This window comes from Glycine max, chromosome 20 (genome assembly GCF_000004515.6).
Source record: "Glycine max cultivar Williams 82 chromosome 20, Glycine_max_v4.0, whole genome shotgun sequence".
Lineage (NCBI taxonomy): Eukaryota > Viridiplantae > Streptophyta > Magnoliopsida > Fabales > Fabaceae > Glycine > Glycine max.
In genome coordinates, this window is record NC_038256.2 from 3,019,123 (window position 1) to 3,163,301 (window position 144,179).

At 33.4% G+C, this 144,179-nt stretch overlaps 3 protein-coding genes, 2 long non-coding RNA genes and 1 pseudogene across 9 annotated transcripts; 4 read left to right on the forward strand and 2 right to left on the reverse strand.

Moving 5' to 3' along the window:
* The first annotated feature begins 26,804 nt into the window (after nt 1–26,804).
* LOC106797583 (uncharacterized) lies at nt 26,805–36,487 on the forward strand. The gene is made up of 4 exons (XM_041013140.1): nt 26,805–27,020; nt 27,258–27,402; nt 27,502–27,642; nt 36,208–36,487. The coding sequence occupies exons 1-4, from the start codon at nt 26,941–26,943 to the stop codon at nt 36,226–36,228; spliced, it is 387 nt and encodes a 128-aa protein (XP_040869074.1). The 5' UTR covers nt 26,805–26,940; the 3' UTR covers nt 36,229–36,487.
* Nucleotides 36,488–45,192: 8,705 nt separating this feature from the next.
* On the forward strand, nt 45,193–48,352 carry LOC102666287 (uncharacterized). 2 transcript variants are annotated; one of them, XR_005890191.1, is made up of 4 exons: nt 45,193–45,334; nt 45,425–45,477; nt 46,237–46,287; nt 47,178–48,352. It is a non-coding gene; the product is annotated as an uncharacterized lncRNA (long non-coding RNA). The 2 variants fall into 2 exon arrangements; XR_420125.3 differs by having other exon boundaries at nt 47,339–48,352.
* Nucleotides 48,353–55,713: 7,361 nt separating this feature from the next.
* Nucleotides 55,714–71,351, forward strand: LOC100810592 (protein GDAP2 homolog). 4 transcript variants are annotated; one of them, XM_003556639.5, is made up of 15 exons: nt 55,714–55,969; nt 56,284–56,655; nt 60,127–60,204; nt 60,456–60,511; nt 60,833–60,952; nt 61,064–61,134; nt 66,872–66,965; nt 67,126–67,329; nt 67,674–67,925; nt 69,040–69,148; nt 69,321–69,388; nt 70,326–70,395; nt 70,510–70,584; nt 70,665–70,756; nt 71,040–71,351. In XM_003556639.5, the coding sequence occupies exons 2-15, from the start codon at nt 56,347–56,349 to the stop codon at nt 71,113–71,115; spliced, it is 1,674 nt and encodes a 557-aa protein (XP_003556687.1). In that variant the 5' UTR covers nt 55,714–55,969; nt 56,284–56,346; the 3' UTR covers nt 71,116–71,351. The 4 variants fall into 4 exon arrangements, 2 of the variants coding, with proteins under 2 accessions (XP_003556687.1, XP_006605548.1); XM_006605485.4 differs by having other exon boundaries at nt 55,737–55,969; nt 67,126–67,374; XR_005890192.1 differs by lacking the exons at nt 70,665–70,756; nt 71,040–71,351 and adding an exon at nt 70,040–70,158 and having other exon boundaries at nt 55,727–55,969; nt 67,126–67,374; nt 70,510–70,582.
* Nucleotides 71,352–89,218: 17,867 nt separating this feature from the next.
* On the reverse strand, nt 89,219–96,722 carry LOC102666610 (uncharacterized). Its single transcript, XM_006605486.4, has 4 exons — nt 96,292–96,722; nt 93,210–93,436; nt 92,020–92,842; nt 89,219–91,685 (listed from the first exon to the last, which is right to left on the reverse strand). Exons 2-4 carry the CDS (start codon nt 93,432–93,434, stop codon nt 89,479–89,481), a joined length of 3,255 nt encoding a protein of 1,084 aa, XP_006605549.1. The 5' UTR covers nt 93,435–93,436; nt 96,292–96,722; the 3' UTR covers nt 89,219–89,478.
* A 21,654-nt stretch (nt 96,723–118,376) lies between these two features.
* LOC106797571 (uncharacterized) lies at nt 118,377–119,770 on the forward strand. Its single transcript, XR_001386854.3, has 2 exons — nt 118,377–118,658; nt 119,285–119,770. It is a non-coding gene; the product is annotated as an uncharacterized lncRNA (long non-coding RNA).
* Nucleotides 119,771–134,118: 14,348 nt separating this feature from the next.
* On the reverse strand, nt 134,119–135,584 carry LOC121174386 (probable histone-arginine methyltransferase 1.3; annotated as a pseudogene).
* Nucleotides 135,585–144,179: the final 8,595 nt, after the last annotated feature.

Genomic DNA, 144,179 nt, shown 5'->3' on the forward strand with positions numbered 1-144,179 from the left:
CTAAGTCCAAATCCCTTTCGGGTTTGAAATTGCGCTAAGCGAGATGGTATCGCTAAGCGCACCCCACTACTGCATCAGGAAGCATTTAATTTTCTAATCCGGCACATGTTCCGCTAAGCGAAAGTTGCATACCAATCAGAGCTACAGATCTCGCTAAGTGCGTACCTTTCGCGCTAAGCCCAAATCCTTCTTGGGTTTTCTAATTTTTGAATTAGGTTGAGCGAGTCTGTCCCGCTAAGCGCGTGAATTTGAATTCTAAAAACTCAAACTTCACTGAGTGCTTGCTTAACGAGTCACCCGCGCTAAGCGAGACAATCAAAATTGCCAAAAATAAGGCTTAATTGCCTTGGGCAGTTACTTTTGCACAAACATAAATCTCTACTCCTCATCATTGGCATTCCTTGCTAGCATCTGCACTACATTCTCTTGCTAATCTCTGCTTCTTTGCCTCCATTTTGCTCAATACTCTCTGCAATCTAAGTAAGTGCATTTCACTTAACCTTTTTAATTTTTGTTTTTGAACCTTAGGATAGACACCATGTTAGGAGCTTTTAAAGTTTCAATTTTGTGTTGATTTGTCTGTTGTTTGATGAACTGGTTGAATGTATTAGTTTAAGGCTTTTACTTCACGCACAATGTATGTCTTTTGCTTTGATTTGATTAGGTTTGGAGGCCTAATAGTGGTCTGTGGTTAGGGGCTAAAAAGCCCCAATTTTTTGGAATTTTCGATGTTCTCGCTAAGCGAGTTCATCAATTTTTGATGAATTTCTGGGTTTTCTAATGAACTCACTAAGCCGGCCCTATCCTGCTAAGCGTGTTCACCATTTTTGTTTAAATATATGAATTTCTGTATGAACTCGCTAAGCCACTGCACTTTGGTTTTGCGAGCATTTAAATTTCCAGATTTTGTTTTTGTGTTCATATGAACTCGCTAAGTTGGTATGCCGCGCTAAGCGAGTTAGTTTGCTTAGGTCAGAGTCAATGAGGTTGTTGGTATTTTGTTGATGGCTAAGTGAGCCAGTCTCGCTAAGCCACCTAGCTTCTGATGGTTGAATAAGCTTTGGCTAAGCAAGTCAATCTCTCTAAGCCCAACACAACTTAGTTTTCTGATTTTTTTTTTATTCGCTAAGCGAGTTATGCTCGCTAAGCACAATTCCTTCTCTGTTTTTGAATAAGGCTTAGCAAGCCTGCTTGCTAAGCCAATTATGTTCCAGTAGTCAATTTGGGCTAAGCGCCTACTAGCGCTAAGCCTGTATAGTGTGTCGCATTAAGCGAGCCTGTCTCGTTAAGCGCAATTAACTCTTTGTTAGAGAATAAGGCTTAGTGAGCCATGCTCGCTTATCCATTCGCGCTAAGCGCGCCCAGCACGCTAAGCGTATCCTATTATTTTCATAAGGCGCGCTAAGCAAGTCAGTCTCGCTAAGCGTCCAGTCTGTTTTTCTGTCTTATTTTTATGTTTTCTGTTTGAAATAAAACCGGTCTAACTCAATTCCTGTGACTCTTTTTGATGCAGATGACCTCTAGAAAGATATGAGTAGAACATTCACACCCGGAACATTCTTCTGGAGAAGAATGTTATTCTTTACGTCACGGAGTATGATGAGTTCCGTAGGGAACTCAAAGCGTAACTGGCACAAGGCCTTGACCAGACAGATGGACGGTCACATTGACGTAGCCTTGGTCAAAGAATTTTACGCGAATCTTTATGATCCGGTGGATAAATCTCCGAGGCAGGTCAGAGTGAGGGGTAAACTAATAAAGTTTGATGTTTAGTCCCTCAACAGCTTTTTGGAGACCCCTATGGTTTTGGAGCCTGGGGAGCACTACACCACTTACTCCAGATTCCACCACACCAAACCAGACCCTCAGGAGCTTGCTTCCAAGCTCTGCATCCCAGGGAGGGGATTTGTTCTAAACGCCGAGGGCACACCTAGGAAGCTGCTAAGGAAGGAACTCACCACCTTAGCCAAGACATGGAGTGTTCTCTCACACTCCAACCTCGCCCCCACATCTCACACGTCCGATTTGAACATGGACAGGGTGAGGTTAATCTATGGCTTAGTCATGAAGATAGACATGGACCTGGGCTCCATTATTTCTGATCAGATCTCGCAGATGACCCAGTCCAACTCCTCCAAGCTCGGATTTTCGGCTCTTATCTCAGCCTTGTGCATTGCCCAAGGAGTTGTTCCAGATTCACTGACATTCAAGTCCTTGAGCCTTACCATTAACTTGGCGTATATCTAGAAGAATTGTTGGAACCCGGATGATCCTTCGATCATATTTCCGAGGACCCGCAAGGCTCGGGTTCGAGAACCCGAGGATTCTTCTTTTGCACCTCCTGCTCCTGCTTCTTCTTCAGTTCCACCATCAGTTCCAACTCCCACTTCAACTCCAGGACCCTCCGACACCTCCGCTCGAAGCTTAGACGTCACAGTGCCGATGTTGTAGAGCCTCCACCATGGCTTATGTCTGGTGATGCAGAGTATCCATGATCTAGCTCAGCATCGATCCATCATGAGCATGGAGGCATTTATGACCCAGGTGTCCTAGCCAGGAGTCCAACATTCTCTTTTGGGGGGAGGTGAGGCTCCTATAACCCAGGAGCCGCAGCTAGAGGCACAACCCACGTTGGAGGTCACACTAGAGGCCACTCCACAGACTTCACCTGCTGCTACATCATTAGTGGAGGTCTCAGAGGATGAGGAAGGCATCGAGGACACTGATTATGTAGCTGATTTAGCAGCGGCGCAGAGCACCCGGGATCCCTAGCCCACTACAGCACAAGAGACACCTCAGCTAACCTAGGATGCCCCTTCTTCACCTCAGGATGAATGATGACAGGACTATGATATATTTTTCTGCTTTAGATACAGTTTTTTTTATGTTTCAGTTTTTAGTTTTAGTTTACTTATTTAGTAAATTTCAAAGCTTTTTGAACAATTTACAATTAAATTTATGCAGTGGTTTGTTGGTTTGAAATTTCTGTGTTTGTAAATGAATTTGAAATTGATCAATGGCATGAATTGAGTGAATTGCGATGATTAGATCATGTGTTTTGAATGAGTATGCAGTTATTAGAAGAGAAAGAACTTGAATTAGGGACGTGAGTGAAAATGTTAGTTTGTTTGACAGGTAAATTTTGAAGGTAATCATTAGCCACAAGCCGGTGAGTTGTGTGAACCTTAATTGTGAGAGAACGACTAGCATTGGGTTCCAGTTTTTGTATGAATCTCTGAATACTGAATGAATTCATGATTTTGGAAATGATGAAGGCCATGATTGATTGAAATAGATACTTAGCCAAATATCTTACCTTGTTCATGAATGAGTTATCCCTTGCACCCATGTTGAGCTTAAATTTGATTGATTGAATTGAAACCTGAGCCTGTTGAATTGTAATCTGCATCTACCTTTTGTTAGGTTGTAGGAGAGCATCATGGTTCAAAGAAAATTTGTCTCAAATTTGGGGGAGGATGTTGGATGACAGTAATTGTGGTAAGACAAATAACAACACACAAAAATATCAAAAAGCAGTAAGTAAAAACTGCTAAAAAGAAAGAAAGAAGAGAGAAATTTCAAAAATAAAATTTATGTGTGCTGTTATTGAAGCTAAGTGCCTTAAATGTAAAAGGCAAGTAATAGAAGCTGGAATAAAAGAAAAAGAGTTGATCTAAGGATGAATGCTCTCCTAGAACCTAAGTTTTGCATCCTAGAAAAACCATGACTTGTTTGTAGCCCAACCTCATTACAAGCCAAGAAAGTCCTTCAGATTCAAATTGTGTGTTTGTGATTGTATGGCATGAGATGAAATGTAAAAGTTAAGACTTATGTTGGTTGTTGATTGAAGAATTGCCTTAAACACTTGTGCTTATGAGTGAAGCAGTGACCGTGAGGATTTGGCTTGATGAACCTTCCTTGACACCTGTCCTACTTGCTAGCTTATTTCACTTGTGTTGCTTAATAACCATGTCCATATCTTTGAAATTCTGCATATCTTTATGAAAAGCTATTGGTTGAAAGCATTGCTTGCCACTTGTGTTCATGTGATTGAATATTTTGGAACAAACAAAATTTTGAATAACCACCGTGATTTTGTCACTTGAGGACAAGTGAACTGTTCTTTCTTCGCTTGAGGAAAGCAAAACTGTAAATTTGGGGGAGTTTGTTAGTCGTTATTTACGACTAACTTTTGTATTGTAAAGTTTCATGAAATTTATCTATTTTCCCTAATTTATGGTTCTTTTTGTAGGCTTGTACATATTTTTATGTTTAGTTTAATTTCACTCAGTAGATATTCCCAATATTGTGAATTAATGTGGTTCAACTTCAGTTTTAGGCTAAAGGATGAAGAAGAAGAAGGGTGAAGCAGTTGGTGTCTTGCTAAGTGAGGCATATGCGCTTAGCGAGTAACATCCGCTAAGCGAAGCACTCAGCTCGCTTAGCGAGTTGGGAGAATCTAAAAGAGAATCTGTCATTCTTGCACGCGCCCAGTGCGCCATCAGCTCGCTCAGCGAGTCATTTGTCTTTTCTCGCGCTCAGCGTGCCCAGCTCGCTAAGTAAAAATTCACTAACTTACGCTTAGCGAGAAAATGGCGCTAAGCGAGCCTTCGGGATCAAAAAGCCCTTAAAAGACTGAAGTTGGCAAAAAATGAGGGGAGAGACGTAACAGAGCAAGAGAGAAGAGCTTGGATGAAAAGCCTCAGCCTTTGAGAGATTATGAGTTTAGGAGTGATTATTAGGTTTTTAGAGGTGGGGGAGACATCCCCACCACTTTGTAATCTTAATTATCCTTCAAAAACTTGTTCTTAGGCTGAAAGGTGCTAACTTGCAATGGAAGGTTAAATCTCTTGTTGGGGATTTCTACTGAACTTTGATGTAAAATCCTTTACTATCTATTTAAAGTTGTTTTTATGTGTTCATTGCTTCTATCTACACTTAATTCTTGCATGCTTGTGGCTTGATCACCTATTTGTGTGTAAAGTTAGGATTTTTAGCATTGGAAAGTGTTTTAAATCCTTAGAACTGGATAGAGCGGGCTAGAGAACTGTATGTCTGGACACGGAGTGCAGGGATTTAGTTTATATTATGTCGTAATATTAATGCAACTCATTTAAGCTAAGTTTGACGAGGGATCTAGAATGAAGTTTGGATAGAGTTAGACCCATTCACTCGAGGGATCCTGGTTTGGGTAGTTGTTTTCAGCATAGAACACAAAAACAACCTTAAATAGAGAAAGATACTCAATAACATCAAGTAGGTTCAGTAGAAAGACCCAATGCTTTTAATCATCTGTTTATCTCGCACCTTTGGATAGTTAATTTTGTATTTAAATTAGAACTATAGACACAATTTCTTTTTATATTTACTAGCTTTATACAAATGTTTACCTACTGAATGAATGCTCTCTGAATGAAACAAGTTCCCTGTGATTCGATACTTGATTCTTACCGTTTTATACTACTTGCGCAACTCAATACACTTGTTGATTAGTATCGCAATTGGGAGAGGGCGAGCACTAATCCCGAAAGAATTTATATAACAAAGGCTATCCTTAGATTCGAAAGAAATCCTAAGGAGTCTTCGTGAGCGACTAACGTCAGATGTATCCTACAATCACAATTGTCTTTGGGCATCTTCCACGAGCTCCTGGTTGAATGAGTTTTCTTCTCAAATGTGCAAGTGCAAACCTTAAGGATTCTTTTTTCTTTTTTTTTATAACAATTATAAGCGTGTAAGGGTTCCATTCCAGAATCCAAACTCAAAAGCAAAATTAGTCATTCATTGATCCAAATGGGCTTTATTGGGCCTGTAATGTGGTCAAGAGGTAAGAGAGCTATGAAAGATAGGATCAAAGAGGCTCAAAGAGTATTTAAGGGTGATATTGAGTAAGAACCTTGAGAGTCTTGCTTGTTATTCATTTCAACTTTTTGTACTGGGCTCTACTCAATTTGTCTTAAACATTAATCCTCATTGCACTTTTATGTCTTTCTGGTAAAATTTGGAGGACTTTTGTCTCTTTTTGCTTCACTTGCCTTTGGCGGATTTTTTTTTTGTTTTTTTTTATTTCATTTTTGCCCACTCTATAGCTTAGTAAACCTCATGCATGTATTGTTTGCATTGTTCCTCCTGCCGGTTTAGCAGTGATTCCTACTCAAAGTTTTTTTTTAAGAAAACAATTATACTTATGCTTGGACGGGGTAGCAAGGGATAAATTAGTGTTTGGGATAAAGAAACACAACCATGTGTCATTTCAAATCTTGACTGGAGACTCTTACAGTTTGGATTTTGGGGCAAAACCTCTTATAAACGCGTTTTTGATTATTTTTTCTTATATGTATATCCTAACTTTTTCCTAGGATGCCCTTTTTCGGGTTTTCAACCTATCAAATGAGAACTTTTTATCTGCCCCCTAGGTTCACTAGAAGCTCATGTATGGTGCTATCATGGCCCCAATGTAGGGTTCAGAGGTATCCACTGCTTTTGTTTGTCACGTCCTTGTAGTAAGAAGAAATGAAAGAAAAGAAGAAAGGAAAGAAACTATACAGGTTCTTGAAAGAGAATTTTCAGGGACAAGAAATATTTAAAGGATTTTCAATTGACAGATTAAGCCAAATGACTCTTACTCTTCACAAAATTTTTAAGAAAGACAAAACTTTCAAGAAAGATAAGATGAGGTCGCATGAATGTTTGTACTTATTACTTATTGATTTGAAACATAGTCAATGAAATGTTTATTCAATTTTACTCTTCGTTTACAGCACTGCCACCAAACGTGTAGAACACGCCATTTCTTATTGGGAAAACTTGGAGATCAACTCTGGAGCGCAGGTCACTTGAGCACATAAGCTAGCGACATACATTCATATTCCAATGAAGGTTAACTAAATATGCAAAGATGTACTTGTGAGAGAATGAGAGACAATGGCATCAAATTCATTCATATTATTAGCATTGCGATTGTTGTTTACAATAATAGCATAAACCTAAAATACTAAGGAGTCCTTGGAGATATCCAACAACAACCTTCAAATTGCCCCAAGCATCATGCATAATATGGCTTGACGACATCAGAATTCACAAGTGATTGTCCTCCTAAAATCTTAGCCAGCCTGCACCAATCAAACTTTGCACCTTATGTTTTAGGATCATATAGTGCTCAATGGAATGCCCCGGAACTCCCCCATGATAAAACATGTCACATTCGAATTGTATGCTCGAGGAAATGGAGGTTGAGGAATCTTTGTTGGGTTTATGGCTACCATTGCATTATTGAGCAGATATGGGAGTAAGTCAGCATATGATATCGAGATTGGGGTGAATTCTATAGGCTTCTTTTCTGGGAAATTCCTTCCTTGGTTGGTGTTTTGGTTGGTATTAAGGGGTGGTGTTTGGTCTTGGTTGTGTAATAGGTGGATTTTGTGGCCGATTTAAGGGTGGCCTTTGTGGCTAATTAGGTGTTCTTGGTTGGTAAAGTGGTGGGTAATGAGCAAGACTAATATTGGCTGAGTAGTGATATTGTTGGGGAGGATATTGTTACATAGGATTATAAGGGGTTAGTGGAAAGTTTGGCCATGCAGGAACTGCAGCCACAACATGAGGTTCTCCCTCCTTCTTCCTCTCGCCACTCCTCTTGGGTCCTCCATTACTAGGATTCACAGAAGCAACATAATTAAATTTTCCTTTCCTCAAACCTGCTTCAATTCTCTCGCCAGCAAACACTAGATCTGCAAAATTCGAAGGCATGTAACCTACAATCTTCTCATAGTAGAACAATAGTAACGCGTCCATTATCATGGTTATCATCTCTCTCTCTGTCATGAGGGTACCACTTGAGCCGCTAGATCTCTCCACCTTTGAGTGTATTCTTTGAATGATTCATTATCCCCTCTTGCACACGTTTTGTATATGCATTCTATCTGGAGCCATGTCAAAGTTGTATTAATACTGCCTAATGAAAACATCCATGAGATCTTTCTAGGAGCGAACCCGAGAGGGTTCCAAGTTAGTATACCAGATAATAGTTGCGCCACTTAGGCTTTCTTGGAAAAATCCATCAACAATTTTTCATCTTTCGCATATGCCCCCATCTTCCTACAATACATCTTCAAGTGATTTTTTGAGCAAGTGGTCCCCTTGTATTTATCAAAATCTAACACCATGAACTTCGAAGGAATAACCACGTCGGGTACCAAGCACAATTTTAACATGTCAGCAAAGTCATAATTTCCTTCTCCTTCAATGGCCCTTAGCCTCTCCTTTATATGATCAAATTTTTCCTTTTCGACTATAGCAAAAGGTCCTCCTCCCATCACAAAACATAAAGGTTGTGATGGTGGTGGATATTGAGGGCCCCCCAGAGCATTTGGCAGGGGGACACTAGAAAGTGCATGCCCTTCAGTGGTATATCCTAGATAAACCCCGAAATGGGTCAGAGTGTGGTCTTGGGGAGCTTCATGTGTTTCCTCCATGGGTCGAGAGACATAGGCATGGATATGATTGGGTTGAGGTTGTTGACTCTTAATACCAACCTTCATTTTTTCATGTACTTGTTCTATGTCACTCATTATCTTAGTCTTGGGACGTATCTGGTATGGGTGTTGTAAAGCTCTGTCTTTCTTGCTTAGCATAATGATTATTTTTTTTTTTCTGATTTCAAGGAAAGAATGTAATGAGCAATGCATAACAATGCGGCAAAACAAATAAGCATGAATGCATGTAAATGATAAGTTACTGAAATATTGAGAATTTTACACAGAACACTCAATAAAACATAAGATTGAATCAACTCTAATTTTCATTAAAACAACATTGTTCATTACATCCCGTCAGAGTCAAAGTGCAACTGGAAATAAAACACGGGCACATCAGCGGTTCCTAATTTTGTAAGTCATTAGCTCAATCATGTGTTGGCAATAGTCAAAGAGGTTATGTAAACCTGATCCATCTTCTGCCCTAACTTTCACAAGCTGACTACTTCCATACTTTGACCTTGATTTGATAAAACCCTTTCTTAAAAGATTGTGCATGGTTCGACCCCCATGTTCCAAGGAATTGAAATTTTGATCGTCAACATTTTGGCAACCTATCATAGAGATGAATGATCAGGACATACATATGTTATGCATGACAACCGTATTTATGAGATCGAGAAGAGATGCCCGAAAGACCATCATTTCTTGTTAACAATGCATTAGGTACCATGTTCACGTGATTTTCAATCATTTTTAGGAGAAAGGAATGCATAACCCTAGCATGGTTTGTTTATAGTTATCACCATGGTACCTAACACATGTAACTAAGAACACAATGTAAACTTTCGCGTTTCATTGTGACTTTTTAGTGATGCAAAGAAAAATGCAAGGCATGAGCAACTATATGATAGGGTTATGCATGAGTGAGTATAACATGTGAATGATGACAACAATGTATTTAATTGTTTGAAAAAAAAACACATTAAATGAATATGTATGGAAATGCAATGACTTATGCAAATACAGTGCATGAATATCATAAATGATGAACGCATAAATGATATCTCCATCATGATGCCATGAAAAGATGCATGATGCGATCAAGAAAACAAGACAGGGTGAGTCTGCTTCGTGTCCCTAATCCAGGAACCTAACAGAAAGGGTCTAAAAGTCCATTATCTAGTGACAACTTCCAAGGGTAGTTTCATGTAACCTCACCAACCTCTAGAGATATCATCCTCTTAGGTAACAATACCGCAACGATAGGAACTACCAATAACAACGCATCACCAAAAAAGGAAAACTCTAGATGAGGCTTCACTGTTTAAGTGAGTCGGAGACCCAACATGACCACAGATCGACCTCCATTCCCTATGGCTCACACAGAACCAGATATAGGGCCTAATAACTCAAATTGTGTGCAAAAAGTGTAGGTGTCGTGTGTGAACGGAGCAACCTAAGAATTACCCAACCCTACCTGGAAAACAACTAGAAAATTCCCAGGCAAACACAACAAGTATAGCACATGTCGTCTACCTTAGGATTCAATGACACAATTTATTTCTAACTACGAAGGTAATAAATACAAGGATACACACCAAGAAGTAACAACATAGCCAACATTATATACAAGCATGAGCGAAACAAAGAAGAAAAGAAACGAGATAAAAGCAAAACCATGAAAATAAACGGTAGTAGAATGAAACGATAACAAACGAGAGTACACCAAAAAGATAAAAGGAAAACGGAAAATAAATAAAGAAAAAGTCATGATAAAATTGCACACTCGATTAAATGGCTTAACTCTCTAACGAGTCCCTAGTGGAGTCATCATCTGTCGCAACATGGGCCACGATGGAACGACACAATAAAATTAGATATATTGTTTACCCGAAAAAAGGAAACTTGAGGAGTCACTACCAACGTTTATTTAAGGAAAACCAAAAAGATAAGAAATGGTCTACGATTTGAGGAAAAAAAGGATTCGGGAGTCGTTTACGCATGAGCAAGGTTTTAGCACCGCACGCGTCAATCATGAAGACAACAACCTTTAATCGAGGGTGCTAAAAATAAAGTGACTTTTTAATTATTATCTTCCCTTGAAAACATGAATTATGTTTGTTTTATTTTTGTTTATTTAGGAAAAAAAAGAAAACATTTTTTAAGAAAAAAGAAGAAATTTTATGTTTTCTTTTTTTAGATTTTTTTTTTACTTTTTTAGGTCGACAAGGTGTTTGCCCTTGGATCTACGTATTCCTAGGTGCAATGAGAAAAATCAGACTTATGTAGTTCTTTGTTGAAAAAGAGCTTGTGTGTTGGGTTTATTTTATTTTATTTTATTTTATTATTTTTTGAAAGATTTTGGTTTTGTGGTAAACTTTGTGAATTCAAGCCAGTTGGAGACCCAACATGACATTCACAAAATTTACTCACACTTTATTGAAACACCGCTAAGCAAGTTGGAGATCTAACATGGAGTGCGAACGTGAAAAAAAAAAAGGAATTGGGTGATCATTTATTTGAGAATTATACTTTTGTTAGAAAAGACTTTAGTTTTGTGGTAAACTTTGTGAACTCAAGTAAGTGAAAGACCCAACATGTTCACAAAATTTACCCCACACGTTATTAAAACACCAAGCAAGTCGGAGATCCAACATGGAGTGCATAGAAAGTAAGTGTGTACTAAAGAATTCTAATGCAGATTTAGAAAAATAAATAAATAATTGGCATAGTGCTATGAAATCAAATATATAGAATGAGAATAAAAAGAGATAGAATAAAAGTAGGGAGTACACTTAGTAATTAAGGACGTGGGATTAAAATATGGGGGAATAAGATGAATAACGAGATATTTATACTATATTATCAATTAAACTAACTAACTAGGTAATGATAAAAAGAAAATCACATCGAAGGATAAAAGAAATGATCGAGATAATAAAGAAATAAAATAAAATAAAGAGCTACCCATTAATATTTATAATTATTTTCCTTTTTTTGGTCAAAGTCAAAGGGTTGACTTTGACTTAGTCAACACTAATGGAGTGCTGACATGACAGGTCTAGTCACCAACCTAGGTGGCAGGGATACATATACAAAGAAAGGGGTGTAACCGTGTAACCATCAATTTTATTTTATTTAAGACTTCGCAAAAATGGGTTAGTCCCAAAATAAAAAAAAAGTGCATGTGTTAAAATAAGGGGTGTACGTAAGTTTTATTTTATTTCAGACTTCGCAAAAACGAGTAGGCCAAAAATGAGAAAAGGGTGCATGTGTTAAAAAGGGGGTGTAAATAGAGATTTTTATTTTATTCCGGCCTTTAAAGAAATGGGCTAGGTCCAAAAAAAAAGAGGTGTATATATTTAAAATGGGGTTGTAAAAAGTAATATTCTTTTTTATGGCTAGGGTTGGAACCGAGTGAGGGCGACCCGGTCCAACCCGCAATTAGGCAACAGGGTTGGAAAAACCCTAAGTGTCTCAACCCAAAACGACACAAAAAAGGGGGAAAATCACTAGAGAGGGTGGTAAGGGCCCCTAATGCCACCGGCGAAGGGCCCAAGGGTGCAAGGCCGCCACGGGGTAACGACAACGGCGGTGCGACGCGATCTCGCCGAAGTTGGAGAAAGAAAAAAAATAAAAATACATCATGAATGAAGAAGATGAAGAAGAGGCATTTGAACAACGAAACAAAATAAAGGAATAGGAAAACAACAATGTCAATCTATGCGGATCTCGCTGGCAACCAAAGTGCTCACTGGTGAGATGAAACGATCTAAAAAGGGAGGGAATGAAAAAAAAAATGGAAGAGAAGAAAAAGAGGAAAAAAGGAGAGCAAATGGGAGAAGAAAAGAGCGAGGAAAACAAGATAGTGAGGGAATGCAGGATACTTGGAGACCCCTCTCCCTTGTCTAATGGCAATGCCAAGTGTCGACCTTTTGTGGGTCAATTCTCCGTCTTCAGGATCCCTGTTGCTTCTCTATGCATTCAATGTAGAGACTTTTCTCTTTTTTTTTTTAATTATGTTTTCTCCTTAGTTTTTCCCCTTTTTTTTTACTGTTCTTCTTTCTTTATTGTTAATTTTCATTTTTTCTTCTTTTCTTTTCTTTTCTTTTTTCGTTTGTTGGTTTTGTTTTGTTTTTCTTTTTTTTGACCCGAAATGAAGGGTATAGCAATTATAATCAACAAGCAAAGTTAAATTTTTTTAGAAAAAAATTTATTATTGCATTAGGCTCGTTTAATTTAACGAACGTATACAGGATGCTTAATAAGTTGTGAAATGGACGCTACTTAAATAAACAACTTGAGTACTATCTGCCAATTAGTAAGCTAAGATAACATGCCAGCTGTAACAAACTAACTGCCATTAGATGAAATGTTATCTGGTGATAAGAATATTATAATAATCTCCGTATTTGTTTTTGGTAATGATAAGTTTTAAATCAACAAGTATATTATAAAATTTCTAAACAAGTATATTACAATGCCATCAGGATATTATAGTGTTTAATTATCCCTTTTTCCTTTGTCACTTTGCCAGCAAGTTGGAGCAAGCAAACTATTAAACTCATTAATTTAATGGTAAACTATAATTATATTTTTGTACCTTTTTCCACTCAATTGCCAATTGTCGAATTTCACAATTTTATGGCCCATGCCTTTTATAAAAAAAAATTAAATAAAAAGACGTTGATATCCGGCCAGCTTTTGATTGTTTTACAAATGTTGTCTTGCTTCGTATATCAAAACTTAGGGATATAAATTCTTATAGATATTCCCCATAATTTTTTTAAACAATTGTAATTAGAATATTTATCTTTTATTTAAGACCCGAAATATGATTATAAGTAAGTTTTGATGATTTGAATCAATTATGAAATCAATTTTTGATTTAAGACTTGGTTACACTTAATATTTTTTCTCATTATAAAAATACTTATTCTCTATCTATCCCTAATGATACATGCATTTTACATAAATCAAACATAAGTTCTTTCTTATAAATTCAATGTGAATTGTGAGCTAAAATACATTCATACTCATTAGTTTCCTATAATTACATTATTACTGGATATTCGATTTTTTTTTACGTGGATAGATATAAGAAAGATGGAATAAAAGCTTAATTTTTTAGGAGTAAAAGTTTATTAACAAGTAGTAATAATAATACATAAGTAAATTAACATGAACTTCAGAATTCTAACTGTTTTTTTATTTTCATATCTTAATTTTTTTTTATAGAGTAGCTTAGTGTGCCGTGTCCTGGGTATTAATTTTATAATTTAATTTTCTTTATACATTATAATTATTTAATGTATTTATTTATTATATTTTAATTAGTAGAATATATATTAATAAAAATATATATTATATATACACACACAATAGTTAACAATATTAATATACAATAAAATGTAAAGTATTATAAAAACCACACCAGAATTTTGTATGATGTATACTATATTTTCATATGCATGCATCAAGTTTGTATTTTTATAAAATTTGGTACTTCAAAAAAAAGGTATCCCCATAAATCTTATTTTAGATTTGATGTATTTTATATATTTTTATATTAATAAATTTATATATTTTTTATTGAAGAAATTTGAAATTTAATTAAATAAGTTAATTTGAAATATAAAAATCTTCTTTAATTTAATAAATAAGAAAAAAATTGATTTGAACAAAAAAATTATTTCAAATAAGTGAATTTTATTATCCAAACTTCAAATGTTCTTTAACATTTGAATATATTTTTATCAATTAATGTTTAAATATAATTCATAAATCGAATATTTTCTTTTTATTTTAAATTCTTATAACTTTTAATTACACGAGGTAAAATATGAGTTTACTCTTATTATGCAAAATTGATATAACATAATGCATATTATCTACAAAAGATATATTGTTAACTAAAGAAAAGAATGAAATAAATTCATCCATCATTTTTCATAATACATTATTAAAAAATAATAGAATCGTTATTAAAAATGCTAAAAGAAGAATGAAATAATTGATTAAGAATAAAAATTTAAAAATAGAATTTTTTGTATTTAATGGAATAATAATTGAATATAGTTGTAATAGAATCAAATGAATAATAAAATAGAATTTATCTATATAATAAAATAATATTGATTTAAATTAATAACTAAATTAAATAACACTATTTAATATTTTTAGAGAGAATATACAGTATATTATTAGTAGTAAGTAAATCCCAAAACTTGAATGATAAAAAATAAAATTTACCACCAAATATTTGACTGCTTATTTTTCTTCTGCCACTAGCTGACTAGCTATGGCCCTTTCTCTCTCTTCCTCGAAACTTACCCCATTGCATTTCATTACTACCTCTCCTTACCATTTTCTTTTCACAAACGTTTTTATTGCTTCCATTTTTTCTCTCTACATTCTTTCTTGCTGATAAAGCAACTATTTTTCCGAAGCTCTTTCTTTGTGAATTTCATTCCATTCCTCACAAGAGTCTTTGCATTCTTGATCTTCATTCTTCATTTCAGACACAAGAACATACCCTCTCCGCAAGAACAATTTTCTGACCTTTTCCAATATATTCGTCAGCTTCGGATTCTCAGGAGTGAAAATGTTTGATGCGTTATTCAAGCCCAAATTCTATTCAAAGTGGTAATAATCTGTCTCTGTTTCCCTCCTTTCCTTTTTCTTTTCTTCTTTCTTCAAATAATAATAAAATTAAATTGGGAAACAGCATATCACGGTTTTGTAAAGATATCAGGAAGCTGATTCTTTGTATCAACAAATTCTAAAAGACAATCTCCCTTTTGAACATGGTCTCTTAAGAAGTGATGTCTAATTTCTATATGTTTAGTTCTGGAATGCTGAACAGGATTCTTGGAAAGATTTATAGCACTCGTATTATCACATCTTATAGGAATATGATAAAGTAATATTCCATAGTCAGAGAGTTGTTGCTTCATCCAAAGAATTTAAGCACAACAATTGCCAGCAGAAATATATTATGCTTCTGTAGTGGATAAAACAACACTATTTTGTTTCTTACTATGCCAAGATACTAGAGCAGAACCAATGAACTGACAAGTTCCACTGGTGCTCTTTCTATCCGTTTTAGAATCGACAATGTCTGAATCAGAATAACCTATTAAAATGCATGTGGAATTCTTAGGATACCATAAACCTATATTCATAGTGCCTAACAAATATCTTATGATTCTTTTAACGGCACTAAGATGTGATTGTTTGGGATTTGATTGAAATCTAGCACACATACACAAACTAAACAGTATATCAAGTCTGCTAGCAGATAAATAAAGAAGGGATCTAATCATACCTCGATATTGCTTAACATCTATTGACTAACCAGTTTCATCTTTATCTAAATAGCAAGCAGTACTCATTGGTGTAGCCATGTGCTTAGCATTTTCCATCCCGAATCTGTGAATTAATTCTTTGGAGTACTTGGATTGATTGACAAAAATTCCAGACTTGGTTTGTTTAATTTGTAATCCAAGAAAGAAATTAAGTTTTCCCATCATTGACACTTCAAACTCAGTTTGCATGTCATGAGAGAATTCCTTGCATAATAATTCATTAGTGGATCCAAAAATAATATCATCAACATAAATTTGAACCAATGAAATATCATTTAATTTTCTCTTTATGAAAAGAGTGGTATCTACTTTACCTCTAGAGAAATCCTTTTCTAAAAGGAACTTGCTCAGACGCTCATACCAAGCCCTAGGGGCTTGCTTTAAGCCATATAAAGCTTTTTTTAATCTAAATACATGATTAGGCTTGTCTAAGTTTTCAAATCTAGGGGGTTGATTTACATATACTTCCTCTTGAATAAAACCATTTAAGAATGCACTTTTTACATCCATTTGATAAAGCTTAAAGTCCATTATGGATGCATAGGCTAATAACATTCTGATTGCTTCTAATCTAGCAACTGGAGCATATGTTTCCTCATAATCTATCCCCTCTTCTTGATTATATCCTTTGGCTGCTAATCTAGCCTTATTTCTAATAACTATGTCATTTTCATCTAATTTATTTCTAAACACCCATTTTGTTCCAATGATTGGGTAGTTTTCAGGTTTCTCAACTAACTCCCAAACATTATTTCTTTCAAATTGGTTTTGTTCTTCTTGCATAGCCACTATCCAATTTTCATCAATTATGGCTTCTTTCAGATTTTTAAGTTCAACCAAAGAAACAAAAGCCATACTATTGCATATATCTTTAAGAGAATGTCTAGTGGTTACCCCTTTTGATATATCACCAATGATGTTGTTAAGAGGATGATATCTAGAAGTTCTCCATTCTCTTGGAAGATCATAATTTGTTTTGACTTCATCAACTTGAGAGTCTTCATTGTTTCTTTCTCCTTTTCCTTTATGATCTTTTCCATGAATATGCATTTCTTCTAATGATTTTGAAATGTCATCTAGTATATCTTTTCTTGGCAAAATAGCATTAGATTCATCAAAAGAAACATGAATGGATTCTTCAATAATCATAGTTCTTTTGTTATATATCCTATATGCTTTACTTTGCAATGAATATCCAAGAAAGATACCTTCATCAGACTTAGCATCAAATTTTCCTAAATTATCTTTACCATTATTTAGCACAAAACATTTGCAACCAAATACATAAAGATGTGAGATGTTAGGTTTTCTACCATTATATAACTCATATGGAGCTTTCTTTAAAATAGGTCTTATTAAATTCCTATTCATGATGTAACATGTAGTATTAATGGCTTCAGCCCAAAAATATTTTGGAAGAAGAGTATCATTTAGTAAAGTTCTAGCAATTTCTTCCAATGACCTATTTTTTCTCTCAACAACTCCATTTTGTTGAGGGGTTTTGGGTGCAGAGAAGTTATGCTCAATGCCATGTTCATCACAAAATAATTCAAAATCTTTGTTTTCAAATTCACCCCCATGATCACTCCTAATAGATGCAATTTTAAGATTTTTCTTGTTTTGTATAATTTTGGCAAGTTTCTTAAATTCTTGAAATGCATCACTTTTATGAGTAAGGAACAATGTCCAAGTATATCTAGAGTAATCATTAACTATAACAAGGGCATAGTAATTCCCTCCAAAACTCATAGTTCTAGAGGGGCCAAATAAAATCCATATGCAACAATTGTAAGGGTTGAGATGTTGAAACAATATTCTTAGATTTAAATGAAACCCTAACTTGTTTTCCTTTATGACATGCATCACATAATCTATCTTTTTCAAATTTTAGTTTTGGTAAACCAATAACTAAATCTTTTGAAATCAATTTATTTAAATGTTCCATGTTTATATGAGCAATCCTCCTAAGCCATAACCAAGGATCATCATCTTTACTAAGAAAACATTGATTATGTGTTTGTTTTTGATTTAAATCTATCATGTAAACATTATTGATTCTATAACCTATATGCTTTATATGCTTATTTTCAATAACACACTTTTGAGAATCGAATGATACTAGATAGCCTTTATCACATAATTGACTAACACTTAGCAAACTGTGCATAAGGCCTTCAACAAGTAGAACATTCTCAATGGAGGAAGATGAGTTTGTACCTATTTTTTCAACTCCAAGAATTCTACCTTTATTGTTGTCGCCATAAGTCACATGTTTGCTTTTTTTGGGAGAGATATGTGTGAATTTTGATGCATCTCCCATCATATGTTTTAAGCATCCGCTATCTATGTACCATCTCTTCTTCAAAGATACCTACATGATCAAGTTTGTGACTTAGGTACCCAAACTTTATTGGGTCCTTGTGTGCTAGTGTTAACTAAAGATCCTTTTGGGACCCATATCATTTTAATATTGTTGCAATTTTTCCTAAAATAGCATGTAGATGTGTCATGCCTTTTTCTTCCACAATAAAAACAAGTGATGAAAGGAGAATTATATTTTTGTGTGGAAACAAAGAAGTTTTTATAAAATTTTTGTTGTTTTTCAGGTTTATATCCTATTTATGCCTTATCAAAGACATATCTTTGTTTTCCTAATATGACATCTAGGTTATTTTTACCAATAGAAAATTTAGCAAGTGAGTTTTTCAAATCTTTAATTTCTTTTACATACTTGCTACAATATTTAAATGAATTAGATATTACTTTTTCATCGGGAATAGTAGAAACATAAACTTTATCATTTGATTTAGAAATTGAAACTTCAGTTTTAAGATGATTTAATTCTTTATTTAATTTTGAAATTTCTTTTTCTAAATCTGAAATTGTTTTCTTAGAAGATGAAACTAATTTTGTAAGTTTGATTGATTCTCTTTGCAAATCAGCAAATGCATCTTGCAATCCATCAAAAGAAATGGATAAGTTGTTATTTGAAGATGTTACCTCTTCATCGCTTTCATAACTTTTAGCCATTAAACTCAGGTTTATCACTTCATTTTCTAAATCCTCAGATAATTCCATATCATTGTCATCCCATGTGATGTAGGCCTTTTTCGCCTTCTTTAAACTAAAATTTTTCTTTTCAGATTTCTCCATTCTTTTCTTGAAGATCGAGCAATCAACCCTCAAGGGGCTTTTGTCTTTTCCTAAAATCATTTTTTCTTTGGCAGATCGCTAGTCTACAACATCTGCTTTATTTATAAAGATTTTGTTACCGAAAATATAACAATTTGTAGATAATTGAATGGTGAAATTTCTAGTTTCTGTAACATTTGTTATTATGTCTCCAGACATTGTTCTAGTTTTAGTTATTATATTACTTTTAAAGCAATTGTGTTGGGGTACAATACTTTGACATATAGAGGTGAAAGAACAACCAGTATCTACCAAAGCTTGCAAAATTACTTCGGTCTAGTCAAAATTATTTATTTTAGGAAATTTTATTTTGACCAAAATATGTAGGCTTTTATTTTTCTTTTTATTGTAAATTATGGGGATGCAATCTTTGTTTTGTAGTGCCATAAGCCCACTTGTATGTTCTTCAGAAAAGTTTGGATTTCTACTTTTTTCAAAATTTTGATAGAGAAAGTCTTCTATTTTTTCCATTTGGTTTAATCTGATTTCCAAAATGGAAATCCAATTGTTCATAATTTTGTTTCCAGAATCATTTTCCTTCTTATAATCAGGAAATTCTGTTTTCAAAACCGCTTGAACACAAGTTTTGCAAAAGTTCTTGTAGCATAGACTACAGTGAGCTCTTAATGTTTTGTGGGGATATCTTTTACAGAAATGACATTCCTTATGATCTGGTCCTATGTGGAATTGTATTTCATGTTCACAATCATTTAATTCTGTTTTGAACATTAGGATCTATCCCAAATCATTTAGGATTTCTCCATACTGATTGTATTTGTCATCTACTGGTATAGATTTTCATACTCATTTCTAGTGAATTCATTTAAGATTTTATAATCTTTATTATGTTCTTCTTCTTCAGAAGTATAGACAAACCAACTAACTATTGAATATATTTCTGAGTCAGTAGAGACTGCCTTATCTATGGGAATAAGATTCATCTTACAGCTTTTTATCAATTCTGCTTCTCTTGTAAACAGATTGGTTTTGTTTGGACAATCTTTGGAGTAATGTCCTAGTTGGTGGCAAGCATAACATTCTAATTGTTTTGTATATGCTTTATTATCTCTAAGTTTCCTAACATGTATTTCTTTGTTAAAAGTAGGTTTTCTAGAATTAGAGGCTCTAATTGAATACCTACGAGTTGGATTCTTTTTCCTAAAGGGTTGTTTATTAGGAGGTCTATATTGGGGTCTTCTTCTCCTAATTTCTTTATGGTATTGTTGAGAAGTGTAAATCTGTTTACAGATCTCTAAATCAACCATTTTTATTTGTTTGTTAATGGCTATGTTGGTACATGTATCTTCCATTACTTTCATTATGTGTTGGATTCTGACAGTTAAATTATTCATGACTGGGTCAATTTGGTCATCATTCCAACTGTCTCTAATTTTTTGTCCTAACTTACCTGGGAGTTTTAAAAATAATTTTTCTCCCAAAGATTTATCTGTAAATCCTCTTTCTATAAAGGCATGCATTAGGTAGTCTTAGGTAAATTCTTTTATTTTACCAAAATAACTTATAGAGAGTCTTTCTAGATTGCCTAGATAATTTTTTTGTCTGATGGTATTTCCATCATTTACAGATTGGGCTGTAAAAATTCTTTGTATTAGGCTACAAAAATCGTAGATATTTGGACAAGGGTCTACTAGATTTGTTTTGATTTGTTCTGGGAATGTTTGTTTGAAAGATTCCTAACAGGCTCTAGCTATATCTCCTAGATATGTTTCAGCTCTTGCTATCATGTCTTGGCTGTTGGATACATGACTTTCATGGTTTACTCTATAGTCTCTTATAACAGTAAAAGTCCATTGTTCTATGTAGTTTGGAAGTAATTGGGGTCAATACTTCCTATGTTTAGTAGAAGAGATGGCATATTAAAGGTCAGCTCTATGGGCAACCTTTTCCCTTTTGATTTTATATTATCTCCAAGAGTTAAATCTACTGGGTGATAACTTTTTCACAAGGGGGAAATCCCATGTTGTAGTCTTCCATAATATAATCAAATTGAGGGGTAAAATTTGAGCTAGAAGCATCAGCCATGAGACCTTTTTGAGTTTCAGGAAATGAAACTAATGATTCTGTTTCATCAATCCTAGAATTTATTTCTAAACTAATTTTGAATTTTATTTATTTTTCATAAAATTCATGTAAATTGATTTTTTCAAGTAATTCTTCAATATTTTCTGTATCAAAATTTTCTTTGTCTATCATTGAGAATAATCTTTGTCTGAAAACATATTCGTTTTCTTCATCAGTGTCATCAGAATCTGTTTCATTATTTACAAAACTTTGTCCTTGACACTTCTTGTCTTCTTCCCATTTTTCAACTGCTTTAAGGAGTTTTTGGGAAATGCAAGTTTTTTCTTAAAAAGTTTCAATTTGTTTATGTTCCGCATAGGGAATATATGATTCAAAATATGAACAATGCCATAGATTCAGCATAGACATTCTAGAGGGTTCCATTTCCTCTTCTGGGGGATTTTGTATGTCTTCATAATCAGTAAATCCTACTGAAAGACTATTTCTTTTGTTTGTTATTATAGCTGATCCAGGAGTGGTTATTGCACAACTAGAGGATCCAGCCTCAGTATGTGTTTGCCATTGATTGTTTTGTTTTTTGGAGGAATAAAAGATTTTGAGATGATAAGGCTGTCACTAATTGATTCGTATTTATCTTGTATCTGGGGGATATTTGATCACTTATTCTACCAATGAAGGTAATATCCAAGTGTAAGTTATGTCCCTCAAAGTTTCTTCCACAACCTATTGTCTGGACTTCTAGGTTTATGTTTTGTATGAAATAACTAAGATTCATTGTGTAATTAGGGGCAATATAAATTAAGGAGATTGTTTGGTTTAGATCTATTTCTATCATCCCTTTTGTTGCCTGAGAATTATTATCTCTGAACCTTTGATCAAAGAGAACTACAAAAGCTTTAGCTCTTACGAAAGATCTTGTTAGAGACCTGACGCCTATGGCAATTAACCCTAGGTGTACATATCTTATATTTGTATTAAGGAGTTGTCGTCTGGTTTGTTCTGAGATTAATATGATAATCTCATGTCTTTCGTCAAGGAGATGAAAATCATCAATCCTTCTGTATCTGTATAAGTTGGTTCTATCAGAAACAAATTAGTTTAGATTGTATAATTGTCTAGGATTAAGAGAGTCTATCCTAGAATTTGATCCAATATCAATATTCGATTCTATATCTACTATTTGTTCCAGCTGTTTGGTTCGGGAGTTTGTTCTTCTAAAGAATCTATCCAAGATTCCAAGATGTTGGTTTATAGATTCAATAACAGGATTGTGTCCTGAAACTGTTTATGAGGTTTCTGTAAAAGGTATTGTCCTCATTTTCTAGGCTTTGCTAAAACGAATTTGGTCGAGGTTTGACTTGTTGTCTTTCCTAAATCAAGTTTAGAAAGCTGCGTTGTAAGTTTATCGAGTTCCTTTGTGGAAAAACGAATTTGTTGTTCTTTAGATTTAAAAATATTCAAAATGTCGTTAACTTTATTTTCTAAAGTTTGTATTTTGTTAAACAATAAATTTTGTGTTTTTGTTAGGCTATCTAAAGTTTCAAATAAGTCCTCAAAAGATTTTATTGAAAGTTTGTTAACAGAACTATTATTATTAATTATATTGCGATGTCTATCCAGAGCTAATATAACGGCTCTGATACCAAATAGGTACCGAGTCGCTTGTATTTTAAACAACGAAAAAGTAAAAATAGTTGTACAATAAAAGTAAAAAGGTAAAAATAGTAGTACAATAATATAATATAGATCAGCAAATGTGGTAAAGCCTCCTAGTTAGATTTATATTATATTTAGCAGATAAATTAAATGCACAGTTAAGAGTAAGCGATAAGCGGAAGAAAGTATCAAATTAGATGGATAGAGGACACTCCTCAAGTGGACACCATAAATTATCTCATTTAAGAAAAATATAGAATATGATGATCTAGACTTTTTTTTTTTTGAAGAACCCAATTAATATAACTGAAATCTAAAAGAATAAAATGGCTCAATTAGAAAACTTTAGGAGAAATGCAATTAACTAAAAGCGTTTTACAAATGATCTTTTTTGTTGATTACAAATAGTAGTCTCTTATATTAATATGTTTCTAAAGCTTCTTATGCATTGTTTATTTTGTTTATTATTGCATTAGGCTCGTTTAATTTAACGAACGAATACAGGATGCTAATAAGTTGTGAAATGGACGCTACTTACTGTGTTATTTGTTAATAATCATTAGAGATCATATATAGTATTTCGGTACATGTGTGTTTCTTTACTAATTGATTGTTATTATACTTCCCATATTTTTAAATAATTTTTTTGACAGATTTAAATCTATCTTATAACATAAAATCAACAACGTGAGAACTATCTGCCAATTAGTAAGCTAAGATAATATGCCAGCTGTAACAAACTAACTGCCATTAGATAAAATGTTATCTGGTGATAAGAATATTATAATAATCTCCGTATTTGTTTTTGGTAATGATAAGTTTTATATTAACAAGTATGTTATAAAATGTCTAAACGAGGTTATTTAATTGTATAAACTATATTTTGTAAAACTTAATTATTAAATCCAAAATGACTTATTTTTCTAGAATAACAAACTGGATATTACAATGCCATCAGGATATTATAGTGGTTAATTATCCCTTTTTCCTTTGTCACTTTGCCAGCAAGTTGGAGCAAGCAAACTATTAAACTCATTAATTTAATGGTAAACTATAATTATATTTTTGTACCTTTTTCCACTCAATTGCCAATTGTCGAATTTCACCATTTTATGGCCCATGCCTTTTATATAAAAAATTAAATAAAAAGACGTTGATATCCGGCCAGCTTTTGATTGTTTTACAAATGTTGTCTTGCTTCGTATATCAAAACTTAGGGATATAAATTCTTATAGATATTCCCCATAATTTTTTTAAACAGTTGTAATTAGAATATTTATCTTTTATGTAAGACCCGAAATATGATTATAAGTAAGTTTTGATGATTTGAATCAATTATGAAATCAATTTTTGATTTAAAACTTAGTTACACTTAATATTTTTTTTCTCATTATAAAAAATACTTATTCTCTATCTATTCCGAATGATACATGCATTTTACATAAATCAAACATAAGTTCTTTCGTACATTCATACTCATTAGTTTCCTGTAATTACATTATTACAGGATATTCGAATTTATTTTACGTGGATAGATATAAGAAAGATGGAATAAAAGCTTAATTTTTAGGAGTAAAACTTCATTAACAAGTAGTAATAATAATACACACGTAGATATTCCCCATAATTTTTTTAAACAATTGTAATTAGAATATTTATCTTTTATGTAAGACCCGAAATATGATTATAAGTAAGTTTTGATTATTTGAATCAATTATGAAATCAATTTTTGGATTTAAGACTTAGTTACACTTAATATTTTTTGCTCATTATAAAAAATACTTATTCTCTATCTATCCCAAATGATACATGCATTTTACATAAATCAAACATAAGTTCTTTCTTATAAATTCAATGTGAATTGTGAGCTAAAATACATTCATACTCATTAGTTTCCTATAATTACATTATTACTGGATATTCGAATCTTTTTTACGTGGATAGATATAAGAAAGATGGAATAAAAGCTTAATTTTTTTAGGAGTAAAACTTCATTAGCAAGTAGTAATAATAATACATACGTAAATTAACATGAACTTCATAATTCTAACTGTTTTTTATTTTCATATCTTAATTTTTTTTTATAGAAGTAGCTTAGTGTGCCGTGTCCTGGGTATTAATTTTATAATTTAAATTATAATTGTTTAATGTATTTATTTATTATATTTTAATTAGTAGAAAATATATTAATAAAAATATATATTATATATACACACAATAGTTAACAGTATTAATATACAATAAAATGTAAAGTATTATAAAAACCACACCATAATTTTGTATGATGTATACTATATTTTCATATGCATGCATCAAGTTTGTATTTTTATAAAATTTGGTACTTCAAAAAAAAAATGTATCCCCATAAATCTTATTTTAGATTTGATGTATTTTATATATTTTTATATTAATAAATTTATATATTTTTGATTGAAGAAATTTAAAATTTAATTAAACAAGTTAATTTAAAACATAAAAATCTCATTTAATTTAATAAATAAGAAAAAAATGATTTGAACAAAAAAACTATTCCAAATAAGTGAATTTTATTATCCAAACTTCAAATGTTCTTTGAATATATTTTTATCAATTAATGTTTAAATATAGTTCATAAATCGAATATTTTCTTTTCATATTAAATTCTTATAATTGTTAATTACACGATGTAAAATATGAGTTTACCCTTATTATGCAAAATTGATATAGCATAATACATATTATCTACAAAATACAAAAGATATATTGTTAACTAAAGAATACTAGAAAAGAATGAAATAAATTGATCCATCATTTTTCATAATACATTATTAAAAAATAGTAGAATCGTTATTAAAAATATTAAAAGAAGAATGAAATAATTGATTAAGAATAAAAATCTGTTTTTGAGAATAAAAATTTAAAAAATAGAATTGTTTGCATTTAATGGAATAATAATTGAATATAGTTGTAATAGAATAAAATGAATAATAAAATATAATCTATCTATATAATAAAATAATATTGATTTAAATTAATAACTAAATTAAATAACACTATTTAATATTTTTAGAGAGAATATACAGTATATTATTAGTAGTAAGTAAATCCCAAAACTTGAATGATAAAAAATAAAATTTACCGCCAAATATTTGACTGCTTATTTATCATATTTTTCTTCTGCCACTGACTGACTAGCTATGGCCCTTTCTCTCTCTCTTCCTCAAAACTCACCCCATTGCATTTCACTACTACCTCTCCTTACCATTTTCTTTTCACAAACGTTTTTATTGCTCCCATTTTTTCTCTCTACATTATTTCTTGCTGATAAAGCAACTATTTTTCCCAAGCTCTTTCTTTGTGAATTTCATTCCATTCCTCACAAGAGTCTCTGCATTCTTGATCTTCATTCTTCATTTCAGACACAAGAACATACCCTCTCCGCAAGAACAGTTTTCTGACCTTTTCCAATATATTCGTCAGCTTCGGATTCTCAGGAGTGAAAATGTTTGATGCGCTATTCAAGCCCAAATTCTATTCTAAGTGGTAATAATCCTTCTCTGTTTCCTCCTTTCCTTTTTCTTTTCTTCTTTCTTCAAATAATAAAAAAATTAAATTGGGAAACAGCATATCACGGTTGAAGTTAATAAAGATGAGGCTAGAGATGATACGCAATAGAAGGAACGCGGTGCAGAAATTTCTCAAGAAAGACATTGCCGACCTTCTTAGGAGTGCCCTTGATTACAATGCATATGAAAGGGTAATTTTCCTTGTCATTTGTTTATTCATGTGTCTTTCACAGTATTAGGAAACAAATGTATTAGGTTCTCATTCAAATTTCTCTTATCCAATCACAAGGATTGTTGGAAGTAGCGCAAGAAAGTACTTAGTGAACTAATTCAAACAACTTATAGCCTATTGAAGGAAATGCGTAGCAGTGAACTAACTTCCTTCAAAGAGTCTTTTGATTGGATCACGGAAAATTTGAATAAAATATAATTCTTTTCATTAACTTAGGCTATTCATTATTGTATTAATTAATTTGTTATGTAAAATTATCCAGGCTCCTAATGGGCTACATCTTGCACTTATTCAATGTTGTGCTTGTAGCAGTATACTGCGATATTTTTATCTACTACACTGTGCAAATTCATTATGCTTATTAATTAGTCAACTTGGAGGTTAAACTCTTTACACTTAAGCAGGCCGAAGGGCTTCTCCTCGAGCAAGAGATGATATGTTGCTATGAACTTATAGGAAAATTTGTTACTTGCATGTCGTCGGATCATATTCGAAACCTTTGCAAGCAGAGGTACGAATTTATGATTTCCTGTGTATGCAATACAAGATGTAGTCATTATTTTTTTTTTATCTTCAATCACTCTTGCATTCCTTTTGTTGGGTGGAATTTAATGAAACTGGGAGGTTCATTGCTTAAGTATGTTCCTCAGCATTAATTAATTAGTTCTGCCTGTCACTGTTTAAATTTTCTTTACTTCAAGGCTTTAGCAGAAGTTTAGCTTGACAATATTTTAATCTTCTTCAATAGGGATTGCCCCGTTGAATGCAAAGAAGCTATACAGTCGTTGATACATGCTGCAGCAAGATTTTCTGATCTTCCGGAACTACGCGAGCTAAGAACGTTGTTCACAGGGAAATTTGGGAATTCTCTTGAACTTTACATAAGTAAAGAGGTAATTGATGGAACCACTTTCATAGCCTGTAAATTATTTTCTTGATGACGTCTTTGTATCCACTTTCCACCACTTACTTGAATAATTTTTTTTCTCCAGTTTGTTGAAAAGTTGAGGCAAGATCTTCCTTCGAAAGAAATGAAGATCCAGCTGTTGCATGATGTAGCGCAAGAGTTCTCTATTGAATGGAACAGCAAGGCTTTGGAGCAGAGACTTCAGTCACCGCCTCAGTTACATGAAGTAAGTTTTACTTGTCATTGATGTTAGTATTTTTATCTAAATAATCAAACATATGTTTCAGCAAAAATATGAATCAGAATTGGATAATTAGAAGTGAATTGATATATTTTAATCTCCTCTTGATTAAATATCAGTAGTATTTACTTTTCCCGAATTCTCTGAGATATATATCCGGTTTGTTTTAATGTTCACACTTATTCACACTTGTTTCCAGAGCTCTTAATGCATTACATTAAGCAACAACCTCACACTTCCCAGCTGGGGATTGACAAAAAGTTAAAATAGTTCTTTCATTCCTGTGTGAATTTTTGAGATTGAAATAAAAATGTCATTCTTTTATAAAGAACTACAAGTAGGTGTAGTTGTTGACCGACTCACTTATTTACATTTACAATTTTTTATAAGATAATTAATGTGAAAATCATGGAGTCTTAAGCTGGTTGTAAAAGGAGAAGGGAGGAAAAAAAAGATGACAGGATTTGATTTCTCTCGCTAATAAAAATCTAATAATTAAATTTTATCGATAAAAAAATTGAAACCAAAAGGCAAATTTTGTTAATTTTCAGGGTTAAGTTAATTTTTTGAATTAGAAAGTACTTGATAAAATTAATTAATGAATGTAAAATGATATATAAAACATATTTATATGATTTTTATATAACTTTTTAATTTTATGAAATTATATTTCTAGGTAATTAAAATTTAAAGTTTTTTAGTTGATTTTGATCTTTTCTTCTTTTTTTTTTACCACTCCTATGATTTTTGTTTAACAGTCACATTTGATTAAAATTTTAAGATAAATAACATAAAATCATTAATGTAATGATGAAAGAAAAAAAAACTAAAAGTTATAAACTCAAATTTCTAATATAAATAACATTGAGAAAACAATTTATGACTTTTTTTAAAAGAAAAAGAAATATTATGATTTAATATAAAATAAGTTCATTTGGAAAAAAAACTTTTAATTTACTCAACAAATAGGTGATCAAATTTGTGTAATTATAAAAGGGAACAAACGAGGCAAATTAAAAGTAATTTATTGTTTACCTTTAAAAGAAGTTACAAATTAAATATTACATTAAGGAAGATGAAAAGTGTAATTAAGTTAAAAAAATTAAAATGATGGGATACAAACTGAGTAAAAAAATGATGGGCTACAATACAAGGAGATTGTTTTTAGATCTTATTGGGATGATTTTTTACAATAAAAAAGTGAAATGTTTAAAAATATATTAGGAAGCTACTATTGTCCTTACAATAATTGTTATTGGCTCTACCCTTCTCCTCCCCCTTTCAAAATTTCCTACCTTTCTCTCTTTTTCCTTCCCTTATCCACGGCCCCCACCTTCCTGGCACCCCTTCCCCTTGTCTCCCCTTTATGTGTCCCAAAACCTCTCCCAAACCATCCCATTTCATTCATTTCTCAACCCTCTCTCAAACCTTTACTTCTCCTTCCCTTCCCAAACCCTTTGTGCTCTTCTCACAAAAGAGAAAGACTTGAGACATAAAGAGTTAAGAGGAAAGAAAAGGAGATGAGAGAAAGAGAAAAAAAAAAGAATGAAAAAGATAGAACAAAAGATAAAGAGAAAGAGAAATATAAATATTCTTTTTTCATTATAACCCTTTGTTTGTATGTGAAGATTCTTTACTCAAGAGATTTTAAGAAGAGATTCCAAGTGAAGAATGCAAAATTCCAAATTTTAACTCTATGTTTCATGATGAAGTCTTCCATGTGAAAGAGATTGAAGACAAGGTTTCAATGGAGGAATGTAGGACTCTAATTCTTTCTTCTAAGTTGAATAATGAGCTTATTTCTTATTGTAATTCTATTTGTATGTCTAACCATGCAAAGTCTTTTATTTTGATGCCTAAGAAAGAATTGTACATTAAGGTTCAATGGGTAAAACAATTTGGAGTTGATGCACATGAGAAACAAGGCGATTGGGAGAAGAAGATTTTGGTTGTTGTTTTGTCTCCACTATAATGTCCTCCACATGGTGAATTGTGACAATGCCATAATATGTTCTTGGCTTCTTCTTATGTTACACACCTTTTCAAAAGGTTATCAACACCAATCTTGAATAAATGTGGATCATCCCAGATATAAAAGCGAGCATCATGTAGGAATTTCTTCCTTTGCTGCCAAGTCAAATCCTTAGGGATGATTCCAGCTGCCTTGAAGTTAGCCAAATCAGCGAACCATGGCCTCTCATTTACCATAAATAGTTATTCATCGGGGAATTCGTCTCTTATTTCTACCTCCTCCAGGGTCACCTCTTCATTAACTAGTCTGGACAAGTGGTCAGCTACCTGATTTTTAGATCCTTTCTTGTCTTTGATAACTAGATCAAATTCCTGAAGTAACAAAATCCATCTGATTAAATGAGGCTTCGACTCAGCTTTATTTAGCAAATACTTGATGGTTGCATGATCAGTATAGATGATAACTTTCGATTCCACCAAGTATGACCTGAATTTCTCCAATGCATAAACTATTGCTAACATTTCCTTCTCTGTGGTAGCATAATTGATCTGAGCATCATTCAAAACTTTGCTAGCATAGTAAATAGCATGGAATACTCTGCCACTCCTCTGGCCTAAGACAGCACCTACAGCGTAATCACTTGCATCACACATTAGCTCAAATTCTTGGCCCTAATTAGGTGTTGTAATGACGGGAGCGGACACTAGACTAGTCTTGAGAGTGTTGAATGCTTTCAAACAATCTTCATCAAACAAAAACACAAAGTCCTTGTTAAGCAAATTGTTGAGCGGTTTGGCAATCTTTGGGAAATCCTTCATAAATCGCCTATAGAACCCAGCATGCCCAAGAAAACTTCTTACTCCCTTAACATTTACCGGAGGGGGCAGCTTCTTGATCACATCAATCTTTGCTTTATCTACTTCAATCCCCCTTGCAGAAATTTTATGGCCCAACACAATGCCTTCTTGCACCATAAAATGACATTTTTCCCAATTAAGCACCAAGTTGGTTTCTTCACACCGTTGCAATACTCTCTCTAGATTGGATAGACAACAGTTAAAAGAGGAGCCATAGATAGAGAAGTCATCCATGAATACTTCTATACATTTCTCCACCATATCGGCAAAGATTGCCATCGTACATCTCTGAAAAGTTGCAGGAGCATTGCAAAGGCCTAAAGCCATTCACCTATAGGCAAACACACCAAAGATGTAGGTAAATGTTGTCTTCTCTTGGTCATTAGGGTCTACAACAATTTGATTGTAGCCAGAGTATCCATCTAAAAAGCAATAGAATGATTGCCCTGCTAGCCTCTCAAGCATTTGATCCATGAAGGGAAGTGGGCAGTGATCTTTTCTGGTGGCGTCATTCAATTTTCTATAGTCAATACACATCCTCCAGTCAGTGACAGGTCTTGTGGGAATTAAATCATTCTTCTCATTCTAATCACTGTCATGCCTCCTTTCTTGGGAACCACCTACACAAGACTAACCCAAGCACTATCTGAAATGGGATAAATGCGCCTTGCTTCTAACAATTTAAGCACTTTCTTCCGCACTTCTTCCTTCATAACTGGATTCAATCTTCTTTGTGGCTGCCTTACAGGCTTATAGTCAGCTTCCATGTTGATCTTATGCATGCAGTAAGAAGGGATGATTCCTTTCAAATCATAAATATGCCATCCAATGGCTGCTTTATGTTTCTTCAGAACTTCCACCGGCTAAGATTCTTCTTCCTTTCCTAAAGAATTGCTAATGATTATCGGGTTGGCTTCATTTTCTCCTAAAAATACATACTTCAGATGGTCTGGAAGAGTTTTCAACTCCACTTTAACCTTTTCCGCTGGACAGTCCTTCTTCAATTCTTCAAAAACTATTCTTCCTTAAGGATTTTCTTCTACACCCTCTAATTCCTCCAAACAACTCTACATTTCTTTTTCTTCTTCCCTTGTCAGACACTCCATAGTATTAGTCAGTACTTTTTCAAGTGGAGACTGCAGTACCATGGCTCTAGCCACCATATCTATCTCATGTTCTACCTTTTCTACTTTAAAACAGGCCTTATGGTCACTTGGGTGCTTCATGGCTTCAAATAGATTAAACGTAACTTTTTGATCATCCACACTCATTTCCAGCTTACCCTTCCCCATATCCACCATACAATTGGTGGTTAACATGAAGGGACAGCCCAAAATCAGAGAGATTTCAGAATCCTCTTCAATGTCCATAACAACAAAGTCTGCAGGGAAGGTAAACTGTTGCACCTTGACTAGAACATCTTCAATCACACCATACGGCCTTGGTATAGAACAATCTGCAAGCTGTAGTGTCATTCTAGTTGGCATAATCTCCAACTCTCCAATTCTCCTGCACATGGAGAGAGGCATCAAATTTATGCTGGCCCCCAAATCAATGAGAGTTTTACCAATCAACACTGACCAATAAAGCAAGGGATTGTGACACTCCTTGGATCTTTGTATTTGGGTGGAAGAATTCTTTGAATTATCGCACTGCAGTTCGCTTCCACCACAATGTTATCACTGTGGATATATTTGCTCTTTCTGGTCAGCAGATCTTTCAAAAACTTAGAATAGAGTGGCATTTGTTGTAGGGCTTCTCCAAAGGGAATGGTTATCTCCAATTTCTTGAAGATATCAAGGAAACGAGCCAAATGCCACTCCTTGTCTTTCTTTGATGGCACCAAAGGATATGGCACCTCCTTCCCTGAGCATGGAATAACCTCTTTCTTTCTTTCCCTGACTAGCTCACTTTTAGTCTTCTTTTCTCCCTCTTTTTCTCTATTTTTTTCATTTTTTCTTCTTTTTCTTCATTTTTTTCTTTCTCACCATCATTTATTTTTTTTCTCTCTCAACTAATCTTCTTCTTCCTCTTTTTCTCCTTCTTCAATCACTAGCTCTTGATCATCACTAATCCTCCCTTTATCCTCCACCACGATTGCCTTCTTGCATCTAGTCATAACAACTTTGCATTCTTTCTTAGGATTCTTTTCAGTATTAGCTCTGAAACTTCCAGAAGAATTTTCAGCTATTTGCTTGACCAACTGCCCCACTTGAATCTCCAGGTTTTTAATGGCAGACTCGATGCTCTTGTGATTTGACATTGTAACCTACATAGACTGAGCCAAAGTCTCCTCCAGCTTGGTTGTCCTCTCATATAGGCTAGGCCCTTGGTTCTAAGGCCTATGAGATGGTCCACCTTGGTCCTTGTTGAACTGATTTCCAGGATGGAACCTCCATTGCCCTTGATTCTGATTGAAATTTGGACCTTGCTGGTAACCTGCAAATCCACCTACATTAAATCATGGTATGGGCTGATTTCCCATGTAATTTACTTCTTGTGCAGCCTCTTCAAGAGGGATACAACAACCAGATTCGTGAGCTCCTCCACATATGCTACAACCTCCAACCTGCAAAACAGCTGAATGTGAAGGTTGAGTCACTTGCAATTGATTAGGCAACTTACTCAAAGTTTCTATCAATGTCTCAAGCTGCTTAGATATCAACTTGTTCTGTGTCAATAGTGCATCTAGAGAGGAAAGCTCCAGCATGCTTCTCTTTGTAGGAATGTGAGTCCGATCACGCAGAATGGCATGATCACTAGCAGCCATATTTTCAATAAGCTCCATGGGTTCTTCCGGGGTCTTCAATTTAATTTTCCTCCCAGCAGAAGCATCCAATAACTGCTTGGATTGTGGTCTTAACCCATCAATAAAAATATTCAACTGAATTGGTTCTAAAAATTTGTGAGTCGGTGTTTTCTGGAAGAAGCTCCGAAATCGTTCTAGTGCTTCGCTTAGGGACTCATCCGGAAACTGGTGAAATGAAGAGATGACTGCTTTTCCTTCAATTTTTTTGGACTTAGGAAAATATTTCTTCAAGAATTTCTCAACTACTTCATCCCAAGTCTTCAAACTATTTCCTTTAAATGAATGTAGCCACCTTTTGGCTTCCCCAGATAATGAAAAAGAGAACAAACTCAGCCTCACTACGTCTTCAGGCACACCGACAATCTTCATTGTATTGCAAATCTCAATGTATGTGGCCAAGTGTGCATATGGGTCTTCATTTGGCAAGCCATGAAATAGATTTCCCTGAATTAATTGTATTAAGGAATGAGGATAAGTAATGTTGTGTGCTTGAACTTCTGGCCATGCTATACTTGTGAAGAATTGCGGCATGGTTGAGCTAGAGTAACCCTCCTAGGTTGACCTTCAACCATGATATCAGCCTCAGATGCACCTACTTCTGGTTCTCTTGACTCTGGAAAGATAGAAGATGACTCAAAATATTGAGCTTCCTCCGGACTTGGTTGTGCTATCATGTCCTGCAAAATTTTTCTTCTTCTCTCTGCGTTGTTCCTCCTACAAGTGGTTTCTATCTCCAAATCCAATGGAACTAAATCACTTGCAGAAGGGTTACCTCGCATACAAAACACTAACAAGAGCAGCAGTTAACCAAATCAAGAGAAGAATAAATTTCAACTAACTATTCACACAAAAATTAATCAAAGAATAAAGAATAAATGTCTACAACTTCCCAAATAGAAAGAAGTTCCCCGACAACGGCGCCAAAAACTTGTTCCGCACTCTCCCAATTGCGATACTAATCAGCAAGTGTACCGAGTCGCACAAGTAATATAAAACAGTAAGAACCGAGTATCGAATCATAGGGAACTTGTTTCATTCAGAGAGCATTCATTCAGTAAGTAAACATCTGTATAAAGCTAGTAAACATAAAAAGAAGTTGTGTTTACAATTCTAATTTAACTACAAAATTAACTATCTAAAGGTGAGAGATAAACAGATGATTAAAAACGTTGGGTCTTTCTATTGAACTTACTTTATGTTATTGAGTATTTTTCTCTATTTAAGGTTGTTTTTCGTGTCCTATGCCGAAAACAACTACCCAAACCAGGATCTCTCGAGTGAATGGGTCTAACTCTATCTAAACTTCGTTCTAGATCCCTCGTCGAACTTAGCCTAAACGAGTTGCATTAAGATTATGACATAATATAAACTAAATCCATGCACTCCGTTTTCAGACATACAGTTCTCTAGCCCGCTCTATCTAGTTCTAAGGATTTAAAACACTTTCCAATGCTAAAAATCCTAACTTTACACACAAATGGGTGATTAAGCCACAAGCATGTAATAATTAAGTGTAAATAGAAGCAATGAACAAAACAAAACAACTTTAAATAGATAGTAAAGGATTTTACATCAAAGTTTAGCAGAAATCCCCAACAAGAGATTTAGCCTTCCATTGCAAGTTAACACCTTTCAGCCCAAGAACAGGTTTTTGAAGGATAATTAAGATTACAAAGTGGTAGGGATGTCTCATCCACCTCTAAAAACCTAATAATCACTCCTAAACTCATAATCTCTCAAAGGCTGAGGCTTTTCGTCCAAGCTCTTCTCTCTTGCTCCGTTTTTTGGCTCTGTTATGTCTCTCTCCAAAAGAACTCTTTCATTTTTCGCCAACTTCAGTCTTTTAAGGGTTTTTTTTTATCCTGAAGGCTTTCTTAGCGCCATTTTCTCGCTAAGCTCAAGTAAGTGAATTTTCATTTAGCGAGCTGGGCACGCTGAGCGCGAGAAGAGACAAATAACTCGCTGAGCGAGCTGATGGCGCACTGGGCGCGTGTATGAATGGCAAATTCTCTTCCAGATTCTTCCAACTCGCTAAGCGAGCTGAGTGTCTCGCTTAGCGGATGCTACTTGCTAAGCGATGCGCTTAGCGAGACACCAGCTGCTTCGACCTTCTTCTTCTTCATCCTTTAGCCTGAAACTGAAGTTAAACCACATTAATTCACAATATTGGGAATATCTACTGAGTGAAATTATTCTAAACAAAAATATGTACAAACCTACAAAAAGAACCATAAATTGGGGAAAAGATAAAAATTTCATGAAACTTTTCAATACAAAAGTTAGTCGTAAATGACGACTAACACTCACCTCTTGGCCTAATGTTTTGATTGATATGCAACATGTGTTAATTCTTGATTTGCATGATACTTGTGATTTGTGTAATCTTGTTTTAGGTCATGGTATCAAGTCCTTGAAACTTAAGGATAACCCACATCATTTCGACTTGTATGATGAATTCTTTAGACATGGAGAACATTTGTGTGAAAACATGACCTTTTGCGTGCCTAAATTTGCTTTGTGTGATCCATTAATTATAGGAACTCATGGTGAGAGATTAGTAAAGCATGAGTATTTCTTTGAGTATTGCATGAGGCATGATGTGCTTAAGTTTAGTGATAAAAGGGATAAATTTAAATTTTTAGTTCATGGTTTGAGAATCTCTTTACTTGTTTTTAATCCTCATTGGATTGACATGGCTATGGAATTTGTGCTAAAGGACCCAAGATCTAAGAGAGAAAAACATTTCCATTTAGTATTGTTTGGTAGTTTTCTTGTGCTTGTATATGATCCTGGAAGATGGATATGTAAGCACATAAATAATAAGAGAATTTCCTTTTTAAGGAATTCAAGTATGCTTAGAAGTAGGATTTTGTTTTCATTGAATCTGATTCTTGTGTTTTCATTTGATGTAGGTAAAGAGGATTTCAATTTGAGATTGAATTCACTCAAAGAATGAGGGGATGATGAGGACCAAACAAGGATCATGAATCAAGCACTACAAGGACTTGTTCGAAGTATGAGAAGGGAACATGTTTGGTGTTTATTAAATAAAGTTGTAACAAAATATTTGGGCTGCACTACTTTGTTTTAGCACATAGGCAAAAAAAAATAGTTATTTTCTTTGTTTTATATTGTGTGGATTGTATTAGAATAATACTTAAATAAGGCATAAATAGGAGTTGTTATTGGTGTGTTTATGGTGTCTCTTGAGTTGCTTACATGATCATTAATAAGTCATTAACTTAAGATAAATATCACCATTAGGAGTTACATTAAGTTTAGTGGACTCTTGGTATGTCTTAGAACGGTAGCATCTCCTAAATATCTCACAATTTTATGAATGAAAGTAGAATTTAGCTTTAACTAAGTGTGAGAGACTTGATTTCTTTTGATTTTGTTGCAGAACCCTAAAAATATTCTTATAAAAGAATTCATATTTTCTATAATGAATTCTTCTCAACTTATTAATCCATAGGAATTTGTGGTGGTGTAGTTCCTTTCTATTTCTTGCCTCAATTCGCTTTTTTCTTTTTCTTCTACAAAACTTTCCTTTAATTTTTGGTATATTGAAATGCTGAATTTGTGATCCTCAAAGGGATTTTCATCACTTCAGGAGGAAGAGATATTGCTCTCACGAAGGGTACGCTTGAATTATGTTTGGTATGTCCTTGTCATATTCCAATCATCGCAAAGGATGAGCTTTTGATTCATGGGTAGATTGTTTCTTACTATAATGCATTGAGAGTTCATCCATTGTGCTTTCTTCATCTGCAAGTTTGGTTTCCAGCCATTATACCTTTGCAGTGGCATTGGTTTTAGAATGTTATCCTGGTGGTTTGAGAGGTTTCTGCCTGACTAATCTTGGTTTTGGCTTTTTTGGGACAAATGGTTCGTAAAGATCATCATGATTTGACTCCTTTTGGGTAGAGCTTTATAGTAAAAAATTATTATATAATAACTAGAATTAATAAAATACAATATTTAAATAAGGTTTTATTTTCAAAAAGATAAAATTACAATTGGTTTTATTAATTAGAAACTCAGGAAACAAAAGTTGACTGTATAATAACTAAAATTTGATAAAATATAATTTTGAAAAAAAATCTTAATAAAAAAAGATAAACTGCTATTGATTTTATAGTTTGGAAAAAGTCAAGAGGATGAAGAGATAAAAACAATTATATAATAATTCTGATTAATAAAATAAAATCTTTAAATAAGATTTCTTTAAAAAAGATAAAAATTACTACTGATTTTATAATTTAGAAAAGACGGATAAAAACTGATTTATAGTAATAAAATTTGATAAAATATGATATACAAGGTTGTTATTAATTTGATAGTTTAGAGGGAAAAAAAAAGATCAAGTGATAAAAACATATTATATAAGAAGTAAAATTTAGTCAAATATAATTTTTAGATTATATATAGGAAATTGGATGTCACCTTCAATTATCCCACGTTACTGCTGCTCCAATGTGATTCTATAATAATAATAATAATAATAATAATAAAACAAGACCAATAGAACCATGCTTACGTACAAGTGTCTTAATTTGTTAAATGAAGTTGATAAGTTTAACTCAAGCAACCAATTGGATCGGAACACCTAATGAAACTTTGGGTAATCTATTGAATTAAAAATTTACCAAAAAGTCAGGTGGGCTGGCCCCCACCCCCACTGTGAAAAGTAACTTATACATTTTTTTATAGAAACTTAAAAACAAACAATCTATATATTAATTTTTAACTGAAAAATTAACATATTTTATTAAAAATAGATACAACAACAACAACAACAACAACAACGCCTTATCCCACTAGGTGGGGTCGGCTACATGGATCAACTTTCGCCATAATGTTCTATCAAGTACCATACTTCTATCCAAACCATTAATTTCGAGATCCTTTTTGATAACCTCTCTTATAGTCTTTTTGGGTCTTCCTCTGCCTCGAATTGTTTGTCTTCTCTCCATCTGGTCTACTCTCCTCACTACAGAGTCTACCGGTCTTCTCTCTACATGCCCAAACCACCTAAGTCTATTTTCCACCATCTTCTCTACAATAGGCGTTACTCCAACCCTCTCTCTAATAGCTTCGTTTCTAATTTTATCCTGTCGAGTCTTACCACACATCCACCGCAACATCCTCATCTCCGCTACACCTACTTTATTCTCATGTTGGCTCTTGACCGCCCAACATTCTGTTCCGTACAAAATCGCCGGTCTTACCGCAGTCCGATAAAACTTTCCCTTTAGCTTGATCGGTACCTTTGCATCACATAACACCCCCGATGCTTTTCTCCATTTCATCCATCCTGCTTGAATGCGATGATTCACATCCCCTTAAATTTCCCCATCATCCTGTATTACAGACCCAAGATATTTAAACCGTGTGACTTGAGGGATAATATGGTCTCCTATTTTCACCTCTAAGTTAGAAACCCTCCTTCTTTTGTTGAACTTACATTCCATATACTCCGATTTGCTTCTGCTTAGGCGAAAGCCATGTGTTTCTAGAGCTCGTCTCCAAGTTTCCAACCTCTCATTCAACTCCTCCCTCGACTCTCCAAGGAGGACTATGTCATCTGCAAAAAGCATGCATCTCGGCGCTATCTCTTGGATTTGTTCCGTGAGGACATCCAGAATTAAGGTAAAAAGGTAGGGGCTAAGGGTTGACCCTTGATGTAAACCAATTGTGATGGGAAAATCGTCTGACTCTCCACCCTGTGTCCTAACACTAGTCGATACCCTATCATACATATCTTGGATAGCTCGAATATATGCAACCCTAACCCCTTTCTTCTCTAGAGCTTTCCACAAAATCTCTCTAGGCACTCTATCATACGCTTTCTCCAAGTCAATAAAAATCAAGTGCAAGTCTTGTTGGGCCATGCGATATTGCTCCATCACCCGCCGTAATAAATAAATCGCTTCCATGGTCGACCTTCCCGGCATGAAACCAAATTGATTCTCAGTAACTTGAGTCTCCTTTCTTAATCTCCGTTCGATCACTCTTTCCCATAATTTCATGGTATGACTCATGAGCTTGATTCCCTTATAATTTGCACAATTTTGTATATCCCCCTTGTTCTTATAGATTGGCACTAACGTGCTTCTCCTCCATTCCTCCGGCATGCGTTTTGACCTCATAATTTCGTTAAAGAGTTCGGTGAGCCACTCAAGACCTCTATCTCCAAGAGTTTTCCACACTTCAATAGGTATGTTGTCTGGCCCCACCGCCTTACCATTACTCATTCTTTTCAACGCTTCCTTTACTTCCTGTTTCTGAATCCGACGATAGTACTTATAGTTCCGGTCCTCTTCTCTTGTGTCTAGACTGCTAGAGTCATATCCATATCCATCATTAAATAAGTTGTGGAAATACACCTTCCACCTTTCCTTGATATCTTTTTCATGCACTAAGACTTTGCCTTCTTCATCCTTAACACACTTTACTTGATCCAAATCTCTAGTCTTCCTCTCTCTACCCTTAGCAAGCCTATATATAGATCTTTCTCCGTCCCTGGTTCCTAGAGCTTGGTATAGTCCGTCAAAAGCTTGGGCTCTTGCCTCACTCACCGCCTTTTTGGTTTCATTTCTAGCTATCTTATACTTATCCCAAGTTTCAGAATTTCTACACCTAGACCACTCCTTGAAACACTCCTTTTTTACTCTAACTTTGCTCTGAACATTTTCATTCCACCACCACGATTCTTTACCCCTAGGTCCAAAACCTCTAGATTCACCCAACGTCTCTTTAGCCACTTTAATAATCTCTTGGGACATCCTGTTCCACATATCATTTGCACTTCCTTGTGATTGTCCACACCAACCCTCCCATATCTTTTGTTGGAAGATTCCTTGTTTCTCACCCTTCAAGTGCCACCATTTGATCCTTGGTGCTACCAGAGGACTTCTTCTCTTTGCCCTATCTCTAATTCTTACATCCATAACCAAAACTCTATGTTGGGTAGTCAAGCTCTCTCCCGGGATAACTTTACAGTTCAAGCAATACTTCCTATCAGACTTCCTGATAAGGAAGAAATCTATCTGAGAACATGTCCCTCCACTTTTGTAAGTGATAAGATGTTCCTCTCTTTTCTTAAACCATGTATTGGCTATAGAAAGATCCAAAGCCTCCGAAAACTCCAAGATGGATTTACCCTCCCCATTAATCTCCCCTAGGCCAAAACCCCCATGCACCCCCTCAAAACCTCTAGCCACGCTACCTACATGTCCATTGAGATCCCCTCCTAGAAAAATTTTCTCTCCTTGGGGTATATCCTGAAGTACCCCTTCTAGATCCTCCCAAAATTTTACCTTAAAGTGTTCTGCTAACCCAACCTGAGGTGCGTACCCACTAATAACATTAAAAGTGTCCTGTCCCACTACCAATTTTAAGACTATGATACGATCTCCTACTCTTCTTACATCCACGACATCCTTCTTCCACTCCTTGTCCACAATAATCCCTACCCCATTTCTTGATCTGATTTTTCCCGTATACCACAGCTTAAATCCCGAGTTGTCTAATTCTTTCGCTTTTTCACCTGTCCACTTAGTTTCTTGTAGGCACATAAAATTGATCTTCCTCCTCACCATAACATCCACTATTTCCATAGATTTTCCAGTAAGTGTGTCTATATTCCATGTACCAAAGCGAATCCTCCTGTCATGAACTAGCTTCTTTACCCACACCCGTTCACGAAAATGTGGGAACCCTTGCTTACTTTTCACTACATCCGGGCGGCGATGCAGCGGCCCTTGCTCTTTTGACACTGTACTCGAGCCATACAGCGCGTTGCTTCCGGGCAACGACCTAGCATTCACATTATTACGTAATTGATCCATGTCATAGAGATTCGACAAAGTTTAACGTTGGCTGTCGAAAGCCTAACACAACCCTCTCCTTTTATCCGGGCTTGGGACCGGCTAAGAATAGCAAAGCTACCCTAGGCAGGATTTTATTAAAAATAGATAATAAAATTAAAATATATACTAATTTTTATAGTAGAACTAATTTTAAATTTAAATAGCTTACCTCTGCTTCTCCTTATCATTCTCGGCAAACGCTTTTTTATTGCTCCCATTTCTTTCTCTGTCACTCGCTTCATTCTTTCTTGCTGCAACTATTTTTCCCAAGCTCTTTCTTGGTGAATTTCATTCCATTCAGCACAAGAGTCTCTGCATTCTTGATCTTCATTCTTCATTTCTTCACAAGAACATACCCTCTCCGCAAGAACCCTTTTCTGACCTTTACCAATATATTTGCCAGTTTCGTATATTCGGATTCTCGGGAGTGAAAATGTTTGACGGGCTATTCAAGCCCTTCAAAGTGGTAATAATCCTTCTCTGTTTCCCTCATTTTCTTTTTCTTTTCTTCTTTCTTCAAATAATAAAAAAATTAAATTGGAAAACAACAGATCACGGTTGAAGTTAATAAAGACAAGGCTAGAGACGATATGCAAGAAAAGGAACGCGGTGCAGAGATTTCGCAAGAAAGACATCGCAGACCTTCTTAGGAGTGTCCTTTATTACAATGCATATGGAAGGGTAATTTTCCTTGCCATTTGTTTATTCACGTGTCTTTCACAGTATTAGGAAAAGAAATGTATTATGTTCTTGTTCAAATTTCTCTTATCCAATTGCTGGAAGTAGCGCAAGAAAGTTCTTAGTGGGGTAATTCAAACAACTTGATAGCCTATCGAAAGAAATGTTTCAAAGGATCAAGGAGAATTTGAATAGGATCTTGAATACAATTCTTTAAATATACTTAGGCTATTCATTCTCGTATTAATTAATTTATGTAAAATTATATAATTGGCTACATCTAGTATTTATTTAGTTTTATGCTTGTAGCAATGTATTGTATATCATTATATTGTGATATGTTATCTACTACACCATGTGCAAATTCAACGGGCTAATTAATTAGTCAATTTAGATGCTAAAAATTCTTTCCACTCTAAGCATGCTGAAGGCTTCTTGTTGAACAAAATATGACGTCTTATTATTAACTTGTTGCAAAATTTATTACTATTCGTATGTCGTTCGGTCATATTCGAGACTTTTGCAAGCACGAGTATGATTTTTTGTGTATGCAGTAAAAGAGTTTTACTGCATACACAAAGAATCGTACCTCTACTTGCAAAGGTTTCGAATATGATCCGACGAAATACAAGTAGTAATAAATTTTGCAATGGGTTCATAACAAGATGTGATATTTTGTTTGAGAAGGAACTCAAGTGTAAAGAGTTTAACATTGAAGCTCACTAATTAATAAGCCTAATGAATTTGCACATGCTACAAGCACAACATTGAACAAATGCAGATGTAGCCCATTAGGAGCCTTTGATAATTTTACAAAACAAATTAATTACTACAAGAATGAGTAGCCTAAGCTAATGAAAAAAAATTATATTCCTTGATCCAATCACAAGACTCTTTGAAGGAAGTTGGTTCACTGTTATGCATCTCTTTGAATAGGCTATCAAGCTGTTTGAATTAGTCCACTATATACTTTCATCAATAAATATTTTGTTAATTAATATTTAGACTTTTAGGTTAAAATTTTATTCTAAAAATAAATTTAAATTTAATTAGGTAAGACCAATTTGAGTTACAGGAGTTTTTTTTCTCTAGTATTTCTCAAATACTCAATAATATTTGTTTCTACTTTAAAATTCTGTAATTTTTTTAATTTACTTAGAAATTTTATAAAGCATATTAATTGTTGAATGAGATTGGAATATTGAAACTAAAAATTAATTTAAAGGTAATTAGTTAATATAATTATTACAAAATAATTTTTTATTCTTTATTTAATAACTTCATATAAAAAATTAGTTGATTAACAATATAATTTTTTATATAAATATATAATAATATATATTAAAATTATTTATTAATATATTTCAAGCACACAATATTTTAAAATTGATTCGTTAATAATTTATAAATTAAATTTGCTTGATTTTTTTATGGTAGAGACGGTAAATTTCATTCAGAGGAAACAATTATGTTGGAGTTTAATAGATATAGGTGAAATTTTTTTATGAGTATATATTTAAATCTAATTATTTAATATATTTATTACTAAATAATATTTTGATTCATGATTAATAAAATCATAAATAAAATTTGTATTGATTATTGTTTATATAATTTATACATTACAAAATAATTTTAGTTAAAAAATTATTTTCAATTATTTCATCAATAATTTTTAAATTGAATTAGTTTTTAATTTTTAGTAATTGTAGAGACCACAAAAATTAAGTACGAGATATAATCTTGTTTAAACTAGGTAAGATTAATTTGAGTTACAAAATTCATTTTTTTAGTACGTAATATAACTGCATACCAAATATTTAATATATTTTTTTACTTTTCAATCCTATAAAATTATTTTTAACTTATTTAGAAATTGTATAAAACATTTTTAGCAAAAATCATTAATAAATATTTTGTTATGTAATTTTTATTTAATGAGATTGAAATTTTTATATAAAATTTAATTTAAATCTAATTAGTTAGTATATTCATTACAAAAATAACTTTTTGACTCTACTATAATAACATCACAAATAAATTTCTTATTGATTAGTAATTAAATATTAAGTTAGGTATTTTTTTCGTGAATATATAATAAATTAATTTATCAAATATATTTTAATTACAAAATAGTTTTAAATTACTTCATCAATAATACCATAAATTAAATTAGTTCTATTTTTTTATTCTAGAGATGCTTGAGACGTGTAATATTATAAATTAAATTAGTTATATTTTTCATTGAACGTTTCTTTATCGTATAACATTTGTGACAAACAACTTGATTGCATTATTATTTTAGGATACTTTTCTTATAAAAACATGATTTTCACTTCAAGAATGACATTAAGATGAATATATTTTGTTGTTTGGCAAAGTGGGTGGGTAGGATAGCTTTGCCGTGTTCACCCAATAGTAACTAGCTCAAAATCTATTATAATGTATCACATATAATATATAAAAGAGTGAGAATTCATCCAAGTTTTGATAAATTAAAATAATTTGTAGCAAATAGTTTTTTAATTCATTAGTAAATAAATATTTAATTAATTTCATGTAATAAGTAAATATTTATTTATTATTACTAAATATATTCAATTCTAAATTATTCATAACAAAGGTATAATTATGTTATCAAAATTTATATGGCAATTAATAATCCTCACTTTCATATATCAACAATTCATGAAATTAAACAATTATGTACTTAATAATTCATAATTATTTTTTGATTCTAAGTAAATTTAATGTTATATACAAGTGTGCTTTAAACATGCGTTAAAACGAATAATTATATATGTATAATTTAAATGAAACAATAATTTTATAATTTAAACACATTTTATACATTATATTATATCATTGTATGATTTATTATCTTGTGTACACTAAACATAGGATATAATTAAATTTTATCAAGTTTTTATCCTATCTTATTTTTATCTTGGTCTCATATATCATTCTTTCTTATCATATCCTTGTTTAAGGTGAGTTAGTTATGTGTTGTAATTTTAGGATTGAAAAGCAAACCAAGTCTAAAAATTGCGATGAAAAAATTAAATAAGTTTAACTATTGAAATATTATGTAAAAAAATGTTTTAAAAGATATAAATATATTTACTTTTTTCAAATCTATTTAATTTTTTTATGTTTCAAAAATAAAAGATAAAAAACTCGTGTCGTTTCATTAGTCTATATTTTATTTTAAAATAATATATAAGAATGATTCTTAGTAAAGCAATGAATTCATAGCAAGATATGATATTTTGGTGGAGGAGAAGCCATTTAGCCTGCTTCAAATTGTCCTTGATCCAATCACAAGACTCTCCGGGCCCTATATTTCCCTTTTCTCTTTCTTTTTGTTACCTTCACATTTTCTATACTTATTTATAACTTTTTACTATTCGAAGCAAATGCACACCATTCATTTAGTGTCAGAATCCAGCATAACATCACTTCGTCAATTCCAAATGTTGGTCTCCAGGTATTTTTAATCCATCCATTTCTCATCATCTTTTTGCCTTTCCAATCCATCCATTCATCTCTTTCATTAGTTTCCCCAAATTCTTGTCAGGTTTGGAGAGCTGAACTAGTATTATCTTGCATTAGAACTTGGCGCTGGAACTGGTATGTTGCTAATTAATTACTTTCCCTTCTTTGTCATTTCTTCTTACGTTTTGCAATCATTTCCTTTTTCCAGAATAGCTCAATGTCCTTGTTACATGTTCAAACCTTAAGTCTTCATTTCTGACTTCTAATGAACTATAATTATAAGATGACAAGTGCCAGGGATATCCTCTTTCTCTTTTTTTAACACTTCCTCTTAGTATATGATGAGGCCAGCATAGGATTTCATCCAATAATATAGTGTTAAAAATACAGTGTTGTTAGGACTTAGGCGTTAGCATTCTTCTAATGAGATAGATAATTCAGCAGCACAGAAACACATATATTAAGAGATTTAGGGCTAATTTGAATAAACTTCTCAACAAAGGGTAATATGAGAAGAAAATAAAAATGAATCAAACTTGCATGAGTAAAAATCAGCTTATGCACCTTAACTTTTTTAGAAGTTCCCTCATCTTACTTCTCTATAAACACCTAAATCAACGTAACAGAGTTTGTCATTCTTGCGATAGAAAAGTCTTTACAGCAGCATGTTACAATCGAAAAGCTATCATAAGTTTGAGACTAGTTGTTATTGTTACAAAAAGAAAAACAATAAATGTGTTTTTTTATTCAACTGCTGATTGTTTTAATAAAACACTTTGAGGCACTCCTAATAACTGCTTTGATGTCTATGAAGAGGAATAATAATAAAATCTGTATTTGAAGAACAGCATGTTATTTATCAAGATATGTATTTGATTTCAAGTTTTCAACCAGGCTTGGTGGGTTTATTACTTGCACGTGTTGCAAATACAGTGTTCCTAACAGGTATGGTGCCTTCTTTTATTTGAGTGCCACTCTTCCCTGCTCCTATGAATCATCATGGAGGAAATTCATATTCTCATACTACAAATGGGGAGTGGGGACCATATTGCATAATTATAGAGAATTATGGTGCCTTTTGTTATACGAGGAACTTGTTTATTTCTTTTAAATTTTTGTTCTTTTAAAGTTGATGATTTTAATGGACGGACAACGCTTATTAACTACGAGAGACAATCTTGTCTTGTTTAAATCAGGTAAGATCAAATTTAGTTATAAAATTCTTTTTTTGAGTATGTAATATAATTTCATACCAAATATTCAATAATTTATTTTTACTTTTCAGTACTATAAAACTATTTTTGACTTATTTAGAAATCGTATAAAATATTTTTAGCAAAAATCATTAATAAATATTTTTTATATAAATTTTATTTAAGGTGATTGAAAGTTTTATATAAATTTTAATTTTAAATCTAATTAGTTAGTATATTCATTACAAAATAATTTTTTTGATTCTATGACATCAACATCACAAATGAATTTCTTATTGATCAGTAATTAAATATTAAGTTAAGTATTTTTTTTACATGAATATATAATAAATTAATTCATCAAATATATTTTAATTATAAAATAATTTGAAATTACTTCATCAATAATAACATAAATTAAATTAGTTTTATTTTTATTCGGGAGATTAGAAATATAATTAACAGGAAATAATCATGCTTAAGACCTGTAATATTATAAATCAAGTTATTTATATTTTTTTATTGAATGTTTCCTTATTGCGTAGCATTTGTAACAAACAACTTGATTGCATTATTATTTTAGGATCCTTTTCTTACAAAAACAGAATGACATTACGATGAATATCTGTTGTTGTTTGGCAGAGTGGGTGGGTAGGATAGCTTTGCCATATTCACCCAACAGCCACTAGCTCAAAATCTATGATAATGTATATACAAAAGTTTCCACACATAGTTATGCTACAAAGAGGTCTTTCAGGTTTAAACTCATAAAATCATATCTAAATTTTACATGCATGCGGCAGTTACCTTTTGCTTCGTGTTTTCTGGACAAGGCACGACATAAATAGAAGATCACAAGCATTGCAAGGGTTACTCCCACCCCAACAATGAGCCATATCCACCACCTGTTTACTGTAACTCATAGGAAGATAATTTACTACTTTGAAAAGGTCGCTAAAAAAATCAGATGGTGCCATGAGGGTTAGAGGGAAAATTCCAGATGTATGCTTAATTTTCATAGTATGAAGGCACCTGAATGAAAATGCTTCCGAAGAATCAAGAGATATATGACCAATGATAGCAAATATCCTTAAATACAAATTACAGATTCAAAAGGTTAAAAACAATTTTTCAGTTTCCAACAACCAAGCACTGTAATTTCGTTAAATGTATTTATATCCTACATATGATCTCACAGCACTGTGTTCCATTGTTGTCGTCTTCATAAACTTTGATACCAAGCGTGGACACTTTGCCTGAATGTGATTTGAGGTTACGTGCAAGGTCCCCGTAGAACGATGGATCGTCATTCTCTATGACAAAGTCAATGCCATCTAATACTGCATTCCCAAGTGGGCGTGATAAGGAGCCAGAGTCACCCAGGAATGTACCACAAGTAATCCGACACATCTTTGGCATCCTTATGGGAAGTTAGATTGTAATTGAGAGCTCCTCCTCCAAAAGCAACACCTTGATCCCTTGCTTTTGACAACTCCTAATCACTCTTCCAATCTCAGTGCACCTATGAGTAGAGGAGTCACAAGTTAAGCCGGAGGTTCATCATTGATAATATATAATTTGGGGTTCAATTGTTTCCTTATTTGTTTCTTCTTATTTTTTTGTCGTAAATTATTACTTGTAGCAGAATGATGAGTGCGGTAATGACAACAAAAGTTCATGTTTAGTTTCCAATTGATGATAGTGAGATAATTGATATATACTAGTATATTATTAGTTTCCTGACTTGTAACATTGGAGGGTCGTTGACTTGTTGGTTGTTGAATTGAAGAACTTTAGACTTGTTGATTACTGAATTGGAGGACTTAACGGTTGATTGTTCAAAATATTACAAATAAATATTTGTAGTTTAAATTATTTGTATTATTATTGAACATTATGTTTATATTATTTTAAATTAAACTTGTTGTCTATGTTTATTTATTTGATTTAATAGTATATGAATTATTTGAATTTAAATATTATGTTGGTGAGACTTTTTAAATCTTCGTTGGGGGGGACGGGGGACAGGGAAAAAAATTTATTCGCAACAAGAATCGGGAAGGATAGACAGATAGCTAGAGAGTCGAGAAATACTTCCCACCCTACCCGGTCAACATCCCTATGCTACATCTACAATTTCGGAAAAATCATTCACCCCTAACTACGACACGTGTGGCGGAGCTCGGAGGGAAGAAGAGGAAAAGGTTTCATTTTTTCAATTTTCAATTTCATCAGCCTTTGCAACACTACAGTAGTTGAGAGAAGAGAAGGGAAAAAAGAAAAAGGAAAAATAGGTAAAGATTCGAGCGAGGAGCAAGTGTCTTTGATGAAGGAAGCGTACTCTCTATTCAACACAAACGATGACGGTGGAATCGCGCCATTTGAGTTGAGGATCCTGATGCGGTCTTACTCTTTATTCAACACAAACGATGACGGTGGAATCGCGCCATTTGAGTTGAGGATCCTGATGCGGTCTTACTCTCTATTCAACACAAACATTGACTCAAACATCGACGCCCCCATTTCCCTCCGAGGGTGCATTTTTTTTCATCCCATAAATCATTAAAAAGGATTGATTTGTGCTTGATTGCACCGAACACCGAAGCATTGCCTGCATTATATCTTTCGTCAACATCAAATAGAGTTCGAGGGTTTGGGTCTTAACTGGGTCTAAAGACTTTGTAGATTCCTTAACGAGTTTAACTCTCTTTGTGTTTGTTGTTCATGACTCGCTTGACACTAGCTTGTATCAAAGAAAAATATGGCAGGGTTAAGTGTTGGCAAAATCTGCTACGAGAAGGTGTACCTGAGCTCGAAATTGGCGTAGACGGGGACGATGTCGTGTCCTAGTTGGGGGAGGGTGATTTTTCCGGAACTGACAACAGGGGAGTATACTTTTTGGAAAAGTATAAATGAACTGTTAAGAAGAAGATGTAGCAGTAGGCAACAATGTTCAGACCAACTAGAAGCAGTTATCATTCTGTCGTAGCAGTTATCATTCAGTTGTAGCAATTATCATTCAGTTGTAGACATGCAATTGTGTATAAAAGCTCTATGAATCAATGAATAAGGCAGAGAAGAATCTTCGATACTTAGCTTTCATAAGAGGCCTTGGTCCTCAAAACCAAGTAGTGTAGTTTTCTCCCTCCCCTTGCTCCTAACATGAACTTAACCTAACCAAATATCCAATATAAATGAACTTAACCTAACCAAAATATAGTTACTTTATATCCTAAATTTATTTTGTCCCCCTCAACTCATCATTCCCGATCACAAATGCTAAAATAATTAACCTTACCACTAGAGAACACGCAAACCAAACTTTATAGTCAAGAAAAAGTCTTCATATATCCTTTGCTTTTTTTTTGGTTCTTTCTTTGAATTGAATTGATTGGTGAATAAGAACAACTGAATTAACAAGCATAGAAGTGAATATTTGATTCAACGAATATGTGAATTTGGCCATCAAAGTATTTTAATTCATTAATTATTATTCCACTTCTCATTCTCTTCCGAAGAACTAACAACTATATATATATATATATGCCAGAGCCGGCCAAAAACCAAGGACCATCGTCGTCAGATATCAGCTTGAAATGACAAATTAATTTGTCTTCTAACTCAAGTGAGTGTGTGATTGATAAAATATTTTTAGCAGTTACTTATTTATGGCATTTGTTTATACTTTTATTGTGTGCTTACCGATTTATAGTCCATCATATATTACAATTATATAATTTTGGTCCTTTAGATTTAAATTGGACTAATTATTCAGGTTTTTTTCTATTTATAATTAGGTTTTTCCTTCACGATTTAATATTTCTCATGATAGAAAGACATTGATCTTTTGTTGTTCCATAAATATCATAAAAATATGGTCAGAACACATTTTTAGTGTCACACAAAAAAACTTTTTCGGTTATTGTAATTTGTAATCCTGATATTAAATCAAAATTCGAAAACCACTTAGCTTTCTGTATCTTATTTATCAACAAATCTTTAGAAGAAATAGTGTATCCGTCTATGTGAGTGTTATCATTGAGCCTTTTGTAATTATAGACCATTCTGATTTTTCCTCTTTTTTGTTCTGAATGTTTATTTACAATAAAAGCAGGGCTTCTATGAGGACTAGCGCGGGGTACTATAACTTTTAGATCCAAGAGGGTTTTTATATGGTTTTTACATTCCTCTTGTTCGAAATTTTCATACTGAATATCTTTAGTTTTAATTATCAGATCTGGATTTATGATTTCTAATTTGCACATAACAGGATCTTTTTCCCAATATTTTATAGGGTCTTCTCCTATTATACTTGTTTTATTTAATCCGTTTATAATTTGTTGTATATTATCAAAAGTTATAATTTTGTTGATCTTGACAGAATTATAATCAGATTCTACTACCGATAATTCATATTGTAGCTCGGTTTTTGTTTTTATACTTTCTAAAATACTTTCATGGTAAGAATCATGGGATGTGTCACATGTTTCTAGAGTTCTTACTTATACTACCATAATTTTTTTATTTTTTTATTTTGCAGCTTCCAGGTGTGTCACAAGGACATTGATTACTAACATTAACATTAGTAGGGGCATCACCATGCTTTGTTCGTAACTATGATGTGAGTTCGTCTATTATAGGTGACATTTGTGAGTTTGTAAAAATTAATAAGTAATCTTTTGTAATGGTAATTGACCTATTATCATGTATGATAAAATCAAGTCCTAAAATCATTTTTTCTTTGGCAGGTCGCAAGTCTACAACATCTGCTTTATTTATAAAGATTTTGTTACCGAAAATATCTCAATTTGTAGATAATTGAATGGTGAAATTTCTAATTTTTGTATCATTTGTTATTATGTTTTCAGACATTGTTCTAATTTTAGTTATTATATTACTTTTAAAGCAATTGTGTTGGGGTACAATACTTTGGCATATAGAGGTGAAAGAACGACCAGTGTCTACCAAAGCTTGCAAAATTACTTCAGTCTGGTCAAAATTATTTATTTTAGGAAAATTTATTTTAACCAAAATATGTAGGCTTTTATTTTTCTTTTTATTGCAAATTATGGGGATGCAATCTTTGTTTTGTAGTGCCATAAGCCCACTTGTATGTTCTTCAGAAAAGTTTGGATTTCTACTTTTTTCAAAATTTTCGTAGAGAAAGTCTACTATTTTTTCCATTTGGTTTAATCTGATTTTCAAAGTGGAAATCCGATTGTTCATAATTTTGTTTCCAGAATCATTTTCCTTCTTATGATTAGGAAATTCTGTTTTCAAAATCATTTGTATGCAAGTTTTGCAAAAGTTACCTGTACATATATAGATGATGTACTCGTCTTCTCAAAAACTAAAGAAGAACATTATCTACATCTTAAACAAGTTCTTCTTTTATTTGAAAATTTTGGCTTAATTATCTCAAAGTCAAAAATGGAAATTTTCAAAACTCATATTTCTTTCCTGGGAACAGAAATAGGAAACGGGAAAATAAGGCTTCAGCCTCATATCTCCCAAAAAATTCTTGGTTTCCCAGATAAAATGGAAGACATAAAAACCATGAGAGCTTTTCTAGGCCTGCTCAATTATGCAAGAAATTTTATTAAAGATCTAGGAAAATAAACAGCTCCTCTTTACAACAAAATATCTTTGACAGGACAAAGGAAATTTAATACAGAGGATGTAAAATTAGTCCAGGAAATAAAAGAAATAGTTAATAATTTTCCATATCTATCTTTACCACTAGATTTTGACTATTTAGTCATAGAATGTGATGGTTGCGAATAAGGATGGGGAGCTATCCTAAAGAAAAAGAAAAAAAAATATGAAAAAAAAATCATGATGAAGAAATCTATAGGTATGCTTCAGGAAAATACCACACAAAATCACAGGTATACTCAACTTCTACAGATTACGAAATAAATGTCGTAATAAATGCTTTAGAAGGATTTAAACTCTTCTTGATTAATAAAAATGAAATTACCATATGAACCGATTGCGAAACAATAGTGGCTTATGGTAGTCAACAAATAAATACTGATAAAAAGCCTCACAAAAGATGACTTTTATTCCAAGAGTATGTTTATCATAACGGAATAAAAATAAATTTTGAACACATAAAAGGAGTTAAGAATGTTGTTGTTGATATTCTTTCTCGTTTTGTAGGGATACAACCAGATGAAGCCTTGTAAGGTCTCATACCAAAATATAAAACAAAAAATGAAGTTTGGCAATCAGGAATTACCTGTACTTACAAACAAGTTTCACTACCCGGAAGCTATCAACAACAAATTCAATTGCCTTATTGATAATATTTGGAATATTCCAAAACATACAAACAATAATGAGCATTTGTGTGTTCAGCGAAAAAGGGCATAATTTGAGCCTTATACAATTTATGCATAGCAGATAACCAAAGAGTCTCCCTCCTTACAAAAGCCTCCACTTTTGGGAAAGGTTATACAGCTTTTGTCTTGTTATCAGGACCCCATAAAGGTGTTTATACCAATTTTAAAGACCTTTGCCTTGCAAAGGAGGATATCCAAAGCCCAATTTACAAAGGATTCTATTCAAGGGAAGAAACAGAAAAAGCTCTTGAACTAAATACCAGAGACATCAATAAAATAAAAAAGGCCCTTGAGCTAGAAAACACGACTATAGTCATAAATGCTGACCAAATCAAGACCAATCACTAAACCTATAAGGACTCAGTCAGCCCAAATATCCCTGGACCAATAAATGGCTTGAACCTAAACAATTTCAAGAAAATACAGAACTTATTGTTCAAGGTACACAACAACCAAACCCAAATTTCGAGTCTCTACATAGGCGTGCATGCTTATTTCAACAAAAAATTTGTATGCACCAATAAAACCCCATTCTGCGAAAACAAAACCAATTGTCCTTGCAAAATAAAATTCCTTTTTAGAAAAGTTAGATTAGACCTTGGACCAGTTTAAGTCCTTTGGATATGAGGACTTAGCAATTTCCACAACGAGTCTACTAGACTATGGATGTTTGGAATCAATCTTGATTCCTCTATGAGATAGATTTGAAGGATTTAACCCTTCAATTAATGAGGCTATAAACTTAATACAGACATAAATGATGGATTACATTGCCATCAAAATAACAACCTGGCTGAGCAATTTTTCTGCTCAAAATTACCCCTGTCATGTCATGAAACTCCTACCAGAGGATCATAGAAACTTTCCCTGCCTGTTCAATGATGAATATGAAAGTTGGGATGTACAGGATAACACACAGTATCAATACAGTCTCAAGAGGGCACAAATACAAGGGTACCAATGGTCCTTCTCAGAATCAGACAAACGAGAGTTTGACCTAATAAGAGAAACTCATGACACAAAGCTCTTCCAGCCATCATGTAATGGGAAATTCTTCATTTCTTTTCCGGTTGATCACAACAACAAATTGGTTCAATTATTTCAAAGAGAGAAGAAAGATAAAGAGATTTATGAAGCCAGTGGATGTCATTGACAATAAACTCCTCATTTTCCATCTACTGATCTCTCAATGGAAAACTCATTAGACATTTTCTGTTCTGAAAATATCCAAGACGAAGAAGATATTACTATTACAAAATCAACAAAAAACTAAAGACAGAAGCATCGTGTCAAAATACAACTGTAAATTCAAGACATAAATTTTTACTATTGCAAAGACTCTGACATTGAGTTTATCTACAAAATTTTATTGTAAAAAGGGCCCTGTGACAAAGTAAATGAACAATAACTTTACTGTTCTTGACTGAAGGGGCTTTTGTCTTTTTCTTTTTGTTTGTTCTCTATATATATATAAAGGGTCTTCAGGCTCAGTTGTAGACACGCTAAAAAATACTAGAAAAAGTAGTGAGAGAAATGGAGAGAAAAACTTCGTAATAGTACTTTGTGCAATAATACCAATCTTCTTTTCGGATCTTCCCCCCTTGATTTTTCCGTCAAACTGTAAGTATGGTATCCAATATGTCTGGCTGAATTCTCTGAAGGCACCCTCAAAGGGTCTTACTTCTCTTCATTTAAAAAATGTGAATATGATTTAGAACTCAGATGTTTACTTTACTATTGAATATTTTTTTTTGGGTTTGTTTTTCAAAAACCTCTTTTATCTATTTATTAATAAAAATAAAGAAGTTCGGGAGAAAACTCTTATATATTTAAGCGGGGAATTTTTAGAAAAGTTTTTTTTATCTATTTTTAATTAATATAAATATAACAATTAAGATAATTATGATAAGTATATATATTCTTGGTTTATAATTTTGAATATTTAGATGAATTATTATCAACACATACAAATTCATGTTTATTATATTACTATATTCTGATCTAGTGGGCCCATAAAACTCACTAGCAGCGATATTATTAAACCAGGTAAAGTAATAAACAATAAAACTAAAGACAATTAAAGCACCTAACAATCCACCCCTCTCCCCATCCTAGCATAATTTTTTTAATTGATATGTGTTATTTGATGGTGTGTTAAAAATCTTTTTATTTTTTTTATCTGATCATGATATTTTTCTGACGATCTTTATGGATTGGAGGTCGACTCATGCCTATTAGAAAATAAAAAGTAGATGTGATTGTTAGAATAACATCAAATAACTAATGATTCAAAATCAAATTTTATGTAAAATAAGCATCTATGTTTATAATTATTTTTTATTGATAAATATAATTGAAGGAGTGATTAAATTAATTTTAGTTATCTCTTAATAAAAAAATATTTTGTTATAACATTCATATTAAAACATATTAATATTAATATGATGATAGTAAATATTTTTTTTCAAATTGTCACGTAGATATGTGACATGAATAAAGACAAATTTTGTTTGTACATAAGAAATTATATGTTTTAAAAGTTATGCTTCTTCTTTCATATTGAAAATTTAAATTCATAATCTTAAATAATTTTAAATGATAATGTATAATTAAATGATACAATTATACACTGACATTAAACTAAAAATGATATTATAATTTTTTTCTCCAAAATGTCAAGTAATTTAGTTTAAAAATAAAGAAAAAGAAAAAAAAGAAAACTCAGAGAAAGAAAAGGAGGGAGAATTCACCTTTTTTTTTCCTTCTGCTGACTGAATATTTTAATATTTTTACAAATTCATCTGAATTCATTCTCAGAAAATTCGCTTGAGTCTCACTCACCTGGATCTCAATTACCGAGCCGTAAAGTTTCAGAAAAAGACAAATCAATCATTTTTTTTTTCCTTTTGTCGTAAAACACATAAATAATAAGCTTTTGCATTAGCAAGCTTCGTTGTAACAGCGACCATTACCAACGTACCAATCTTAATCCTTGTTTTTCTCATTTGTCCCAAACAAAATTAATTTTTGTGGAACACTTTTTCGACACCCCCGAATTCCCACCTGCAGATTCTCCCCATCAATTTTCAGGTTTCACTTTCTTCTCTCTCCTGAAAATCTCGAATTAGGGTTCTGATTTTAACTAATTTTCCGTTTTGATGGTACTTTTCAATTTGGGTAATCCGATGAATGATGATGATTCATGATTTGGTTAGTCTTTAAAATTTTTCCATTAGTCTAATTTCTGGTTTTATGATTGAAAGGAAGTTTTTTTTTTTTTTTTTTTTTGTGATTGTATGGCTTATAGTATATAGTATTAGTAGCTGTAGTTTATATATATATCAGATGAGTGAGCTTATTTTATGTTTGCTGAATTCTGAATGTTAGTTTATTGATTGTTGTAGCATAGTGATTGTGGAAGCTCAACAGAGGGATTGGTACTGTAGATAGGGCTAGGAGTCCCTGAAATGTATATGCCTGTGGCTACCTCTGCCACGCTGCGCGGCGGATTGCCTACTGACAGTGGGGACTCTGTTGTGGCATTAGACCAAGTTCCTCGATGGAATGATGCTGATCAGGCCTTGGGGTTTGAAACTTCGTTTTCGAGTTCACACTTCCCCGATCCTTTAGCATCGCCCTCAAGGGTAGACAGTGGCGATGGCAGTGAGTCGGTGTCAAAGTTTCCTGTTGACGATGAAGTCAATTCGAAGATATATTTGTGGCGGGGGAATCCCTGGAATCTTGAGGTGGATGCGGTCGTAAATTCTACAAATGAGGTGAGCACTATCTAGCTTTTTGCTTAGTATTGTTTGTTGTGTTGTTTTTTATCTTGTCACTATGATTTGTGGAACCTCATGATAGTACTCATGCTCATTTAATTGTACCTTGTTTTTTTGTTTAGGCTATGTCACTTTTTGTCCTTTATGTTTTAGTGTTTTTTCATTTGGTTCTTTAAGTTTTAAAAGTTTCATTTTGGTCTTTTCGTCAATTTACTGTTAATGCCGTTAGGGATTTAAATTTGAAATGATTAATTTAATAGTGTAACAATTAGCTTTTTTACGGCTAAAAGATTTCACATGGTTCTCTGATTCTCTAAAATTTTTAAATTTAATATAGTATTATTGTGTTGTTTAAGGTTTCTTTGATTTATGTAACTTCTGTAGGTTGTTTCTGCTGTGTTGTTTACTTGTTTTCTATCTTGTCACTATGATTTGTGAAACTCATGATAGAACTCATGCTCATTTGCTTATAATCGTGAAGTCAACAGAATATAAGAATTTTATGATAAAATTATAAATTTTCCCTGCTGGCTGAAAGTTACTGCCCAAACATCCATGTTATTGACCATTATTATATAGTGCGATGACCAATGAGTGATTCAGTCCACTTAGATAGATTTATATTCTTCCCCCTATGCGTTCCTTTCTTCATTCTTTAATGAGATAATGACCATTAAGGACTCCTAGGGAACAGGTTAGACCTAAAATGACACCAAAACAGGTTATATTGTTATGTAAAGTGATTGTTTTGTCCATAAAACAAAGCAGTTGATAAAGTTTCCAGCCTCTCCCTGTTCTTCAAGTTGAAATTAGATTTTTGTAGGCACCCTTCCTTTTGAGGAAATGCATGAATGTTTCATTTTTTTTAGTCTATAGTTTCTTTATTCTTCTGAAGTTTGGAAGTTTCTAGGGGAGCTAGGTATAACTTGGCTTTCGAAAATTTTAATGAGATAATGAGATTATATAAAATGCTAGATAGACAGGGAGCACTTTAATCCCTATTTCTGAGAATAAGGGAGATTTGCAAAAGTTTGCTAACTATAGAGGGATTAGGCTCATGAACCATGAAACTATGGGACAAAGTAATTAAAAAAAGATCAAGACAAGGGACTTACATTTTAGAGAACCAATTTGGTTTTGTACCAGGCAGGTCAAGGGCTCAATGCTGCATATACCTTTTATGAAGATTGATGGAGAAGTTCCGGAGGAAGCAAAAAGAGCTGCATGTTTTTCATTGAATTACAAGAGGATGACTAGATGCCCAAAGAAGTTTTCTATAAGGCTCTAAAGAAGAAAGGATTTTGTATCACATATATTGGGCCAACAAATATATGTATGATGGTGCTATAATTAGTGTTAGAACCAAGGTTTTAATTTGTGGTTGTGGTCACATTACTTTTTTTGCAATTATGAATATTGCGGATGTTGTGATGTAGATTGCAGTTGTTGTGGTGTGAATTGTTCACAACAACACAAATTATGTTAAAATTATCTGTGTCATTATATAATCTATAAAAAATGTAACTTGTATATTTTTTCTTGTCATTTACATCACAAAAAATTTCCCTCTTTCATATTTTAACTTTTCAAAATTTAAATTTTTTAACCTTTTCCTCTTAATATTTCTCCTGTCTCCTCCAATATTCCTTCACCCAAAAGTTACCTACAGCACATCACCAAAATTTTCCCACTCAAAATTGAACCAATGTTTCCAGTCACACACTCCAGCCTCTTCTCGCTCTTTGCCTTATCTCTCCCGTGTCTCTTTAATCGATCTTTCTCCCTCTCTGTGACCTTGTGATGATGCTGCTGCAGTAGCACTGCAAGCCGACAACCACTTGAGACTGGCAAGTCACCAGAAGCACATACAGGGGGAAAGGAAATATGTTATCAAGGATGGCCGAAAGCTGCAGTTGTCTGTGAAGCAAGTGCCAGAGTCAGACTTGTTGTGAGATGAATGCTGTTATGTCAGGTTCTTTGTGGCCACAACACTGTTCGGTTGCATTCAAGACATGTGATTTCCCTCCATTGTAGCAGTCTGTTGTGGTATTGTTTTCTTCCAATACTGTTTTGTTGTGGCCACATCAACTGTTGCAGACCGTTTTTTTTAAACCCTGGTTAGAACACATGATGGGATCACTAGGGATTTCCTTATAACAGTAGGATTACCAAAGGTCTACTTTGAACCCTTACCTTTTTTCCTTGCCTTTCTTGCACAATGCATTCTTTTTGGAAATGATATAGTCCTAGAGTCGAGAAAATATAAATGATAAAGTAAATTTGTGGAGAAAAGCTTTTGGATGCACATTGTTTTTGATTAAGCTAAGTTAAGAGTGTATTTGGAATGCCAGTTCAGCTAGGTGAACACTAACACTATCTTAAAAGTGAAATTTGAAGATGATACTATTCCACCAGTCCTAAGGTTTAAGTATCTTAGACCTATCATTCAAGATGGTGGATAAAAGAGATGCACCCATACAAGCTGGGTGGATGGAATGAAGAAACAGTTCAAGTGTTTTTCGGGATAATAAGGTGCCTCTTAAGCTTAAAGGAAATTTTTTACCACACAACTATAACATCTGTGATGTTGTATAATATATTTTTCAGCGTCTGATAAAATCAAATTGAACACTTGTGATATTGTTTGCATAGATGTATTCAAATATTAAGAGCCAAAAGCGTGATAATTTTGACAAATGTCCAATTTTTTTTCTTTTCTCAGACCACTTGTTGTTATTCTGTGGCTGCTTGCAACTAGGAATCAAATTATATTCTACCATTATTGACACTTGTCAAGAGTATGTTAGGCCCCCAATTAATAATGTATATAATAAAAGGATTAGGAATAAGCCCAAATAAGATGGGCCCAGCCCTGTTAGTGTATCCAAAGCTGATGTGTAAAGTCGGAGTTAGAAACAGTAGAAGAGTTATTAAAAGGAAAGATTAGAGGGGAATTAGTTAGTTTTGGAGTTGTAACTGATTTGGGGGAGAGACCAGGCTCAAAGGTCCTGGATAGTTTGTACATTCATTTCTTTCTTTGGGAACCTTTGATTCTGAGGAGCAATACACATCCTTTCAGATTTCTTTTTGCCATTCTTTCGTCTTTTCATTATTCTTTACCAGTTCCTTACAGAGTCCTTTTCATATTTTTGTGTGAATATTTTATCCTGCATCTTAGTGTGTAACTACATAATATGAGATATTAATTCTAGATCCTCCTAATCAATCTTCCTAATGGTCCTCCTAATTACTAAATAAAAAAATTATTGATTGCATTTTGTGTTCTCAAGGCATGAAATGCATCTACTTTCTATTTAATGTTTTCTTTAGTAGGTATCAGAAATATAATGATTATTAGTAGGATATATCATTATTCATAATATAATGATACTGTTAAGCATGTTAGACATGAAATGGGGCTAATGTTATCTTATTTCTTACCTGGTTTTCATTTCTTGTCATGAACAGAATATGGATGAAGCACACAGCAGCCCAGGGTTGCATGATGCAGCTGGACCTGGTCTTGCAGAAGAATGTGCGACACTGGTATAGTTAATTATTTACCAAAAATCTATTATGAACTCCATGTTGAAGTTGAATGTTATGCGAGCTTGGCACATGAATTACATATTTATTAATTATTATGTTTTTAGTTATTTTATATTTTGTGGTTTAATATTTCTTAATCTTGTAAGAAGCAGCTCCAGAAAAATTGTCATATCTCAGTAACATATTGGAAGCAGCTTTCTGTAAATGATGCTTCGGAATATTGATTAATACATCTGTATTGTTGACAGGGTGGATGTCGAACAGGGATGGCTAAAGTTACCAAGCCATATGACCTTCCTGCCAGGTTTGTATGACCCCCCCCCCCAAGAAAAAAAAAATTGCTAGTTCAAGGTAAAGAAACAACAGTCCTGTTTTATTGGATTTGTATAATAATTTAAAATGTTGAATACCATGTTTTTTCTCCGGTGGTTTGGATCTTAGATCTGTTTTTTCTTTTCCCTTTTTGGTGAAATCTGAGATCTGTAAATCATATGTCGCACTCCAGAAATTATGTTGATGCATTGATTGCATTGTACTTTTATACTCCTTTGTTACTTGCCAATCTCTTGTCTATATTTTGGATTCTTAGTATACCATGTTTTATTCTTTGATAAATTACCCGCAGGAAAATTATCCACACTGTTGGCCCAAAGTATGCTATAAAGTACCATAATGCTGCAGAGAATGCTTTAAGTCATTGCTATCGTTCTTGCTTGGAGCTTCTGATTGAAAATGGGCTTCAAAGGTTCCCTGCCCCCTCCCAAATGTTTTATTGTTTTTTTCCTTACATTTTATTGTTTTCATGAATGCCATGCTTAAAATTCTGACTTACTTTTTTTGGCATGTATTTATGTAGCATTGCTATGGGCTGTATTTATACGGAGGCAAAGAACTATCCCCGAGAACCAGCTGCACATGTAGCTATAAGTGAGACTTTATGTTTACGTGATTTTACTTTTTCAATTTGTTTCTTTTGATGTTGTAACCTAATACATGATTTATTAGGCAGCCTCATGGGAAGTTGAGAACATAATTACCTACTTTTGGGTATTATTATTACTTGTTTATTGTTGTTTCATCCATACTTAAAATAAAAGGACTGTTAGGAATCTTGTAATTATGTAATTTATATTGTGTGAATAGGATTTTTTTTGTAATTAGTCATATTATGAGCTGTATAAGTATGACCATTATGCATTGTATTTATGACTCTAATAAGAGCATCTGCTATGTAGTCAAGACACACGGATTCATTCACATGTTCTCTTGTTTTACTCCCTCTCAACAAGGTAGTAGAGTTTAACAAGAGGCAACCCTAATTTGTGATTTCTCGGTGGGTCCATAATCCACTAGTGCAAAATTCTTCCTGAATCTAAGCCCGCCTCTGGTTTTCAGCCATCTTTCCAGCAAGTATTCCCACCTTTTGCCATCACTGCTGGCCATGTAGAGCTGCACACGCTGCCATCTGCTGCCACCTTTTCTGCCTGCTGAATACACCTCTAGACTTTGTCTTACTAAGATCAATTGATCCCCAGCAAACCCACCTCGATTGGTGGTCTCATGCATTTTCATGTGCATCGCCGTCTCTAGTTGTAGTTTCTCATGTGCCGGCACTTCTTGCCGTGTGTGGTGGCATGTCCAGCTGCCCATTCTCGCCGCTGAATATAGTGACTGGATTCTCTCTCCCCTTCCAGATTCTGTCTTAGAATTTGGGTTTGAACTTAACTCAATTCCAAAAGCTAGCTCATAGGGTGAGGGTTGTCCCCCACTTATATACTCTATCTTGACACAATCTCTAGCTGATGTGGGACTTGGATTTTTTCCCAATATTCTGCAGTCACTTGTTTGGTTTGGCCCTTGGTTTGGTTGGTTACCCTTGATTTGTGTTCTTTAGCCCTTGTTTTGGGTGTATTTTTGCTACCCACTCTCACCCATGGTTGGATCTACCTCTAGTGGCTTTTGAGGCTATGCTAGCTATTTTTACCATGTCATTGCTCTATTGTCTACTGACAAGTTAGATGGCTAAAGGGATAGGATTACTTTGATCACTTCACCACTGAGACTGATATTGTTGCTGAGGTTGATTATTCCAAGTGAAATAAGATTGATGCTCTATGTTGTAGCATCATCAAGTCCACCCATTCACACCTCTTCAATGCAGATCTTTTGTGTTCACGAGACGTGTGAAGCTGTTTGGGAGCAAGTGAAAATCCTTTATGCCAATAAATATAATGTCTACATAGGGTTTGCCCAAACCTCATGAGTATTATTTCCCCTAGACGGTTTGATGGCACTATGGCAGAATATTTGGGCAAAGTCCATGGGGGCCCTACATTACTTAAATGTGCTCATGCCACCTGCAGATACCCTACCAAGAAGTGTGAACATTACAGGAAAATTTTGAAGTTGTTGGCTTTATATGAGCTACTTGTAGAATATTCATTTGTATGTGATGAAATTATTGGTTCTCCTAATGTGCCCAGTGCCCACTCTCAACTTTGCTCGATCTACCTTCTTGTGTGTACCAGCCAAGTTACTAATTGATGTGGGTGTGCGGTGTGCCTCCTGCCCCTATTGATTATTCGGCCTTTGTCTCTCATAGTGGTGATCATAGTCATTCCCACAAACCAAGCAAATAACGTCCCTAGTGCAATCACTTCCATAAGGTTGGCCATACAATTGAACAGTGCTATGCTTTATGTGGCCACCCTCGTTAGGGGGTCTAATCATCAAGCACCACTGGTCCACTAGCTATTCCTATTGACTTCGTGATGTGTGAGAATTGTTAAAGGTCTTGTTCAACTGCCTCTATTGTCCACACTGGTAATTGTAATTCCTTTGCCTGTATCTCCCATTCTACATTTCTCTATTGATCACATCACTGGTGATATGGCATTAAACAGGTTAGGCAAGCTCTGTTATTGACTGGATATCTACTTCTAGCTTTTGCATTTTTATTGGTGATTATTTGATTTCCTAGAGAAGCTAGAAGCAGTGTAGTGTTGTACTATCAAATGCATAAGCAAAATGTTGAGTCATGACTTCAGCCACTTTTCAACTTATCTACCTCAAGCAATTGCTTAAAGAACTGAGATTTGGGGAGGTTAAGCATATTACACTCATTTGTGATATTCATTAACCTTGCATATTGCCTCAAATCTAGTGTTTCATTAGAGGACCTAACTCATTGAGATAGATAGCCATCTAATTTGGAAAAGATTTTACATAGAGATATCACTACCTTTTTGTCAATTTGAATGACCAACTAGTGGATGTTCTTACTGATTCATTGAGAGGTCTTCGAATTGGTTATGTAAGTAAAAAGGTGCATATGGTTTATATGCTCCAGCTTAAAGGGCAGTGTTGGGAATCTTGTAATTATGTAATAAATTGTGTACATAGGGAAATATTGTAATTAGTGGTATTATGAGCTGTATAATTTTGTGAACATTGTCCAATGTATTCATGACTCTAATTATAAATAAGAGCCTCTGATGTGTAGTTAAGACATGCGGGTTCATTCACATAGTCTCTCATTTTTCTTCCTCTCAACAGCCACTAATGCCAAAGACCAGGAATATGAGTTCCTAACTTAATATTAAGGGAAACTAAAATTTGGGGGAAAGGGAAGAGGAGGTGGGAGATAGAATGTTAGGGAACCCCCATTAGTAGTTAGTTATATTATTCAAAGAAATACAAGGGGTTATGTTAATGGGTCTGCAACTGATTGTGCCCATTGAGGGTGAGTTTATGTTAGCAGTTCAGTTGTTGCCTATAAATAGGAAAAGGAGTTGAGAAGGAAGTCAATTGGGGTGAATGAAATAGAATTGGGACTAGGGATATGCCTGGATCTCTCGAATATCTATGGAACTCATTGTAAAGGTACTCAAAATCAATAAACGAATTCTGTTTTCCTTTCATTTTTGATCCAGTTTCTAACATAGAATGTCAAAGTATGCTCTCTAAGTTGTCTATCAATTCCTTGCTGTTTGCAGAATTTGATATTTTATATTATCATTTCATTGATTTTTAATGGCAGCTTGAGTAGGAGAACAGAGTACATGCGGGTGCATTGTAACGCCCCATTTTTCGTAAAATAAATTAAAAAAGATTTTATTTAAAAATAAATCGAGTTTTAGGAAAATAATGATGTTGTAATTAAATAAATAAGAAGAAATAATTTTATTAATTAAAATAATGGTTTTAAGGTAAATAAAATAAATATTTGTTCTTGGAAAATAAAAAGGATGTTTATTTATTCATTTGATAAGAAGTAAAATAAAATTCATTTTTATAAAATAATAATAGATTAAATAATAGGTTGAGAGTATTCTAACTATAAATAGAGACATATTAGGTCAGCTTTTACATTTACGATACGTCTCTATGTTCTATCTTCCTCTTAATTTCGTTTTTTATTTCCTCTTCCAAAACTCTTTTTTTTGCGCATACACTCAAACTCATCCCAATAAAACTATGATCTCAGACTTGTTAATCGTCAGATCGTTGTGAAATTTGTACACCAGATTCGGAACTCATTTTTGCACATCCCCACCGTTGGGATTTGTGAAATAATGTCGAGGTGAGAGAAATGTCCCTCGCACATAACTTTCTTTTTTTAGCATACACCCAAACTTGTTTTAGTAAAACTAGGATCTCAGACTCGTTAACCATTGGATCGTTGTGAAATTTAGACACCAGGTTCGGAACTCACTTACTCATATCTCCACCGTTGGGATTTCCAAAATAATGACCGTGGAGAGAGAAATGTCTCTCACATAGAGACAGTGAAATGGAGGCTCCAATCCCTTTCCTTCTCTCTAACGATTGGAAACCCTAGAAGAGCAACCAGAGGAAAAATTTGAGGAATCTTAGGGAACCTCTAGAGACTCCGCTATGACTGCCAGATTACACACGTGAGCCTGCTTAGAGGTAAGGGATGAGTCTATCGCATTTTGGGCTAGAATGAACATGTATAGGAATCCTTAGAGGGTCATATTGAGATTTGCTTTGGGATGTTTATTGTATTCTAATTCTTCCTTTACGATTATATTTACGAGATTGTTGTGTTTGACAGACTAATTGATGCCCTGATGCAAATTGGTTGATAAAATTAAGTGTTCTTGATGTTTCGTGTTTTTTACCTTTGATTTTGATACGATTATGTGAAATTGTTTGAGGGGTTTCACTCCCCATGTTTTGAGAATCATTTTTGAATAATTCGTTTGTGTTTTGGACAAAATTTACTAGATTAGCATGGTGAATTGTTATATTGGGATCATGAAATTATGATTGAGATTGTGTGTAAGTGATAAATTAAACATGTGATGAATTGTGAGATCACACGAGTATTGAGATGTTGTATGCATTGAATTGTGAGCTATGAACCGTATAATCACACGACTGTAAGACCCTTTAAAAACGATGAGTATTGTGATGGGATCCACTGTGGGAATCCGACGAGTTTAATCACTTTGAGGCGTGACGAGTTAAAATTATTTTGAGAACAATTGAGGAGTTGTGTGTTTTGTACAGTTCATAGATAGAGTCTGCATGCTAATATGTTTTCTAGGTTGGACCTGAATCAGGAGGAAGAGGCCCTGACGGACTCTTCAGAGTGTAGGCCTTGGGGGTAAATACATTCGATTTGAATGTTCCTTGAAGCCTATGCTGATTCCATATGATTGGAGCGTTCTCGCAAAACAGAGTGACCCTGCCTGGTCTCCCTATAATCTTACCTAGTGAGAGTGACTTGACTTACCAGTGTGTGGTATGTCTTGTCATGTACTCCTAGACGTCTAACGAGGTTTTTCACTGACATGATATCACATTATATATAGGATTGAGTCTTAATATATTTATTGCATAATGTTTGTGTATTGATCTATATTGATTGGTTGCATGATATTATGTTTTGATCCTGGAGTACATGAATGATGTGAGAAAATGTGAGACGTATAGTGTTGAGATGTGATGTTACACGATAAGTGGTGAAATGACGTGAGCTGTGTTGAAGTAAGTTGTATTTCATGATATGTATATTTATGGATCCTGTGATGATCTTGAACTTTGTGTTCATGGGAGTAGATGGTTAGGTGGATGATTATGGAGAACCTCATGCTAGAGAACATTGGAACATAATGTTCAAATAGGATGTGACATTAGGATATGTGTTTCTGTATTATTAGCATAAAGTTCTAGATATGTACTTTTTATCATTTTGTTTTACATGCTTAGTTTTTAGTTTATTCTTTTGAGTTTTGGACGGTCTTGTTTTGAGATGTGATAATTTTATTATTTATTTGGACAAGTTCTATGATGATGTTAGAAAAGTGAATGTGGGTCTTTTATCCTTTTGAAATACTTTTATTTAAATGTTTTAAAACTTTTAATTAATTCTGCATTCCTATTCCTTTTATTATTAATATATATATGTGTGGAGTAGAGGGTGTCACATGCATCTTTTTATCTTTTTATCTTTTTCATAAATCATAATTATACTGTAATGTATAATTTCCAATGATCTCAGCTTATTTTTTCATGTCCCTGCTGAATGCATCTAGTATATAAATTATAAAGTATGATTTATGTGTCAAGTTAGCAAGTGTTTATAAATTCGTGAAGGGTGGTATATTAATCTTAGGATAAACCATCTTTTATTCAGGAACAGTGCGGCGATTTCTTGAGAAGCAGAAAAACAACATAATAGCTGTTGTCTTTTGCACTGTGAGCACAACTGATACTGAGATATATAAAAGGTAGTTTAAGCATTTGTTTGTTTTGATGATGATATCTGCAAATGTTTTGAGTAACTTGAACTTCCAATAGTTACATAAGTTAGGTTGATTTTCTTTTCAGACAACCTTTAGACTTTGTATTAATTATTTATTATTTTTACCTTTTGTATTATTCATGAAGGTTGCTTCCACTGTACTTTCCTCGGGATAAACATGAGGAGCAGGTTGCTTTGTCTAAACTTCCTGCAGATGTTGGGGATGAAAATGGTGAGACAATCTCAGATGAGCGTAAAATCAGAATAAAGCCTTTGCCCAAAAGGAGAGTTTCAACACCACCTGAATTTCCAGTTGATCTTCCTGTTAGTGATGTTGGCTTGGTTAGCAGGTCAGTAGTTGATGCAAACCAAATTCACAGAATAACAAATAACAGGTAAAATGGATCAATTATGGAAAGCAACCAACGATTGATTTATTGGAGCAGATAATATAACTAATATTTTGTTACAACTATTCAAGCCTTCTGTGTTTCACCTTATTCGAGATATCTGTCTGAATATTGTAAAACCAAAACAGATAATACAGTCATGTGCACTGGTAATATAACTCTCATTTGATTGCACATAACTGTATTTGCCTGAGAGTTTTTGTTGTATTTGATTAAACAGAAAACAATCCATTTTTTTAATCTAACTTCTGGTAGAAGTTTCCTGATCCATGTGGCTATTATAGGAATTCATCACATTTAGATTCATTTCTGGATCCTGCCTTCATGTCCATGATCAAAGACCCCGATCAAAGGCGGATGGAGCAGTGGGAGAAAACTGCCGAAGCACAAAGAGGCTGGAATTGTGCTAAATTGATTGGATATGGCGACCTTGGTCGACCCACATTGTCTGCTGCCGAAGAATATTCTCTACACTCTAGATACCTGTCTAAAGCAAATTCCTTGAATCTTTCTGAAATTGCAGAAATGAAAATTGTGTAAGTATCCATATATTTCATCATCTGTTTTGCATGCATGCTCAGAGTTTTAGTAGTATTTGTGGGGATTTATTTTTATTTTGTTAGGATGATTGAATCCTTCTTACTAACAATGTTTTGCCAAAGATGAATTTAACTTTTAAGGTTGTAAAATTCCCTTTATCCTTTTTGGCTTTTTTATCAAGTAACTTAAGAATATTTTTCTATTCCAATAGATCACAAGTAACCTGAGTCTATACAAGGGAAAAGGGAGCAAGGAAATTGGGACATGAGGGTAATCTGGAAAATAGTAAGGGCAATGAAGGAATAACAACTAATGGGATAAGGAAAGATTTGGTTGGGGGAGAGCTTGATGGGTGTTATAACAGAATGGACAGGTGGCAGCCTTTGGTTGGAGAGGGGGATTCTAGCATGATTGGAGAGATGGAAAGGAAATATAGAGGAGTGAAGGGATTCAGAAGAAGGGGGGAATTTTGGGGCAAGGACATTAGGAAGGCTTCTGCCTGACAGGGGTTGCATATTTTGTAGTGTCTCTTTATTTGTTAATACTTTCCTTTTGTTTCTGATTCTAATGTTGTTTAGTTCAGATCAGATCATTGAGTTGTAAATTGCAATATAAATTGAGTATCAAATACATTAATATTCAACGGTCAGACTGTTCGTTTTGTAATGATAGCAAGTTTTTGCGGTGAAGAAAATAAAAATAATATTGCTGGATAAGATTTAATTACTTAGAATGGTGAGAAATGAGAAATATAAAACTTTCTGAATTAACTTTTATTTATATACAAGAAGATTACAAAGATAGTAAATGTCAAATACAATTAACAAGGAAGCAACTATTTAGCATTATTTCCTAAGATACATTTAACTTATTGGACTTGCTATACAAAGAACCTAAGCCATTTCTAAAGTAAAACATTAATGTGGTTCAGCTTCCAACAAGATTCAATAATAATTGAAATTATGATGTTGTTTTGTGTTTCGGAAATTCCTTACATTCTTGTTACTCCTAGCCTATCAATCTTAATGCTTCATGTATGTGTTCAGACTAATCTTTTTAAGGGTTTATATGATTTTTGCAATTAATGTCCGAGATATATGTGTTTTTCAGCTATCGTGGTGGGGTAGACAGTGAGGGTCATCCTGTCATGGTTGTTGTGGGGGCCCACTTTTTACTTAGGTGCCTTGATCTGGAGCGATTTGTGCTCTATGTGGTGAAGGTAATTTGGTTATACCCTGCTGCTGGATATCTTTTTCTGTTGGCAAGCATTAGTTGGCCATTATAATTTTTTTAGCAATGCATACTTCTATTTGAAAGTAAAAACTGATTTGTGTTCATAAGTTCTAATCTTTCTTTTTTCCCCCGTTGTTTTCCTTGGTGTTAAATTTCAGGAGTTTGAGCCGTTAATACAGAAGCCTTTTTCTATTGTCTACTTCCACTCTGCTGCATCTTTGCAGGTGTAAGTGTTAAATGTTTGAACTCTAGATGTACTCATTGGTCTGTTATTTTTTCATGAAATATAGGTTTGGTTTATGCTAATCATTGAAAAATATTTTAGGAATGTTCAAGGGGAATGAGCTAATTGTTAAACTTTCATTGCTAACTAATTATTTTGTGTGAATTATGTGATTACTTTGTCAAACTAATTGAAGTAGTTCTGTATCCATAAGTTTTGGTAATTGGTAATCCTCTCTTTTTATTCAACTAGATAAAGGGAAATCTGAAAATTCAACAGTCAAGTTATAGAAAATATGTTTGAACATTTTTGTTCTATACATCTGCAATAGTATTTTGGTTACCAAACTATTCACATTGTATTGGCAGTGCATAGTTGCTGGAAACATATGCTTGGCCATTGGCTTTGTCAATGCGAGGCATGACATCATTAAGCCACTTGACCACTTGTAGTTTGTACATTTGTTGAGAATGATTCTGCGAAATTTTTCTTCCATGTTTATGTTACTAAAACTTGATACATAGCCCGATGTTAAATTTGAGCTACCCTTTGGTTTGATTCAATGTGACTTAAGTATATGCTACTTTGTTGAGGATGCTTTAGTTGTTGAAATGAATTGTTTGCTGAGGGAAGATATTCCTGTTTGAGTGGTAGGCTTTTATGACGAATCACTTAAGAGACAAAGGTGACCCTTTTTGGATAAATTGTGTTAAAATAAATTGAAGTTGTGCCACTGGAGTGAAGCACATGAATGAAAGTTAGTAAGTTTGAAGGTTGGTTAAGAATATTTTACATAAGCAAGTTGCATTATGAATCGTGAAAGTGTGTGTGTGGTTTACAATTATTGGTTTTTTCTCCTGATTTTTTTTCAATACCCATGGTTTTGGCTTTGTTGACGGAGTTTAATTTTAGTTTTCCCATCCTGTTTTGATATAATTAGGCAGCCAGACCTGGGTTGGATGAGAAGATTGCAACAAATACTTGGTCGGAAGCACCAGCGCAACCTGCATGTGAGCACTGCTTATTTTCTTCTCTGTTTGGTTTGGTACTCTTACAAACGATTTCTGTTGTCCTAATGCATTACACTTTGAAGGTTTTCTGATTTCTCAATCTGACGTGTGTAGGCAATATATGTCCTTCACCCAACTTTCGGACTAAAAGCGGCAGTATTTGGACTTCAGATGTTTGTGGACAATGTGGTACAGTAGTAGAATTTATGCATATTTAATGACCTCATATGTGTGTTTGTATATTTGTGTTATTAAAAGTTGACTTTCAGGTTTGGAAGAAAGTGGTATATGTTGATCGCCTTCTGCAGCTCTTCAGATACGTACCTCGTGAACAGTTGACCATCCCAGATTTTGTGTTTCAGTTGAGTGTTTATGTTTTCACACAATGCCATCAATACGTTTTCTTTTTCATAATATTATTCTGTGCAATGTGCCATTTTCAATATACGGCTTCTGAAAAGTATTTGGATTGAAGCAATTCTAGCTGGCTAGGAATGCCCTATGCTAATAGAGTATCATCACAGGAGTTCTTTCGACTTCTTTGTGCTGCAAATTATTTTTCTTTCTGTATCTATTTCCTTATAGTAAATGTAGTTTAGATGATAGGCTTGGCATTAATTTGCTTCATACTTTTATTCACACAGGCATGACTTGGAAGTGAATGGAGGGACGGGTCTCATTGTGGATCCAAGAACAAAATATGTGTACAACAGACCATGACACCCTGCAGTTTCTAAATTGTTTGCCTTGCCCTTGTTGTCGCTGTTAACAGGAAGAGTGGCTTGTATTAGTTTGAAATGTGTATGGAACCATTTTTTTTTTCTTTGGGACGTTTGGAAGGAGTGATAAGTTCCCCTGTATGTATATGTAATTAATTGCGGAAGCTAATTTGTTGGATTTCTTTAATTGTTTGTATATTCAAGGGAAATATATTAAATAAAATTAGTCTTTGATCATTTCCATTTCTATCATTGCATCACTGGTTTTTTTTTTATTATTTCTTTCTATCACATCATATCAATTATTATAGCAGGATTTTTCTATTTTTTTTCTCTCACTAGATATCTACTAAATTTAGTGTTAAATGTTCTACCAAACCTGTGGTTTAGTTGTCTGGTCATTATTAACGTTTTAATGTGATTTTGTCTTTTGTTAAATTGTTTTAAAAGCTTGCTTGTGGTTTTTTAGTTCGGAAGAATTTCAGAATTTTAGCTTTCAGTAGAATTCCCATGAATTTCATAAAAAGGGTTGTTACATAATGAATTTTGATATGAACTAATTCTTTGAACAATTCCCATGAATCCGCTAATTAGAATGATCATGTGTTATTCTAAGTGATTATGACTTGGTTTAGTCTATAGAATGATCATATATTCTAAGATAGAAGCAGTCTAGCAGATTTTGAGGAAATGACATAACCTTTTAGATTTTACGTTATAAGGATATCATCAACTATCCATTATACAAGAAGCTCAAGTACAAGAGGAGGAAGTCAGCGAATATATTGTACTATGCAATTAATTTTTCATCCTAAATCTTGTTTTTGGTCTATACGAGTCATTTATTGATTTAAGATGCTTGTTTAACGATAGATTAATATGCTCACAAAAATTTGAAACATCAGTATGATGGAGTTTTAAAAAGAAATTTAGTGGATGTCTTAAATACTGATTTATTTAAACTTATTTGTTAAAATAAATATTTATTTTAATAAAATAAACACTTTATTTTTTTAGTGTAATTTGTCTAAATTGTTTTTGCTTAAAAAAATAAATTTCTGTTTATTTTAAAAAATAAATCCATCTACTTTTTAAGAAAGTTCTTATATAAAAAGTACTTATTTTAAAGTTGTCATTCATAATTTGTTGAAAAAAATTTGCAATTTTCATCAAAATTTTGATTCAAGATAGATTCAGTAAACAACATTACTTCCACTAAAAATTCTCCAATAATTATATAACATTGTTCGATCCAGAGATTGAATTACAATATGTGACATCCTTTATCCCCAATATACATATAAATAAAAAAAACATATAAAAATGTAAAATTTAATTAAATCAATTTTATTCAAATGATGTAAACAAATTCACGTGAGTAAAATGATCACATTTGCTTCAATCATCAAATTAAAAATTTATCAAATAAGGATATGAAAACATCTCTGGTCCAAAACAAGGCCACCTAAATTTTTAAAAAGGAAACAAGTTAAGCAGCGGAATAACATAAAGTAACAAGTTCAAAATATTATGCAAAGAATATAGAAACCCATGCTTCAATGTCTCATCCTATCAGAGTGTTGTGTTTCAGTGTCCTATAGCATGAGATTCCTTAAAACAATTCACCTAACCATCTGCTCACATGAACACAAGATTCGAGACCATCACAGGATTCAAACACAAACAACATATGGAGAGTGAGTTATCGCATTCCTAAACAGGTAGAGATAAATGAAGACACATATATATGGTATAAGTATAACAAGCTCAACTTAACACAATTCACATCATTTTATCACTTATTGCATAACATCACTTGTCCCAAGGATTTGATCACAATTATATTTCACACCTTCACATTGATCACGTGTTCAGAACAACAAATCTCAAGTACAATACAATATCACACTCACACAATTTATTACTCACCATCACGTAGCAAGTCACAATGATCATTACACAAGAGTTATGCAACAAATACACTAAGACGCAATCTTATATGCAATGTTGTACCATGTCAGTGAAAAACAACACCAGAACACTTAGTAGTACATAGCAAGACACGCCACACAATGGATATGTTAGGTCACTCTCACTAAGTAAACTCATAAGGTGACCAGTCAGGGTCACTTTGTCTTGTGACAATGCTTCAAACAAATGGGATCAACATAGGGTTAAAGGAGCACTCAAATCGAGTGTATTTACCCCCAAAGCCTAGATTCCGAAGAATCCATTAGGGTTTCACCTTCCTGATTTAAATCCAACACTTAAAACAATTTTTGCACGCAAACACTGCTCATGAATTATACAATACCCACGACCTCACACTTATTTTCAAACATGTTTAACACATTAAGCTATAATTTAACACCTCAGGTTCCTGACTTGGAATCCTACACTTTCCTTTAAATACCTCGCACATTGCGCTACAATTTAACACCTCAAGTTTCTAACTTGGAACCCTACACTTTCCTTTTAACACCTCGCGCATAAACACTTTTCTCAAGGTAAACACCGGTCAGGTTATTGTATAATTCACAACTCACAACACAAGTAATTATCACATCAAGTGTTAACCACACACTTATTTACAACCATATCTCATGTCCACAATTTAACATCTCACAATGTCACAATCCACCATCACATATTCATGTGTATCCCACAGATTAACACATGCTCAATTTATCCTTTACACACAATTTCAATCACAATTTCATGATTCTAATATAATAATTTATCATGCTAATGTAGTAAATCTTGTCCAAAATACAAATTATTTATACAAAAATGTTTCTCACAACATGGGGAGTCAAATCCCTCAAACAGTTTCACATAATCACATCAAAATCATAGGTCATAAACACAAAAACACTAAGAACACTCAATTTTATCAACCAATTCGCATCAGGACATCAATTGGTCCGTCAAACACAACAATAGCGTAATTATAACCGTAAAGGAAGAATTATAATTCAATAAACATTCCAAAATAAACTCCAATTTAATCCTTTAAGGATCCCTACACATGTTCATTCTAACCCTAATTGCGATAAACTCATCCCTTACCTCTAAGCGAGCTCACGTGTGTAGTCTAACAGTGATAGCGGCGTCTCTGGAAGTTCCCTAAGATTCCTTAAGTTTTTCCTCTGGTTGTTCTGCTAGGGTTTCCAAATGTTAGAGAGAAGGAGAAGGAATTGGAGCCTTCATATCACTATCTCAGTGCGAGGAATATTTCACTGTCTCCGTGCGAGGAGTTCTGAATCTGGTACGTTCAAATTTCACGATAATCCAACGGTTAAAGAGTCCGGGATCATAGTTTTACTAGGACAGATTTAACTGTATGCGAGAAAAAGAGAATTCCTTGCGAGTAACATGTCTCTCACCACATATATTATTTCAAAATCCCAACAGTGGGCATGTGCAAAATTGAGCTCTAAATCTAATGTTTAAATTTCCCAAAAATCTAACAGTTAACGGGTTTGGGATCGTAATTTGACTGAGATAGGTTTGAGTGTACGCAGGAAAAAGATATAATTTTGAGACAGAGAAGGGAAAACAAATTTGAAAGGAAGAGAGAGGTAGACACCTATTGTAAATGTAAAAACTGGTATAATATTTCTCTATTTATAACTAGGGTACTTTCAATTTATTATTTATTCTATTTTTTATTTTTTTATTTTATAAAAAAACTATATTTTATTCACTGTCAAATGAATAAATAAAATATCATTTTTTATTTTCTAAGAACATATATTTATTTTGTTTACCTTGAAACTATTATTTTAATTAATAAAATTATTTCTCCTTATTTATTTAATTACAAAAATTTTATTATTTTCCTAAAACTCTATTTATTTTTAAAAAATTATTTTTAATTTATTTTAAAAAACTGAAATGTTACACAATTAGAAAGGAAAGAATTGAAAAGATGAGTTAAAGAATAAAATCTGAAATAGTGGTTGAAAGAAAAAGTGATCCAAAACTTAAGGCCTGTCTAATCCTTTGATGAATGGCAAATATGTAAGGTTTTCTTTTCAATAACAAAGTTTATTACATTGTACAAACTAATATTTATGAACAAAAATCCTAACTATTAGGAACTTCTAAATATATCAACAAAAAAAACGACCTTCTAATAATTACTCTAGCTAACTTCCTGCCGTCACCACTGGTAGATAATTTTTTATCTTCATTTTCCATGACTTCTATGGTCTTTATTCTTCTCATCTTCCAATATTAATTTTGATCATACTCTAGTCCAAACTGAAATATATATAACACTTCAAAGAAATAATTTTGACAGCAATAGTGCAAATAATTTTGGCATCAACAGCAACGTTAGTGAAGAACTGTGATTCAGGAACAAATCTACCACCCACCATGTACATCATGTGCTGCATTTCACATAAGTTCATCATGTGCCTGTTTGAGTGTATCTCGTGGGGTTAACGGTGATGATAATAGCCTTTCTAGTTTCTATATAATATTTAACTTACTTCATAGATATTGGTTAAGTCAAAAACACTTCAATTAACCAGAGAAAAAGGTGAAAATATTTACTGATATCTCCATTAGAATGTTACACGCATACCATGCTACCGACAGTGAACTCGTTTCTGTCGATAAACGCTACACGCATTCTGTTGAATAGCGTTAGCCCCTCACGCGCGCTCTGCACGTACGCGCCGATCATGGAGGTCCACGAAACGAAGTCGCTGTTTTCGTGGATCTCATCGAAGGCGCGTCGGGTCTCGTCGACGCCGCGCATTTTGCGCACGAGAGGACGAAGCAGTCGGAGGGGAGGGACTTGATGACGTGGCAGTGAGTGATTGTGAGGTTATGCAAATCGTACGATTCGGCACAGGATTTGAAAACGACGGAGAAGAGAACGTCGTCGTGGGGAGTGGGGTGGAGGGAGAGGTGCATGAAGTGGTGGAGCGAAACGACGACGGAGGGGGTGCCGTTGGTGAGGTCGTGGATGAGGAAGGAGGCGTGGAGTTTTTTGAGGGAGGGGAGGTTTATGCAGAGCCTGGAGAGGTAGAATGTGCCGGGGAGTGGCGGCGGTGGCGGTGGTGGTGTACTGGTGGTAGTGGTGGTACAATGGGATGAAATTGTTTGCAATTGGGGCATGCGTACTAATCTTTTAGGAGGATCTTTGCTAATAACCTCAACATGTCATCAATATCATGTTTGGCAGTATTATATCTTATTTTATATTTTATATTTTAATTTTAAAGTTAATATTTTATATTTTTATTAGATATCTGATCATCAATTAATTTTTATCACGTCATTAAGTAATATTTAATAAGTAAGAGTATGTTCCCTTGAGAACTTGTGTGATACTTGACAAATTCATAATTTTTTACTATCTAAACTAACAAATGAAACAATAAAAACATAAACATAGCATTCAATAATAAGGGTGAAATAGACATAAAGTTACAAGTTGAAATATTTTTGCATGTTTAAATGGAAGCACAATAAAACGAAACAAAAATTAAATGATAAAGGATGTTAGGGTTAGATTTCATCGAACCAAACTCCCATTACCCTAAAGCATGATATCCAACTTGAGATTCAATGTTAATACCGATCATTGTTCAAAAATGATATTCTAATCCCTAATCTCTTAGGTGAAAAGAGCCTAAGTTCTTCCACTAGATGTCAATCCCTTACACACTTAATAAAGAATTTTGGTTTAAGTCACATCATATTCCTAGCTTTGAGGTTTATTGGGTGTTTTACCATAGTTCAAAATAAAAAGGGTGTTTTCCAATCACAATCTTGTCCAAAAATAAGTTACGGGTGATCAAACCATAACAAGCATGAGACCCAAAAGTAAAAACACTAACATTGAAAAAAAGGAGAATAATATATATTCCATAAAAAAAATATACAAAAGAGTAAGGTTTAGTTACATCTAACCCCAAACGACAGAAAGATCTAGCTACCCATTTTTGTATATTGAAGGAAGAAATGGAAGAAAGGAGAAACGGGAAAGTTTTTCCTTCACCAAATAGTGCCTTTTTCATGCAATCAAGCCCCCAAGTACCCCTTCATTCCTTAAGTGACAACTAGCTCTATTTATACATCAACAATATTTCTATTTTAAGTTCCAGTTCACTTAAGTCATATATGTTCGCTTAAGCGAAACTACGAATATGGGAAGTTTGAAACTAGATTTTGCTTGAGCCACTTGAAGTTGCAAAAGCCAAATTTTTTTCATTGATACTTTCGCTCAGTTATTGCTTAAGCCACTTGTCCCTGCTTAAGCCACTTGTCCCTGCTTAAGCCAAACAACCAAATTTTACTTTTTACAAAAAGGTAATTTCACTTAAGCTAGTTGAGGCAGCTTAAGCTAAATTTGTTGTTCAAGACAATGCTTCAAATTAGAGCTCTAAATCGTTCTTTCAATATCTAATCTCCATTTCTACATAGGTTGTAGACAAAATAATAAGATATAACCAACAAAGCAATTTAACTAAACTAAAAACTAGATACTTAGAAATTTACAACCAAATGAGTCAAACATTACTCCAAATGTAGAGAAAAGTAAGACAATTGTCTAACTAACCATTAAACAATTAGGTAAATAAGACAATTATCATTACATGAATCTCTTTGAGATTTGTTCTTGTTTCACTCAATATACAAAAACGAGAGTATCAAATGTAATGTAATAAGAACAAATATAAAAGATTGGTGTAATTTACTCTTAATGTTATTATATTTCCATTAGTTAACATTTAGTTTGTTCAAATTCGTGTGAAAATAATTTATGATAAATACATTTATATTTTTTTAAATCTTGTTTTTTTCTTTTTAATTACTAAATAAATGTAAATATGCATTATTTTTTCTCATATTTTCCCATTAGTTTTATTCATCTCTCTTTATATCTTTTTTTTATATATAATGGGGGGGGGGGGGGGAACAAAAAACTACAACGCTACAAGGCACGGGAGGGCTAAGCCTTTACAATCATCTACAATCAAATGGCCCAAATTTGTAGGAGGAACATAAAAAACAACCAGAAGAGAATTAAGATCATGCCCATGGTTGGCTAAAAAATCAGTGCATTTGTTAGCTTCCTTAAACACACGGGTAAGCTTTGCTGTCTTGTCACTTCTATGTAGAAGTTGGTTTATATCATCAATAAGGGGCTGCAATTGCTTGGACTTCAAAGTCCTAGAAGTCACCAGCTGGATGGTTAGCAAGGAGTCCATCTCAAAATGGACAATATTGAGGTGTAGGTCTCTAGCTAGCTTCATGCCTTTATAAAGAGCCCACACTTCAGCCCATAAAGCATTATAGGAGCCTAGATTTACAGGAAAAACCATTCATAAATCTACCCCTCGAATCCCTAATTCGACCCCCACAAGCCACATAATGGTTGGTTTTGCAAAAAGAGCCATCAACATTTCACCTTATAGACATTCTGATGGGGTGATCCACTAAATATGAATTTATATCTTCCTATGTTGGATTGAAGACAAAGATAAGCCACAAGTATCTTGCATAATAGAAACTGATTGGGCCATGACCTTGTGCAGTAGCTTAGAAGTAATAGAGCTAGAGTTAGAGAAGATGACATGATTTCGTTCCCCCATAAATGATAAACAACAACCCTAAACATAGTATTCCAACTAATGTCAGTTGAAAGTTCCTTATTGTTTTTCAGATTGAAACTCAGCCAATCATCATATATAAGGCTCATGAATTTGGACCATGAATCCTGATCAATAATATCACTCTAGAATTGCTTACTAGTGTCACAATCTTGCAAGACATGGATAATAGATTCAGGAGATGTGGAACATATAGGAAAACTATTATCCTTAGTCCTATTTATTTTCTTTCGCTCTTCATTAGTTAGGAGTCTATGATGAGCTAATTTATAGAGAAAAGTTCTTATACATTGTGGCCCTTTCTAGTTCCTGATAGTCTTAAAATTGTGCACCATAGGATTATCAAAGGAATCCTTATTTGACAAGTAGGAGTAAGTCTCCTTGATAGAAAAAGCCTCATCTTTGGAATGGCACATGTCAGACCCTAATTTTGTTCGGGGATTATCATTCATTGATTTTTTAATTCTTGCTAGTCGACTTACGACGTTGGACGCCAATTACAGTGTAAAGCAAGAAACCACTCAGTGTTTCGATCAGGAAAATAAAAGATACCAAGGAAGGAGGGTGAAAGGGTCTTTTCCTTACTTTTCCTAGGCCCCAGCTCGCCCAGGCCAGTATCTGGCTCGCTTGAGGCATCAAATAACTTCATGGTCAAGAAACCAGCTCGCCTGGGCAAGCTGCAACCGCCTCAAAGTGGCCTTTTGCCTATAAATAGGCATCCTAGGGGGTTTTTAGAGGGTTCCAGCATTCAGTAGTTGAGGATTTTGAGAGAATTGAGAGAGAATAAGAAGAAAGAAGAGGAAACGAAGCCGAGGCGCTATCAAATCGCGACTGTAATCATTCTCTACGTCACTTCTTGTTCGATGTTTTTTGTGTGATAGCTGGTTAGTTTTGTTTTTTTAAGGACTAAATGTGATCTATGTACCCTTAGGGGTCCCCCCTTGTTGTTATGGGTGCATTCATCTTCTCCATCTATCATCGGTAATCTCTTTTTTCTCATAAAGTTTAATCCTAACCGATTACTAGTGTCATAAAGTTATCTTAAGAGAGATTGAAAGTTAATAAGCAAACCAACTCATAACTGAATTTCTCTCCATCAAAAGTCACTCGAGATCGTTCTAAGGTCCAACGCCTTAACGACCTTTTTAGTTTTGTCATTTAAAATGAATTCCTCATCACACTTGAGGATACGTAGAAGCAAGGGCATCCCCTTGTTGACCCAAAAAAATAAAAAAAATATAAAAAGGGTGATGTGCCATCACTTTCTTCTATTTTCTAAATCCTTTTTGCACCATTTTAATTACTGAGTGGTCTTAATTGTCAATTAATCAGGCAGTTTTATTATTTGGGCTCATTTAGCTAATTTGATGTTTTTAATCTAATTTCAGGAATTAATGAAACATTGGGCTTAATCCGGATTTTGGTTATGGACTTGAAGAGGGCAAATAAAGCAGCGCTTACCTTAGTTAATTTCTAATTAGGAAATTTCGCAATTTTATTTTATGTTGTTCAGTGTTTATTTCGTTTTGGGCTAGAGTATTGTAATAGGGCCCAGTGACTTTGAGTGACTCTTTTTAAATAGAAGCCTTGGGATTCGTGCAAGGCATTATGTTATGCTATTCATTATTCAGAGCTTTTGTTTTAGGGTTTTCGTTTTTCTGTTGGATGCTACTGTTCACGTAATGCAATTTTACGTTTTCTGCTTCTAATTACAGTTTCGTTCTTGCTTCTTCTTCCACTTTCATTTACGTTTCTGTTCATTTACGTTTCTGTTTCATGTTTCATTTGCGTTTTCTGTTTGAATCCATGGAAGGCTAGATTTTCTGGTGTTGTTTCCTTTTGAGGACGAAACCCAACTCTCTTTGAGGTTTCGCTTGTAATGTGGTTTCCTGGCAGTTTCCCTTCACCAGTTATCCCAATTTCGTGAACATTAATCAGTGCACGCTTCGTGTTCGATTAATTGCCTCTGAGCCTAACTTGCGTTCATGCTTAATGGACGAAGGGCTAACTGGTGTATGTGGTGCCTAATCACGTATTGAAAACCCTAAGTTGATTTTCGCTTAGTAAATTGAAATAAGGTTGGATTAAGTGGTTGACTGTTAGGGACGAATTTTCCATAACCCAGGATAAGAGAATGGCTTCTGAATCAGAGGAAACAACCCGTTTTTAATATTAGTAGTATTCCAGTTTACTTGTTCTGCTCTTTAATTACCAAACAACCAAACCCCCCCCCCCCCCAATCGTTACTGTTACTGCAAGTATATTATGAACATTTGGTTTGTCACTGCTCGTTGGGAAACGACCTAGGATCACTTCCTAGTTACTGCATTTTCATGTTTATTTGATTCGGGTACGGCCTCGATCAAAGGGAAAATAAATAATTTTGAAGTCACGTTGCGCACACTCGATTAAAGGTTGTCGTCCCTTGTGATGGACGTGTGAGGTGCTAATACCTTCCCTATGCGCAAACAACTCCCGAACCCTTATTTTTAAAATTCGCAAACCTCTTTTTGGTTTTTCTAACGTTTTCCCTTAAATAAACGTTGGTGGCGACTCCACCCGTTTTCTCCCTAGGAGACGAACGCTTTGGCTTATCTATTTTGCTTTCGTCATCCCGTCGTGAGGTAGGTTGCGACAACACCAAATAAGGATATCCTCCATTTGATGGTTTTGGGGAGGAATATTCTTAATGTGCTGACAAATAGAATCAAGGAGAAAAGTTCTAAGCATCCCCCACTACCAATCCTCTTCCATGGCATAGGCTGCCACCAGCAGATTACGCTTCACGTGAAGAATGTCATCAGACATCATAGATTGAAGGAATGGGTTCCAGGGATCCATCTACCCGTCCAGAACCTTATAAAGAGACTATCATTGACCACCCCTCTAACATTGGGTTCAACCGAGGGACACATTTGAGCAATACTCTTCCAAATGTGAGATGCAAATTGTTTTTTACTCACCTTGGGGATGGCCATAAAGCCCATAGAGTATTTAGTGTGAAGAATTCTAACCCACAGAGCCTATTTATCTATGATGAGTTGCCAAGCTAGCTTAAGAACATAGCAATTGTTCCACAGATAGACATTGTGAAAGCCAAGTCCAGCCTTATCCTTGGGTTTATTAATGTTATCCCAAGAAATGAGGTGAACTTTTTTACGATCATGTGTGCTATCTTAAATGAAATCTTTGTAGAGCTTCTCAATGTCTTTACACATAGAGGACGGTAGAAGAGTGGTCTGCATAATGTAAGTAGGAATACACGAGTGAGATTGCGCCAGGGTTATCTTTCCTGCTAAAGAAAAGCTTTGAGATTTCCAACCTAAGAGTTTTTTTTTTCTTAATCTTGTCAACCATAGATCTAAAATGGACAACAAACTTTCTTTGGTTAAGAATAAGGAAGCCCAAGTAAGAGTCTAAGCTAGACGTGGTTGGTGTATTAAAGGCAAGAGTGTAGCTAGGTGCACCCAGCATTCTAAAAAATGACAAAATTGCCCTTGTTTGGTTTTCCTCTTACGGATCAAGTTGATCTGCAAGTCTCTTCCGGATCAACTTGATTCGTAAGAGGAAAAATAAAATTTTTGTTAATTATACAAGTTATTTAAAGATATTTATTTTATAATATAATTTATACATTTAAAGATATTTATTTCATTAATTATAATATAATTAAATATATTTATTTATTTTATTAATTATAATATATTTATAAATATTGATCTATTATAAATAATTAATGCTAATCAATCATAATCATAATTCATGTTAATCAATCATAATTCCCTAAAAGAGGATATATCTATCAATCAATCATGCAAATTTCAGAATAAAAAACACAAAATTCAAAGTTAGCAATTTTAAAAATGTAGTTTTTGATTCTGAAATTTGCACCTAGCATTATGATTGATTAGCATTAATTATTTATAATAAATCAATATTTATAAATATATTATAATTAATAAAATAAATAAATATATTTAATTATATTATAATTAATGAAATAAATATCTTTAAATATATAAATTATATTATAAAATAAATATCTTTAAATATCTTGTATAATTAACAAAATTTTTATTTTTCTTCTCACGGATCAACTTGATCCGTAAGAGGAAAACTAAGTAAGGGCAATTTTATCATTTTTTTTAGAAGGCTGGGTGCACAAGCAATAATGTTGGGTGCACCTAATCAAAGTTTGATCCAAACCTTTAGAAAAATAATAGTGGATTTTTGTTTACTAGCATTCTATTTAGAGGAAAGACAAATTTTTTCCAAGATTCTTTTAACTTTAGTAACTTGCTGGAGAGACGCTTCAACAACCAAAATAATGTCATCAACAAAAAAAAAGATGAGAAATCAGAATCCCATTTGATTAAAAAAAAGATGCAAACATATTATATATATATATATATATATATATATATATATATATATATATATATATATATTAATCTTAGCAGAAGATTCATTAGTTAGAAATTTAGTTATAAGTTTGTTGGTTAGTTAAGAAATGAACAAAGCTGTTAAAAGTTAGTTTCTGATATAACTAACCAAACTCCCGAAGCTTTCCTCTCTCTTCTGCAAGAATATAAATGTACCATAAATGCAGTAATAAAGGTATGAAGTGTTTTTGGTCATTTACGTGAGTTTTACTATAACTCTTCTCTCTCTCTTAGCTTCTATATGGCACGATACTAGTTTCTACATGGTATCAGAGCTCTTCCTGCGAAGAGTTTTGTTGTGCCACCATTCTGACGCTTGCGTCTAGCTTCCTTCCAATAATATTAACCATGAATGAGTTACTGTTAAACTCGGAAAGCTACCTCTACCTTCACCAAGTGAAAACCCAGCCGTGGCACTCGTTTCTCCAGCCTTAGATTCAAGCAACTATCATTCATGGAGTAGGTCCATGATGACAGCATTAAGTGCCAAGAACAAAGTGGAGTTCGTGAATGGAAAGGCACCAGAGCCATTGAAGACCGATAGAACGTACGGGGCGTGGAATTGCTGTAATAACATGGTTGTATCATGGTTAGTTCACTCAGTATCTACATCCATTAGACAAAGTGTTTTGTGGATGGACAAAGCAGAGGAGATTTGGAATGACTTGAAGTCATGATATGCACAAGGAGACCTTCTAAGAGTTTCTGATCTTTAGCAAGAAGCTGCTTCCATCAAGCAAGGGTCTCTTTCGGTCACGGAATATTTCACAAAGCTATGAGTTATATGGAATGAGATTGGAAATTTCAGACCCGATCCCGTGTGTTCATGCACTATTAAGTGCACATGCTTAGTTCTTAACACCATAGCCCAACGAAAACGGGAAGATCGAGCCATGCAATTCTTACGAGGGCTAAATGAACAATACAACAATATACGGTCTCATGTATTACTCATGGACCCAATACCTACGATACCAAAAATTTTCTCGTTCGTGGCACAGCAGGAAAGGCAACTAGCAGGTAACAATCCTCTTCCAAACTTCAATATTGAAACTAAAGAAGGATCTTCTATTAATGTTGTCAAAAGCACCTGTGAATTTTGTGGACGCATTGGACATAGTGAGAGCATTTGCTACAAAAAGCATGGCATACCCTCGAGTTATGATGGAAAAGGCAAAGGGTTTAGTGCGAGAAATGGAAAGACATGTGCATACTGTGGAAAGCCTGGCCACACAATAGACGTATGCTATAAGAAGCACGGATATCCCCCCGGGTTCAAGTTTACCAACAGCAAAACAATGGCTAACAACATAGTGGCAGTAGAAGGAAAGGCCACAAATGACCAAGCACAGCACCAAGAATCCCAAGAATCGGTTCGTTTTTCACCTGAGCAGTACAAGGCCTTGCTAGCTTTAATACAACAACCATGTGATAAGAACTCAGCATCAACTAACCCACAAGTTGCTTCCATTTCGTCCTGTTCAAATCACGACACAACAAGTATCATTCTTTCTTGCGAAAAAGCAAATTCCACCACCTCCTGGATATTAGATTCAGGAGCCACTGATCATGTGTCTCATTCTTTAACAAACTTTCATTCATATCACAAAATTAACCCCATCACTGTTAGATTACTAAATGGCCAAATTGTCTATGCAACTCACTCGGGCACAGTCCACATTTCTGCACTTATCACATTAAAAGATGTTTTGTACATACCATCCTTTACTTTCAACTTAATATCCATATCTAAGCTAGTGTCCTCCGCTAATTACAAGTTAATCTTTTCGTCAAATACTTGTATTTTACAGGACACCAATACCAAGGTGAGGATTGGTACAGCTGAAGTGAGTCGCGATCTCTATCAACTCATACTCGAAGTCACGAATTCACATACTATGTGTGCCACTATCATTCACCCACAATGTAAAGTCACCCCCATAAGCCTATGGCACTTTCGTATGGGACATCCTTCCCTCGAAAGATTACGGGCTATGCAGTCCTATTATACTTTTTTGAATAGCAATAAAGATTTCATATGTACTACATGCCATTACGCAAAGCATAAAAGATTACCTTTCTCTTCTAGCATCTCTCATGCATCAACTACATTTGAACTTCTACATATCGACATTTGGGGACCATGCTCAAAAACATCCATGCATGGGCACCACTATTTTCTAACAATAATAGATGACTTCTCTCGATATACATGGACTCATCTCATGCACAGAAAAGTCGAAACACGACAAATCATTATTAACTTCATTGTATATGTTGAAACTCAATTTGATAGTCACGTTAAGACTATAAGAAGCGACAATGGAGCAGAATTTCTCATGCATGACTTCTATACTCGAAAAGGCATAATTCATCAAACCACTTGCATAGAAACACCTGAGCAAAACGGCATCGCAGAAAGAAAGCATCAACATCTCTTAAATGTCACACGAGCACTCTTATTCCAAACACAGCTTCCACCTAGTTTTTGGTGTTTTGCTTTAGTTCATGCTGCATATCTCATAAATTGCATCCCCACTCCTTTTTTAAAAGATCAATCTCCTTATGAAAAGCTATACGCGAAACCTTGTGACATTTCTAACCTTCGCGTCTTTGGGTGCTTATGTTATGTAAGTACCCTTCAGAATCATAGACAAAAACTTGATCCCCGCGCTCACCCATGCATTTTTCTTGGTTTTAAACCCCATACAAAAAGGTATCTAGTGTATAATCTTCACTCTCATACCATAAGGCATCTCGCAACGTTGTTTTTTATGAAGACCACTTCCCATCACCAACTCAAAGCCAAGACCACACCAACACAGATATCCGCGTTTCACCATCTCCCTTCTCTAGCACCACCGAAAACCTTGACACTCCCATTCCCCTCCCGATACCTAGTCTCACTACTCCTTCCTCATATTCTCAGAACCCAACATTAAGACGTTCCACGAGGACAAGACATGCACCCACTTACTTACGCGACTTCCATCACGCACTCACTTCATCTGCTGATACCACCTCGACCAAGGTTAAGTATCCTCTTCATTTTGTTCTCTCCTATTCTCGCTTATCTCCCACTCACAAACACTTCATCTTGTCTATAAGCACCACCACTGAACCTAACTCATATGTTGAGGCCCCTAAACATGATTGTTGGGTTAAAGCCATACACTCTGAGTTACAGGCTCTCCAACAGAACCAGACTTGGATTCTGACTCAACTCCCACCACACAAAAAGGCTATTGGTTGTCGCTGGGTATACAAAATCAAACACAATACAGATGGCATCATTGAGAGATACAAAGCGCGTCTCGTTACGAAAGGATACACTCAGATGGAAGGTCTAGATTTTCTCGATACCTTCTCCCCTGTGGCTAAGCTCACCACGGTCAGGTTACTCCTTGCTCTCGCTGCTCTCCGTAACTGGCATCTTCGACAACTCGATGTCAATAACGCCTTTCTTCATGGGGACTTCCACGAAGAGGTATATATGAAGCTTCCTCCAGGTTTAATTGTGGACAATCCCAATCTAGTCTGCCGTCTTCAGTGTTCGTTATATGGCCTTAAACAGGCGAGTCGCAAATGGTTCACACGACTCTCGTCATTCCTTCTTTCTCAAGGCTTTCATCAATCCTCTGCTGATCACTCACTTTTCTTATACACTAACAATTCTCATGATCTCACAGTTATTCTCGTATATGTTGACGACATTATCTTGACAGGCAACAATCTTGATACTATCATTCACATTACCAAGCTTCTTGATCAGACTTTTAGCATCAAAGACCTTGACATTCTAAAATACTTCCTTGGTCTCGAAGTTGCTCGTTCGAAACATGGTATACACTTGTGTCAACGCAAATACGCACTGGACATCCTATCAGACTCTGGTATGCTCGGCTCTCGTCCTATATCTACCCCCATAGAGTATTCCACGCATTTAAGTGCTACAATGGGCACCCCATTATCAGAGACTTGTGCCTCTTCCTACAGACGTCTCGTCGACCGCCTTATATACCTTACAAACACTCGCCCCGACATTGCTTATGTCGTTCAACAACTCAGCCAATATATGGCCAATCCAACGTCCACACATTCACAAGCTGCTTTTCAGGTTCTACGTTACATCAAAGGCTCTCCCGGTTCTGGTATTTTCTTTGCAGCTCAAGGAAGTTTCACTCTCAAGGCTTTTAGCGACTCCGACTGGGTGGGATGTCGCGATACACGCCGTTCCGTTATTGGGTTCTCCATCTACCTGGGCGATTCTCTCATTTCTTAGAGATCAAAGAAGCAGTCCACGGTTTCTCAAAGTTCGTCTAAAGCGGAATATAGAGCATTGGCCTCCACCACTTGTGAACTTCAGTGGCTCAGCTTTCTTTTGCATGATTTTTGGGTTACTTTATCTCAACCTGCAACGCTCTATTGTGACAACCAATCCGCCATTCAAATAGCTTCAAACCCAGTCTTTCACGAGCATACTAAACACATCGAGATCGACTGCCATATTGTAAGAGACAAAGTTCACAAAGGCCTGTTGAAGCTACTTCCTATCTCATCCTCAATGCAACTCGCCGACATCTTCACAAAGCCTCTTCCTCCTGCTTCTTTTCAAGGTCTCTATACCAAGTTGGGAATGATGAACATCCATTCCCAACTTGCGGAGGGCTCTTAGCAGAAGATTCATTAGTTAGAAATTTAGTTATAAGTTTCTTAGTTAGTTAAGAAATGAACAAAGCTGTTAAAAGTTAGTTTCTGATATAACTAATCAAACTCCCAAAGCTTTCCTCTCTCTTCTGCAAGAATATAAATGTACCATAAATGCAGTAATAAAGGTATGAAGTGTTTTTGGTCATTTACGTGAGTTTTACTATAACTCTTCTCTCTCTCTTAACTTCTATATGGCACGATACTAGTTTCTACAATTAATGCACTTAAAAATGAATCTAATGTATGTATTTGTTTCAAAATTAATATAAATAAAATTATAAACACTAAAATTTCAAAATTATATTCTTACATTAATTTTATTTTTAAAATTGATTAAATAAAATAACTAATTCCTATCATAATCATTAAGGAATTATTACACACTATTAATTTACATTTTTATTTTAATTTAGCACACATGTATATTAGGAAATTTTGTAGTATTATTACACAATAGTTCGTCTTATAAGAGAAACAATCACCTTTTATGACAAGAATGTATTTGTTTTTAATTTTCAATTTTAGTAGAATTTATTTTTTAAAATATTTTGGATGTGATATTTTAAAAAAGTTAAAAACAATTTTTTAATTATTAAAAAAATGTGTTTTAAAATAATATTATATTATAATTTGTAAATCCCACGCCTAAATTCAGTTTATTCAATAAAATTTAAAAAAAAAACACTTTTCAAAATCAATTCTACCCATTTCCATAATTTTTAAAATGAATTTTTTTACCATAAAATGAATTCCCATTGCTGAGTGTGTGATTTTCAAAGCAAAACAACTAACGTGCGTTTTTTTGTTGTTGAGAAAATCAAAGAAAAATATTTGATCAACACCCAATACGTTATCTAACACACCTAGAGAGAGAATCAAGATAGTAAAGGTAGGTTAGAAATGCAATTGTTCCTAAAAGCATGGTGTATGATATTAACTATTAATTTAAATACAGATAGTAAAGGTGCATCTAAATAAGAATTACTTCTGCAAACAATTTGATTTTCCCCTCAGCTAACATCCAAAGTTACATCTATGGATTTATTTTTTTCTGGTGAAAAACAAAAGAAAAATTATATATACCGAACATCTATGCTTCCTTTATAACTACAAAACTGGAAAATCTTTGATTACACTACTGAAGAACTGTGAATGAAGAGAGCAATCTCACCATAAATATTCACAACAAAAAGTAACAAATCTACGACCATGTCATAAGCTAGAAGTCCTATTTGATGGAGGTCCAATTCATTTAAGCATGCAGCCTAATATGCAGTTTAACGAAAAAATCACTAGTAAGAATCCAAGACAGTGAGAGTGCACAAACTGGTATATATCTCCTCTCAACAGTTCTTAAAAGAGTCAACCAAGAAGAAATCATGCGACATTATTTAAGTTGGTATCGACCAAAGACTGACTGAAAATCAAACATATACCCAAATTCGGGTTTGAAAAAATTTACAAGAGAAATCGCCATGCTTGAGATCAACATCATGTGTTCCATCAATATTGAAATGGACCCACTTTGTGCTTACCCTCTATAAATTCTCATCTACAAATTTAAGCCTCTTACAGTGATCAGATTAACCGGATTGACGGAGGATTACCTGCCGGGAACCTTTGCCTACGGGGCCTTCTGGTTGTCTTGCCCCAACCTGCTAGGCTTCTATCCTCCAATCCCACCACTTCAATGTTACTAAGCTGCTGAATAAGTGGGGTGCTTGTTTCAACAGTTGCCACAGGAGGAGGGGGAGGAGTTGGGGTAACCTGTGCCTGTGATCGCCGCCTACCCCTACCACACCCATTCCTAGAAGAGCTTCTCCTGTTTAATCCTGAATTCCATGCATGACCTGTTGCTTTCATGAGTCCTCCAAATGTTTGGAGATCTTCTGTTACTTCATGCCTCGATAAAGATGCAAGGCCTGGAAGGATATCCCTTTGGAAGTCCCTTCGCTGCCTCCCTCGCCTAGCCGGCCCCCTTCGTGTCCGAGTAGGTAACGAGGTTGTTCCAATTTCTTCCACTTTGAAGTTTTCTGGAACAAGGGGCTGGGGCATGTAGTCTTCTTCCTTGGTCTCTGTCAGTTTCAATGTCATTGATTCAAAGTAATCCATTCCATCTGAGGAAGATTCTTCATTATCCTCGATATTTTTTTCCCTTGAATTATCAGTCTTCTTCTGTAGATCATCCACACACGAGGAAACTATATCCACAAACCAACTTAGAGGGTCCACCACCGGGCCTTCTGATGGACTGCTGATCACATCATCAACTTGCTGGCAGCAAGAAGATGACAAGACAACAATTGCCTCTGCTGCATACCTCATAAGTTCATCCTGTGGCTTTTCAACTGTGTCTTGTGGGCCAAGTAGCGAAACTAGAGGAGTTTCAAGCTTCTTTTCTTCGGGAATGGCATCCTCCTCTGTCTCAGAAACAGCAGGGGCTTCAAGATCTATTTCTGCCTTTGTTTCTAAGTTGGTTGCTGGAATATTTGTCACAAATGCTTCATCCTCATTCATACTCAAGTTCAGATCAATCTGATTTCTAGAGTTGGCTTTTGTTGTGGATAATCCTGTCTCACAAACAATAACTGTAGCTACAGCTTGTACGTCCAACTCAGGAACAGCAGCATCACAAGGCAAGTTAATATCAAGTATCTGTTCTTTCCGATAATTTCCCACTAATTCTACGTCAGATGGATTAGGAACCGACACAGATGGAGACATGAATGAAGATAACTCCTTAGCAGAAATATGAGGTATGTCAAATATGGGAACACCAAGAATTTTCCTTTTACTAGAACTCTCGCTTACTTCTCTCCTCTTTAGCTCAATATCATTTGAAAACAAACCTGTAGTTACATTGTGAATAAATTTTCCATTAGACCCCTTTCCAGTTTCTTCTTTGTTAGATGAAGAAGAAACTTGGAAAACATTTAAACCTCCAGCATTTTGTGCCACATTCTTACATGTTGTCTTGGCTCTAAGCCAAGGCAACACTGCAAGCTGCTCCTCATGCTTCTGTTCTCCATCCATGATTCCCAGACCTGACTGGGAAACTAAGTTGTTGGATGAAGCATTTGAAAGTATCTCATTCAAGTTAATATTTTTTGCAGACTTCATGTCATAGCAATTTGAATTCAAATTTGAACTCTTGTAGCAGTTTGCTGGACCATTATTGAAGTGTTCAGGAAATTTCTTGCAATCACTATCATGGTTAAGATAGCTAATTGAAGAGATGTTCACTGACAGCTCCTTGGACCCAGATAAAGTCCCAGGGTAAAATCCATTTTTCCCAGATGCCTCACATCGAAAACCGGGATTAAGCTTTGAATTGATATTTAGAGGCCAACTATCTCCCAACATCCCATTACTCTGATGTGACTGGGAACTCCTACTCAAGGAACCAGATGCATTTAGACATGGAGATGGAGGTGTCTGTACAGATATAAACTTCTGGTTTAGGGTACTACTTGCCATGTCCCAAGATGAGTGAGACCAAGATCTAGCTAAATCTGAGGAAGGAGCAATTGCAAAGAGACCATGCCTATGTGATGATGCAACAGACTCTGAAAGCTTATTAGCAGAGGATTCATGATTTCTTTCACTGATATCTAAACCACTAGCTGTCTTTTCCCTCAACAAATCAGTCTTGCTTCCATTAGTTAGATAATCAGATGTAGGCTCATGAGATTTACTGAGTTCATCTTGCATTGTTTGGGAAGATAAAAGTGATTGGTCTTGTTTGAGGAGTTGAGGAATGGTTTTTGGATTGCTTTTAGCTTGCCCTGCAATCAATATAAACTTAATTTTATGGCACAATTTATCATATATCACAACAATATTAGTACTTGTTTACTGCCACGTAATCGAAAAGGAACATTTGGTATAAAAGAAATACATATACGAATACAATGACCTTCTATATAATTAGCAAAGTTCTACTTGGAGCAAAACTATCCAATTCACCTATGTTAAAAAAATATGGTTTATCAGCTTATTTTAACAAAATCATCACAAACACATGCCAATTTAGCTAACATTTGTCTTTGAAATGTATCAGATAGGAGACGCAGGTTCAAAATGTAAATTTGAAGCAAGAAGCTCAATAAGAAATCTAACCTGACTCTATTGAAGAAATCCACATTTTTCCATTCCTGTCATTATCCAAATATCCATTATTACGAGCCCAACTGTCAGTTCCATGATGTGAGTTCAGTAAATCTTCCTTGGACAGACCAAAGAATCTCAACTTCTGTTTGGCAGATAGATCAGAACATTCAGTTGCCCCTTGATAGGAATTATGGTTCTGAGGAGGAACGTAAGCAACATCATGTGTTTCTTCCACATGAACAGGTTCATTTAAGTCTGCCAAACTATTTCTGCTTCTTAAAGATTGCTTAGGTCTTGAAATGTCTTCCTGGCCACCAGTCTTGCCACCATTGCCACTAAAAAGGTCCATATCACCTCCCTTTTCGTGTTTATAGCTCCTATCAGAAAGAAAATTTGTGGTGCCACTAATCTTTTCGTCACCAGGCTTTTCATTTTCTTCAGTATCAATGTACTCATCAGCAGGGAGGTGAAGGTCAAACATTTTTCTCCTCACCTTTGAGGGTCTGAAACCCAGTATCTCAACATCTTTCGAGCTACTACTCCCATTTGGCGATGGGAACAGACCAGCTTGCTTACTGATTCCTTTATTAGAACTCAAAGGAGAATGAATGCCCTCAACGCCTGAAATAGATGGTCTAGCACAAGTAGAACTTCCAACTATTGGAAATCCAGGAACATGCCATTTTTTACCATCTTCAGATGTTAACTGAGATGCCAAGGGACCTGTGGAAAATGATTTCTCAACAGATATATGGTTTCTGTATAAATCTTTCATTTTAACTTCATCCATCAAATCCCTTTGTATTCTGTATAAGCGGTGAAGTTCAAAGACCTGATTAAATACATAATATAAATATATCAAAAGGTTCACTAATCATAGGTTTCATAAATAAATTAAGCTGAAAAATACCACCACTCAAGAAAAACCTACATGTAAAATTGATTAAAAGTCAATTTTGCAACAAACTAGTGTTGATAACATAAGTGAAATACTAGCCACTGCAACAATTGAAAAAAGAGACATTTTAAGAGAAAAAAACTCTGGAGAAGCACAGAAATCAAAATTCACAATCCAAAAAGCCTCACCCTTTTATTTTTTAATGGACCAATACTACCTAATCCTTTGACACCCCAAAACTTCCTCATTGATATTATTTGAGCTAGAGGCCAAGGGGTAAAAGGAGCTAAAACTTTCATACCTGATTCTTAAATATGGCCTCATGCTCAAGCATCGTCTGCTTCACATTATCCTTATCATGTGTTGAACATGCATCTGCAGCACCACTCGACAGATAATTATGATAGTACTGCCCATTTGCCAGTGTTTTATCTCCATAATATAGGGGCCAACCGCAACTACTGGATTCCTCATTAAGATCTCTCATTGAGTAATATCCTGGCAGACTCTGAACTTTGGTTCCCATCCCTGAAAATTGAACAGTTATATTTAATCGTGTTTTACTATCATGAATTATCTGGTACATAGCTTCTAGTTCAACTCAAGATTATCACAATCCATACAATATCTTAATTTATTTCGGACTTATTAAGAAGGTATGCACTTTGGTTAACATTCCATATATTGTATGATGTCAAATACCACAAATAGTCAAACACAATCCATACAAGCATCCAAATAATTGGATGACTCAAATCCAGATTTAGTGACATGACATATCTGTGCTACCAAAGATACTTGCATGTCAAGAATTTTTCAGTTTTTTTTCCTTATTTTATCCATTAAATTGACTTGAATGATTAAGGGAACTTCTCAGTAGAAAAAGAAATAGTATTGATTAATAAGATTCACTCCCTTTAAAGTACATTGATCTATGTGTACAATGAATGAATTAAATCTTCAATTTTAATTTAGAATCTGCACAAATTTTAGCAATCCATTTTATTTGGAGCAGAAAACAAGTTAAATAGATTAGTAATTAATGAAAGACCAAGAGGAGAGCACCTCCAAAGCCATGCTACTTTTGTTAGCCCACTTCATATAATGAAAAAAAAGGCATTTGAATTTTGAAAAGTCTATCATTTCAATGCCATTGTAAACCTTAGTAGATAAATCTTATACACTTTCAAAGAGACTTTGGCATCCTAATCTTAAGTAGTAACTATTATATTCAATTGAAAAACAAAAATGCTCACTAAAGAACCAATGTTGCCATCATCTCCTAGCAGTCACATATTTCTCCTTGGCTCTTGAACTCTTGCTAGTTTTCTCCCCCCAACTGATTTTATATAAAAAATCTTTTGGTAATAAATTTTCCCCCTCTTCACTCCAGCCCTTGTGCTTGTTCCTATTGCTCCTCATCCATGCATATGTAAAGAAGCAAGTATAAATGTTTTACTTTTTAATTCGAGATGTGTGAAGTTGTAGTTTCAGCTGACCACACAGCGTTATATTATAACTCCCAATTCACAAGTGCATTACCACTTTAAAGCCTTTAAATGCAAGGCAATAAAGACCTTGCCCCCAAGTTATGTGGTGTACAACAAGAATCTAGTTACTACTCCTTTCAACTCTATAAATCAGCTTTTATCTAGAAAGAAAATGTGGGTTGCCATAAAAAGTGCAGGAAAGCAACATGTAGTTAAGAAAGGATTTAATTAGAAACAAGAATTTCCATGTTAGATTTGCAAACAAGACGCAAATGGTACCTGCTGCTAGATTAAGCTAAGTTCATCACATCATAACAAGCATTTAACTTCAATAGATTGACCATGGTGAAAACACTTACTTAACCAGAAGGAAAAAAAAGATCAAAATATTTACTTGCTACAACATCAAGCTCGTGAAACCTTAAAACCAAAGGACTCCTTATGGCAGGTAGAAAACATCTGTAGTGGCTTAAAATATCCATGCATAATGTAGCTCATACCAATCATATAGATTAACTTTCAAAAGCCATAACTACATTAGTTGCCAATTAAAATAACAACTCCTGCGTTCAGGAGTATCAGTAAATACTGCATAACAAATGTGGCAATACCTTGACCTAGACAAATACATGCTACGTTAGACTACCATAGCAAGCAAAGACATCCCTAAAATATTGAAATATGATAAGGGTAGAAATACCCTTCAAATATGTCAATATTTTTTTTGTTGATAACTTCAACCAAGAATATCAGTGATCACTTCTGACAGTTGAACAAGCAGCACTTGTATGCCCATGACTTATCAAGAATCAAACCTTTTGTCCCATTTTCCAATTTCCCAATAAAATACCAACAACTAAGCTAAAATTACCAACAATGGGAGGATTATTTTTTTTTCTTTTGCATGGTTCTAAGTATTTTGATGGAAGGCAAAAGGTTTGAATCCGACTTGTCACACCACAGCAATAGTAACCACATTCGAAATAGTAATGAACAAAGAACACAAATTCATAATTTAGCTATCATAGAGAAATAAACAATGCCCAAAAGACACTCATTAAAGTATCACAACCATATGAGCGATTTGTATGCTTGTCTATGATTTCATAAATAATACAAGACTTATCTACGAATGTATTAAAACCCACTCATTTTCCACCAATAGTTCAGGGACTGAGGAATTCCAAAAATTCTAGTGAACTAATTATTAGCTTTCAACTTTGATAGCTACACATAAGTTCATCACTGTAATAAAAAGAATCTACGGAGAAGTGAAGTAGCTCTAAACTAAGCAGCCCAAATTCATCCTTGACACAAGGGAACTTATGTCCTTCACTCCAATTTTGAGTCAAAAGAAAGAAGGACAAATAAAAGTAATAGAAAATCCCAATTCTATCCATAAAAGAAAGTAACTGATAAAAAAAAAAAGCAACAGAAAAACCTTAATTCTATCCATAATCCTCTCAATTCAATTAGAGGAATACAACAATTTTCGGTCTTCATTTCATAGACAGAGAGATTAAAAACACACTCTAAAATTCAAGAGGGAGAGAACCTAAATGAATGACAAAATTGAATTAAGCAGATCCTGTACAACAATTATCAAGCCAACAGACAATATCTTCTAGAAGAATTTTATTAATACACTAAAACGAAGCATAAGAATATTACAGCTACACATACAAAGCAAAACAAATAAATAAAAATTAACTCAAAGTTAAATTAACCCCGAAACAATAGGAAACCAGAATTTCGTTTTCAATTTCAATTTCATTTTTCATCGTACTCAATCAACTAGTTCTAAAATAATAAAAAACAAAATCAAAGAAATTTGTCAAACCATCAAAATTACGATAAATAAGCACAATTTAGAAAAAGTATTGCGAAAATTACCTTAGACCCACATCCTCTCATCACGTGCTCTTAAGAATCCACCATGGATTTTCCACCATTCCAACATCAGAAATGAAGAAAGAAAGAAAAAAAAAATCAGTGTTTCACTCTCTCACTAAGCAAAAAAAAAAAGGTTGCTAAAACCAACAATTGTAGCCGAAACAGCGAAGTGGGTATTTCTGCAACAACATTGAAGAAGCTTAGATCGTCGATTTCGATCTACTGGGGTCACTCTTGTTCTTCCTCTCTCTCTCTCGCATAAATGGAAGAACATCAATAGAAACTTTAATTTCTTTTTTTCTTTCTTTATTTTTGTTTAGAGAGAGAAAGAGGAAAATGAAAAGAAGAAAAAGGAGAAGAATTTGGGAAGAGAGAGATCCCAGATAAGAAATCTTCACAGCACAAACAAACGACCTTCTAAGAACAGTGACATTAAATTTGTCAACATCCGGTCTCTTTATATTCTCTGCTTTTTCTTTACTTCTCTCTCTTTCTTTTCCATTTTTATAAAACAAAAATAAAAATAAAATAAACGTTGCTTTATTTATTTCGGTCTTTCTGGGTATATATATATAAAACAAATGCCCATTTCTAGATTCTCTCCACCCTTCTTGCTTTTTGGTACAGATATATCAAATCAAGATTATTAAAATGTAACGGAAATGCCCATCGCATAACTTTTATTTAATGATAATTGATATTGATATTAGCTAATACAATTATATAAAAGTAGTAAATTTATTATTGGTTCTTTGTTATTATCATTATTGTCTTAGTTGTAGTAAAAATAAACACAGTACTATTTTACCAAGCATATAAATTATAAATTAATTGAGACAATTAGTTTAGCTTAATACAGATTTGGATTAAACTCATATAACTATATTAAATACTCAAAATTAGAGAAATTTGTTATCCATTACATGTTTGGTTTGACGGTATAACTGTGCTAGACAACCAAAATAGTAGTAAGATCCTGAAAAAATTAGAGCAATCCAATATTACTTTGCACTGATAATGAAAATAAAAGTGATTCACTTTTAACACATCATCAAATAAAAAATGATTTATAATAATTTATCTTACTCGAATAATATTTTAATTACCTCCAATAATAAATATCTGGAATTTAGATGACAAAAATAATAATTTTTTTCTTGATTATAGGTATTTTTCATTAGAGATTTAAATTAGATAGGATTACTCCAAACAATAAAATTATCTTTTTAAATATTTAACGTAATTTATAGATCCAAACTATAATAATTCTATATTAATTGATCTACGTACTTAATCATAAAATAAGGGCTAGTAAAATGTAATGTAAATGGAATAAATTTGCCAACATGTCTGCATGTATTACTCCAACAGCAACGGGCGCAACAAACTTGACTAATATTCAATCTTTTCTAGGCTAGTTGTTTGGACCCTATAATGACTTATTAATCAGCGTAATCATATTTATTTAAGAAAACTGCCCATCCTAAGCAGAGATTATTAAAGAAAACAATTGGGGCCCAGGAAACTAGGATGAAAGATTAGGTGTTTTTTTCTGAATGGGTTGTTGTTGTTGCTTAATGCAAATTAGCAATGCAAAATGCCCGCTGGGGTTCTAATATTTACAAAAATGGGATTTTGGTGCTTTTCTTCTACTTTATGTTGTGTTATTTTGTTTTCACTTTCAACTTTCAAGCATTGGTTGAAGGATTCTTTGGCTCAGTCCTTCTTCTATGAGTACTGTACCTCTTTAATCGTTATAGAAAAGAAGGAAATAGATGGTTCCCTTATTGTATTATTGTGATCCTCATAGACACGTGTCTGCTTTAATAGTGGACCATCTTGATCATGCACAAAATTACAACCCCAGTTTCGATGCTCAATTGTAATTTTGTATTACATCTTATAATTAGAGGGAACAAATCTTTATTGGATCATATATTTGAATCTTCAGTTTAAGGGAAAAAGTGAGAAGAGGGTTGGCATAGAATAGAAAGATATTTATGTCCAACTCTTGCCAGTAAGACTATTGTGTTGTCATGCATTGCTTTTGGATGGGACAGCATATCCATATGTTGTACGAATTTATTGTTCATCATGTCATGTATAATAAATTCCACCCCAAAAAAATGTCTTGTATAATAAATTTGACCTTTATATTCTCATAATCTCCTTTTTTTTTAATATAATTTACATGTCATTTTATTTTGTAATACAGACCATATCTTCTAAATTTTTATATAATATGAAACTAATATTTTTAAAAATAATTATTGGATTTAAAGGAATTTTTGTTTTCTTTATTCTTAATTAATATTTAAACTTCTTTGATCAATATCACATATAATAAACATTTTTTATTAGTCAATATACTTTTCAATTTTTTAAAATTATAAATTTTAACTGTTTGTATTTTACTTGTAAACTATATTAGTTTTTACTGTCAGTAAAATAATCTTATGTCAATTCATTTTTTTTAACATTATATCAATTAAATTAATCTTCTTTTAAATACTTTTGAACTTATATGTATAAAAAAATGTTCAATGTACAAAAATACTTACCTTACCAGGAATACTTTGAGTTCATTGAAATTCTATGAAAGACCAAATCCAATATTTGCCATCTACCAAAAAATTGAAAAGTCGACTGTCTTTGTATTTTATATCGGGAATCGCCAATTATCTCTAAAATTATAAGGTAGATGTTTCTTTAATTGAATTATTTTTGTTTTGTTTCATGCACATTAATGTGAAGATATTTTTTTTAAAAGAATTAATTTGAAGATATTAAAGTCAAGATCTAATTAATATTAAACGAATTGTTCCAAGTTTTTTACTTTGTAAATTAACTTTTAAATAAGTAAGAAAAATAAATGTTGTGGCTTTCTTTCAAATATCACTCCTTATTACCATTAATTCTGTTATTTTGGGGAGAGGAGTTCGATCCATTCTTATCAAGCTTTTACGTACTTATATTTTTAAGGTTCAGACTTGAGATTATTTGTTAGATTAGAACAACTTTTTGCATTGATTTATAGTGCATTTAACTCTTTTAAATGCAATGAAGAGAAAAGTTTAAATCAAACCTAAAAAGACACAATTTTCTAATTTGAAAGTTGAAATTGAAAATGTAGAGAAAATGTTATTCATCAAGTTTTATTTTGCAAGATGTGTTAAAACATGACTTGTCTTTTCGTAAATTAGAAAGGCTTTCACAATATAGTTAACTGCTTTGGATCGTCACCTAACCATCTAATAGTTTTAGCCCATTATTGTCGATTAAGATCTGGTATCAAAGGTATCTCACATAACACTTCTTGAATATCTTCATTATTGACTTTATCACCCATTTTTTCTACCATTCGATCAAGAGTTGACCATTTTATCCAAAGAATTGGTATTCCTTTTTTTTTTCTCCAATCTTTCTCTTGTGAGAATGTGTGCCAAAAGAAGTTGAACCTTGTCTTTTTCCTTTTGTATTAGAATTTGATTCTTCTATGTCTATAGTAGCAATAGCACCTAAACCCATGAATTTCACTTCATTTATTTCTTTACTCATTGCTTCATCAACATCCATGGCAGTTTTAGCTCCAGTGTCTCCACTGTATCATCCCAGTTTTGAAGTATCGAAATAGTTTAGCCAATTTATATGACGGGAAAAAAAGAAAAAAATTCAAATCCAATCTTCTTTGAATAACAAAAAACAATATATTAAAGAATATTTACAGTGCAATATTCATTCTAAGCATTCCCATGTAAAATAACTTCTTGTTTCCTCATTATTTTTTCCTGAAACTTTTCTTTTGCCCGTCATTTTTTCATTAGATGACTCCATTGAAGTTAATGTCACTTATATAGCCTACACATAATAAATATTAGATACAACCTACTTTATTCATTTGATTAATCCACTACACAATTGTAGAAAATATTTCAAGCAAAGTTTTTTTATGCAATAGCAAAGTACAATAGTACCAAAGCACACAAAGTTTGTCTACAATAACAAATTACATATAAAAAAGAACTATCCCTAAGCAAAGTTTCTTCTAATTTGATAGTTAGCAAACATATTCATAGCTAATGTATCTCGAAATCTTGTTCATTCCTTAGTAGCTTGAATAGTTGTGATATCATCTATGACATTATTTTGAACTTCATCCCTTGATTGATGGACTAACTCTTCATCAACAACAGATAATAATTTTAAGTTTTGAACTTCTAAAAGTTTATCAGTTTGTTGTTCATCTCTTGTGAAATTGTGTAACACAAAACAAGCATTGATAATTCTTATTTGTGTCTTTATATCAAAAAATGAAGGAGTTCTTAATACACTTCATCTCTTTTTCAAGATCCCAAATGACCTTTCTATTGCATTTCGGGCACTTGCATGACCAAGATTAAATAACTCCTTGTAACTTTGAGCGGTGTTTCCAATCCACTCATTGAGATGATATCTAGTCCCTCAATATGATGCTAAAAATCCCAAACCATTAGTATATCCCGCATCCACAAGAAAGTACTTACCTACAACGTTTAAAATAAAAATCATAGGCTTAAACTAGACAAAAAAAAAAGAAAAAATTATTTCCAAGAAATATTACCAGTTAGAATTTCAAGTTTGTTTTGATGACGTAATGCATATCGTAATACTCGAGAATCTCCTACAGACCTTTCCCACCTAGGTAACACAAATAAACCTTAAATTTGGATCACAAGCAGTTAACACATTTGTAGAGACATCACCCTTTCTATTACGATATCTAGGTCTCTCATCAGGAGAAACTGTAATTGGAATATGTGTCCCATCAAGTGCTCTAATACATCTCTACAAACAAGACAATTTTTTAGATTCTAAGAAAATTTTATAATTAACTAATCTCTCCTAATAATTGATAAACTTACCTTAAATCATCTCCACTTGTTTGCTTTTGCACCTTCTAAAGTATAAGGTTGAAAATTCAAATAGTCTTTGCTCACTTTCATTACCGTTCTCAAGACATCGTTGAATTGCCTACTTATGGTTTCTTTAGATCTACAATAACTAAATTATACTACCTTGTACTTTAGGTTGTGAGCAAGAATATGTAAAAAATTATTACTGCTTTAGTTGTTGGAATATTTCTTGTTCTTACTAATCCACCATTCTCTTGTAAAATTCTACAATGGTAAAAAAATGCACTTTTACTAAGCCTCAGTTGTTCAATGCAATCTTTCTCTGTCCCTCTATAAAGACGGTTAAGGAAGCTACGACGTCCTAATTCCCAATTATGGACTAGTTTCTTAACAAAATAATTATTATGATATCATGTCACTACACAAATGACCATATGAACAACATAAGAAGCAATTAATAAGATTATCTTCTTATACTTTTCTCTTTTACATTTCCTTGAAGTAATTGCAGTGTCAACTATGCTACGATCCATTTCTTCTCAATCCAAATTGCATGATAATGATATAAGATAATTTGTGCATATATTGTTTTGAGATTTAAAACAAATATCTTCTTATAAAATACACATACCAATAATAACATTGCATGTGAATAAGTATGTCACACACTTTTGGAGACGAGACACAATTACAAAAGAAACTTCATAACAAATAAGGATAACTACTACAAACAAGGTAGAATGCAACTAATCACTTCAAAACAAGTTAGACTTTAATAATTCAACAAATAAGAATAGGATGAAGATCTCTATAGTACATTGCTTTCTACATGCATCATTTATAAGAACATTCATGCATTTTAATATACTAAGTAGGGTCAAGGGTGGAGGGCTATCACACTGCATGATAATGATGTAATATAATTTGTGCATATATTGTTATGAGATTTAAAACAAATATATTCTTACAAAATACACATACCAAAACATGAATTAATAAAAAGGAAAATTTCATAAATACTAGAGAGAAGAAAATTTCATATACAGAAAAGTAAATCTATGTAAATGGTTATAAATATGGCAGACATGTCATGAAAGTAGGACACTAAAGCTAATGATCATTGTATTCATTTGAATGCATGTTAGCGGGAAGAAGTTAGAATCTTTGCCAAGTTCTTACAAAGAAAAATAAGAGTATTGCTACTCTCAAGGGAATTATAAATGTTGTTTGCATCCACATGGTTGCAAATTTTGAAGAGATTGGTGGCCAAAGGAAGGAGCAATTCTGAGTTGTAGTTGTGGTTTGATGTTGGTAAGTAGGCTACAACTCTATGCCAGGAGAAATATGGTGATTTTAAGGGTGGTGGCTTGTAGTTTGGGGTGTTGTTGAAGTGCTAATAGAAATAATAGTTTTTGTTATACTCAACAAAATAAAGCACTATGTTGTAGCCAAGGTAGATATAATATGATTGAAATAATAGCTTTTGTTATACACAACAAATTCACCGGTCAATTGTTTATGTTTAAGAAATGGAGGGAAAATCATTTCAGGCTAATTAAGCTGAAGCTGACATATATTGTTGACATGGGTATTATATTAGTGACCAAGAGATTAAAGGCCCATTATTAAAAATGTACTATATTGTTTGTATTGCTTATTGTTTGTATTATTAACTATGGAAACGTATCATTTGCTTTTATAAATGATCATGCAAGTTAATGAAAATAAAAGCAAAATAGGAAAGTTTTTTCTACATTATCAAATAATGTTTATTGTTTGTTAAGAGGTCTAACCCAATTGGTTAAGTAGGCTAAATCCTTGCACTTAGCCAACCAGAAACACAAAACTAGACTGATATTAGGTCCCATGAAGTGCAAGTGTCAAACCCCAAATACCACCAAAAATGCATTATGAAGAAATCAGCAAACACAAAATTTAGACAAAATTAATTGGTTTCAGGTTGGACAAAGAGATTGTAAAAACATTTTTTTAAGAAAAAAGATGAGGATAACTTTGTATGTGCACTTTAACATGATGATGTCTCATTTACTTCTTGAATTTATTCATAGTGATTCAGAGCTTTGCACTAGATAACCACAAAGAAATAAGTATTGCATTAGGGGGCTTAATTAAAGGATAACATCTCAAGGTTCATGACCAACCAAATGCCATGTCTTGTAGACCTAAAGTTAAATCAATTGCAAATAAAAGCATTAACAGAGTGTTCAAACAAAGTTCTAAGTTAATAGCAACTCTAACTTAACATGAATCACTTGACAGATAGAGGGAGAGGGTTCTGTCTTACACATCCATTCAATTGCACATCCATTCAATTGCAGAACATTACTGTAAGTTGTGTTTTCTATCATTTGTAATCGTATTTCAACAATTGCAAGCAAAATTCTAATAAGCTACAATTTAATTTGCAATCTAACTTTGGTGTGCGTGTATGAGTTCTACTTAAGTCTTGAAGTATTTTTTATATTTGTAAACTTTGTAATATAATATTGGTACAATAGTCAATAGAAAAAAGAAAAAAAAATAGCTAAACTGCATAAAACACTAAACGCAATGCAATTATAACAACTAAAAAGGAAAAGTACAACAATGAAAAACACAAATACAAGTGAAAAAGAGCTCCTCAATAATACATAAATCATAAAATATTTGACACATCTTGCAGAATCCATAATTATTAACTTCTAGATATGCTCTCTAACGAAATTGTATAACGTGAGACAAAGCCCTTTTTTAGCATTATAGGGAACTTCTCAATAATCACATCAAATGTTTTTTGTTGGCCTTTTTTCTATATCTGATTAAAACTGAGTCAAAAAACAATATAGAGAACAGAATCAACACAAATCTATTTTATTTGAAGCCTTTTGTACAAGGATGAAGAATCAATTTAAGGGAATATGATGGGGAACAAGCCAACACAATAACAAACTCTTTTGACAAGCAATGGGCCATGACATGTTTATTGAACAATTAGTTACCTTTACAGCAGCTACACTACCAGAGAGTGATGAACCCTAAATTAGACATCGAAGGGAAAAATCATAATACGATTAAAAGAAGACTCACTAGAGAGTGATGGACAAAGTGTGGAGAACAAAACCCTAGAGAATAGAACAGAGCGTGTGGGGGAGAACGAGAATGAGTCATCGCGAGAGAGAAGAACCCACCACAGAAAGAGTGAACCGAGTGAGGGAGAAAGAGACTGGAAGGGAGAACGAGAGTCACGCGAGAGAAATGGTCGTTGGGGAAGAAGTGAGGTACGTGCAAGAGAAGAAGTGAGGTCCTTAAGAGAGAAGAGTCGCTAGAGAAGTGAGAGAAGAATTTCAAATTCTCTTGATTTAGGTGTAATTTCAATTCTCACATTTTTAGGTGATCAAGATTCTTTTCCAAAATGACGTGAATTCAAATTCTCTTAAAATGTTTTATCCAAACAACTTAACAAATACACGGTAATTTAAATTCTTAAAATAATTGATTTGTTCAGTTAAATTACCGTATCCAAACGCACAAATGCATAATTATTGAAATATTATTCATCTTAAATTTTTTTTTGTTGCAAAATTCATTAATATTTCATTTATAATTAAAATGATTTAAAGTAACAATAAATGAATAATTAATATTCTAATAGTTAATATTAATGATAACATGAATAGTTAATAATCTGTACAAAATCATTTAAAGCAAAATAAAATTATTTAATTTACTTTGTGACATAGTAAATTATAGATTGAATTTTAACATTTTCATTTATTCCAAAAGAGTTTATCAAAATTAAAAATATTAAAATTTTATTTGTGATGTACTATGTTACAAAATCTATATTAACTAATTTTGTTTTGTTTTAAATAATTTTGTATGAATTATTAATTATTCATGTTATTGTTAATAAAGACATTTAAAATAATATTAAATATTAGTTTATCATTGTTCTAAATAATCTTAATTATGAATAGATTAATAATGAGTTTTATAACAATTTTTTTTAAATGAATAATGTTGTTATAATTATAAGGTTGATTAGATAATTAAGAAAAAGAAGAAAAGATCACGGGATTCAAATCCTCCCCCTAATAAAAACTAACAAAATATCAATTAACATTTACAAATAAAAAAACATAAGAAAGATAGGTTGATCTATCTATTTCACAAGGTAATATAAACCCGCAGCAAGCTATTGTAGTCTCGTTTGCTTAAGATTAATTTTGAAAAGAAAAAAAAAAGAGTTGTTTTGTTTGAAAAATATTTTTTATTTGTTATAAAATATAACATTTTTTCCTTAAAAATCATATAATAAACAATAAAAAATAATTTTTTTGTGATCAAATAATTTTTTATACAAACTTTTGAAAATAAAAAATAAAATAAAGTAACGTTTTTCAGTTAAAATGAAAAGAGAAAATAAAGATAGAAAGTATATCTCAATTCAAACGGTTCCCAATTTAAAAAAAAATATATAAAAATGAATTTATTTAAAAAACTGAACCACGAATGTAATTCTATTTTTATGACCAGAAAAGAAGTTGGTAAGTAATAATGAATACACGTGAAAATGATTCGTTTTCACTGGGGACCGATTTAGAGAGCAAAGATCCCAACTACTACTTCCTTTCAAGTTTCTCAAAAAACATTGGTTATTTTTTTATATAAATTTGGTTTTTATCATCTTTATATAAATTTGTAATTTGATAATCTATTGATATAATTATACACTAAAATTTGTTTAGTCTTAAACTTTTTTATACATTCGTCTATAATAATGCTTATTAATCTAAAAGATAATAAAATTAAACTCGCATGATTAAAGCAAGGGTGTAAAATTTATTTAGAAAAAAAATTGTTTAATTTTTTTCATGTAAAATTTTCTTAAGTAACAATAAAATACAGAATTAGGAAATACCCATAGTATTTGATGTCGAATAAAAAAAATAACAAAATTATTTTATTTTAATACAAATTCATACTCGAGTATAAGAATGAATGATTTAAATAAAAAATATATATATGTTACGAAATTATTTCTTTACATAAACTAACTATTCTTAAATTGTATTAATTGAAACTCAATCAATCTCTGGATGGCTGAGCACACTTCATTCTTCGATTACAACCTAACTTCGTCAATTATGAAGATCCAAATCCAAGGAATTGCAACCTCTGTAGTCCTTCTGTCAGAGATGATATTTGTACTAAAGAAACAGAGAGTGGTACCTTTTTTATTCGTTGTTTATTTAACCAACAAAAAGCATGCATAACACCCACAACAATCACCTCTGACAATACAGATATCAAATGCTAAACATTCTCAGTTTTAAGTAAGGCAATGGAAACCTCAATGATTCCAATAATTTTTATTCGCTTACTATAAATGGTGTTGCACATTGAATTTTTTTTCATAATATTCCTTTAGGAGAGATTATCTTGTTTTTTTTAATCGGTACTAATTAAAAATGATACTAAAAAGTCTACAATTTATTTAATCAAATGAGTTAATAGAGATTAGCTTCTTTGAGAAAAAAAAAACATGATCCAAGTGAATTCTTTCTTTTATTGGTCTTCATATTATAAATTTAATACTAATAAATAATTGATTCGAGCGATATTAGATTCTATTTCCTTAAATAGGATATTAAATTTAAATCTTATAAATAAAAAAGTGAAAATTTTATTAAAAGTGTTCAAACAACAATCAAATTGTTTGACCAAAATTATCAACAAAATTAATTAATATTTCTTATCAATAACATCATGATAAAAAAATTATAAATTCAATTTTTTATTCTTAAATAATTATTTAAAATATTACTTTTGTCGTTAAGTCAGGTACCTCTTCTTATATATTTAATTTTGTTTTTAATGTATAATCTCTTATTATTTCAAATACTATTACGTAATTTTAATTTGATTTAAAATTTAAATCTTGATATATTGCTTCAAATTAAAAACATATTTATTAATCAACTAAAATTTTAAATTGTTGTAATCTTAATTAATTCAACTTTAAATTTATTTTTGAATTTTGACACATACCAAAAAAAGTTATCTGTCGTGATCCAAATGATTTATTTTTATAATTTCTTGCTTCGCCAGTTTTAAATGAAACTATTGATAATTTTTTAATCACATGTTCTCTGCAACTAATAGAATATAAGTAGGAATTTGATTTTTATGAACTATTATTATATTTTTTATGACGGTTAGAATGATTAATGTAAAAATTAATAAATTTATTATATGTGTTGGGGGTGCAAGAATTTTTTTTTAAGTATAAGAACTTAAAAGATTTATTGAAGTGAAATTAATTTGAATAGCATAATACTAATACTGATGTTAAGTTCGATGTTTGGTTGAAAAGAAAATAAATTTACAAGGGTTCGAAAATGTGCTTAGATAATAAAGCTACGAAGATGAAGACCAAGTTACATATTTCTCGAAAAAGGCAAAGAAAGAGTCATCAAAGATGCATAATTTTTTTTTTATCAAGTGTACAAAGACACTTATGAATGGTTTTCCGACGGAAAACGCAAAGATGCAAGTGCTAACATCTTATGAATTTTATAAATTTTATGGTCATTGAGTTGAATTAGACTATAACTAAAATGATAGTCATTTTTTTGAGTTATGAAAATCACACACCTTTGCACCGACACGTCATACAAGAAAATAATTATTAGTTAACAAAAAAACATTCATGTATGTTTGGATTCATATTTTAATGCAACTTACATTTTTTGATTTTTTTATTTCTTATATCAATTTACATTTATGCAAATATTTCTTTCATTTTTTTTCTCCAAATTCTTATTTTTTTTCAATCATCATTTCTTTTCTTAACTTAAACTTTTTTATTTATTGTTCTTTAAGTTCAATCATTTTATCTTTGTTTTTCAATTTGATTTATGATTTACTTTCAAAGTCTTTTACGTTATAATTCTTTTGCTGATCAAAAAACACATCATAATTCTTTTACTTTTCTTTTAGAGGTCTCCTGATAATATTATTTTATAATGCTTTTACATTTCTTAATTAGAAAATTAAAAAAATGCAAAATTGTAAATTTGATCCTGCTAGTTGTCTCCAATTTTGATTTTGGTCTCCTTTTAAAATTATTCACGCATTTAGTCCTCCTTTTATATCTAATCATGCAATTGTGATCCCCCAGTCCAGATTTGGACGTTGGCTGCTACAAATGAACATTGACTAATACGTGTCATCTTCTGATTCGTCTGTTAATCATGTTCACGTTGATCTAGCTGAAGCTGAAAAACGTCGACAGTGATGACGAAGATGGGGTGTTCACGTTTCTCCTTCTTCATCATCCTCTTAGTGGCGCTCTTCCCCTCATCGCTCTCCGAGATCCCCTTCTTCGAGATCCGAAACGACAATCGCCCCATTGTTCCCTTCAATCAGTTTGGATTCACTCACAAGGGTCTCCTTGAGCTCGGCGTTTCCAAAATCTCACTCTCCAATTCCAATTTGGACCTCTCGAAGGTCAGCTTCTTTCTCTGCACCCTTGATTCCTGGCTTCATGTCATCCAACAACTCGAGGATGGTGAGATTTGGTGCGCCCTTCAGTCCGATCTCATCAAGTCCATCTATTCCTTCAATTCTCTCAATGGCAAGGACTCTTTCAGCATACTCTACAAAGAAGAAACTGATGCCGATTAGTTCAACCTCATCTTTGCCAACTGCCACTAGTAGCAACTCAAAGTGACCACGGACATTAAATCTGCCATGTACAACCTAGAAGGGAAGAGCAACGTTCGCGATTACCTCTTTGTTGGCAAAACCATCCTTCCGAGGGTTTATTTGCTCTTCTTGTTGGTGTATTTAGCCCTCGTTGCTCTTTGGATCAGCGTCCTCTACAAGAAGCACCTTACCGCCTCCCACATCCATTACTTCATGCTGGTTGTGGTCATCTTAAAAGCCTTAAATCTCTTGTGCGAGGCCAAGGACAAATCAATACAACCTCAACTTGAAATTGTCAGGACACTGGGTTAAAAATGGCACACCCATTAACGAAAGAATCAGAAGGTGACACGTGTCAGTCAACATTCGTTTGTAACGGTCAACATTCAAATTTGGGCTGGGGGACCACAATTGTGTGATTGGATATAAAAGGAGAACTAAATGCGTAAATAATTTTAAAGGGGGACCAAAATTGAAATTGGAGACCACTAGGGAACCAAATTTACAATTTTGCCAAAAAAAAAAAACAAAGACGCTTGTTATTCCAAATATTTAGATACAATCAAACTTTGTACGTGACTTATTAAATTTATGGATTCTAGATTAATTGTATTTATTAAACTTTATGTGAAAATTAGAAGAAGAATCATGAAAATTATTCCATACCATAATAAAAATTGGTTAATCTCATAAGCAGTGTTTCTGTCCGTTTTTTCTTTCTTTTATGAAAACTTTAATGTTCTTTGATCAACATACTTTTTTATACTGAAAACCTTAGAGGAAAACACACACACACACACTTACTTTTTGAAATGACAATTTTTGCAACCGTTATCATCACCACCATGATTGACCCCGCTAGCTACTACCACCATCATCATCAATGTCACCTCCATCATCACCATCGCTAATGTGCCACTGTCAATGCTAACATTATCATTGTCATCATCACTATCACTGCTACCGTTGTTACCAATAACATTGGCACCACCTCCAATAACACCGTCAGTGTTGTTTTTGGCCAACCTCAACTAGTGTTATTTTCAATAACCTTGGGTTATGGTTATTTTGGATCGACCTCGGTCGGAGCTATTTTTGGCTAACCTTGGCCAGGGCAATTTCAATCAACCTCGACAAGAGCTTTATTCGACCGACCTTGACAAGAGATGTTTTGGGCCAACCTCAGCTAAGGTAATTTACGGTTGACTTTGGCCAAGATTGTTTTCGGTCGACTCCTTGGCTAGATCTATTTTTAGTCGACCCCAACTAGGGTTATTTTTAGTCAATCTCGATAACCTCGATCGAGATTATTTTTGGCCGACCTCAATAAAGGTTATTTTTTACCGATCTCAACTAGGATTGTTTTTGTTTGACCTCAACTAGGGCAACTTTAGTTGACCTCGACCAAAACTATTTTTAATCAACCTAGGTCAGATTATTTTTAGCCGATTTTCTCGGCCAAATATGTTTCTAGCCGACCTAGACTAGGTTTTTTGTGATTGACTCCAATTAGAATTTTTTTTATAGATATTGACTAGGGTTGTTTTTGGTGCCTTCTTTGACCAATGTTGTTTTGGAATAAAAATTCAATAAAATGTACAATCTATATCTAGTTAATTAGATTGGATTTAAAATATCAAAATCTTGATTTGGATATAAAATCATTAAAATTAATTTAGAGTAGTTTGAATATGATCGATAATAGATTGGTTTTTATATAATTAGATTTTTAACCCACCTAATTATATAAAAAAAAAGTTGTCCTTCAAGTAAGTTATGGAGATATCCGAAACGAGTACCTTCTGATTACCACTAAAAGTCAATTCAGGATACGTTCAGGACCATTAACAAGACAACTAGGAATATTACAAATGGTTCAAAAGCAAGCTACATGACAATAATACTTGGGACATGTCGGAAATAAAATTATTAAAAATTTGAAATGTAGTCTATAGTTACTGTGAAAAAAAATAATAAAAAATTAGATTAATTTCATAAATGCAAAATATATTTTATTGTATAAAATACTTTTTTGATTAATTATAAAGGGTTGTTTTTATTGAGGTTTGGTGATATGTTAGGCTTGGCTTTCGAGGCCCAAGCAACCCCCGTGGAAGGAGAAGGGTAGAGAGATAGAGAGATAGAGGAAGGAACTAGAGAATGCGTTTTCTGATATTATTCACGAGCATTTTTCTTGCATTTTATACATTTTGTTATTACGTAACTGCCTAACTGCTTAACAAAAATGCTAACAGTGAATATTCTTTATTCCTCCTAAGCTTTTAGAAGATACCTACGCTATCCTTGTGCCTTTGCATGCACTCGTGAACACTTAAGCTTCTAGCACGTAATCTTTCAGATAACTAGGAGTGTTGCTTCCTCTTTTGGGCCTTCCTGCTACTAACTCCTTGCTGTTATCACTGTTGGGCCTGGTTGCTTGCGGTTCATAGCTGCTACTTGTAACATTCCCGCGTGCTTCAAACAACACCTTGTCCTCAAGGTGATAAAGCTCCTAAAGCGTGACCAGTCTTCCCACGACGTTTCGTCAGGGTGAAGTCCCTGCCACTGCACTAAGACCAGCTGCTTTGGCCCGTGGTTAGTCGGGAGAGTCTTGTGGCCCAGAATAGCCAAGGGTATGGGAACTGGCTGATTATCAACCGCCCTTGGTGGCAGTTTCTCAATCTGCACCGTGTCTAGTGGTCCAATAAAGGGCTTTAGAAGGGAACAATGAAACATTGGATGAATGCACGAGTGCTCGGGTAGTTCAAGCTTGTAGGCAACTGGACCCATTCTCGCACTGATTCGAAAAGGTCCATAAAAATGCTTTGAGAGCTTGGACTGGGCTGCTCCCGACACTGTGGTCTACCGATACGGTCGTAGCTTGACCAGAACCCATTCGCCCACCTGGAACTCGTGGTCCCTACGGTGTTTGTCTGCAATCTCCTTCATACGATCTTGGGCTTTCTGAAGCTTTTGTTGGAGTAAGGCAAATATGGCTTCCCTCTAACTGAGTAAATTGTCGACGGCCGCCACCTTTGAGGTGCCCGTCAGGTATTGCAGAAAGCTCGGTGGTTTGCGGCCAAAGGTTACTTCGAATGGCGTCAATCCCGTGGCTGAGTAAGTGGACTTATTGTATGACCACTCAGCCCACAATAAGAAATGGCCCCACGTACTTGGCCGACGGTGTACGAACACCCTTAAGTATTGCTCAATGATCCTATTGGCAACTTCGGTCTGCCCATCTGTCTGAGGATGATACGCAGAACTCATTCTGAGTTTAGTGCCGCTTAGGGAGAATAATGTTTGCCAGAATTTGCTGATGAAAAGCGGGTCTCTATTGGACGTTATGCTTCGAGGCATGCCGTGGATTTTCCTACCATCTCCATGAACAGCTGAGCCACAGCTTGTGATGTGTGGTGAAGGGGAAGCATGCCAAGATGCACCTCCTTAGAGAAGCGGTCCACGACAACGAATATGCATGTGTTGCCACGATAGGCTGGTAGTCCCACGATGAAGTCCATTGAGAGATCTTCCCATGGCTGAGACGACACTGGTAACGGACATAGCAGGCCTCTGGGTTTTGCAGGTTCATATTTTACAAGTTGACAATCCAAACAATTGGCAACGAAGTTTCGCGTGTCAACCGCCATAGTGTCCCAAATGAAGTTCTCAGCCACTCGATCTAAGGTTTTACGGAAACCCATGTGACCCCCAGTTGGAGATTGATGAAATTCCGAAAGTAAGGTCTTGATAAATGAACAATCTGAGGGCAACCAAATGCGGCCTCGACATAAGATGAAGTGAGGAGTCAATGAATGATTAGGATATGCCTTCGTATCAGAATGTATCCTTTCCTTCAAAGTTACAAATTCTTGGTTTGTCTACAACTCCTTATGTAAGTCTTCAAGGAAGGTAAAATGTGGCACTGAAAGGATGAAGAATGAAGCAGTATCTGACCCTCACGCTTGAGATAACGCGTCTGCCACTACATTGCTCTTGCCTACTCTATATTGGATAACATTATCGAATCCCAACAAGCGCGCTAAGTACCTGTGCTGTTCAGGTATCTGAATGGCTTGATTTATAAGTTCCTTTAGGCTCCGATGATCTGTTAAAATCACGAAATGATGCCTTAACAGGTACTACCGCCATTTCTTGACGGCGGCGGTGATTGCAGCGAGCTCACGAACATAGGTGGAGCTCCGAAGCAACTTGGGACAAAATTTCTTGTTGAAGAAGGCAATTGGATGTCCGTCTTGCGAGAGCACAACACCCATACCTGATCCCGAAGCATCTGTTTATACTGTAAAGGGCTTGGAAAAATTGGGAAAGGCAAGCATTGATGCCATCGTAACTGCATCCTTAAGAGTTTGAAACGCGTGCTCCGCTTCTGGTAACCACACGAAAGTTGCCTTGGTTAATAGCTGTGAAAGAGGGGCGGCCAAAGTAGCGTAACCCCTTATGAACCTACGATAAACATCTACTAGACCAAGGAAGCCACATAGAGCTCGAGTTGTACGCGGTTGTGGCCATCTTTGAATAGCTTGTACCTTCTCTGGTGTAGGTTGCACACCATCGCTGGAAACAATGTGCCCTAGGTAATCTATCTGCTTTTGTGCAAAGGAACATTTAGCAAATTTGAGAGTAAACTTACCATCCATCAACACTTGAAACGCGGTTTCCAAATGATTCAAATGTTCCTCCAAGTTGCGACTGTATATCAATATATCATCGAAGAAGATGATGATATATTTCCGTAGATAGGGATGAAACAATTTGTTCATCGTTGCTTGGAAGGACGAAGGGGCATTACAAAGCCCGAAAGGAATCACACGAAATTCATAATGCCTATGGTGAGTGCGGAAGGCGGTTTTGCTCGTATTAGATTCTTTCATCAAGATTTGATGGTATCCTTGCATCAAGTCCAACTTAGAATACCAGACTGCGCCTCCCAGCTCATCCAAAAGTTCATCCACCGTAGGTATGGGGAAACGATCACGTACTGTAATCGTGTTGAGTGCCCTATAATCAACGCAAAGATGCCAAGTTCCATCGCGTTTCTTTACCAACAAAACCGGAGATGAGAAGGGGCTCGAACTATGTTGAATGTGGCCTTGACTGAGCATATAAGCTACTTGGTTTTCTATTTCTTTCTTTTGATAATGGAGATAACGATAGGGTCTAACGTTAACAGGGGAAAAGTTCGGGAGAAGCGTGATAGTGTGGTTTGTGAGTCACGATGGAGGTAGAGTTGACAATGGTTGGAACAGGGAGGAGTGTTTAGTAAGGAGTTTCTGGATTGCTGGTATCGGGTGAGTCAATGGTAACGATGTCGTGGTGTGAGGTTCCATCTTAATGTGAAAATAAGTGCTGGTATTACCTGTGTCTACCAGACGACGTAGCTAGGAGGGTGAAATATGATCAAGAGAGGTATCGCGATCCCCCATGAGTTCAATTAACTTGCCATCGTAAATGAATTTCATGGTAAGAGCTGTGTAGTATGTTAGAACAGGTCCCAAGGATTTCAGCCACTGCACTCCGAGGACGACGTCAACCCCTCGAATGGGTAGCACATGGAAATCCACCTTGAAGTTATGCTTCTGAATCTGCACTGATACATCCATGCATACCTGGTTGCATTGTAACTCCTCGCCGTTACCCATCGTTACTCGTAGTGTGGAAGTATCTTGAGGACTCAATTGCAGAGAAGAAACCAACTCCTATTGCAGGAAGTTGTGTGTACTCCCGCCATCGATAAGGATCTGGACATGATGATTCTTGATTAAGCTAGTGAGCCGCAAGGTCTCCGGAGCTCCTTGGTCGGAGAGTGCATGCAGGCTAATCTGTGCCAGTGACGAGGCCTACGAAGAAGGAGGAAGAGTTGACAATGAAGGCCCGGGATCAATTTCCTGAGCATACTCATCCTCCTCCGTGACAAACAGGAATAAGGAAGAAGCACATTTATGACCACACGAATATTTCTCATCGTAGTTGAAGCATAAACCTTGTTCGCGGCGAAGAGCTAGTTCCGTCAGCGTCAATCGTTTGAAGGGAATGGTGGAGGAACGTGGTTTGGCCACGGACGACAGTAAGATTGATTCCGGCGGAGTCACGCTAGGGGAAGACGAGAGTCGTGCAGGAGTCGCAATAAAGGTTGTAGTAGGGGATGACCGGCCTCCCTGCCGGCGACTGTCTAGCAACTTTTCTTCATGGAGTCGTGCAAACGAAACTGTCTGAGCCAAGGAATGAGGTTGCATGACCTGCACCTCCCTTCGAATCGCAGGACTCAGTCCTGATACAAAGCAACTAAGGACAAATGGCGCCGGAAGGCCGATAACTCTATTAGCGAGAGCTTCGAACTCCGAGAGATTTTGCTGACACAGTTGAGCGTTGCGTCAATTTACACAGTACTCCCGTAGGATCTTCGTAAGCTGAAGACGAAAACCTTGCGTGGATGGCATGGAGAAAAGTTGACCAAGAGGAGAGTTGGCCACTGCGATACTTCCACTGAAACCATGCTAACGTAGGACCTTCCATATAGAACGAAGCTATCGTAAGTCGATCATGATCTGGTGTCGCATGATATTCGAAGAATTGCATAATCTTGAATATCCATCCCTCAGGATCTGATCCATCAAAGCGAGGAACCTCTAGTTTCAATCGATAAGCTGCATTTGCTGTTGCGGCTGATGAAGCACCTGGAAACGCCTGTGGAACTTGAGAATTGGTAATGCGAGGTCTCTAACTGGTTCATACGGTTAAGGAGCTCGTTGAACTTTGAAGACATTGATGCTGAAAGCTTCGCGAATGCATCTTCCCAGCGATCAACACTGGTCTTGGATCGTGTAGCTTCGGCCATGGCGAAAAGGATCAATGAAAGCACCAATGTTAGGCTTGGCTTTCGAGGCCCAAGCAACCTCCGTGGAAGGAGAAGGGTAGAGAGATAGAGAGATAGAGGAAGGAACTAGAGAATGCGTTTTCTGATATTATTCACCAGCATTTTTCTTGCATTTTATACATTGTTATTACGTAACTGCCTTACTGCTTAAGATAAATGCTAACAACGAATATTCTTTATTCCTCCTAAGCTTCTAGAAGATACCTACGCTATCCTTGTGCCTTTGCATGCACCCGTGAACACTTAAGCTTCTAGCACATAATCTTTCAGATAACTAGGAATGTTGCTTCCTCTTTTGGGTCTTCCTGCTACTAACTCCTTGTTGTTATCACTGTTGGGCCTGGTTGCTTGCGGTTCATAGCTGCCACTTACAAACGGTTCAAAAGCAAGCTACATGACAATAATACTTGGGACATGTCGGAAATAAAATTATTAAAAATTCGAAATGCAGTCTATAGTTACTGTGAAAAAATAATTAAAAATTAGATTAATTTTGTAAATTCAAAATATATTTTATTGTTTAAAATACTTTTTTATTAATTATAAAGGGTTGTTTTTATTGAGGTTTGGTGATATATATATTCGTGCCAATTTTCGTTTTATATATGAACAATTTTTTTTTTCTCTAGCGGCAAGTCATTTACATTGAAAATGGGAGATTCGATATTAATTCACAAAAAATATCTATTGTAATAAAGCATTAAGGCTCGTGTAACTAAAGTAGTTAAATTTCATACATCAAAATTATATATTTATTCACGCATCACATGTTTATTTACTATTAAAATGATATTTTCAAGTTGTATTGTATAAAAAAATTGAGGAAAGAAAAGTTATCCTATTTCAATTAAGGATAATATCTACTGTCATTTTTATACTTCTAAATATCTCTCACCAACGCCTAGTGAGACTGTGAGAGACAAGGAAGGAGAGCCAGGTTGTCGGTGATGTGGAAGAGGGGACTGGTAAAAAATATAGAAACTAAAACCTAAATAAGTTTTAAAAAATAGTTTAATAAAAAAGTGAACAAAAAAACAGATTAAAATTTATTCAAATCTTAAAATAAAAAGAGTGGTTCGTCTACAAGTTGTTTAATAATATCTTAGGTTATTTCTCATCCATTCAGTAAAAAAAAAAGAAGTTTATAATTCTCATCCTTGTCCTTTTTTAGTATATATACTGCAATTTGTCATTTTTCTCCACAATTAGTATATTAAAATGTATTTAAATAACAATGAGAATGTACATTGTTGAAGCTAAGAGGATTCAAATTTTTAAGTTTTAATGAAAATAAACAAAAACTATAACCGACCACGTGACCATATTTATTTATTTTTAAAAAAAGAATTTAATTAATTATTTTTTAAAAGAAATTTCACAAAATTTAATCAATTGAGTTACCATTTAAAAAATGAAAGTCTTTTATTTTTTTGAAATTTTTTGTCTCCAATTAATAATTAATTATTAATCTTTATTAATCTTTTATTTCTTAAAATTTAATCAACTATTTTTTTTTAAAAAAAAGTCTCACAAAATTTAAACTAGATAGAGCTAAAGTAGAATTATAAGTCTTTTTCTTAATCAATAAAATGTATATATATACCTAAAATATGAAAGAATCCCTTGGATAAATCTTATGTGTTTCCACTAGAGACAACACTTATTATATATAATATGAATGAAATCAAAATAAAAAAAAAAACAGTTACTAACAAATAAAGAACCCAAATAAATTTAAATACTGTGGAAGAGTACACAATAAAGATTAATAATTAATTAAAGAAACAAAAAATTTCAAGAAATAAAAGACTTTCATTTTTTTAAATGGTAACTCAATTGATTAAATTTTGTGAGACTTTTTTTTAAATTCTTCTTTAGCTTTATCTAGTTTAAATTTTGTGAGACTTTTTTTAAAAAAATAGTTGATTAAATTATTTTTTCAAAATAAATAAATAAATAAATTTGTTCTCGTGGCCGATTGTGTTTTTTCTATTTAAAACTCTCGACATACTATTTTCAATCTAAATATAAGGGGACTGAAGTTGGAATTGAGATATTGAATAATTTTAAAGATTAAAAATGAGAAATTTAGTAGAAATTTGATAAAATTACAAGATATAAGATAAAGTTTTTTTTAAGAGCAAAGATTAAGGTTTGACAAGGAAATCAAAATAATAAAATATATATATTAAAAGACAATATAAAAAATATATACCACATAAGTACTAAACGAATAGGAACACTAGATTATAAACACATAATAATAATAATAATAATAATTAGTCATAATCTATTAAGTCCAGATATATTTGTCGCACTTTTTATACTCTTAAGGATTAAATTTTGTATTTTCATCTTTTAGAAACAAATCTATTAACAATGCAAAGTTAAAAAATATTATGACAAATATGTTAGTGAGAAATTTGTCCCTTCGTACTGTGTTGGCTACTTTATTAACAGTGCGAATAGAAGTTAAGGACGTAATATATTTGTCACACTTGTTACATTTTAATTTTGTATTGGATTATCATTGTATATATACAATTTAAATTCTATCATATATTTTATTTAGCAGCAACGCCTTAGATTAAACTACTAACTCCCTCCATGAGTTCTTCTCAACCCTACCAGGTTTTCTTGTTTTGCTATTTCTCCCTCACGCCCAGACCAGTACCTCCCTCCGTCGACCTCATCGTCATGTCTGTTGCGTTGTCATATGTCAACCTGAGACGTCACTACCTAGTAAACTGTGCCACCATTGCCGCCCAGTATGAGAGAGACACAGAGAACAGCACCACGCAAGCAAATTATTTGCATTCTTTGTTGTGTGAATAGATGGGATACAGAAGGCACGACGATCAGACAATGTTGGTAGTTCTAGGAAGCAGCCGAATCAGTATTTCAACTATGTGAATCCTTTCAAAATTTTATCCATGAGTGCTTCTCTTTTTAAAAATTGATGTGTTAATATATGTGAGATTCTGATTGGAGTGATGGCTTTTTTGTGTTTCGTACTTTGTAAGAATTGTAAGGAATAATAGTTTTGTTCAATTGCACATGAAGTGTTTGTTATAAAACCTGAATGTTCTTCCATGGCTATTGTTACTTGTATGATATGATAATAAACACACTAACTATCATGTTTGCCTATAAATCTGGCATGCTATAATTTCGGGTGTAATAGGAATACATGTTTAGTAAAATCATTGTGAGTAGCTTACAAAAAATTTAAAAAAATATTTTGCAGTATGAAGCATGTTGTAATTTCAAGTGTAATTGGAAAAGAAGAAAGTTCAACAAGAGTAAATGTCAGTATAATTAAATGAAGTTACACACGTTATGATTTGTTAGAATTATCAAAGGAAGTTGTTGTAGCAATCGGGCCTAATTAAAATGAATGGTTCAACCGGCGTTCATTTTATTTATTTACATCTGGCATAGGATCATCATTGTATATCTTCAATTTAAATTGAATGCTTGCTTTTAATTGCAGGTTTGGGGGAGGTAATCCAACAAGGTTCTTGAGGAAGCTTACAAAAGATTAAATGATCTTGTTCTCACAATCTGCCTTGAATTATTCCAATTTGGCTCAGACTTAGGCTGCTGAAATGCTAAAGGACTTGATGAGACTGAATTTGTAAAAGTTCTTCACAAGAAATTTGCTCGTGGTGAAGAATATCATTCATTGAATTAGTTCTACATGGTGTTCAAGAAACTCCCACAAGAGCTTAATGTTATAGATAATGCTTTGCTAGACAAAGTTTTCAGGCTTAAATTTTTTTTTCTTTTATTGTGTCTTTATGTGAGAATTTTTGGAGAATGGCTGCTTTTATTTCCTGTAAGTTTGGAGAGCTCAAATTGTTATCTCAAATATCAACACATGTTGCAAGACTTGCATGTGGCTTTGCTCTTCTCTGCACAATGACAAGCCTTACTTTTTGTTTCTGGATAATGAATACAATGCAACAGTTTGGTAATAGTTTCCAGCCATTAGTGGTTATGGGTGCATTCTATGTAAGTTGAAGTATCAATGGTCAAATTACAACAATAAAAAGTATCAATTTTGTCCCTTTGAATTGAAACGCGTGGTAATCATAAAGTTGAACTCTATCTTTGATTATTGTGACAACATTACTCAATTATAATGAGGAAAGAAAATTATCTGAAATTTTAATTTGTAATAAAGAATATATCCATATATGTGTACTCTTTCGACTGATTAAGAACTTGTAATCCTCTTAACTACATGCATTCAAATGGAAATAATAATTTACAGTAATACAAAAGGAAATAAAAGGGAAAGTAAATACATGAAAGTGCTTACAAAATAATATTTGAATAGATTTATAAAGCTTCTCTATTTCACGTGTAGCAACAATGTTGAAACTTGAAGTTAGACTTCTACCCACAACACATTTCCTTCCCACAAAATAAGTAATACCATATGCTTAGATCAAAAGTCAAGAAGTGGAGATCATTGCTGTCAGAATCCGCATTCCAAGACAGTGAAATTCTAGTACCATCAATCCAATATGACCACAAGCCAATCATTATATTAAATTTAACAAAACATGATAAAATCATCAAGGTAAGCCTTCAAACATGATAAAATCTTTCATACTAAGTATGACCTTGATGGCTCACAATTTACTGCAAAGTAGAAAAGGTAGTTGAAATTCACAACCACAACAAAACAACCTTTGCACAATTAAAGAATCAACATGACTAACCTAAACGAATTGCAGTACATATAATTTTTTTAACAAAACTTAAATTAGCCTCCTGACAAAAAAAGTTGCATATCTTCCATGAACTAAGAAAATAGTCCTGCATCATATAGACTTGCATAAGTATAAATGCAATATTAATTAGTTGTCATAATGAAAAAATACATGATCTGTTACAATTAACAGTTCTAAATAACAAGAGTAGGAAATAACAGAATCTAATATAACAATAGTTAACTACTAATCATATTCAAAAACAGGAAAACAAAATATTACCTACAATAGGAAATAATGGAATCTAATCTAACAATGGCTACATAACGTTTATTAGAAGAGAGCATGAACAAGGCAGACTATGGATGACAACAATTTGGGTTGGGGCTTTCTATTCTCAGAGGACTAGGTGGTGGTGTCTTCAATTGGAGTGATGATGGCAATGTAGTGAAATGGGTGACATTGACATCATACAATAATTGGTTTTTTCGCAAGAAAAGGAATCAGTGGAGACTGTTCGCTTGAGGGCAGAGAACTAGAAAGAAGATAAGATGAGCTTCCAGTTATGGAAATTGTTAGGAGATGAATGGAGTGGACCTGTTGTCACCATTGCAAAGCTTGAAAACCTTCCAGATATGGAGATTAATGTTACCGAAGGTGAAGACAAGAATATGAAAGGTCCACTACGAATGAGGAGAGAAAGGCAGCGCAGTGCAAAACAAATAAGGTCACGTGCTTCAACTAAAGTAACACTATAAATTTGGACCTTTGGATTAAAAAGAAATAAATGGCTCAGATTATGATTAAGTGTAATTTACTCTTACTCTTGGAGTAACTAATCCTCTTCCATATATATAAAAGGATGAATCAACTTATATTCGAAGTAATCTTAAGAAAATTACTCTCTATCCTTATCATCCATTCTCTTAAAGTCTATAAAAGGATGAATCAACTTAAAGTTACTCTTCGTGTAAGTTGATTCTTCTTCTTTCTCTATATATATGGTTATAAATTACTCCATAGTTTGAAATGTATTAAAAAAGCTAATCTATAATATAACTATTACCTCCACAAAATAAAATTTTTGGATACGTCACTGTTCTTGGATGCAAGTTTAGATTGCAAAATGGATCTTCTTTTAATATTTTTTATATACCCTCAACAGCATGGATCTTCTTTATCATGATTTTAATTTCAACTTCATTGATTTTGTTCCTGTTTTCATTTTGGTGATAATCTGGACGGTACGATTGTGTTGCACCAACGGCAATAACAATAGCAACAACGGTGTGATATCATTTTCGAAGAAGGCTCGGATCAGCCATCAGGTGCTATGCTGCTTACTCGGATGCTGCGAAATAGATGATGAATGATAACAATGCAGGATTCAATAGCGGCGGGGAATGAAGAAAAGCAGAGGGGAATGAGGAAAAATAGACATAAAAAAGAAAAGGATATAACAGGAAAAATGAGGAGAAAAAAGAAGTGAGCATTACAACCTTTAATCTTTGGCTATGAAGTGTAACATTAAAGTATTCTATTATTAGATGTTGTACTCAGAGATTACCACTAGATTACTCAAAAATACTCACGAGTAATTACTTAGACCAACAAATCATTATAAAAGAGATCATGAGTTTTAAAAAGATATTAAAAAAATATAAAGATATGAAAAGTCGTTTACGGGAACTCATGCCAATGCCACCAGTGTAATTAATGAATATAAGCACATCAACCAAAAACCAAAAAGTAAGAACCCAAAAGGGCACTTCAACAAAAGATATAAATCAAATAACAACTCAAATGATATACAATGAAAGTGGGTATAAGGATGGAATCATCAAAACTAAAGAGTTAATCACACATATCATACAAAAACTTGAGAGATAACATCATGAATCATATCTACAAGAATACTTGGTGTAATTGTCTAAAGAAGCAAGGACGAAAGAATACTTGCAAAGGTCTAAAGATGTTTAGTGAAAGAATACTTAAAACATTCTAAAATTTGGTTACTTGTAATTCTGTTTGGAAATGAAATTGTGTGACAAGGAATAGACATAATCTTAGGGTAAGACAAATAAAAAGAAATTTATTGTGTGTTTTTTTTTATCATATTTATCTATGATTTTCTTTAACTAGTTAATGCACACCCTCCCTTGTTTTCAAAATCCCCTTTTAAAAGTATTTTCATTCGAAAGCATTTTAAAAGGGTTTTTTTTTATATTTTATTTAACTAACTTCTCCATCCCTAGAAGCATTATTTGTTAAGAAATTAAAAAGAAAAATATTTTTATTAAGATGTGGCAAAATACACTCTTCTATGATTTTTAATAAAATCTTTTTTAATTTCTTAACAATGTCCTAAGACATTAGAACACTGGTTAACAAGACTCTTAAGTCATCGATAAAACTCATAGATACTTTAGAGTGAAAAAGTAACTCTTATTTATATATTTATACTATAAAGTTAAGTCTTAAATGCCTTAACTTTAATTAACATTATGTGATGGAAATATAAGGTTGGTTGGATGATTAAGGGAAAAGGAAAAGGAGAAAGATGGTGGGTAGGATTTCTTCTATTAACAAAAATTAACAATACTAACCATTAACATTTGTCGATAAAAAAAATTAACATTATGTTGGTATGAATGTAATTGTGTTCAGGTTCTTTAAACAAAGTTTTGAATTTAAATCTTGTGGATAAAAAAATTTTGGATGCAAGAGGAGATCACACTAAAAAACAGCCAAGTTATTCAATAAATATTAGTCATCGATAAAAATGGTGAATATTATATACCAATAACGCAGTGATAAAAATATGACTTACCTTTTATTTATCATGTCTTTTTATATTTTAAAAAAAAATCATTTTGCATCAATAATTTTTATATTATACACCACTATTTTAAATTCTCAAATAATAATTTTAATTATTTTTAATTTTTATATTTATTTCATCTCCAATGTTAATTATACACGTATATTTTAAAATTAATTATTTTTTAGTTTTTTTAAATTGTATTCATTATATTAAATGTAAATTACTTGTATATGTTTCATTAAATTTAAATTAAAAACATTCATATGATAAATGGGATACTTTTTAATAATAAATAATTAAATATCGCAACAAAAATAATTAAATATAGTATCTAAGTCGATATGTAGTTTGACCTAATTGATTAATGTGATCTAGTTGCATATCTGTATTTTCAGCTGCTTGTTATAAAATATAATAGATGAAAACAATTGCATATGGTAATGAGGGATATAAATTAAATTAATTAATAATATAATAAAATGGATGCATATGGTAATGAGGCACAAGTGGAGATATAAATTTAAATTAATTAATGATATAAAATGGACGATCGAATTGATCGCGCGCAGTCGCAGTTCATAAAACGACCTAATTAAGTTTTTCAACGAACAAGTTCATCTTTTTTAAGGCAAAAGTTCAGAGGTGGTATTTTGCAAGATGAGAATATAACTTTCTTGTGTGGTTTTTCAGCTAAATTCGGAGGTTATTTTGCTTTCGTTGCTGAATTATGAAGTACTAGTGTACTACTATTACTATCATACTATGGTCTTTATTAAGTTGGCTCAAGGAAGAGGTTTCTGAAAAATAAGTTCTTATTCTTTATGAATCTTTTTAGCAAAATTATAAATCTGATGCATTGAACAGCTGTGAGTTTGTTTGCTTTAGTTTAATTAATAGTCCAAAATTTAAATGAAATATTTTGTAGGAAAAACTTTATTACCCATAGAGCTTGTGTATAATTGTTTTCGGTTAGAGGATACTTGTGACTTTTACCAAAAGATTAAAAAAACAAGTTTTTTTTATAGACAAGACTAAATTTATTTGAAATTTTTTTAAAACATCACAATCATACATAATCAAGGAACAAAAACTATAATAATTAAGCCAGTTGATCGATTTCATCAAACTTGAAAATGGCTTTTCCAAACTCGAAAAGAGAGCTAACTTAATTAACTCGTGTATGGAAAGATGCAATGCAACTTACTATAAACAATAATTTTGTAAGACAGTGTCATATTTGAATTGACCTTCAGGACGTAGTGTATTTATGTGTTTATATGAAAGGCAAACACAAAGAATGATGAGATAACTCGAGGATTTAACTCACTGGGTTAAACGTGAGTTATTCTAATTTTTTTTTATCAATATTATCTTTAATTTTTACCGATAAATAAATAATAATAAAATAGTATTTGATGAAAAAAAAGGTTAGAATGAAATAAAATATAATATATAAATTTTATTTTATATTAGTTTATTTAATTAAAACAAAATATGTCATAATATTAAAAATAATATACCTTCATTTTATTGATTTTTTTTTTGTTATTGAAAGCTTTTTTTATAAAGGTTATTGAAAATTTTTAAACATAGTTTGTTTTCTGTTTTCATGATAAAAAAGCTACATAATTCAATACTTGTTACGTGTTGCCCACTTGGCCGCTGGGTCATTCATATTCATGTATTTGTTCTTCTTTTAAAAAGTGATTTAAATAAGAGTGAGAAAAACAAAAGTAAACGAGTTTATTAATGTGTTAAGCTTTGTTTGGCAGTCACTGAAGAAAAGGGCCATAATCATTTTGTGACCAGTCAGGAGTTGAATGTGGTCCCTGATTTCTCCCCATTGTCACTTTCAGGGAAAATGAGAGAAGCTTTCTAAAGCCCCCAACTAGTTGAAAGATTCGGCTAACTAGATGTGAAGGGTCCCTCTGATTTTTATTGTAATAATGGCCCACAAAAGGGGCATAATTAATAGACTTGATGCTTTGATTTTTTGGTTTGTGTTGAACCAATTTCATTTTCACTTTTAATAAACATGGTCATGATAACCAATTACTGTAGCACAATTGTTAAATAATTATTTTAATCAACAGGTTTACTATTTAAATTTTAATTAATTTTTAAATATAATTTTTTAAGGTAAAATATTTACCATAAATAAGCTGAATATTTCTGATAAAAATTTATTATTATTTTTTATAAAAACAACTCCGTATTAAGATCATGCTAAAAAAACATTATTATTAATACTATTAATATATGATTTCATCACAAAAATATCTCCATATAGGAGGATCAATGGGGAGCCATAACAAAGCACAATTGAGTTACACTAAGCCCCTTTTCAGACAAGTGTTATTTTTCTTTTTACATGAATGATATATATATATATATATATATATATATATATATATATATAATGTATTAAGATAAGCAGTGAAACAAATTTCAATACTTACTTTTACATATTAGACAAAAATTATCAAGCACACGTTCTCAAATTCATGAGGTATCACTGTTCAATTTTTTAGAGTATTATTTCTCAGTAAACTTCGCAAAGAGAAATTATTGGAAATATTTGATTCAATTTATTTTAAAATTTTATTTTCTTTTTAAAAGAAATCTAGATCAAATAGATTTTTAATAAAAAGTAAAGAATAGCTTTTATAATAAAAAAAACAACTTCAAATGAGTTTATTTTTTAAAAGCTATTTTTTTATCGTTTGTTTTTTTATTCTTTATTTCAAATCCCAAAATCAAAGAACATTTTATATAAAAAAATTCCAAATTAAATATATTTTTTAAAATCAAAACAATATATATTACCTAGTGATTTTAATTTTAAAACTAATGTTCTTATATTTAATTTAAATAAAATTTTAAACTTAAAAATGTAACCAAATACTACATAGTATGTATTATGCTTGAGTATCAATTAGCATTTTTGTGATAATTTCTTAATTATTTTTATAATATTCCACTTTTATTATTATTATTATTATTATTATTATTATTATTATTATTATTATTATTATTATTGAGGATATTACTTTTGTCATCTTATATTACTAAATTATGAAAATAAAAACTTAGCATATAAGAATATTAAAGTTAATTATGTGAAAACTAAATCTTAAAAGATACCTAACATGAATAAAATTTATACAAAGATCTTACACTCACGCTTCTTACAAAACATAAATATGATGCATAAAACATAAATTAACTCTCATACATTGGGAGATACAAACTACAAAGCCTTCTTCCATGCAATCATCTTCAAACTCCAAGCTCTCTTTTCACGAGTATGTCTACATGCTCAACTTATACAAATATGAAATTAAAAGAAATGAGACACAATGTCTAGTGAATTCTCTAAGAATTCTAGACTGACTCTCTGTTTTAAAGGTCATTTTCTTAAACCTCATGGTTTCTTTCTTTCTTTTTTCTTTTCTTGATACTCACACACAATTATTGCCATCTCCTTACATCATACCTTAAATTTTAATTAGGCACTTAAAATTGACTTCCTATATAAGACTCCTAAAACCTTATTCTTACTCTTTGACCTAATTTCATAGAGGGTGGTAAGTTGGTGTTCTCAAATAAATAATAATTACAAGTTATATATATCCTCATCTATATAAGAAACAGCTGTTATCACAAGCCTTGCCATTTTCAGTTTTTGTTTGTGATCTGTAGTGGGAAGTCTCAATGCTGTAGTTGTATATAAAAGGAAGTTCTTTTTTTCAGCTAAAGTATCAAGAACCACACCCATCCTCTCCTTTCTCTTACTTGAACACTTATTCATACTATTATTTGCCTTCATTTTCGTGGTATGTATAATAATTATTAATTCACATCTTATGATTCTTTTGATTTTTAAATTTTTATTTTGCATATTTTTCCTTCTTATTTGTCCAACTAATGTGTCATTTTTTATATTTATTTTAATTTCCAGGCAAGGTTTTCTATTGTTTTTAATTATGAAGTTGATGGAGGTGGAGATTGTGAATCAAAGTTTGGGGATTCTGATTTGAAGGTCGTGGATATTGCCTTTAATGGTGCTGTTTAACCTTATAATGGAAAAAAAAAGTCGACGATATCTTGGAGCTGAAGATGTCAATAGTTTGTCAAAAGTGGATTGAACCATCTCACAGTTGTAGAAGTGGGCTTTCAAGAAAGCCCAAGTTGAAAAATAGTTATTTTATTTATTAGGTTGCTCTGTTATTTGTCTTATGTTTCATGAAGATGTATTGCTCCTTTTACCATTTTTGTTGTTGTCTTCCTGAGGTGTTTCTTAACTTTTATTGTCATGTTCCAGGAAGATCGTCTATTCTTCCTTTTATAATTTCCATTAATTGTTATCTTTCGGTGTTGTTTTGAGTTGTATTGTTATGTTCCAGGAAGATCTATTATTCCTTTTGTCAGTAGAGTACTATCCTTTTTTTTTTATTATATATACGTAATGTTATATATAATATATGTTAACTGTTTATTTAAATGGTACGTGTCTTTATATATTGCGCTTATTTCCCCAATAGATAGCGCTTCTAAAGCTCTATTTATGTTACCGATATGTTACCATGCTAGTTGCTGCGATAACAAAACGGGAAATGTAATTACTATTTCATTGTTTTTTTCTATCACAGATCTAAGCAGAGAAATTGTGAGAATAGAATTAAAACCAATAACTCAAGTACTCAACATGTAATCCAGGACAAGCAAAATATAACTGCCTATGTTTATGTATGATAGATACTGAGAAGGTTAAGAGATTATCAGTCACAATAATGAGATACAAAATAAATAGAAAGGCATAAGAAAACTCATGGCAAGGAAAATATTGAACTAATTCAGGGTGTTGAATTGTGAATCTTTTTCCGGGGACCACATATGGCTCAATACATAACGAACTTATCTCGATTGATTTCAATAAATTAATTTGAATTCTATTGATTAAAGAATCTTTTTTAAGAAAATATAAATCTTAAAATTTATGTTTAGTAATTTATAATATATAAATACTATATTAAATCTATTAAAACAACAACATTTTTTGTTTTTCCTACTAATTTTTACTTTTCTATTGCCTAATACTAAATTAAACGCTAGACTAAGGAAAAAAAAAAAAAACCGTAATGAGAATAAGCCGGAGATAATTTCTTAAACCTAAAATGAACCTAACTCAATCAAATTATTAAATAATAAAAAAGGACCAGTAATGAATAATGGAAAAATTCAGTACCTGATTAACAACTAAAACTCTCGCTCTTCCAGAGTTGTATCTCACTACTGGCTTTGGGCGCCCAGAGGGAAGCCTTCTTTGCCCTTCACCTAAGCTGCGCAGGAAAAGTCCAATACCAATTCCAGCAAACAGTAAAGTTTCATAAGGTTTTTTTGTCCAGGTACAGGTAATCCGCATCTTCACATACATATCTATTTCACCAAGTTTCTTTCTAAGACAGTGCCCAGATCGTTGATCTTGAGGTTGTCTTGCTAGATGCTGCATCCCAGTGGCATCATATGACCAAAAAAAGTAAGTTAGAATCATTAAGATAAAAGAAAAGTTGTAAGAATTGAAAGCAAGGTATCAAAACATATATAGGACCTCGGGAAGTAGGAAGTACACTCTACCCTATTAAAATTTCAAAGCATAAAATGACCTTGTAACATTGATATTGAATGAAATGATATTATGATACTAGAACTCGGACCCATATGTAAGATGCTATGTTATTTAACTTCATTATAATTATTAATAACTCAAGCAAAATGAATTAGTGATTTCTTTTCACATCAGACACACTTCAAAGGTAGTTATAGTGATGTTAATCATGTACTCTGTAACACAACTCCAAGGCCTCATGTGGACCTATTTGGCAGTTTGCCATAAGAAAACACTCTCTCATTAATAGAATTCCAAACCCTCAAAGACTTTTCTAACAGTTAAAATATTGATATTTTATTATTTAATAGAGAAACAAAACTGAAATGAAAAGCATGGATAGCACGTTATACGTACGAATTAATTTAATTTACCATTATTCTAATGTGGCCGGACTCATATTACGGGAGAAATTTCCAATCTTCAACATCGGTGCCCCTGCTAGATCAAGCAGATTTAAATTCAGATTTTCTAGAAATTGAAGATGAAAATGGAAACATGATAACCATAATATGCAAATTCACAGGTTCAGTTCCCAGTCTTAGAAGTTGGAATTTATAGCAACCTAAATCAAATTTATAGACAATATTCTTCCTATCAAGGAATTATAAGGTTTGTCTAATGATGAAGGGGGAAGAAACGTTCGATTCTTCTACTAACAAAAAAAATAATTAACAATTAATATTTTTTGATAAAAAAATAAAAATAAAATTCTTGCAGCTGCCAAACTATCATACTGAAACATTTTTTAATTAATGGGTAATTGTTTGATAAAATGCATCCGCCAAACAAAATATAAGAGACTTAAACATAATGGAAAATACAAGATGATCTGAAAATAAACCAGAACCACATTGATTCTAAAAAATCTAGCTAGTTTCATCTCTGGTCTACAATTTGAACACTATGGGTAGCCTCTTTCTCTGCAAACAGAAAATAGAGTTGTATATATGCAGTACATATATAATGACAATTGAAGGTTAATATGAAATAATAAATTTGCATGCCCTTGGATAAAATGATATTAATCTTAATTTACCTTTATATGTTTTGTAGCTTTGAAGGAGACGACGCAAGAACGGTGTTACTGTAGCACGAAAAGGAGCATTTTGTTTTTAATGTTTACTCTTTTTTTAAATAAAAAAATAATGTTGGCTCTAAAAAAAAGTATGGCTCTCAGCCTCTCAAAATAGTGTGTATTTTTTTATTTTCCTTAAATAAGAGCAATAATAGATCGCGCTTAATACAATTAGCGATATCTATATATTCCGCCTATAAACAAAGCGCTATCCACATATTCCGTCTATATAAAAACGTCATCTATACACTCCGCTATCTAAAGGGCGATATCTATGTCTAATTTTGGCCTAGTGAATAGTCCTTCTTTATTTTCTTTTTATTATATAAAATTAAAAATTGTTTTTATTTTATTTTTATAATAATAAGAACCAGTAAAGATATGGCCACACATTTTCTCCAGTCAAATGAAAATAAGACACCTGAAAATTATATGAATGCTCAAAAAGATGAAAAAAAAAAAACAGAAAAAGCATGGGAGGACAACAACCAAAATCCATATCAAAAAAGATAAATCATATAAACAAGTAGTTAGGGAGGACAAGCCTATTTCTAAAGAAGACTTCTTTAAGAAAAAAATATATGGTAGAAGCCTATTTCTAAAGAACAAATTAAGTGAATGACAGAGTATATGTGAAAAAGAATATGTTAAATTGAATCAGCATGTTTGGAAATATGTTGTAAAATGACTTTTGAGATAAAAGTAATAATGTTAAAGAATTATGATTCTTCTTTTGTTTTCATTTTGTTTTTATTTGTTTTGCATTGTAATGCACTTCACAACAATTTCAATTGTAAATCAAATATGCACTAAGATAAAAGCTTAATTGTAAATTTTATCATTAAATTTTTATTATTTTATGAATTTTATCATTTAAATTTTATCACTCAATTTTTTTCATGAATTTCATCATCTAACTTTCAATATTTTGCAAAAATTGTCATCCAAAATTTTCATTTTATACATTTCATTATGTAAAAGTCATTATTTTTAGATTTTTCTACATCGATTATGACTAATATAGAAAAATTTTCTACGTGATTATAATTGATTTAAAAGTTATTTTAAATTTTTTTTTACATCAATTATAATTACAATTAATGTAAAAAGTTAAAATCATTTATATTTAATAAATAATCTTTTAAATCATTTAATTTAATAAAAAAAAGTTCATCAATGGTGATAAAATGTAAAAAAAATGAAAATTTGAGTTGTAAAATTCTAAAAATAAAATTTGGAAGTGATAAAATTTATAATTAGACCTACCCCAAATAAGTAAAACTACTTAGGGGAAAGCATGAAATAGGTAGAAAGCATGTGAAACGATGCGAAATGCATATGAAATCATGCAAATGGCAGAATACATGTGATTTTCACATTTAAATAACATTAGGTAGGTGAAAGCATTTAAGTGAAAGCGAGTGATTGAAAACAAGTAATATATATATATATATATATATATATATATATATATATATATATATATATTTTAAGGCAAGAGAATCACCGATTTGAATTAGTTAAAGAAATCAACATCGCATTTAAGTGAAAGCAAGTAAGGAAGGTGATTTAAGTGAATATAGGTAAGTGAAAACAAATAAAATTAATTTTAGAATTAACGTCAAATATTCTCAAATTTACTGGGATAAGATAAAGAACAAGATAATGTTATTATATTTTATTTGCATAATAGACAAAATATTAAAATGAATAATTATCATATATCCTTTTTTATCATATCCTTCAACCAACAAATCTTACGTAAGTCAAACTTAAATTTAAATGAAAGGAAGTAAGAGTATCTTTGACGTTAATTGTTTAATGAGTTATTTACTTTTTTATATCATTTTTTATCATTGGAGGTGATCCACATATTGAGTAGTTTAAAATTAATTTTTGATTGCTAATATAAGCAACAAATGATTATTAGAAAAAAAATATTTATCATTTAAAATTATTTAAGAGAGTAATTTAAGAGTTGTTTAAAATTATATCATTAAAATAAAATATATATGAGTTATTTAATTATAATATGATATTATAAAAATCAATTAACATAAATTAAACAACTTAAAATGGATTACTTGAATTCATAAAAGATGCTCTATATAAGTAAAATAATTTTAAGCGGAAGCCAGTAATGATTTTGAGTCTTGAGTGTCACATACTCAACTTGACCCAATATTTTCAAGCTCAAGTTTAGGTGAATGCAGTAAATGAATATGACTTGGTAAGTAAAAAACAAATAAGATCATTTTGAGACATAAGTAAAAAAAATGAAACAAATTCATCTATCGGTTAATTTACCTTTAATAAAAAATATTACATGGCAGATTCAAAGATGAATTTTTATCATGACTCTACACATGCATCTAATTTTTTATTTGAAAGATTCACGGCTAAAAAAAGGGGTTTTTATGACAGTAAAAAAAGACAAACAACGATGATTTTTAACTGTCTTTGAAACTAATGTTGTTGAAAGTTAACACTTTCAATAACGGTTCTAGGAACACCGTCTTAGAAAAGCTCAACCTTCAAAGACGGTGGTAACACCATGACCGTCTTAGAAAACTTGCTTTCGAAGACGGTGATGATGTCAGCACCGTCTTCGAAAGCAAACTTTCTAAGACAGTTGTGACGTTAACACCGTCTTTGAAAGTAAGTTTTCTAAGACGATCATGGCGTCAGCACCGTCTTAGAATGTTATTTAATTATCCATCTATCATCATTGATTATATTTAAATTACAGTCGGCCATTAGAATATATTTAAATTAACTAACTATTAATCCAACACTAATGCATGAAATTAATGAACGACTAACAATTAAAGTAAGTAGATTACTATATATATATATTGCCTTGTCCAACCAATCTATAATAGCTAAATATATGTGTTGGTAAGCAATTAAATTTTAGCACCGATCACATACAAACTAACACAAACCGCAAATCAATTACAATCTTTAATTAAAGAAAAAACGGGCAACAAGAAAAGAATATATATATCTTTAATTAGCACAAGTATATTTGTTGGTGATAGTGGCAAAAATTGTTTGTAGAACAATTAAAGTTTTCAAATTACAATGCATTCAAATGGACAATGACAATTGACAAGTGTAGAACAAATTCATTACCTTTGAATTTGTTTTCAGAAAAGATAAAGCATGATGTCATATTACCATGTCTTCTATACTCAACCCATAAAAGGTGTCCCCACCACAAGATACTCAAAGAAGTTTGGCATTTGACAATCACCTGTCAAATTCTATCCATAATATACACACCATTTTAATATTAGAGTAAGTAGTAGTTTATGTATTGAGGGAAGGGGGGGGGGGGGGGGGGAAGAGAGATTGGAAGTGGAGAATTCAAGTCCCTTGAATGACTGACTTTTGTTCTTTCACTCATTCGTTCAATCAATCAATAAATAATTCCTTTTTGTTTCTTCTTTCTAAATTATAAATACAATTATTATTATAAATACAATTCCAACTTCTTTGACAGACAAACTCCAATTATGTTACAACAAATGCTGATGCTGATTAGACCCTTACATTAAACAATTATCAGTATCACTTAACACTAACCATCGAGAAGCATGTAAGTATTTAAAAAAGAAATAGAAATAGGCACCAATTTTACTCGGGTACAAAAACAAAAGGGACACATGCATTAGGACGGTAAAAGGTAGAAGGGAAGAAAATGAGAGAGGAATATGTCATAACTATAGGTGACAAGGGCAAATATAAACAGAAGCCCAACATCAAATGTAAAGTTGCATATGAACCAACTGAAAAACATAAAACAATCATCTTCAGCTTGCTATGTAAATGCAAAATCCTATGTTTGACAAAGAATGGTATGAAAAACAGGCAAAGTTGCAATTCAAACATGAACAAAGCATTTCTATATCTACACTAATGCCATCTCTAAGTAAATTATTAATCTTGTATCTATATCTCCAGAAGTTATTAGTCTTATACTATAAAAAACAGGTTAAGTTGCAATTCAAACATGAACAAAGCATTTATATTTCTATATCTGCAGAAACATGTAAGCATTAATAAAAGAAAAAAAAACGTTAGTTTTAATTTGGAAAAACAAATATCACATATAATATGCTTGTGGGGATCCCAAACAAACATTTTACACTACATGTTCCAAATACATCCCACTCTTATCAGAATGGATCAATTGGAAATCTTCAGTTCATTTTATGAAACCAAGCTAGAAAGATACCTGAGAAAAGTATCATTGAAAGGCAGTCCCATGTAAGGGCATCAAATCAACACCATAATAGTTTTGCTGCCACCAAAATAGGGCCTGAACAAAGAATAGAAACAATACTAATCAAAGAATTTAAGAAAAATAGAAAAAAGAATATTATATCAAGAATGGAGACTAAACAATAGTCAAAAAACAAGGATAATTTTACCTTATTAGTAATATCAACAAACAAATATTCATCACTCAAAGGAGCCATGTGAATCCTACCGCAGTAATAAATTCAAGGTTAGGAGCAGACAAATAATTCTTAGATAATTATAAGCAGTTTTGGGAGGGGGGAAGATGCAAATAAAAAATGTAGTATTTTTAACACGAAAAGGCACAAAAATGTTGCATAAGAACAAGAATCTGCATCCTGAAAAATATATTGGGCTAAGAATAACTGTTTTAAATGGAAGATAATTATTCTAGTAACTTGCCTATATAGAATCATATAGTCATAACTATGCTTAATAGTATCACACAAAAAAAGAAAAAAGGGGAAAAGTAGAGAAAGTGTTCGATGTACCTTCCCAATGTAGGAAACATTTTCCCATTAGGGGTGAGAAACCTATCTCTTGCAATGAAATAAGACTCTAGCATTCTTTCGTTAACTAACAAGGTGCCTGCACAACAACAGAGAAATGTCATTGAATTATAAATTGCCAACAAAATCACTAAAAAACTAATTCCCATAAAACACTTGCATTCCCATTTTTTTTGACACAACTTATCTCAACACCACAAAGAAGTAGCAGAAAAATCCATTGACAAAAATATAACTTGTCTATGGACTATCAACATTCTCTAATCTCTAGATTGACTAAAGCAAATATAACAGAAGCTTACCCATGGGCTTGGAGATTAGAATATCAACTTTCTCTGGAAATTCAACATCCTCAACTTTGCCTTTAATAACCTATATATGTGTGTGAGTGTGTGTGTGTGTAAATATTACATGGCATGGTCACCTGAAAGATCAAATAATGAACAATGACCACTGAAGAAAACTAAGAAAAAATTCTTACTGTAATTCGTTGACCCAGTATTGGGTTCCCAGCTACAAGTTTTCGTGCATATTTTGCCATTTCAGATGCTTCCACAGCATAAACATGTTTTGCACCAGCCTGGAAAACGAATGACAAAATGATAATGAAACAAACACTTCTTACCAAAAAGTAAAAGAAAAAAAAAGAGACCAAGCAAAGATCCCCAGTCACACCCTCGCAGATCATCAGTAAACTGAATTTCAGGCTACTGAGTTACTGTCCTTCGCAGTAAATTATCCCTACCAAGACCTCCATTGTTTTTCAGCAGCCCTTTTGCTTTATAGTGTATTTTGGACATTTTGCTGCTTTTGAAGGTTACTATTGTTATTTTTAGGTCATTAAATATCTTAATATCAAGATCTCAATTTCTATGCATTGTCACTGTAAAACAAAATACATTGCTAAATAATAAAAAATCATCATTAGTATGACTTTTAAGATAATTATGGTAAAAACTAAAAGTCAACCAACTTATCATACATTGTACATTGTGATCGGATGATAATGTATAAATCCTTTACATTCTCAATACATAGAATACTTACTCTAATATTAAAATGGTGTGTATATTGTGGATAGAATTTGACAGGTGATTGTTATTTCAGAAATTTGACACCTTACATGTAGAGTCAAAAGGTCCTACATCCAGACAACAGGCAATGAGTGAAAAAAATATTTTACTACAGAAAAGTTATTCATTTCACCATATTACATGTGGCACCCATGTACCTAACCTATTGGTTAATGTGTAATAATGTAAGTTTTCGTAGCATTAAAGTCATTGACATATATTTAGGTATATTGCCAGTACTCTTTGTTCATGTTCCACAGCTTTTCTACCCCTTTATATTTTGACACGACCTGTCAATGGTTTAAACTTTGAAGCACTAAATTGGAATTAGATGCAATAAATCTTGATAGATATAAAATCATTCATATGTTGTTTCATGTAACAGGTTGGGATAATTCATTCATGACATAGGATGACCATAACGCGCAGAGTTTGATCACTACCAGTCTGCCACCCTCATTCTTCTAAATAGAAGTTAAACTTGAGGACAAGGTTGGAGAACCTGAGCAATGTTTGAAATACCAGTTTGAAACTCCAAAAGAAAATTCAGTAACACAAGATATGAAAAGGCAAACCTCTGGAGGAATGTTGCTCATTTCAAAATATCCACCTCGCTGTCCACATTCACCATAATAACCTTTTGACACAGAGTGAAAAGAAATAAGTTGGACTTCCTTGCTTATAGGTGGCCCTAAGTCCATCAAAACCTTCTGGTGTAGAAAAAGTATATATTATTAGTTCACATTAATGACTGAAGCAAAATATGAGTTTCGCACCAGCTACAACACAACAAGCATATGAATTATCATTATGTTCCATCTTTGTTATATGAATTAAGTTATGTTTTTTTTTCTCTTTATCTGTATATATATATTTAATAACATCCTTCTGGTGAACTAATGAGAAAAAATATCATTATTTCTCCCCACTTTCTAGTTGGTATCACAACTTTGGACCATACCTAAGTCGTGGGGAAAATCAGTGTGTCAAGAGCCAATCCTGGCTTAAGTTCTTCTAGATAGATAGGGTACATCATTTCCAAGTCGCCCCCAAGCGGAAAACCCCTGTATAACCCGTAATCATCCCCACATATATGAAGCATAAAACATGGCTAGATCATTACATTTCAAACAAAACAAAACCACACAAAAGTGAAACATGCTTCATTCATTGGTAGTAAAAAATAAAGAAATTTTGTATTGTAATCACCTGTCCACCAATTTTGTTCCTTTACAAAATATGAACAATGAATAAAGCAATGGCCATTGGGTCAAAATTACTTGTATAAGCCAGTGACTATGAGATTTGTAGTTATGAAAGAAGGGTCCCAAATTTTTCCAATGTGCTCCACATCAGCTGATGTAACCAGTGCCTGTGTACACAATGCAGACTTGTGTACCAATGAACAAACACATTTAGGCACCAATAATGGCAAAGTCGAAACACAAGCAATAATGATTATGAGGTACCTTTTTAGTATTAGTTTCACTTTAGAAGAATAGAGTTGGCCATGATGAATCCACTCCTCATATTAGACACAATATGTATCGGTATCATTAGTAGTTTTGAAATCCACACCTTTCAAAACACCTGCAAAAATGGGCAGCTTGGTTGCACAAAATACACATATCCTATCGACATAAATACCAATTTTGCACATACAATGCATTGTGTGAATGTTTTCGTGCATACCAAAATGAAATATTCGCAAATAATAGTCATTACAGCTATAAAATTGTTTATAACACTTAAACAAATACAAGATAAACACCAAATTGGTTGTTCAAATCTCATCTAAAGCTTTCTACATTGGATCTTTTTAACTCTTAAAAAATATGCTGCCTATTTTTTGCGTAATGTTGTCCTGGTCTCCATGTCTAGTGGCGTGCCATCACCAAACCATTACACATTATAAAAAATACAAGTCATTAATGATTTTCATTTAAAAAAGGAATCAAAAACCAGGATTTCTAGTCAATCTTTTGGGGATAGAAAATATACCATAGTCCAATCATTCTTCAACTCCCTGCTGATTATGTTCCACATCCAATGCAATACATAATATCCACACTCATAGCCTCCGATTTGAACGTGACTTACATTCAATGCGAAAATTAATTCAATCTTACAATTCAAATGTTAAATAAGATTATCAATCACAAACATTGTTTAATTGTATGGCTAACCTTGACTTCAATCCACTGGGGTATAGTTTGATCAATTTTCCCGTGAAAAGTCGTCTTTAATGTCTTAAATGCACTGCATTGACAAATTAATATCATATAAATGTCGATGACACTATTCAACTATGCATGTTTGAAATACATTGAACGACTTAAAATATATTACTTAACTTGTTAATTGCAGCTTTTATATGAACATCAGGCTTTTTACGCAACGAACAAAACCACACCACAACATTGTTTGTAGGACACAAAACAACCAACTGCCAATGGGCCCTACAATTCACACAGCAATTATGTATGGCTAACACAAAAATTCTTTACAGGGATACCATAAATATATTTTACTTACTGATTCAAATAGGCTCCTAGGTACACCTCTCGATGCGATTCCTTAAGCCATTTTTCGATGTAGTCTTGACATTGCCCACGTCTATCCTTAACATTATGTATTAAATGAGGCTCAAAGAATCCATACATCGAGCCATGACCTAAGCTATTACTCCATTCATCCATATACCTATTTTTCACATTTGGAAAAATAAGTTAACATCATGTATATAGCGCACCAATATGGATTTAATAGTCAATGGCATGAATTTTACTTACATGATCCACAATTGTAGGGTGCTTATGTTCAAACATTTGTCGTCTGATATTATTTCATTGACATCACCATTTGTTATGAACAACGATGCATCTACATTTGGAATCCCAAATTTACTAACATCCCACACCAACTGAACAACCTTCTCATAAATGTCAACCAGGCTTTTAATCAACTCACGCAACGGGTCATCTACAACAACATCATTCACCCGTTGAACAACTTGCAACACTTTCTTTGGAGTAATGGTTGAATCCTATATGATGTAAAAAAAAGAATAATTAAACTAATGTTAATAAGTAATTTATATATATGTACGAATGTATTAATTTAGAATACAACAAAACTAAAATACCTCATCTGATACAAGTTTTAGAAGAGGTGTTGGCCATGCAATGAATGAGTCAAGGGCCTTCCTGACATGCTGAGTTTCGGATGTCGGCAACGAGACTTCAGCTTCACCGTCAATAAATTTTTCAACCGATACCCTTATGACATCATCTGCATACGCCACGCTGTGTATGGTAAAGCCTCCCTTATATATATTTTCCCAAGGCCACCAACTGTGTAGAATGTTCACGTTGGACATACAACCCCATAGTTGGTGTCACATGAGAAACATGTTCTTCCCCAGATGGGTTCACAACAGTTTCAACATTGCTTCCCTTTGTGCTCACGCGTGCACCTAACACATGTATATCTACCTCAATAGGTGTTGAGAACTGCAATCCCCTTTGCGACATCTCAATAATGATGGCCTCCTTCACCTCCTGTTTCAATAACTCTAGAATTCGTTTGTCTTCTTCCTTAATCTCATTGCTCTACTCTTCCTTAAGGCTTCCTATGATTTAGCCAACTGTTGTTGTGTGATGGATGTGGATGAGCTACTGGAGGTACGTGATGTCCTTCCAAAGTATTGACTTATTGTGACCCCAGACCCCACTACACGAACACAACCTCCATGATCCAGTCGCTCAATAGTAGTGTTAAGTATGTCGTCACGACCATGGGGGACAAACGTACCATGTGTCGTCTGTTCTTCCAACGAGTCCTTCATGAACCACAAAATTGATAACCATAGTAATTATATGTAAAATACAAACAAACAATTAATCCAAAATTAAGATAATTGTAATAAAAATTGAACTACCAACTTACAATTTTATTAGAAATTTCTTGTGCCGCTTGAGATATCATTTGTCCATATCGCTTTGTGCGTGCCAACTTCCACTTAACATGTCTTTCAATGGGAGATGGGGGGTCCTCAGTTTGTGGTGTATTCTCAGTAATCACTGTGTCATGTTGTCTTTTCTTCATTTTCTCATCTAATAGCTTCTTTTCCAGCAAATCATATCCCCCCACGAGAAAGTAAATGGAGACAACCATTGTATTTTTGGATTTCCTGCATCTTCTTCCTGATTCCGCGTCATGTACCATATTTTATTCGAATGAAACAAATTAAATTGCCTTTATAATGAGAAATACACACTAAAATTCAAACACATGAACATCTAACCTGCCAGTTAGGGGTTTTGCGGCTTACGGCAAATTCCTCCCAAGTTTGTGGATCTAGGCCATATTTTACCGAAGGATCATCTTTATGTTGGTCCTCAGAGTTAGAATAGAAAAGTTTAGTGGTGAGGGATGATTTAAATTGCCTCCATCTAGTGGCCACAGTGGACATCACCTTTTTCTTTGTATTCGCCGCTTCTAGGATATCAAATTTCGCCTACATGACAAATTGGTTTGTAACACTTGCATAATTTGAAAGATTTCAACTTTTTTTACCATATAAAGAAAATACTACTCAATGGTAACGTCACTAACCAAAATGTCATCCCATACTAGATCCTTTAGCGAGTCTGGTACATCTTTCCAAGTGTTATGTATAATTGGAATTTTTTTCTCTAGCTATGACCCCTAGATAGTTGTGGAATTTCTCTTTATGTGGGCCCGATCCTTGACTAGTTGTAGCATCGATGTTTACAGTTGGTTTGGGCTGATCCAAGGTTCTTAAAGTCAACCTCCTCAACCGTATGGATTGTCTAGTATTTCTAGACATAGCCTTTGACTGAACATCTAACTGCGAAAGGGACGATGGTGGTGTTCCCATGACCCTGTGAAAGTAAAACAAATATGTTAACAACAACGACTTAGAAATACCATATACTTAGGTAAATGGAAATATGAACATTAATAAATTACAAAACACAAAAGGAAAAAGCTTGTTACGTTACTTTCATAGGGTTCAGTTACGTGACAATGTTCTCCCATAGTCTTTCATCATGATCATTACGATTTGCGTGTACATCATCAACGTAGTGTGAGTCATTGATAGAAGACATTTTTGTCGAAAAAGGTGGTGTCTCACAAATGTCAAGCGTGGAACCATCATGTTCGTCATTTAAACCACTTGGTCTTCCTTGTAGAACCACTGAATATCTTGAATCGTAAGGATCTTGGACGTAAAACACCTATCTTGCTTGTTGGGCCATAATTAAAGGTTTGTCCATGTAAGCCACCTTATTTAGGTCCATTAAGGTAAATCCCAATTCATCTTGATGGACACTGGTATTGTCATTGACCCACTTACACTTAAACACGAGCACTCTAAATTCACTATAGTCAAGCTCCCAGATTTCTTGAATCACTCCAAAGTAAGGCATCGATGCTCGAATCAGATTATTGTCTGATGCATTGCAAAAGTGATCAGAATTGGCATCAACAATCACACCACTGTTTTGCATTGAGCTTTTGTCATCTTGGGACTTGGTGTAGAAGGAATAATTGTTGATATCATACCCTTTCCAAGTCGGTACATTCAGATTTGGCCCAATAGCTAACAATCGTAATGTTTTGGAACCACCGTCATCAGCAAATATTGTTTCTCTAAACCAGTTAATGAAAGTTCTATTGTGCTATTACAAAACACTCATCATGGTCATTTTTGGGTTCATTGTTGTCAGTTATTTTTTGTGAGCATCTATGTATGGAATGAGCTCTGTTGTATTGTTTAATATATATAGATGCGCTTGTGAGAGCTCCTGCCAAGTCATTGTGACAACATTGTATCCTCGTGTACCTTTCCGTCCCAATGTCCGGCCATGATGAGTTTTAGGAAGCCCGACAGATTTACCACCTTCAATGTACTGTGAGCAAAACTCTATACATTCTTCAGCAACATACCTTTCGACAATCGAAGCTTTTGGTCGGTATTGATTCTTGGTATACCCCTTTAACACCTTCATGCACCGCTCAACTGGATACATCCACCGTAAAAAAATAGGACCACACAATTGGATCTCCCGCACTAGATGAACAATTAAGTGAACCATTATGTTGAAAAAGGATGGAGGAAAATACATCTCCATTTGACAAAGGACAATGGCAGCCTCATTCTCCAATTCATCCAATCTTCTAGGGTCAATGACTTTGCTATAGATAGCATTAAAAACAAAGCATAGACGAGTTATGGCAACCCAAACTTTGTCAGGCAATATTCCCCGAATCACTACAGGCAATAGTTGTTGCATTAATACATGACAATCATGAGATTTCAAGCCAACCAATTTCAGATCATTGATCGATACAAGGCTCTTGATATTTGAAGAGTATCCTTGTGAGACTTTGACATTACATAAACAATGACAAAAACTCCTCTTCTCGTTTGTTGACATTGTGTGACATGTCGGGGGTAGATACGTTCGCAGACCTTGTGATATTGGATGCAACTGCTCTCGTATACACATCTCAACCAAGTCTTGACGAGACTTCAAACCATCCTTTGTCTTGCCTTTAATGTTAAGAAGGGTGTCAATTAAACTATCACAAACATTTTTCTCAAGGTGCATCACGTCTATACAATGTCTAACATCAAGATCAGATCAGTATGGAAGATCAAAGAATATGGGCCTTTTCTTCCATATGTTTGTCTCTGTTGCTGATTTTTTTTGTGTCTTCTGAAAGATAGTTATGATGTCCTTGACACGATCATAAAATTCTTTGCCATGTAATGGTTTGGGCGCAATTTCATTTTCCTGAGATCCATTAAAAGCTTTCTTCAATCATCGATATGGATGATAATGTTTGAGAAATCTTCGGTGCCTTGTGTACACTGTCTTCTTTCCATGTTTTAGATGGAAGAAGCTCGTATTTTTCTCACATATAGGACATGCGTGATGGCCTTTAACACTATAACAACTTAAATTTACATATGCTGGATAGTCATTAATGGTACAAAAAACCATTGCACGCAACCTAAAGGTTTGCTGCAGATTCCCATCCCACACGGCTACCCTGTCTTCCCACAATTTTGTTAGGTCTTCGATCAATGAAGTCAAATAGACGTCAATATCATTCTCTGGCTGTCTTGGACCCGTTATCATCATGCAAAGCATTATGTACTTTCGTTTCATGCACAACCAAGGAGGGAGGTTGTAAATCATTAGCAAAACAGGCCATGAACTGTGATTGGTGCTTAAGTTACCAAATGGATTCATTCCATCCGAAGCAAGACCAAGCCTTAGATTTCTTGGCTCATTCCCAAAATCAGGATACAAAGAATCGAGAATGCCTTCCATTGCGGACTATCAGTTAGATGTCAGAGCAATCCATAAGTTTTTCTGCCTTTTACATGCCACATCAACTATTTTGCATCACGTCCATTAGCAAACAATCGCTTAAACCTTGGTATTATTGGAAGATACCTACAAACCTTTGCTGGATGACTGTTGTTTGCGGTTGCATCACCACTGCATTCGTCATTGTTGCCCTTATAGCGTGATACACCACATGTTGGGCAATTGCGTAATTCTGCAAACTGATTTCTATACAATATGCAATCATTTGGACATGCATGGATTTTCTGGCACTCCATTCCAACTGGACACAATATCTTCTTCGCCTCGTATTGATTCTTCGACAACGTGTTATCTTGGGGAAACAATTTTTTCAATAACACAAGCAATTCAGTAAAGCTTTTGTCACTCTAGCCAAATCGTGCCTTCAAGTTGACCAAAGCTAACACCGCTGACAACCTTGTGAAATCTGTGCACCCATAATACAAAGGCTTCTTTGAATCATTCTCTATTTTCTCATACAAAGATGCATGTGCATGCTAAAATATGTCCTGCCCTAGGTCGCAAATCATGTCTTCTATATGGTACCCCATGTCTACATCAAGTGACTCGGAGTTGATGGCTTGCTTGGCAATTCCCCATGCCATATCCATTTTGTGTAATTTGGAACGATCCCGTAACATATTAGATGTGATCTTATGTCATTTATCAACTGGTGTCTCCTATTCCCCTATTTCACACATGGACAAAAAAATTTCCTGCGCAAACATGGTGCATGCAGTTCAGTAAATTGGAGGAATTGTTCAACCCCATTCCAATACTCGTCACTAATGCATGATGCTT

Excerpts from the sequence above, each read along its gene's own strand:
- LOC106797583 (XM_041013140.1), top strand. The coding sequence starts at position 26,941 with ATGATATGTTGCTATGAACTTATAGGAAAATTTGTTACTTGCATGTCG. Across the intron at positions 27,021-27,257 it reads CGAAACCTTTGCAAGCAGAG|GGATTGCCCCGTTGAATGCA; the intron begins GTACGAATTTAT and ends CTTCTTCAATAG. Across the intron at positions 27,643-36,207 it reads CACCGCCTCAGTTACATGAA|GTAAAGAGGATTTCAATTTG; the intron begins GTAAGTTTTACT and ends CATTTGATGTAG.
- LOC100810592 (XM_006605485.4), top strand. The coding sequence starts at position 56,347 with ATGTATATGCCTGTGGCTACCTCTGCCACGCTGCGCGGCGGATTGCCT. Across the intron at positions 56,656-60,126 it reads TCGTAAATTCTACAAATGAG|AATATGGATGAAGCACACAG; the intron begins GTGAGCACTATC and ends TGTCATGAACAG. Across the intron at positions 67,375-67,673 it reads CACAGAATAACAAATAACAG|GAATTCATCACATTTAGATT; the intron begins GTAAAATGGATC and ends TGGCTATTATAG.
- LOC102666610 (XM_006605486.4), bottom strand. The coding sequence starts at position 93,434 with ATGGGAACCAAAGTTCAGAGTCTGCCAGGATATTACTCAATGAGAGAT. Across the intron at positions 92,843-93,209 it reads AGGCCATATTTAAGAATCAG|GTCTTTGAACTTCACCGCTT; the intron begins GTATGAAAGTTT and ends GTATTTAATCAG. Across the intron at positions 91,686-92,019 it reads GATTTCTTCAATAGAGTCAG|GGCAAGCTAAAAGCAATCCA; the intron begins GTTAGATTTCTT and ends TATTGATTGCAG.